The following is a 121,896-nucleotide window of genomic DNA, read 5'->3' as shown; positions in this document are numbered from 1 at the left end:
AAACTGGTTGTTATCGGTTTATAAGGTTTATAGTATGTTCACACCACATCAAATAATACGGTTAACGTTAGAGTTAGGGTTCACGCTAGGGTTAGGGGTTAGGGTTAGGGTTGATGTTTTCTTATTAATGAAGTGTTTTTCTTCCTCACTGACGCTAAAAAAAAACTTCATAAAAATCACTTTTCTGCAGGTTCACCAACTGGAACAAAACTATAAACATCAGCATCGATTATCTGGGATCAGTCAGCTGGTTTTACTTGAGTCTGGTTTAATCATCTGTAAGTCTGATTTATTTAACCTTTAAATACAGTCTACTCTCATTATACCGCCAACTTCTGTTCACGGCCAAATTGGCGGTATAGCGAAAATGGCGTTACAACGGTTGCGTCCATAATGTGCATGTCTTTACTATATGATGTCTATGCTGCCTCCGTTAACCCGTTCTAATTGCGTTTCTAAATAAATCTTGATTCTGTTATGTTGTAAGGGTCATTTAAAGGGGAAACATTTTAAGCATTATTATACCGTGTCGGGAAATGACACCCATCATCTTGAGGCTTTGGCTTAATCCCACGTCCTCTTCCCGACATCCTGACCTACTGAGTGTTCTGCGATAAATGAACGGTGGCCGTTCCGTAGACCTACTCGTAGCTTGTCGCGATCAGCGTCTGGCGCGTTTGTTTCGGTGCATTGTTAAAATTTATGTGTACTCGATGGCAATCACGCTGGCGGTATAACGGTCGGGAAATCAATGGTATAAGTGTTGTTTGTGCATGGAACTGGGGGCGGATGGCGATAGGCGGAAATGGCGGTAGCTAATGGAATAATGCATTGGGATTTTTGTGTAATGGTTTTGGTCGGGTGAGCGAAAATGGCGGTATATTGGCGGGCGGTTTAACGAGAGTAGACTGTAGTTTGGGTTTACAATCTTTTACAGTCACTTTACCAAATCTTAGTCTGTTTTAACATCTTTTAGGTTAGTTTTACCATTTTTATACTGGTTTTACTATCTCTTATACTGGTTTTATCAAGCATTTGTCTGTTAAAACCATCTCTTAGTTTGGCTTTACAGAACAGAAAACAGAGGGGATTAGTGGTTTTACTGTGGCTGTTTTCAGTTTAAAAACAGAGCTAAGCTAACAAAACTACCGTAAGCTAACAAAGCTAAGCTAACAGAGCAAAGCTAACAGAGCTAAGCACCAACTTCAAAAACGCCACCTGCTTAAACCTGCCTCAGCAGGTGTAGCTTATATACAGATACATCTACAGTCACGGAAAAAATCATTAGACCATCAAAAGTCATCAAAAACAGTGGTTCTGTGATCCAGTCCTAACTCCTGTGTGTGTCATGTGACTAAAACAGACAGAAAAGAAAACATGGAATGTCTAAAAGCACTGTTTTGTCAGTACAATGTCATAAATACTGATGGAAGAACTGAAGTGATTTTGGTTTTTATCAAGAAAACATGTTAAATGGATAGATATCAGCTCTGAAATTAAACTACTATGAGATATTCTTATTGTTTTCATTATATTTGTCCAAACAAAAGAACCTTTAGTTGGTGCAGGCGTTAAAATGAACAAGAAACTGAAGAAAACAAAGGGGTGGTCTAATTTTTTCTACAACAGTATAGTGTGTGAGTGCATATGTTTTCCTATGTAAGTTGTGACCTGTTGTTTGTTACATATGTTTAAACATGTTTGTAGTAAAAAAAAAAAAAAAAAAGTATAAAAAAACAGAGCTAAGCTAACAGAGCTAAGCTAACAGATCTATATGTAAGCTATCAGCACTTGAACATTCTAAGACAGTGTTATTTTGAGCGGCTGTTAAACTAAGGGTCTGAGTTTTAGTTGGATGAGTAAATCTGGTGGTTTTGCTGGTGTCCGGTCTAAACTACGGTGTTTCTGGTTGGTTTCGTCCAGTTTCTGTCGTCCGAGCCTCGTGTCTCAGTGTAAAGTCAGCCTTGGTTGAACCAGATTCACAGAGAATAAAGCAGTTTAACAGTCGTCTCTTTTCAAGGCCACGTTCTTCTGTTTGACACGTAGTTTTTGTACAAAGAGTAGAAAATCCCAGAAACAGGCACGATTCCAACACCACGGACACCAGGACGAGCAGGAAACACCGCGGTGGTCGAAAAACGCGCGCGGGCGATGGCGGCGACGTTACACGGCGGTGAAAAAGAGATAGAAAGTGTTTATCAAAAAGAGCATCAACTGTCCACGTCAACACCAAGGGCACGGTCACGACAAATACTTACGCGCACGAAATATACGTTCAATCAAAGAAAGAAAAACAAACAAACCAAAAAAAGACTAAAAACATCTGAACCAGAAAAACTTTACCTCACAACAGCACTGGGTTTGGGTCAGGTTTTTGTTTCCTTTTTTGTGAAATGGTGGAAAGTCATTAAGGCTCGTTTTGTTTCAGTCCAACGCCGTTTCCATGACGACCCGATCCGGGATGATGAAGTCCGTCGGTTCGACCGAAGGACCGGCGTCGTCCGGATCCAGAGGCCACGACTCCACGAAACTGTGAAGACGCAAAAAAAAACCCGGTGAGGTTATGATCTTGTATTTTAAATCAGGTGGGCGGGGCTAAGACGTTTGTTGTGGTTAACGGGGGTTTTTCACACATGACCGCAAACGGTTTAAAATGACTGACGGTGTGTCGCTTCTTCCAGTTTGCTTGTCAACAGTGGCTGAGGCCACATCGAAGTGTCCCTGCTGTGTGTCCCAGTGTACATCCAATAAACAAATACTGAAGTTTTCATGGTTTTCCTTCAGATTTAGATGAGAAGAAGAAATGGGTCGTCACAATTCAGCGAGATGAGGAGCCGCACTTCAGAAGAAGAAGTGACACAAGTCAGTTACTTCAAACTGTTTCCAGGTCATGTCTGAAAAAAACCCATTTACTTCTTCTTAGTTGTAATAGTACTTACATACTTGTATTATTACTTACATGTCATTGTTACAACTATTACCATTATCACTTTAGAATGTTATCTGTTATTATATTGCATATATATATATATATTATATATATGCTTATATATATATTATATATATCATATATATATATATATATATATATATATATATATATATTATATATATACAGGGTGGGGAAGCAAAATTTACAATATTTTGAGGCAGGGATTGAAAGACAGTGTATGACCAATTAGTTTATTGAAAGTCATGAGAATTTATTTGCCACAAGAAAATGGACATAATAGAAAATGTTTTTATTCTATGTGTCCTCCTTCTTTCTCAATAACTGCCTTCACACACTTCCTGAAACTTGTGCAAGTGTTCCTCAAATATTCGGGTGACAATTCTCCCATTCTTCTTTAATAGTATCTTCCAGACTTTCTCGTAATAGTTTTGCTCATAGTCATTCTCTTCTTTCCATTATAAACAGTCTTTATGGACACTCCAACTATTTTGAAATCTCCTTTGGTGTGACGAGTGCATTCAGCAAATCACACTGTTGACGTTTGCTTTCTGATTACTCATATGGACAAAAGTTCTGAAAGGTATGGATAATAGTGTGGTAGGATTATGACATCAATATATGTTTGGTTTCAAAACGTAGTGCCTGCTGAGAAAAAACAACTAAATGTTCATTGTAAATTTTGCTTCCCACCTGTATATATAATGCATATATCCTGGCATCCCTCCATTGGCTCCCTGTGTGTTTTAGAATTGATTTTAAGATTTTACTGATTACTTTTAAAGCCCGAATGGGTCTGGCCCCAAGTTATATAGATGACATGTAGTTACCTACGAGCCAGTACGCAGCCTTAGATCCTGGGGGGGGCAGAGGGCTCCTGGCTGTTCCAAAGTCGAGGCTTAAATCTAAGGGTGAGCGGGCCTTTTCCATCAGGGCCCCTCGACTTTGGAACAGCCTGCCTGAGAGATAAGGCTTGTGGAATCGGTGGCATCTTTTAAATCATTCTTAAAACACACTTTTACAGACTGCTTTTATGTGATGTTTGTCCCTTTTAATTTCAATTTTAAATTTTTTAAATTTGAAGCTTATCCTGTTTGATTGTTGGTTTATATTCTCATACATGCTGTTTTGTTTTATCTCACACTTTATTTTGCATTAATTTAACAGCATATGTTACGTTTACCCCTGCCCTCTTATTCCGATTCATTTAATTATTCTTAGTGTCATGTTTCTGCATTGTTGTACACATGTCTCTTATTGTGTTGCTTCTGTTTTAGTGTTTTTTACTACATCTTGTATCCTGCTGTTGTGCCTTTACTTGTTGTCAAAAGCACTTGTAAACTTTTGTTTTTTAAAAGGCACTATATAAATAAAGCTATTATTATTATATTAGTAGTAGTAGTATTAGTATTAGTATTATCATCTGCATATAATTTATAATATAACATAATTACTTATCTATTACTTATTATTATTACTACTTTATTATTTATTCTTCTAGTTCTTTCTAAGGTGTAATTGCCTGTTTTTAAATAGTGTTTTTATGGTTACTATGACTACTGGAACCTTTATCTCCTATTGGTCCACCCCAAGGGGATCAATAAAATCTATCCAATCTAACTCATCTATCTAAGATAATTAATCTATCTAATCTCCTCTCCCCCTTTTCTGAGGTCATGTAGATCGTCTCTTACTTGTTTCCTCCTGCAGACATGTGAGCCACCACTAAACTCTGAGATGGATATGGAGGCGTGGTCTGGAGGGGCGGGGCCTGCAGGTGTCTGTCCAGGATCTGGGTTTCAGCCGGTCTGTGCAGAGGCGTGGCGGGCGGCGGGCGGCGGGTCTGCGGCGGGGCTGGGGGGTCGGGGGCCGGGGTAGGGCTGCTGGTCGGAGGAGGAGTCGGAGCCGGGGGAGGACGAGGAGGCTGGCTACTGCTGGACGTGTTGGCGTCGAGCAATCTCCAGGAGGAGGTCGTAGACCAGGACCACGTTCTTCCTTCATGGGGACAGGTGGTCCATGCCTTTGTTACTGAGCAGACCAGACACACAAGGACAGCATTAGATTAACACTGGGGGGGGCATATTTATACAGGGTGTGTGTGTGTGTGTGTGTGTGTCAATTATACAGTGTGTGTGTGTGTGTCATATTTATACAGTGTGTGTGTGGTGTGTGTGTGGTGGTGTGTGTCATATTTATACAGTGTATGTGTGTGTGTGTGTGTGTGTATTATTATACAGTGTGTGTGTGTGTCATATTTATACAGTGTATGTGTGTGTGTGTGTCATATTTATACAGCGTGGTGTATGTTTGTGTGTGTCATATTTATACAGCCTGTGTGTGTGTTTGTGTGTGTGTCATATTTAACAGCCTGTGTGTGTTTGTGTGTGTGTGTCATATTTTTACAGCGTGTGTGTGTGTGTGTGTCAATTTATACAGCGTGTGTGTGTTTGTGTCATATTTATACAACGTGTGTGTGTTTGTGTGTGTGTCATATTTATACAGTGTGTGTGTGTGTCATATTTATACAGTGTGTGTGTGTGTGTTTGTGTGTGTGTGTCATATTTATACAGTGTTGTGTGGGTGTGTGTGTCATATTTATACAGTGTGGGTTGTGTGTCATATTTATACAGTGTATGTGTTGTGTGTGTGTCATATTTATACAGCGTGTGTATGTTGTGTGTGTGTCATATTTATACAGCCTGGTGTGTGTTTGTGTGTGTGTGTCATATTTATACAGCCTGTGTGTGTGTGTGTGTGTGTCATATTTTTACAGCGTGTGTTTGTGTGTGTGTGTCATATTTATACAGTGTGTGTGTGTGTTTGTGTGTCATATTTATACAGTGTGTGTGTGTTTGTGTGTGTGTCATATTTATACAGCGTGTGTGTGTTTGTGTGTGTGCATATTTATTCAGTGTGTGTCTGTTTGTGTGTGCATATTTATTCAGTGTGTGGTGTTTGTGTGTGTGTCAAATTTATACAGCGTGTGTGTGTGGTTTGTGGTGTGTGTCATATTTATTCAGTGTGTGTGGTTTGTGTGTGTGTCATATTTATACAGGGTGTGTGTGTATGTGTGTGTGTGTCATATTTATACAGCTTGTGTGTGGTTGTGTGTGTGTCATATTTATACAGCGTGTGTGGTGTTTGTGTGTGTGTCATATTTATTCAGTGTGTGTGTGTGTGTCATATTTATACAGGGTGTGTGTCATATTTATGCAGCGTGGTGTGGTGTTTGTGTGTGTGTCATATTTATACAGGGTGTGTGTGTGTGTGTATGTGTGTGTGTCATATGTTATGCAGCGTGTGTGTGTTTGTGTGTGTGTCATATTTGATACAGCGTGTGTGTGTGTGTCATATTTATACAGCGTGGGTTGTGTGTGGGTGTGTCATATTTATACAGCCGTGTGTGTGTGTGTCATATTTATACAGCGTGGGGGTGTGTGTGTGTGTGTCATATTTATACAGCGTGGATGTGTGTGTGTTGTGTGTGTGTGTGTCATACTTTACAGTGTGTGTGTGTGTCATATATACAGTGTGTGTGATATTTATACAGGTGTGTTTGTTATTTATACAGCGTGTTTGTGTGTGTGTGTCATATGTATACAGGGTGTGGTTTGTTATATTTATACAGTGTGTGTGTATGTGGTGTCATATTTATACAGGGTGTGTGTGTTTATTTATATAGTGTGTTTTTTATATTTATACAATGTGTTTGTGAGTGTGGTATGTGTGTGTTATATGTATACAGTGTGTTTGTTATATAATATATATGGGCGTGGCCTACCTGACGTGGCGGATGTGCGACAGCAGCATGGTCAGGTGACCCAGGCGGAGGGTCTGCTGTTGGCTGGACAGGCCCAGTTTGGAGATGGCCCAGACCAGGGCGTCGATGACGGCGTCCAGCAGACGCAGCAGCTTGTTCCTGCTCTCCAGCTCCTCTGCGGTCTGAGGAAACTGGTGCACAGATCTGGAACAGACGGACAGCACAAAGACGCCGTTCTGGTTTTTATTTGGTTTATTTGTATTCATGTTGTTGGTTGTTTGGTTCATTTTGATTTATTGTGTATTTTCCACATTTTGATTCTTTATTTGTTCAGTTCAGTTTATGTTGTTGCTTATTTGTTGTGTTTTTTTCATGGGCTCAGCTGGCTGACAGGCAGCTGTCTGTACCGATAAGGCAGCAGCCGACACCAGCTGGGCTCCCAGTCACTGCCCACTTTTCTGACACCTTTGTATCCTCTTTTATTTGGACATTTTACCCAGGAGTATCTCACGCTACTTTCTTTTTTTTTTTTTTTCTACTTGTCCTGTCCAGCGTCCTAACATCAGAGTGGTAGTCTGGCTCCTTTTGGCGCTGAACAAATCTGCTTTGCCAAGGGCAACTTCACAAAGTATATGAAGCACCCTTTCATATTCTACTGTGTTTATTAGGAGTTTGCAGAACCACGTTTTGATGCCGGATCTGATATGGGGGGGGGGGGGGGGGGGGGTGCAAGAGAGAAGAAGGTGCTTATTTGGTTCATTTTGTTGATTATTTTGATCATTTTTGTTCTTGCGATTATTGTACGGTTAATTTTTCTTAGTCACTTCAGTTATTTTTGACCATTTTTGCTTTGCTTGGGTTCATTTCTTCAATTATTTGATCATTTTTATAAATTTCACTGATCATTTTTGTTTATTTCTTCAATTATTTGTAAACATTTTGTGCAGTTTGTTGCATGTTGGTTCCTTTGCTGCTCATTTCTTAGGTTTTGTTTATTTTCTTGTGTATTTTGCTAATTTTGTTTCATTCTGGAGTATTTTGTTGTTTATTCTGTTCATTTTGTTCTTTATTTGGTTCATTTAAGTGACTATTTACTTTGGGTTCATTTTTTAAATTATTTTTGATAATTTTTCGTTAATTTCATTGATTATTGGTTCTTTTTGTTTATTTTTGTTTCTTATTCTGTTTATTTTGTCGATTAGTCTTTTTCCTCATTCTTTTATTTTTCCCAGTCCTGAGGTTGTGCTTTTGTGTTTATTCTTTTAGTTCTTATGTGTAAATGTCACTCAGGTCTAGTTTTAGACCTGGTTTCTTCTTCTTCTGTCTGTGTTTCCAGGTCTAATCCCAGACCTGGTTCTGGTTCTGAACACTAGAGGGCAGTAAAGAGCAGGTCCATCCATCAGTCTGTCCTCCCCCTGTGGGACAGAGGACACATACAGGAGTACAAATCTCCTAAATCCTCCCTGTTCTCGTGGTTTCAGACTCCATTTCACTTGTTGCGTAACGTGTTCTGTTTCTGAGTCAACACAGACACACAGTTGGGTAAGAACCGCTCAGCTCACACAGAGGTCAATGACCTCAGACAGACCTGACCTAAGGAAGCCGCCGGACGCCGTGACCGCCGGCGAACGCACGAGGGGTCAGAAAACACCTGCGGCACGGTGACAAAGTCCGACTGTTACAGGTCGATATGTCGGGAAACGGGTTCAAAGGTCAAAGAGATGAACCTGGAACTGATTCTATAAAGTTCAGCTGCAGCGAAAGATGCACGAGACACACGACACATCTGGAAAATAACAACATGACGCCCGGTCTTACAGTAAAACAGACAGAATAAAGTCAAATAATATAATAATATCAGCAGAATCTGACTCCTGTGGTGGAACATTCATTCATTCATTCATTCATTCATCTTCTGAAGCCACTTCATCCTCACTAGAGGTGTGGGGGCGGAGCCTATCCCAGTTACCTCTGGGTGAAGGCGGGGCTCACCCTAAAGGAGTCACCAGTTCATCACAGGGCCGACAACTAATCACTTTCACATTCACACCTATGGGCATTTTTTATAGATTAACCAGTGAACCAATCAGTGAATGTCTCTGGATGGTGGAGGAAGTTGGAGAACCCAGAGAGAACCCACACAAACACATGGAGAACATGCAAACTCCACACACAAAGGTCCCTGGGTTGGTGCTGGAACATTATTAATATTAATAAAATAATAATCATATTATGAACATTCATGTAAACTGCTGAATTTAATTCTAATGTGCGATGTAACAGATTTAAGTCAAACTAAAATTTAGCAAATTCTTTTTTTACTTATTATCTTCAGTTTTGTTAATTTTGTTGCTTATTTCATTCATTTTGGCTCAATTTTTTTTTTTTTTTTTTTTGCTTATTTTGTTCAATTGTGTTCTTTTTGTTACTTATTTTGTTCATTATTTTCTTCATTTTGTTGCTTATTTTGTACAATTTTGTTGCTTATTTTATTAATTTTGTTTCTTATTTTCTTCAATTTTGTTGCTTGTTTGTTCATTTCTGTTCATTTTGTTACTTATTTTCTTCAATTTTATTCATTTTGTTGCCTATTCAGTTTTGTTCACTTTGCTGCTTATTTTGCTCATTGTTGCTTGTTTTGTTCATTTTGTTGCATATAAGTTTATTTTTGGATATTTTTAGGACGTCATTATGTGCTTCAGGAAACACTTTTCCTGATTTTTCTGATGTTTTATAAACCAAACTATTAAACTGATTGATGTAAAAAGCAGTTATAATACAAAGACATTATTGGATTTCCCATGATGCCAAATTGTATCAGATTTACAGGTGATTCAACAGTCGTTAACCTCGGTCAGTATCATGTGTTACAGATGTGTCCACCGTCACTGACCCACTTAACTCCCATTATTTGTCAGATTCCACTACAAGGCCGAGTGGACAGACTTATACAACACCCAAAAACAAACGGATGCCGTTTAATGGAACCCGAGACTCACTGGAGTTGAGGAGGATCATGGCCTTCAGACAGACGTACTCCTCCCTCTGAAGCTTCAGCTCCCGGAACCGAGACGTGGCAGCGAGGAGCATGTCGAAGATCTCCATGATGCCCTCCACACACTGGCCCTCCTCCCTGGAGGAGAAACAAGAAGAGGTGAGGAGGAGGAGAAGAGGAGAACAAAGGAGAGGAGGAGGAGGATGAAGTAGGAAGAGGAGGACAAAGAGAAGGAGGAATAGGAAGGGGAGGAGGAAGAAGGAGAGGAGGAGGGCTTCCTCTTAAAAAACTGTACAAATGTGAATAAATAACCTGATATTTCTTCAGAAATATAAGTGTAATTTTTACCATATTCTGTCTCAGTTTATCATTTACACATTTACAAACATTTAAAAACAGGCAGAATATTGGTACAGTTACACTGATATTTAAGACATTCAGGTTGTTCATGTTGTTCCCTTTAGGGAATAACATAATTTATAAAGGATAGTTTATAAATGTAAACATTTACATGTTTCATGTTTTTTACATTAAAACAAAGAGATACCTTTGCATTTTTCATTCTTTAAAGGTTATTCTGTTTTTATTTGACTGGTTCTGACCCACTTTGGATCATATTGGTCTGAATGTGGAACCTGAACTAAAATAATTTTAACACCATTGATTGTTTACATCTTCAGTGTAGTTTTTTTCATTTCACACATTCATCCATTGGACCAGACTGTTCCCTTCAGTGGACTGGGTTTGGTCCCCGGGTCGTATGTTTGACACCCCTCATGTAGATTCTGACTAATATTTCAAACCTCCTGCTTGTGTCTAAAGGTGTGTGTGTGTGTGTGTGTGTCCACCAGTGGGCTGGTGCAGTGTTTGACCTTTCTTTGCCCACTACCACGGAAACCGTCCCCACAGCCTTCGTTAACCTTGGTGTGTTCTCATAACACAGTGTTATTTTCTCTGTGGACTCGTCCACGTCGGCCTGAAGTCGCCTTCTCTCCTTGGACGACGGAGGAAAACATCCGCCGTGTAAATCCACCCGTGAACACAACAGCGTCCTCCACTCCACGGCTGCAGTTCACAGCTTTGGTTTAAAATTCATGAAATATTTATGAAAAACGTTTTGTGTCTGAACGACTCAGTTCATGATGTTGGAGGTGAAAAGTTCTGAACGATGACAGGGACAGAGTCTAGAGTTTTGTCTCCAATCAACACTTTTCAGAAGCATTCTATGAACAGATGTGAGGAATCTGACAAATATTGGTTAATGCTGTTTATTCTTCAGTTCACTGAATAAATTATCATGACATCGATGACGCCTGCGCTTGGATCCACATTCAACACATTCACCATCCCATCAGTCCACACCGACACTCACTGGTTTAATCAGTTCTGTCTTTGTTATTCACTATTAAACTAAAACTGGAACAGAAATACAGTGTTTCTATAAAGGAGGATTAACAGGCACCAACAAACTAAACACAACATTAAAGAAGGCACAGGTCAGATACAGGCCATCAGATTAAATGAGTTACTTCTCTCAGGAGTCTTTTTTTGTTTTTCTTTGGTTTTTTTTGGCAATAAAAGTGTCAGAAAATGACTTTTTTTGCCAATTCTTTTGCATCTTTTTCAGGAAAAACTGAACTTTCAACATCTGGTTATTAATTATCATTATTATATGTGATAAATGCCTTAAAACAGTCTGTTCTAGCAAAAAAATTAAATAAAAAGATTTGGATATATATTCTATATATTAGTGCTGTCAAATGATTAAAATTTTAATCAGATTAATCACAGGGTTGCTGTGGATTAATTTCGATTAATCACGATTAAATATCATTCATTTTTAATCTATATTAATCGTTTTTCATTTTGCATGAGCAAACAGACTGAAGAAAGAAGAGAACATATCTGAACTTAACATGTTTGTCACAAACTGGGCAATGCATTAGCTGAAGCGCTAGCAGAATCCAGACTAACGTATGCTCGGCATTAATGTGGTATTTGAAGCTGGGAGTGCTTTGGTCAACTGTTCCGTCTTGGGTTTTTTTGTCCTCATGTTTCCATCCAGAGGGCCAGTGTGCAGTCTTCATCTTTATGGGTTGGTTCTGCTGCCTGTCACTATCGGATCAACTGAACATTTGTTGATGTGTGTTAACGCTAACTGTTCTTGGACAAACTGACCCAAATATGTTGGCAGAGACTTTCAGTCATTCTGCGCTGCAGATGGGTTCATGGAGTTAAACTTTTTACTCAGATTAATCAGTTTAGGAAGATGATAAGCGGAAAAAAAAAAAGAAAATACAACAGGTGGTGGAAACTCAAACTAACCTGGGAGTGTTGGTGGAAAAGGGGCTTTTAACTCGTTAACTCTGATATTAACTACCTCATTTACTGTTGTTAACTTCCGTTAACTCCACTATTAACGCCCTCATTAACTCTGTCATTAACTCTGTTGTTAACTTCGTCATTAAGTCCTTCGTTAACTCCCTCATTAACTGTCATTAACTCCCTTTTAACTCTGTCGTTAACTCCATTATTAACTCCCTCTTTAACTCCATCATTAACTCTGCCATTAACTCTGTCATTAACTCCCTCTTTAACTCTGTCGTTAACTCCATTAACTCCCTCTTTAACTCCATCATTAACTCTGCCATTAACTCCCACTTTAACTCTGTCGTTAACTCCATTAACTCCTCTTTAACTCCATCATTAACGCTGGCATTAACTCCCACTTTAACTCTGTTGTCAGCTCCGTTATTAACTCCCTCGTTAACTCCATCATTAACTCTGCTATTAACTCCCTCATTAACTCCGTCATTAACTGCCTCATTAACTCCATCCTTAACTCTGCTATTGACTCCCTCATTAACTCTGTCATTAACTCCATCATTAGCTCCCTCTTTAACGCCATCGTTACCTCTGCTGTCCTACACTTCCTGCGGTTCCTGAATGCACCATTACTTCATGTTTACTGTGAAAACAAAAGGTGACGTTTGGAAATAGTCGAGCGCTGTCTGGACAAAGTTGAAGGTCGGAGATAAAAGAGGAATCAGAGGAGTATCTGGAACCCACCCAGTCCATATCTTTACCGTTTCAAGGCCTGAATGAAGCCGTTTATCGTGCGATGGCGACTTGTCATCACTTTGTGGGAAGATTATAGCATAAAAAGTGTCAATGTTATGGTTAGAGATACGACGGCTGCACATGAGACTGAAAGTTCACCGGCGTTCACTGTAAACGCTGCCTTTATTTACCTCATGTCAGGACAGAACCAGGCTTTTATTACTCAACACTATTATTGCACACCAGTGTGCCAACAGATTACTTAAGTTTGGTTTTAAACTTTGGCTTTTGGAAGCTGAAGCACAATGTTTTATGAGTCAAGTATGCAAACAATGTGTCCTGGCAACGGAGAAGAAAAGGAGTGAAAATAACAAAGAATAAATAAACTGAACAAATACATAATTGATGCTCTGTTTAAAGAAGGATTGATTTAAGGACAAAATGAGACATGTTTCATGGATAAAACATGTGTGTAACAGGTTTCAACCAGTTTTACACCTCCTATCAGAGATTTAACACCAACTGTGTGATTGATCACTGATAAACATTAGTGATTATTGGAAACATATTGGTTTGGTTTTGTGGTTTTATTGAACTGTGAAACACAAACTGTTCATTAATACACATTTAAAAGACTGAAGTTAATTCATCTACAAAAAAACTTTTATCATCATTATTATATTTGATATTGTTATAACTTTTACTATTTTTACTTTTATTATTATTTCTATTCTTATTTATTTCTTACAGGTTCTTATTAATCATTTTATTTTTGTGTTTTCAATTGTATGGCTTTTAATCTATTCTTGTATTTTAGTGTTTTATTTGGGTTTAATTTATTCTTCTGTATAGCACTTTTTTTCTTTTTTGTACAGTCTTTAAATCTATTTCTGTATTTTATTCTTCTATTTTTGGTTTTTAATTATTCTTCTGTACAGCACTTTGGTCCACTGCAGTTGTTTTAAAGTGCTTTACAAATAAAGTTGGATTGGATTCTATTTTTTTTTTTTATATATAGTTTAAAAACAAAACAAATACTTTTGTCCATATAGTTTACATTCAAATGAAAGGATCTGGTGGAATTTAAAACAACACAAATATTATATAAAGCAATACATAAGAGACTTCCAAGTAACATATAGGCTTTTTCCTACTTCATTTATGACCAAGTGTTGTTAAATCTGCACTGCGACTCACAATTTTAACTGTTTTGATTGATTCAACATTAAATTCTTCATTTTAATCAGGACAGTTTTTAGCTTTTGTTTTGACTGTTCATGATGATTTGAGATAAAAACATTAATATTAATAACTAATATATTTATCCCAATATAAAACTACATATATTATGAACTATATTAGTCAGTGACGTGCAGTCAGAGGAGGCAGGGGAGGCAGAGCCTCCCTTGTCAATCTTGAAAAGAAAAAAAAACTTGACTATGACATATAATAAATGTTGATAGTTGTCAGCTGGTATGTCCTATAAACTCATTTTCCATTCAAATCCAGTATTGTTATTTTTTTTTTTTTTTGTCAATTAGAATAGCAGAATTTCCGCATGCCCCGCTCAAATACAGGGAGGAGATGTGCCGTGAGGCAGCGCTGTGCTGTGCCTCCAGGAGAACTGTCTCCTCCCCTCATGAACTCTGCTGGTACCCGATGAAAATATTGCGTCGCTGTCCGTCTGTATATCGCAGTTAAAATGCTTTCAAACACTCTGATTATATGCTCTATCCTTCCATAATCTGCATAACGTATGGAATGTATTTCTGTATGTGTTTAGGCTCGCAGATTAATCATAAAACCGCAGTGAAAAAGTCACTAGGGGAGGCAAACAGTACCCCTGCCCCATTATAGATGGTGCCTGTGAGTCCACAGATTCATGCGCTTATAATCTTCTTCGTTCTTTTTTACACACTTTAATTCACCAGGATCGGCGCATGGATTTCATGTACAAATAAAGGTAAGACCATAAACTTTTTTTATTTTTAGTTTGAAATGGCTCTTTTGAAGATTTCCTGTTGAGTTCCTGCCAGTCTACCTATGCTGACTTGATGCAGAGCCCATATACCCAGGCCGTTCCTTTTGCTCACTCTCTCTATTCCAGTTTCTCAGGCCACCACATATTTGTAGATCTGGCTCTGAAACAGTCAGTGCCTCCCCAGCCATGAACCCCACTACACGTCACTGATATTAGTTATTATTGTTTTGTATCCCAGACCCCTGTTAGAAAAGAAACACCTGGATTCAACATGTCCACATACTTTTGTCCATTTGTGTATGAATTAGACAGTTATGAGACTAACGCATGAGATCATGTCAAATAAAACACTATTAACATGTATGAAAACGTGTCCAAAATGCTGATTTCACCATAATAAATACAGTAAATCCACTGTTGCATTAGTTATTTAAAACTCTTTAAAATCATATTTTAGTCATGTTTTTAGCTGTTGTTTTGACTGTTTCTTATTCTTGTTTTAACTTATTTATTTTTTTATCTTTTCTGCACTTTCCTTGTGTTTAATGTTTTATTCTGATATTTTCCTAGTATTAGTCTGTGATTTTTAGGTAATTTTATGTGTTCTATGCCTTTGTAAAGCACTTTGAACTGCCTTGTGTATGAACGGTGCTACACTAATAAATTTGCCTAAAGAGACACAATGACAGTCGTTCACTGTGTGACCTTTTTTTTCTTTTTTGTTTGACTTATTGTCTTCAATATTTTGGAGTGTTCTGTTTAAATTTGTAATTTTTTTTGCCTTTTGTTTACCTTTATATTTCATTCCTGCTTATGTTTGAAATAACTTATCATTTTCATCATCATTGAGGTTTTATTTGTGATTTTTGGGATGTTTCTGATCCTCACCTGTTGAGTTGAAGTCTGGAGAGAAGATGAGTTTTCCGGGATGATCCACCGACCTCCACATCAGCCCCAGCATCAGGATCTCCAACCAGCAGCACTTCAGCAGGTGGATCTGATCGGCCAAGCACAGCTCCACGAAACCTGAACAGAGGCAGCGCTGGGGTTAGACCAGGTACGAGGCTTTTGCACGACGCAAAAAATACAAAATACAACATCATTACAGGAGGTGGTAGGGTTTGGAAATATAGAGTCAGGTCCAGGAAGTCTAAGGATCAGAATCACTGACCTACATTTAAATATTTCAAATTATTATTTTCATTATTTTACAACAATATTTCCGAAAAGGGCCCGAGTGACGTTTCAGTTTGTTATGTCAACAAGTGGACTGTGTTTATGATGGATTCATCTTCGAAGTTGTTCACTGTAAGGGAAGGGATTCAGGTGTGTAAGGACCAAGGTTATTATCGTTAACGAAAACTAACGAAATGACGAAAACTAGAATTGGCAAAACATTTTTGTTAACTGAAATAAATAAAACTATAATTAAAAGAAAAAAACGATAACTTAAACTGTATTGTGTGCTTACAAAATTAACTAAAACGGATAAAAATTATGGATAAAATTCCCTTCATTTTTGTCTTTGTCAATGTCGGATTGATATGAAAGTGATTTATTTTGCTCTAGCAATTTTAGCTAGCAGCACCATACAATACTTCACGGTCCGTCACTTGTCGTCACTTGTGGTTTCCAGTCGTCTTCTGGTCCCCACTCTACCTGGAAACATGGAGACTAAAGTTGGAAGAAAGCAGCAGAGTCCTGTCTGGAATTTATTTGAATACGACGGAGAAGAAGAGAAAAGATACGACAAAACTAAATTAATACTAAACCAAGCATTTAGAAAAAAATGAAAACTAATAAAAACTAGCAAACCTGCTCTAAAACAAATTAAACTAAGTGAATTAGAGAAAAAAAGTCAAAACTACATAAAACTAAACTATCATGAAAAATCCAAAACTATTACAACCTGGGTAAGGATGGAAAGACTAAAGGATCACTGATAATTAGGATATGACTGGGGTTGGACACATATGAAAAAAGAGACAGATCTGTCTTGGCGGAGGTCTGTGCTCTCCGAGTGCTTCTAGTACACCATGTGATTGGACTATTAAAGATCACAGTTAACAAACCACATCTGTTAATATCTGTTTTCAAGCCACAAAGGCTGACAGAGATGAAATGGATTTGGTTTTAAATTAAAAATAAGCAGTAGTCTTGTTAAGTAGAATGCATTTGATGAACATTTGTATGTTGTTTGTCAGTTTATTCAGTAAATATTGCTGCTTGTGTTGAGATGCTGTATGTGGCTGTAGTTGAAGGAGAGCTGCAGAGTGGTGTTTGTTGGTTTCATGCTTTAGTTTCATTCATTCTCTACGTCTGATCTAAGTGATTTAGTTCATCTGTAAATTATTCATCGAAGTTGAAGTTTTGAAAATGAGTTTTTAAACTGAATAAAAACAATGAAACAAAAACACACAAAAAAACCAGCATCATGTTCATAAAAAACACTACAGTAAAACCTTCAAACTCATCCCATCTAAACTGTCAGATAGTTCTTACTGACCTGTCCCGTGTTTTTTTTTTTTTTTTTTAAGGTCTTTCTCAAAGCAGACAATGCAAACTTTTTTCATTTATGTATGACCAAAAAAAAAAAAAAAAAAAAAAAAAAAAAAAAAAAGAAAAAAAAAAACACTCGTGGAAAAAGGTCTTTTTACTCGTGCGTCTTTGTGATCCTGTCACATTAACGCCTCTCCTGAAGTTTCCTGCTGAGCTCAACACTGACAGAAAAGGACAAGAAAAGGGAACAGAGGGAAGTGTGTAAAAGAGGGAAAAGACAGAGACTGAAGAGCAACAGGGACTGTCACATTTCAGCCACAAATCCACAAATTCTACTGGTTGGAGCAGGAGGACATTTGTCGTATCTTATAGTAATGGAACAAGATAGAAACGTCATTTTAATACTTGATAATAAGAGCAAATTAACAAAAAATAAACTCAATGCTGTATTTGCTTCTACATTCAAACATTTTACATCTCAGGATAAAGAAATAAGGTAATAACAATGAGAGGAATTACAGCTTTCAGCTCTAAAATGTCACTTTAATCATTATTTTAATCACCAGTAGGGGTCAGTCTGGCATCCTGAACACACTGAGAGCGACTAAAACCACCAACAAATCAACACTGTGTATCCTCAGACTGTATCACTCACTGAATAAAGTTCAAACCAGTATCAAACACGGTAACAATAAACTAAAAGGTGGAAGAAATTTAGATAAACATAATGTGCCTGCACTTGAAAACCCTTGGCCTTCAGTCCACACTAAAGTTTTTGCATGTATGGACAGACAGACGGACAACAAACTAATGACAATACCCTGCAGCGAGGGCTGAGAGGAATGAAACCAAACTAGAAGATGGCTACACCCAACTAAAGGACGGTTAAACTAAAGCAGGGATGTCCTATCCTGGTCCTCGAGGGCCAGTATCCTACTGTTTTAGATGTTTCCCTCTTCCAACACACCTGACGGTCATTATCAGGCTTCTGCAGAGCTTGATGAAAGGCTTATCAATTAAATCAGGTGTGTTGGAAGAGGGATACATCTAAAATATGCAGGATACCAGCCCTCGAGGACCAGGATTGGACACCCCTGAACTAAAGTATAGTAAAAACCAAACTAAGAGATGGTTTAATACTGGTTTAGTAGTAGTATAGTAGTAGTACTAGTAGTAGTTTATTTCAAGCACATAGAATCATCAGATAACAAAGAATCATACAACATGGTCCAAAACACATAAATAAATAAAAAAATTTTGCGCTCCAAAAGGAGTGGGAAAGAAGTATAACTTACTGACTCCCATCCCCTTTTTACAAACTAAAAATCAAACTAGATCTGCTTCCTTTGCTTTAACACACATTTTCCTCTGTATATTTTTATAATAACACAAAACACCCATACAAACCATTCATATACACTTTTTTTAGTCACCTCACACACAATCAGATTTGCATAATCAACCGTTTTTAATATAAACTATAATATTATATGCACTTTAAATATTTACTCCAAATACAATGATCAATAAATATGATAGTATCTTCTTATCATGATAACCAATTAACTACAGGGTGGGGAAGCAAAATTACAATAACATTTAGTTGTGTTTTTCCTCAGCAGGCACTACGTCAATTGTTTTGAAACCAAACACATATTGATGTCATAATCATACCTAACACTATTATCCATACCTTTTCAGAAACTTTTGCCCATATGAGTAATCAGGAAAGCAAACGTCAAAGAGTGTGTGATTTGCTGAATGCACTCATCACACCAAAGGAGATTTCAAAAATAGTTGGGTGTCCATAAAGACTGTTTATAATGGAAAGAAGAGAATGACTATGAGCAAAACTATTACAAGAAAGTCTGGAAGATACTATTAAAGAAGAATGGGAGCAGTTGTCAACCCGAATATTTGAGGAACACTTGCACAAGTTTCAGGAAGCGTGTGAAGGCAGTTATTGAGAAAGAAGGAGGACACATAGAATAAAAACATTTTCTATTATGTCCATTTTCTTGTGGCAAATAAATTCTCATGACTTTCAATAAAGTAATTGGTCATACACTGTCTTTCAATCCCTGCCTCAAAATATTGTAAATTTGCTTCCCCACCCTGTATAATATCTTATTTTATAATGTTCCATATTTGTTATTATAGTGGATTTATACATCCTTTTAAATGCACAGATTGAAGAAGACATTTTGAAGTTTTGCTCCAGATTATTCCACAGATGTACCCCTCTAACAGATACACTGGCTTTTTATGTTTGTTCTACACTTAATTTTCTTGTAGATTTTCAGTTCCCCTTAAATTATAATTACTTTGCCTGGGCTCAAACATCTCCTGTAGACTGTGTGTGTGTTTAATCAGTAAAAAAGATGGTCAAACTCGACTAAAATGATTCTAATAGGGTGTAAAACCAAACTATTTAATGGTTAAAAACAAACTTAAAGATGATTCACTTGATTTAAGTATAGTAAAAAACAAACAAAGGGATGGTTTACAGACAAAAGCTTGGCTAAACCAGTATCAAAGACAGTAAAACTAAACTAAAAGACGGATAAAATAAAAATTGTTTCCACATATCTGTATCATGGTTTCATCAAGTTTTCTTCTTCAAACTAAAACTCAGACACATATTTTAACAGTTGCTCAAAGTGTTTTATAATCTTCATGTGGTGTGTCAGCTGATAGTTTACATTATAGCTTCGTTAGCTTAGCTCTGTTTAGCTTAGCGCTGTTAGCTTAGCTCAGAGTAAAACCACTAATCACCTGTTTTTCTGTTTGGTTTGTGTTGTCAGTAGCTGAACTAAAGATCTGTTTGAATCCAACAAATAAGGTCAGGACTGTTACAGTTTAGTCTGAACCGTGGATCAATAAACTGCAACTTAGCGACGATAAGAACATCCCATAATACTTTATACCTTCATAAGCCTCACAAATACATTAAACCATCAAACTCCATTCTTTATATTTACAGCTGAGTCCATTGGAAACAACTGCTATTTTATCACTTCTTTTTTTTTTTTTACCCTGATAGTTGTTTCTTTCCAGTCTCATCGTCAACTTGGCCTTGAATGACTCACTACTTCCTCTAGTGGTCACATAAATCCCCCATCCCGTCAATGGAAATAAATTCACCTCATATCTGTCCAATCAATACAGTGGCATCTTTGACAAGAATTTCACAGATCTTTATTGTAAACATTAATGATAATTTTAAGTCATTAGAACATTTTAAAGTATAACTCTACATGTAGCCTCTTCAAAATAATCCAGACTTGATTTCTGTGAATCTGTCCAAGACCAAGTTTAAACAAAGTCTTTCAAAACTATTAATAACTTCACATAATTTCATATTCTGGCAGTACAAGACTAATATAAATAATGTATAATATATATAATATAAACACTGTTGTATCAAAATGTAAAAAGATTCAAGAGCAAATATTTTGTCAATAATAGATGTGTTTCCAAAAATGGATTTTATGTGCATTCAGAATGTTTAATGAGAAAGTGTTATAGAAACAGCAAAATAAGAAAAAAAAACACCTGTATTTTTGCACTAATTTCAGGTGTTTTGTTTTCTTTTTATCAAATATCTGATGCACTTAATGAGAAACGGTTAAAACACAATACACTTCGTAATAAAATGTGGATTATTCTAGTTGATAGATTTGTCCGTAGCTCCTTCTCAGATTTACTTTTCCTCTGATTTTCACATCTCCTCGGTCCTCGTTGAAGGGTTTTTTTCAACTGTTTATTCTGACATTCACAAACTCTGCTCACATTTTCATGTCTCTATTAAAGGCGTCACAGAGGCTGATCTGAAAGAGGTAATTATTACAAATGACTTCACAAAAGGTGTACAGATTCACGAGTGTGGCTCATAGATGTTGGAATAATCTCCAGACTTCTCCTATCTGTGTTCAAAGTCCTCATCACTACATGAAAAACATCCTCCGAACTACAAAAAATTTACATGGAAATGAAAATGGCAAGTTTTGACAAAGACATGCATTTTAATTTTCTTTTTGCCATTTTCTTTTACAAAGACAGAGTCATTTTAATTCTATGACTTACCTGTACATGTACAAATATTACAGTGTTTTACAAAGACACGGTTACTGTATACCAGAGGTGTCAAACATACCAAACCGGAACAACAAAGGGTCTGAACCGCCACGGGATTAATTTATGAACATATTAACAATCGAATGTCATTTAGTTCAGGTTCCACATACAGACCAGTGGGATCTAAGGGGATCAGACCAGTAAAATAATAGTAAAATAACAGAGAAAATACAGAAAGAAAAGAAAAAAGAAAGAAAGACAGAAGGAAAGAAACAAAGACAGAAGAAAGAAAGAAAGAAGAAAGAAAGAAAGAAAGAAAGGAAGAAAGAAAGAAAGAAGAAGACAGAGGGAAAGAAAGACAGAAAAAGCAAGAAAAACAATGACAAAGAAAGACAGAAGGAAAGACAGAAAGAAAGAAAGACAAAGAAAGACAGAAAAAAGCAAGAAAGAGAAAAAAGCAAGAAAGACAGAAGACAGACAGACAAAGACATAAGGAAAGACGGAAAGAAAGCAAGCAAGAAATAAACACAGAAAGCAAGATAGAAAGAAAGACAAAGAAGACGGAAAAAAGCAAGAAATAAATACAGAAAGACAGAAGAGGGAAAATAGGGCCAATGGCCCTGTAGCTTACCGGCCAAATGAAAAGCTTTGGGAAATGTATCCAGATGCCATTTATTATCACCCAGTTGTGTGTATTTATTCTGTTACACAAATAGCCCATGTTTTGGTCATATGCCAATTACATCTGTCAAAATTCAAATTCCAACTTGATATCATTGAAACTTACTGATTTATTGGATCAATCCACTTCCTATCTGTTATAATGGGAACTTTTCAAAGTCGTACCAAATCCAGAATCAGATCTGGATTGAAATAATTTCAATACCTTGTGTTGACATCATCATACAGAAGCTGTATACCAAGTTTGAAGTCAACCACAACTGTAGTTTCAGAGAAAAAGACAATTGAAATTTTTGTACGGACGACAGACGACAACGCCAGACGCTGCACGATGACAACAGCTTACAGCCTGTCAGCCAGTAAGCTAAAAAAGAAAGACAGAAGGAAAGAAAAAGGAGGGAAAGAAAAAGAGGGAAAGAAAAAGACAGACAGACAGACAGACAGAAAGAAAGAAAGAAAGAATGCTGGAAATCTATTCTAATCAGCCTTGTCCCTAAGAATTCTGGGGAATCTGAGAAGTCCCATCCCCTACTAGGAACTTTTCAGGGAAAGTTTGGGGTCGAGGAAACTCTTTTTTTTCCAGTTAATTTTGGTGAAAATGCACCGAGGTTTTTCAAAATCCAGGTAAAGTTAGGATAAATATGCTCAATGGTTTTTAATTATTGCAAAAAATGTTCCAGATTGAATTTCTATAAATAACAGTAAATCGCAAACAAGTAAAACAATGCAAAAAAAGAAATTTAAGTTGTTTCAAGTGTTATTTTGAGCCTTAAATAATCAGAAGTTCCGTCTTTGAAACACTTCCACTGTGTTTCTGTAAATATTTCAGTATAAAATACACTATATGGACAAAGGTCTGGTGGTCTTCCTGCTAAGCCAACCATTACAGCAGGACATCTCCATCAGTACTGACTCCTTATCTCTGGCTCCTACCAGTGTAGTACGTAACTTGGGAGTCATGATTGATAATCAGTTGACCTTCACAGATCACGTTGCCTCTGTCACCTGATCATGCCGTTTCACTCTGTTCAACATAAGAAAGATCAGGCCATACCTAACCCAACAGGCCACCCAGCTCCTGGTGCAGACTATGGTTATCTTCCGCCCTGACTACTGCAATGCTTTTCTAACGGGCCTCCCAGCTTGTGTTGTCAGACCACTACAGATGGTCCAGAATGCAGCAGCGCGTCTGGTCTTCAATCAGCCTAAAAGGGCACATGTCACCCCCTTACTCATTGAGTTACACTGGCTACCCATAGCTGCCGCATCAAATTCAAATCTTTAATCCTAGCCTACAAAGTTCTCAGTGGGTCTGCTCCTCTACTTAGGTGCACTGATAAAAGCTTATGTCGCCCACGACCACTCCGCTCGTCTGGGGAACGTAGTCTGGTGGTCCCCAGACCTTGTACAAGACAATCCAGGCTCTTTTCATGGGTCGTTCCACGTTGGTGGAACGCTCTACCAAGTGCTACAAGAACAGAGTCATCCCTGCCTATCTTCAAGAAGCTCCTGAAGACCCAGCTCTTCTGAGAGCACCTCCTGTCCTAGCACTTTCAAACATTCCATTTTAAATATTCTAATAAGGTTTTTCCCATGGTACCCCCGGATTCTACCAGGATAATCTCTGGACCTGCTGCGGTGGTCCTGCCTCTTCCCTGCCATCATCACCACTCACTTATCCTCAACCGCCTCCATGTGTCTCCCCCTACTCCCCCTTCTCCCCCAGTCTATCTCTATCGCTCTCTCTTTTTCCCCTTCTCTACCTCTCTCTTTAACCCCAACTGGTCCTGTCAGTCGTCCATCCTCCAGGAGTCTGGGTCTGCTCCAGGTTTCTGCTGTTAAAGGGAAGTTTTTCCTCGCCACTGTCACCAGTCACAAGTGTTTGCTCCAGGAGGATTCTGTTGGGTTTCTGTAAACTGCCTTAGAGTCTGGTTTTGACCAACTCTATAATAAAATGTCAAGAGATAATTTTTTTGTGATCTGGCGCTATATAAATAAAATTTTGATTGATTGAGTGATTTAATTGGTTTTCCCCTGTAAGTCGCTTTGGAAAAAAGTGTCTGCCAAATGTGTAAACATAAACATAAACATAAAGTATGTGGATACGCTGAATTCAGGTGTGTCTTTTCTAACAGGGGTGCGTTCATGTGCAATTTTGAGTTCGTATCGTATTTCCCATAATTCCCACAGCAAGTGAAGGCAGCATTAGAGGTAAGTTCTGACCTGGGATTTTCTTGGCCCAGCTGATCATCAGGACCAGCTCCTTGTCGGCCAGGTTGGTGAGGGACATCATCATGCTGGTCTCGGTGAAGGGCTTCTTCAGGTCCTCCCTCAGGTAGATCGGGGGGCTCGGCCTCCATGATGCGGGAGATGAACTCCTCTGGGCTCATGGTGGGGAGGGGCCCGTGGTTGGCCTGGGGCAGCGGAGTGAGGGGGGTGAGCGGCGCCTCCAGGTGGAGATGCCTCTGGCCTCGAGAACCCAGCCCACCCCCACCCGGACCAGGCCCCGCCCTCCCGTGGGGTCTCGGGGGTGGAGTCCTCCACGGCGGTGGCGGGGGCCTCTGTAGCTGCAGCGCTCACGCCTCACACCTGCAATAAAGAGAAAAAAAAAAAACAGATTGTAAAGCAGGGGTCTCAAACTCAAACTCATTTTCCTTCAGGGGCCACATTCGATTTGATCTCCAGTGGGCCGGACCAGTAAAATAATAACAGAATAACCTATAAATAATGACAACTCCAAATGTTTGTCTTTGTTTTAGTGAAAAAAAACCCCATTAAATTATGAAAATACTTACTTTTATAAACTATCCAAACAAAAGAGATGTGAATAACCTGAAAAACTGAAATTTCTTAAGAAAAATAAGTGCAATTTTAACAATATTATGCCTCAACTTATCATTTCTACATGTGCATTATGGATCAGATCTACAAAGACAGTGTTGTTGGTCCATCAGTCTGGATGACGACCTTGACTTCAGTTCTGTGGGTCCTGGAGTGGCTTGTCAGCCCTATTTTTGCCCTGAAGTATCTGCCTCAAAGACACTGAACACTTACTAACAGGCAGCAAATTGTAAAAATTCTGCTTCATTTTTTTTAGGCATTTCAGGTTGTTCATATTTGTTTAGATTATTCACATTTAGTGTTGCAGCATAGTTTGTAAATGTCAGTATTTTTATAATTTAATGTTATTTTTTGCACTAAAACAAAGACAAGAAGAAAAGCACTCAGAGAGTGCAGACCTCTGCCAAGGCAGATCAGTGGGCCCCTGTGGCCCCCCACCCCCAATCACCACCAAAATTTAATCATTTCTTCCTTGTGCCAGTATCAACATTTCCTGAAAATTTCATGAAAATTCATCCATAACTTTTTGAGTTATCCTGCTAACAAAACAAACAAACAAACAAACCCACATGCACACAAAGCAAAGTGATCACAATACCTCCTGGCGGAGGTAAAAACTTGAAGTTATCATTATTTATAGGCATAGTGTTTTGTTTTGTTTTTTCACATCAAATCGAGAAGAAAATCTGGAGTCATTCTTATTTGTAGGTTATTCTGCTGTCATTATCTGACTGTAGATCATATTGGTCTGTACGTGGAACCTGAACTAAAATGAGTTCCACAGCCTTGACTGTGGAATTTTTGCACTTTGCAAATTCCTCCCAGGGGCCGCATTGGAACCTGTGGTGGGCTGCATTTGGCCTCCGGGACGCACATTTGAGACCCCTGCTGTAAAGGTCTGACAATGACAATGCATATTTATTCAATATTTATTCAAATATAAATGCACTATTTTTTTTTTACAGACTTTATAGATTTCTACTGTGTGGAGCAGAGATACCCACCTCTCTTGAATCTCTGTCCACAGTCCTACCCACATGTTGGTTCCAGTCATTCAGTGAACCAGCCCATTTTAATGAGCACAACTCCTCATCCAGGTACATGAAGGGATAATTAGTGGAATCACCTGCTTTAAAAGGCTCATATTTCTCTAAACCCACTTTTTTTAGACTGTGGTTCATTTCTTTGTGTATTTGGACCCTAATAGTTCATACAGTTTGAATTTGAACCCTCCAGCTGCTGCAAAACTATCTTCATATTTTTTGGGAAAAAATCCAGTGGATTTCTACAACCTGTTTGAATTTCTACTTTATTTGTTACGTTTTAAAACTAATTACATCACGGCATTTGCACATATCAGGTCCAGACTTCAGATGAATATTTCTCCATAACTGTTTGTCAGCAGCAGCGGTTGTAGTCCAGACTGAAAATATGTCCAAACCTGGAGCCCATTACCTCAAATGTTCAGTTGTTGGTTGAATGGGACAGAAAGCATGGTCAACAACCTGGAGGGGGCGGGGCCTGAAGTGGCTCATGTGCATTTAAAGGGCCAGCGCTCCAAACCACCTTTCTGGTGTCATTACTCAGAAATAGGGTTGAAGATGGACCTGTGGAGTTGAATGAATGAAGAATTCAGACCCAAGCAGAGCATTTACAGTTTATGGAGACCACAGGGAAGTGTGGGAAAATGAAGAATTCCATTTAAAAAAGCAAAATATCACTCCTTTACAGAGTGGGGAAGCAAAATTTACAATATTTTGAGGCAGGGATTGAAAGACAGTGTCTGACCAATTAGTTTATTGAAAGTCATGAGAATTATTTGCCACAAGAAAATGTACATAATAGAAAATGTTTTTATTCTATGTGTCCTCCTTCTTTCTCAATAACTGCCTTCACACGCTTCCTGAAACTTGCGCAAGTGTTCCTCAAAATTCGGGTGACAACTTCTCCCATTCTTCTTTAACAGTATCTTCCAGACTTTCTCGTAATAGTTTTGCTCATAGTCATCTTCTTTCCATTATAAACAGTCTTTATGGACACTCCAACTATTTTGAAATCTCCTTTGGTGTGACGAGTGCATTCAGCAAATCAGACACTCTTTGATGTTTGCTTTCCTGATTACTCATATGGGCAAAAGTTTCTGAAAAGGTATGGATAATAGTGTTAGGTGATGATGACATCAATATGTTTGGTTTCAAAACAACTGACGTAGTGCCTGCTGAGAAAAAACAACTAAATGTTCATTGTAAATTTTGCTTCCCCACCCTGTAAGTGAACAGGTAGAACCAATACATGGCAGGACTTTTACTCTATGAAGCTGAATTACCCACCGCTGCACTCTGGACCACATTGAAACACAAACATTATATCTGATTATTGTAAAAGAGGAAACAGAAGAAGTGATTTCTGAGCGACTGTTGAAACATGAGTCTAAGCAGAAATAATTCACTCTAAAGTAATGAAATCAGAATAATCCATATTTTCAGGTGATTAAACACTAATGAAAGCCTTAGTGTGAATATTCAACTGCATTTACTGTAGGTTATGAAGTAAATCTCACACAAGCATGACATTGTGGCCAGACATTCAAATATTAAAGAAGTGGCATTTTGGGTTTTTTTTAAATGGAATTCTTCATTTCCAACATTTCCCTGTGGTCTCCATAAACTGTAAATGCTGCTTGGGTCTGAAGTCTTCATTCATTCAGCTCCACTATTTCTGTCTAATGACACCAGACAGGTGGTTTGGAGCGCTGGCCCTTTAAATGCACATGAGCCACTTCAGGCCCCGCCCCCTCTTGTTTGTTGGCTGAAATCCTCCTTCTTTTCAAGCGTGGGTCAATGATATGTTGTCATTAAGACCGATGGAAAAGCTCAGGTCTTTGGGGACATGTTCAGTGAACAAAGTGCTTGGACTGTTTCTCACATACTTGGAGGAAGTTAAACTGGACTAAGGATTAAATCTGTATACCAGTGACTGTCCTCTACCTCTGCCCCTCTGGCTTTCTTTGAAGGAGGACTGGCTAGTTAGTTAATTAATTAGTTGTTACACCATCTGAGCCTTTATTTTTATGTTTTACATAACTGAAAACAGAAAAAAACAGAATGTGTATTGAGAAACAGTTCTAATTCTACTCACAGCTCCTTATGTTGATGCTAATGCTAATGCTAATGCTAGGTACTGTGTGTATTATGGGTAAAATACAGAGACTGAATTTCTTTAACCTTCATCTAAAACCACAGAGTAAATCACGGAGCTCGTACCACACTTCATCATGCCGACTTCGTAGCATTTGCGGAGGCGACAGGCCTGGCAGCTCTTCCGGCGGTTCTTATCGATGGTGCACTGGTTGGTGGCAGGACAGATGTAGTCATTGTGTCCTGACGAAGAATGAAAACAACCGTTAACACAGATTTATTATGAAGGGAAAGAGTGACGTATTAGCATCAACATGTACTGAGCTGCTGGTCTGGTCTGTGACTGGGATATGAACATATGAGACATCATTATTATTATATTTTATTATTATTATTATTATTGTTATTATTATTATTATTATTATTATTATTATTATTATTATTATTAACTGAACTAAAAAGGAAAAAACCAAATCTGACTAAACTGACCTAAATCTGACCAACTCAAATAAATACTGACCAAATTCAACTAAATACTGACCAAACTGAACTAAACACTGACCAAACTGACCTAAATACTGACCAAAGTCAACTAAATACTGACCAAACTGACGAAACCCAACTAAATAATGACCAAACTCAACTAAATACTGGCCAAACTGACCTAAATCCGACCAAACTCAACTAAATGACCAAACTGACCTAACTACCGACCAAACTCAAAAACTAAATACTGACCAACTAAAAAACAAATCGCAACTAAAAACTCACTATAATGACTAAACCCAACTAAATACTGACCAACACAAACTGACCTAAATCAAATACCAAGTCAATAAATACTGACCAAATTCACTAAATACTGACCAAACTGAACTAAAACCACCACAAGACCGAAACAATAAACACTGACCTAAATACTGACCAAGTCAACTAAATACTGACCAAACTGACCAAACCCAACTAAATAATGACCAAACTCAACTAAATACTGGCCAAACTGACCTAAATACTGACCAAACTAACTAAATACTGACCAAACTCAACTAAATACTGAAACTAAACCCTAAATACTGACCAAACTGACGAAACCCAACTAAATAATGACCAAACTCAACTAAATACTGGCCAAACTGACCTAAATACCGACCAAACTCAACTAAATACTGACCAAACTGACCTAAATACCAACCAAACTCAACTAAATACTGACCAAACTCAACTAAATAATGACTAAACCCAACTAAATACTGACCAAACTGACCTAAATACTGACCAAGTCAAATAAATACTGACCAAATTCAACTAAATACTGACCAAACTGAACTAAACACCGACCAAACTGACCTAAATACTGACCAAAGTCAACTAAATACTGACCAAACTGACCAAACCCAACTAAATAATGACCAAACTCAACTAAATACTGGCCAAACTGACCTAAAACTGACCAAACTAACTAAATACTGACCAAACTCAACTAAATAATGACTAAACCCAACTAAATACTGACCAAACTGACCTAAATACTGACCAAACTGACCTAAATACTAACCAAAATAACTAAATAATGACCAGACCCAACTAAATACTGACCAAACTGACCTTAATACTGACGAAGTCAAATAAATACTGACCAAACTCAACTAAATACTGACCAGATTGAGGTAAATCTGAACCAAACTCACCTAAATACTGATCAAACTCAACTAAATACTGACCAAACTGACCAAACCCAACTAAATAATGACCAAACTCAACTAAATACTGGCCAAGCTGACCTAAATACCGACCAAACTCAACTAAATATTGACCAAACTGACCAAATCCAACTAAATGATGACCAAACTCAACTAAATATTGACCAAACGGACCTAAATACTGACCAAACTCAACTAAATACTGACCAAACTGACCTAAATACTGACCAAACTGACCTAAATATGACCAAACTGACCTAAATACTGACCAAACTAACTAAATACTGACCAAACTCAACTAAATAATGACTAAACCCAACTAAATACTGACCAAACTGACCTAAATACTGATCAAACTGACTTAAATACTAACCAAACTTACCTAAATACTGACCAAACTCAACTAAATACTGACCAAACTGACCTAAATACTGACCAAACTGACCTAAATAATGACCAAACTGACCTAAATACTGACCAAACTAACTAAATACTGACCAAACTGACCTAAATACTAACCAAACTGACCTAAATACTAACCAAACTCAATACTGACCAAACTGACCTAAATACTGACCAAACTGACCTAAATAATGACCAAACTGACCTAAATACTGACCAAACTAACTAAATACTGACCAAACTGACCTAAATACTGACCAAACTGACCTAAATACTGACCAAACTGACTTAAATACTAACCAAACTAACTAAATACTGACCAAACTCAACTAATAATGACCAAACTGACCTAAATACTGACCAAACTAACTAAATAATGACCAAACCCAACTAAATAATGACCAAACTGACCTAAATACTGACCAAACTAACTAAATAATGACCAAACCCAACTAAATACTGACCAAACTGACCTAAATACTGACCAAACTGACCTAAACACTGACCGAACTTACCTAAATACTGACCAAACTCAACTAAATACAAACCAAACTGACCTAAACGCTGACCAAACTGACCTAAACACTGACCAAACTGACCTAAACACTCACCAAACTGACCTAAATACTGACCAAACTGACCTTAATACTGACCTAAACACTCACCAAACTGACCTAAATACTGACCAAACTGACCTTAATACTGACCTAAATACTGACCAAACTGACCTAAACACTGACCGAACTTACCTAAATACTGACCAAACTCAACTAAATACAAACCAAACTGACCTAAACACTGACCAAACTGACCTAAACCTGACCAAACTGACCTAAACACTCACCAAACTGACCAAACACCTACACCAAACTGACCTAAATACTGACCAAACTGACCTTAATACTGACCTAAAACTCACCAAACTGACCTAAATACTGACCAAACTGACCTAAACACTGACCAAACTGACCTAAACACTGACCAAACTGACCTAAACACTGACCAAACTGACCTAAATACTGACCAAACTCAGGTAAACCGTACCTTGGATGCTCCTCTTGAAGAACGCCTTGCAGCCTTCGCAGGACCAGACGCCGTAGTGATACCCGGAGGCGTAGTCGTGGCAGACGGCGCAGAAGTGCATGTCGGCTTTCTCCATCGCCGCCGCGTTCACTCCTTCCGCCTGCTCATCGATCTCTTCGCCAGCAGCTTGTTACAGCTGATGATGGAGCTGCGAGAAGAAGCAACAGCGCCTCAGCCACAGGGGCAACTTGACATTTACAAACGCAGCCCGTCATTATGAGTCCTCCAACCGGTTCCACGCCGACGACGAGAACATGACGCCGTTTATCATTCAAACATAATGACAGCAGAAGTCTGTGTCATTACATCCATCAACAGAAAGCAAATCAGCACTGAATACACACTTTAATCACACATATGGACAAAAGTATGTGGACACATTCAATTCAGGTGTTTGTTTTCTAACAGGGGTCTGATACAAAACAATAATGACTAATGTTATAATATAGTTTTATATTATGGGATAAATTTCATTGCATTGGTTAGTTTGGTTTAAACTCTTATCTTTATCTCCAAAATGCCTCAGAGATGGTTTTGACTTAATTTGTCTTAACATTGACTTTTTTAAATCCATGACTATGATTTTAAATGTTCTACCTCTAAATTTCTGAACTATTTTCCTGCTCTGACTGTAAATAATAATTTTCTACCACAACTAATCATCTACTTTCTTCAAATCTCACTGAGGAAGAAAAATCTACCATTAAACTTAACGGAAATGTTGATTTTTTTTTCTCATATCATTATGAACAGGACATCTTAAAGCTGTAGACATTATGTGTCCCAATATTTTGTCTATATAGTTTATAAACATAAAAATACTTTTGTCCATATAGTTTACATTCAAATGAAGGGATCTGGTGGAATTTAAAACACAAATATTATACAAAGCAAGAAATAAATGACTTCCAAGTAATATAGAGAAATTATTCACAGATAGAGGATAATAATAATATATAATAATAATAATATAATAATAATAATGATAGTATTTTTTTTAATCCATGACTATAATTTCAAATGTTTTTCCTCTAAATTTCTAAAATATTTTTCCTGCTCTGACTGTAAATATTAATTTTCTACCACAACTAACCATCTACTTTCTTCACATCTCACCCTGAAATTTCACTCAGTGTTTTTTATTTTATTTTTTCCTCCTATTTATGTCATTAAATCTTCATAAATGCTCCCAAATCTGAACATGGGTTAAGTATAATTGTTCTAATTGATATTACACTTAAAACTTGATTAATTGTGCATTCCTACTTCAATAAATCTCCTGTGACAGTGTTTTGAACTGGTTGATTTACACTATTGTGTTTTCTTAACATTATGGATTTTCAACTCTTCTGTAAGTATTACATCAACACATTCTTGCCAATATTGAGTCTAGTCACAATGTAATAAAATTGGTCCATAAATGAATGAACTCTGACAGTATTCGGGAACGCTGCAGAGTCCAATAAAAGTCCAGAAAATCCAGTTTTTCCAACATGGAAGAAAAACTGTTTTTCCTTCTCATAATAACAGCCTCTGTCATGAAGAAAAGAGTTTGTTCCTGTCACAAAAGTGGCTCAGATTGGTCATCTTTGGTTTGGAGAAGAAAGGTCAAAGGTTATTCCCTTCACAAACCAAAATACACTATATGGACAAAAGTATGTGGACACGTTGAATTCAGGTGTTTCTTTTCTAACAGGGGTCTGGGATACAAAATAATAATGACTAATGGCAGAATATAGTTGTATATTATGGGATAAATATCATTGCATTGGTTAGTTTGGTTTCAAATTATTATCTTTGTTTCCAAAATGCCTCCAAGATGGTTTTGACTTCGTTTTTCTCAACACTGTATTTTTGTTGTTTTTTATCCATGACTATGATTTTAAATGTTCTACCTCTAAAATTCTAAAATATTTTTCATGCTCTGGCTGTAAATAATAATTTTTCTTCCACAACTAACCGTCTACTTTCTTCACATCTCACTGAGGACAAAAAATTTACCATTAAAGTTTAAGGAAATATTGATGTTTATATGTCAGATCCTCATGAACCGGACATCTTACAGTTTTAGACATGATGTGTCCCAATATTTTTGTCCATAGAGTTTATAAACATCAATATTTCCTTAAACTTTAATGGGAGATTCACCTCAGCCAGATAAAGTCAATGTTACTAATTTTCTCTTATAATTTGAATCTGGAGTTGTATTAAAATGAGTTTTCCTGTTCTGACATCGTCTAAATGTAACTTCAGGACAGATTTTAAAACCCCGTTTCATGCTCTTATGCTCTCCCCAATACCTGCTTTTTTTCCTGGAGAAACAAATTACAGATTATTCTCACATCAGTTCCACAGTGACACTAAACTCAGCTCTTCTCTGTTCACTAGGGTTTTTGAGAAACAGAAAAGGCTGGTTTCTGCAGAATATTCAACTTAAAAATTATATTGTTGTAAGAGAAAGACAAAAACTGGGTGATTTTATAGAGAAACTTTTAAGACCAGACAAAACAGGACACGACGACATTGCATTGTGTTTTTTCATTGTGTTTTTGCGTTGTGAATTGTGTGGTGTTTGTTTTATGTTGCCTTATCTTTGTTGCGTTTTACATTGTTTTTCATTGTGTCTTTATGTTGTTTATTTCATTGTGTTTTTTCCTGTTTTTCATTGTTTTTTTTTGTTATTGCATTTTTGTGTTGTCTTTTTGCATTGTGGTTTTGCATTGTGTGTTTTTGTTGTTGCGTTGTGTTTTTTCATTGCCTTTTTGTTGTGGTTTTTTATTGTTGTTGCGCTGTGCTTTTGCATTATTTTTAAGTTGTGTCTTTTCGGCTTGTTTTGTATTGTGTTTTGTGTTTTGTCTTTGCGTTCTGTTTATCCGTTGCATTCTTGCATCATATTTTTACCTCCGCCAGGAGGTATTGTGAATGCTTTGCTTTGTGTGTTTGCGTCTTTGTTTGCGTGTTTTTTAGCAGGATAACTGAAAAAGTTATGGATGGATTTTCATGAAATTTTCATGAAATGTTGATACTGGCACAAGGAAGAAAGGATTAAATTTTAGTGGTGATCGGGGGGGCACAAATCTGTCTTGGCGGAGGTCTGCGCTCTCTGAGTGCTTTTCTTGTTTCGTCATGTTTTTGCATCGTGTTTTTGTGTTGTGTTTTTGCATTGTTTTTATGTGGTGGTTTTGCGTCGTGTTTTTGTGTTGTGTTATTTCATCGTGTTGTTTCGTTGTGTTTTGTGTCGTGTTTTTCCGTCATATTTTTCTATTGTGTTTTTTTGTCGTGTTTTTTCGTTGCATTTTTGCGTCTGGTTTTTTCGTTGTGTTTTGTGTCATGTTTTTTGTCGTATTTTCTGTTGTGTTTTCCATTGTGTTTTTTCATCATATTTTCCCGTATTTTTGTTGCGTTTTTACCTTCGCCAGGAGGTGTCATGATCACTTTGCTTTGTGTGCGTGTTTGTTTGTTTGTTTGTTAGCGAGATAACTCAAAAAGTTATGGACGGATTTTCAGGAAATTTTCAGGAAATGTTGATACTGGCAGAAGGAAGAAATGATTAAATTTTGGTGGTGATCGGGGGAGGGGGGGCAGATCTGTCTTGGCGGAGGTCTGCGCTCTCCAAGTGCTTTTCTTGTTCGGTTGTGTTTTTGCTTTGTTTGCGGTTCTGCCGTTCACCATCGTGAACTCACCTGCCCGGGTTGATGCCATGGGCTTTGGGCTCCATCCAGGGTCCGTGGGGGCTGGGTTCGTTGTAGATCAGTGGCGGGGGGCAGTGCAGCGTCAGGGCGGGGACGTTGGTGTGGCCGTGGGAGGACCAGAAGGGCGAGGGGCTGAGGGGCGGGCACAGTGACGAGGGGCTGTCACCGATGGGGGTCCGGCCGTAGCTCAGCATGGACGGGTTGTAGAAGGTCAGGGGGGCGTGTCCGTGGCTGTAGTCGTGGTTGCTGTCCGTGTAGGGGGCGGGGATGCAGATGGCCTGGCTGTCCAGGCCCAGGGGGGGCTGTACACAGGGGACAGGAGGTTCGGAGAGCAGGGCCGCTCCGAGGCTTTACCGGAGTCCGACTCCTGCAGAGGAAGGAGGGGCATGGGGTCGACGTTCAGCCCAGGAGAGGAGGCCATGGCGAGGAGATCCACCGGAAATGATGACGATGATGATGAAGGCGATGAAGGAGCCCGTCCTGTTTACTGCATGTTCTACTGGAGACAAAACCTGCAACAGAGGAAAGAAAGAAATTTAAAATTCAGTATTTACTGGAGAAGAATGGACCGAACAGTAAGTAAAGAATGGACTGGACAGTAAATAAATACATGCAAACTAATTAATACAGAGCATCGACTTTTACATTATTGTTTAAACTAGGGAGCTGGTAGCTTGTAGACTGGTGGGATAAAAATGACATTGACATATTTAGCTTTAAATGTTTTATTAAACTTTTTTCACTTTAACACCTGGAGGTCAGCCGTATGGCCCCCAGTGTCTATGTAAGGTCAGGGGTCAGGGGTCAGGCACTGGGGAACATAGGTGTAGTGTCTCGGAACAAAACAAACTTATAAAACCATGAACTGTCATAACATCTACATTTTTAACATTATCAAATACAAGCACTAGACAGTCCACAGTAGAGAACTTTGTTCTAACATCTGCTAAATGTCTTCTTCTAGAATTAGTATTTTTAAATATTTATCTCAGTAACTGGGTTTAAACAAAATTAACACAATTGTTTCTATTTAACAATGATGTACATACCTTACATTTCATATCTACTAAAACCATAACTACTAATAAGAACAAAACACCAACCATTTCCTTTTCCCCCCAAAAAGTCACATCAGATAGCATTAGCTACCATGGAACAAACGGCTAATGTCAGCTAGTGAGCTAAAAACAGCTAACATTAGCTTCAACTACAAACAGCTAACATTAGCTTCAAACTGACAATCGGCAATGTTAGATCAAGCTAAAAATAGCCAGCATTAGCTTCTAGCTTAAAACAGGTTAGCTGTCATTAGCCTAACCTTAAAGAATTAAAGCTGTTGAGAAAATTCATGGACGAAGCTTGAGTTTATTTAATTATTTTACGGAATCTTATGCTTCATTAGGATCATTTACGGGAGAAGAATAGGAAAAAAACAAAAAAACACCACTATTCACACACACACACACACACACACACACCCACAACACACACACCTAAAATCATTTGACACTTCTCCTTCACAAGTGAAATAAAATATGATGAAATATAATGAATTAATACATTGATTAGAAAATCTGAATTTAAATAGGTAACATTTTACGCAGAAATAAGATTTTTGCATATGAATAACAGATTGAATGTCCGGTACAGTTAACCTGACGCTATCAGCAGACGACTCACTAACCAAACATCTTAATATTGTTAAAATTCCACTTGTTTTCTTAAGACACTTCAGGTTGTTCATATTTGTTCAGGTTATTCACATTTTTTGTGAAAGGATAGTTTGTAAAAGATTTTACATATAACTGACTTCTTTTTTTTTTTTTTTACACTAAAAGAAAAAATTTTGGAGTTGCCATTATTTGTAGGTTATTGTTCTATTATTTTACTGAAATGAGTTGAACATCCTGGATTATTAATATCTTCACTGTAATTTTTGCATGTCACATATTCATCCCATGGACCAGATTGGACCGTCTGGGGGGCCGGTTTTGGTCCGGGGGCCGTATGTTTGCCACCTCTTACTGTAAACGGTCTCTTCAGTGGAGGAGCTCATGTAATAAAAGCAGCCTTTCTTTTGTTTCGTCTTTCCACATCAGGCCTTCTTACTAATATTTGGCTGTTGTGACTTGGTTCACTTTTGTCATCCACCAGTGGAGCTGCTCATTATTCAAGGACACTCAAAACCACATAAAAACACAAGATAACGAGGTGTTTTTCACCGTCAGAGGGTAAAATGAGACCCTGCTGCTGCTGCTGCACGTGTGGACATGAGCCAGAAAAAGGAGGACGAGGATGTATTTACACAACGGGGACTTTTCCAGGAAACGCTTCCAGGAGATTCACCGGTGTTTTAATGAAAGGTGTTTTCTGAATCCACATGTTCTGACCATGGCAGAGACACACAAAACACAACAGACACACAAACTACACACCAGAGACACACAAACACACAACAGACACATAAACAACACAACAGACATACAAACTACACAACAGAGAACTCAACACTTCCATGCACTGTCAGGGTTCTGCAGAGACACAGGAACTGGACACCAGTATCCACTATAGAATATAGAGAATAGAATAGAATAGAATAGAATAGAATGATAGAATAGAATGTCATTGTGTGTTCAGTACTACTCCAGTCAGTGTAACAATATGAATAAAAAAAAACAATACGTCAGAAAATAAGAAATAGCAATTATAAAACTACAAAAACTAAAAAGTAAAAAAAAAAAACGAACCTACAATTTTACAAAAAGTAAGAATAAGACTAAAAGTAGAATAAAATAAAAATAGACAAAATATGAATAGACACAATAACAATATTAATAGTATGAATCTATGAATATTAACAATATTAACAGAATGTGTATATATGAATATTAACAGTATGTATATGAATACTGCATTTATATTTGATATATACTGAATAAATATTGAATGAATATTGCATTGTTATTGCAAGAACAGAGGATTATTGCATGATTTATTGTCCATAATCCACATTTAGAGGGTTACTGGGACATTATTAGGGGTGATTACATAAGGACACATTCCCACTGTGGACTGGTCACATACTGGTGTTTGGGTCACATTTGATCTGTGGACAGTTCAACAGATGGTTCTGGGATTGGGTCCTTATACAGTCACTACAATAATGTGCAACAACCCTGAATAACTTGAATGATGTGTAATAAGTGTTATGCAATAATCCTCTGATATTACAAAACAACGCGATATTTTATTCAATATTTATTTAAATACCAATGTACTATTTTTATAGACTTTCATAGATATAAATACTGTTAATATTCACACATATACAAACTGTTAATATTGTTAATATCCACACATATACATACTGTTAATACTGTAATATTGTGGCAATTCATATTTTGTCTATTTTTATTTTACTCTGTTAAATTTTATGTTCTGTTTTCTTATTTAGTTTTAGTAAATAAAGGCTATTCTATTCTCTTCTATTCTAGTGTCCAAATATGTGATTCAATGTCTCAGTGAAGTTAGTCTTTGGATTTATGTCATTAGTTTTTCATTTTGTCCTTTTATTTCATCATTTCATCCTCGATTCCAAGTACAAGTTTGCAGCGCTTTCATTTTGGCACAAAATACCAATAAAACATGAACATAAATAATGTTTCATCCTCCCAAAGCTCAGTGTTATCAGTGCAATTTGTCTTTAATAATTGGCAAGTTTCAGAAATGTAATCTGTGCTCAGATTTACAGAACCACGCCTGCATTAAAGATTGGAGCCAAAATAATTACAGATGAGGAAATACATGTATCTTTAGTTCCGTCTAGTTCTTCCTGTTCCTGGACAAAGGTCCTTCCACTGGAAAAAGGTGTAGAATTCCTAAATTTACTCCCTTCTAGACGTTTCCTTCCTGTTATTCTTATGTGAAAATAAACCAGATTATTTGTAACTGGACAGATTTAAGTTAAAAGTGGGTAAAATGTTCCCTCAGACTTTAACCCTTTAACCACTGACACGGTCTGAACGTATGATTTATTTTAAATATTCATAAAAATTCAACCGTTTACTAAATAGAAACAATGTTAAAATGGGCTGATAGAATAGGCATTGTTGCTCAGTACAGCCCCCCGCCCATTGAGTAGTGGGTTTGGCTTTTTTTTTTTTTTTTTTAAACACACCATTTTCCTTGTGGTTCTTTGTTTTTACTGTTTGCAGTTTTGTTGTGATTTTCCTTTTTTTTTTTTTTTTTTTTTTTTACTGTGTTTTTACTGAGTGTTGACCGTGGAACTGCTTTTTGGAGTTCAACCAGCTGTCAAAAAGCAGTTGGACTGATTACAAAAAAATAGAGCCCCCAAAGCATAGACTACTGGGCCCAATTTCATAGCCTTGTTGTTCAGTGTGTTCCAGTTCAGTTCAACATCCTAATGTCTTATTGTGTACATTTTGCTGGGTTCCCTTATATACATTCTGCAGTCGCGCTGCATCGCTACTGGATCTCAGCGTCACTGCAAGACAAAAATAAAGAAAATACTGACTTTGAAGTAACGTGATGTGCTAAATTTTATTACAAGTTGTTCACCTCTAGTTAACCAACTGGCTATTGCTTTAGGCGTCATAACAACCCCCCGTCTACCATACTGAAGCAAATGATCTGGATTCCATATAGAATGAACAGAACCACTGCAGAAACCAGGTGCATACTGTCGTGGCGTTCTCAGACCCACAGAGAACTGTACCGGTGCCAGTTCCTGCACCTCATCTCCAACCGGGCCAACGTGTCCACACGGAAAGTCAGAGAGTTCAGGAACCGAGTCGTAAGTTCTGTGTTCCATTAAAAAAAAAACATATTTGAGCGTTCTGTCATCTTTATACTGCTCGTACATTCACGTGCAGACATGCGGTTTTTCCCTACAACCTATCCCATCATGCATCAGTCTACGACACTATCAGCAGTGTTTTTCAACCTTTCAACCATGTGGGGTCGCCTGGAATTTATATGGGGTCACTAAAATTTCTAGTAATTGATTAAAAAAATGTAATAAATTGCTAATAAAATATATTTTTTAATGATTCAATATATTTTATTATATTCAAACACCACACATTTTTCTGAATAAAAATAAAGTTCAATAAAATGCAGGATATAACATCTGAGAAGGCATATCTTGATTGACCGATCATGTGACCACATGCGCTACTACACTTTCAACCTTCCCGCACACAGTCCAACCGGATCAAAATGAGAATGGACAGATTTCTCACCCGTCTGGCCCCACTAAGGACATCTGCAAGAGAAAAATGTCTCTGTTTAGAATGTCTGGGGTCGCCAGAAATTTGTGATGTTAACATGGGTCACGAGCCCAAAAAGGTTGGAAACCACTGATCTACGGTAAGTGTCAAGGGACAAAACAGTAGATATTACGATGTCTCCCTTCCTTTTTTTTTGGTGTTTACCAATGGCACACAATTTTTTTCTCAGGTCTTTTTATCATTAAGGCTGAAATCAATACAAATGGCCCTTAAATGAGGGAACTACTTCAAGATAACTTGAATCTGGTGATCGTAAGTTGCAATTGTCAAATTCTTTCCACAAACAGAAGTCACAATTTAAAGGGTTATTTTGCAAAATTTTCCTCCAGGGAGTATGCCCCCATAACCCCCTAGTGTTGCTAGGTTACCCACACAACACCAAAGCTACAAAAATGTCTTCTAAACACTGATTCTGAGTGCCTTATTTAGTCCAAACCTGTCAAACTCCAATTCCTTTCTTTGTCTTTTTCTGTTATTCACTTGTTTTCACCCTAAAACACACAGAAAACCAAACCACTGAAGAAAAGGAACACAAGCACATACACAGCAGCTTTAATGAACCTGACACAGACGCAGATTCACAGCAGAACCTTTACCTGGAATCAGGGCTCAGAGGTTAAGGGTTAATAAGTTCAGAGTGTTTTATTCAGGTCTACCTTTGGACTTTCTTACAACAACTAAGGTCTGAATAATTGGTCCCAGCGTCTTTGTATTCATCAACAGTGTTTTTAATCTTTGATTTTTCCAGATGCAGGATCATAAGTACAAACTGACCAGCCTGTGTGACCTCATACGACCTGTAAACAGCGTAACCAAATTGGTGCCAAAGCGGCGGCTGCTGGTTAATCAGTGCCAGAATCACAAGCACAGCAGCAGTGAAGGCTGCATTGACAGAAACCAACCGTTTCTGCAGATTTCTGATTAACAAAGATCACGAATTAATGACCAAGGGTTTTACACAGAGGGACACAACTGTAAGTGAACACACAGTTAATAAGTGTTTCTGTGACGATGAGAGGAATTTCACACCGAGGGTTAAAGAAGGGTTTGTAGAAATACAAAACCAGTGTTTTGATTGACTCTCAGCTTTGCTTATGGTGTTTTTAATGGAAAAGTGGACACAGTCGACTGATGGTTAACAAAGTGACACATGTAGGCCATGGGTTGTCAAACAGAAGGCCCGTGGGCCAAAAGCGGCCCACTTAAGGGTCCAATCTGGTCCACAGGATGAATTTGTGAAATGAACAAAATACACTGAGGATATTAACAGTCAAGGATGTCAAAATCATTTCAGTTCAGGTTCCACATACAGTTCAGTATGATCTCCAGTGGATCAGACCAGTGAAATAATCTGTCATAATACCTGGAAGGTCTCAGAGCGTGGGCTGTGCGGTGTGTGGGTGTGTGTGTGTGTCTGCAAAGTTCAGAGAAATGTAAACATTTTTACCTGTCCACTGTGGTACCTACATTTGAGGAATAGTCCCATCTCCACATTAAATATCTCAGTAAGTTGATAGGACCAATATCTTGGGAGATATCAGTCATTCTGGAATACACTAGCCTTACAATCACGTTGCTCGGTTGACCAGAAGTGCAGTACCACGCTGCATGATGGAATGAAGTGCAACCAGGAACAACGCATTACATCTACAGCCTGTCCGTGGATCTGTCCTTCACTGTGGTTCTCCCTGAGGTTTCTCTTTTCCCACTGGATTTTTGGAGTTTTTCTTTACCGAGAAGGAACGTTCTAAGGACGAGGGAGGCCCAGGACATTAATCCATTTCCTTCATCTACTGTTTGTTGAACTGTGTTTGTTTCTTATCCAACTAATTCTGTAAAACCTTGTGGGACAACCTTGTTGTGATTTAGGGCTCTACAAATAAAACTGAATTGAATTGAATATGACCCATGGTTCCTCACGGGTCAACACGCTAATATATCATAATAACTTATGAATAATGACAATTCCAAATGTCTCACTTGGTTTTAGTGTAAAAAATTACACGAGAATGTTATACTTACAAGATAAGATTCTGTTTCTGAAACATGAGCTCTCGTGAAAATAGGAGTTAAAGGTTAATTGTCAATAAATGAATAATTATAATTAATGATATTCAGAAGATGAAGAAGAAAGAGGAGGAGGAGAAGAATAAATATTTAGCAACTCTATTAATAGTCTCTAAATCCTTTTATTAACCTTCCAGTATCCAGGTGAGCATATTATGCACACTTTGCACTTCATGTTATAAAAGGTCATATTATTTTTCACAATTTGTTTAGATCAGAATTCAAAGTTGTTAATTTTTGCATGATTTGACTAAAATTGGTATACTCCTAGTGTGTCCTAATTATTATATTTCTTGTCTCTCTTTTCCATCTTTGCCAATATGCCAAGAATAAAACTTTGGATGCATTCCCAACAACAGTCTGATCTAGAATCTATGGTTTAAAGGTACAGTGTTTAACCTCCACTACCCTCGGTGGCAGCAAATACCTAAATCAATGCAAAGACGGTGTGATTTCTCTGTTCCGCTAACCTAACGACTGACACTCCGGAACAAAAAGCCTTGGCTGCATCTTTTGCGATTTTCGAGTACTCTGTTTACCCCTTGCCTCCCCTTGTACACTGCACCTTTAAGAAACCAAAAGTGATGCAGGAACTGCCAAAACCACACAGGCCACAGGAGTTCTTCACTCTGTCAGTGATCTGTGCACGGATATGAACTATTACAGACAGAAGCTGCAGGTGCTTCCATGCTTCCTACTTGGTTTCCTTCTCTCTACACCGTCATTACTTGTAGGTTTTTACTGTCACTGCTGCTGGAACAAATTTCACGTTCCCAGATTAAAGTCCAGATTATTTCAGCAGGCTGATATGCAGAGAAGTGTCATCTCTACATGATGACCGAGCTCCGGTGTGTCTCTGATCTGCTCTGTGAAGTTCATCCAAAGTGGACACAAGTGGACTTTTTGACAAATCATCATAGGTCGAAGGCTTCAGTCGATACATGTTTTCCACAGGTCAGAGCACAGTGACCTTCAGCGTGATATGAACTTTTAGTTTTTCATTCACCTTTACAAATGTGTGATCACACCCAACAGTCTCTGTTTTCTATATTTCACTAAGTACATGATGTCGAACTGACAGAAAAAGACAAGAGGTCAGTCAGATTTTGAATCCTTCAAAGAAAACCTGAAGGAAAACACCGACTGTTTCACTGCTGCTATTGATCAGCGTCACAAAGGATGGAACCCAATGTGGAGAAAAAATAGTTCTAGTGTCCCTGCATGTCAGCATCATGTTCTATCAATAATCAATGCCAGTTGAATGGTGAGGTTGTCAGGTTCTGTTCTATGTTCCAGTCCTGTGGTCTGGATGCAGATCAGTCCCCAATAGAAGTGGGCGGGGCTTTCACTGGAGGAGAACTCAACTCATTCAAAGTTCATATACGACTTCTATCAGTGATCAAGAGGAACTTTATTGATTATGGATGTCCTGATCTGATGTAAAGATCGGTATTGGTTGCTGATCTGGCATTTTTTAGAAGATCAACTCAGATTTGGTCACAAGATTGGGCCGATCCGGGCCCAGTTCTTGCGGGGGGGGGGGACACAAACATCCTGTTGTCCCTCAAATTAAAGTTTCCGAGGTAGAGAAAAGGGAAAATTAACTGCACATCAGCAGGAGGCTTAGAGGTATTATGCCTCGTTTCCACTAAGTGGTACGGGCTCAACTCCACTTGACTTGACCTTATTGCGTTTCCATTACGAAAAAGGACCTGGTACCTGGTACAAGTTTTTTGGTATCATCTCTCCCAAGGTTCCAGGACTGGGGACCAGATACTAAAACGTGACATATAAACACTGCAGACCACTGATTGGTCAGAGAGTTTTTTCTGTGACCCACCGTTTTACAAAAAACAGATGCAGAAGTTTACAGTAAATATAGCAGTAGGTTAATGCACATGATGGCAGTCTGTGAAACTACACCACAGTCGGTCAAGATTCAGTCCTTGGTGGCTGATGTAAAAATTTAGCATGAGCTTGACGAGACAACATGCAACGAGCGAGTTTATCAGCGGACTCTCTGAGCAGACGACCGGAAGTAACATTGCTATGACGTCCAGGTACTGTAAGTGGTTAGCATCCTGTAATGGAAACGGTCTCAGGAATAGGACCTGGTACCTGAGGTCGAGTTGAGCTGAGCCAGTTCCACAAGTGGAAATGGCGGCATTAGTAAATCGTCTGTAAGTTTCACTCTCACTATGTGCGTACTAGAGGTGGGTGATATAGATCGCCTATGATAATATCGTAAATGTTAATTGACGATGTGCAATTTTACATTGGAATATTCATACTGTTTCGAAATGAAAACAAACGGACGGTGCATAGACGGGAAAGGAGAGGCACATGAAGACCTCGTTGGCTGAATGCGTGCCTAAGAAGCCAATCAGCGGACAGGATTCAGTCTGGTAGTGACTCGGCGGCACCAAAACACAACATAGTCTCACATGGAAGAAATAAGCAGGAGTCTCCGTCTCAGCGAATACTTTCATAGCTGACGTATGTCCACATTGCTAGCCTGGAAATGGTTCGGTTTTGACAAGACTGTTGTCGGTCAAAATAACGTTATATGCAAGCTGGGGCTCCGTAAAGGGGGGGGTAACATACTCATTCTGAGGTACGGTAGTGGTGCGCGAGTTAGGTTTGTTTTCAACCTGCGGAGCTTTTGTGGAATTATTTGACCCGCCCCTACCCGACCTGCAAGTAACTGATCGCGCATCACTAACGTACGGCGGTAACAGGTGTTGAAGTGTATAAAATAAGACTGACATATTTATAGACTATACAGAGTGTACGTTAGACAGGTTAACTGGGATCATAGAGGGACAGAGAAGGTGACGGTTCCCTGGACACACTCATGGAAGTTCTTAGAAACATTATTCATTTTCTTCCCTCAGTGAATAAAATAACTCCACATGACCTCTGTTCTACTAAATATCTCTGTACAAACTAGAACACAAACAACTGCAAACCCTCAGACAAACTCTTATTTATTATTAAACTGCAGACGCTAAACAATAATATTGTGTACAGTTGAACAGCAACAACCAGTTACATAATAAACTCAACTGTAAATGAACTGAAGCCTTGGTTTGGTTCGGTGTCCATTTCCTCATGTGTCCTGTGTATATTCTACACACATTTACACACCTGCAGGACCTGTGTTTGCCATTTCAGACGCAGAAGAATTACACAAAATAACAACAACATGCATGAACAGACTGAGGGGTGAATTATTTCATGATCTCATTAGATCAGGGGTGTCAAACATGTGGCCCGTGGACCAAACCCGGACCACTGAAGGTTCACTTTCAATTTCACAGTTTGGTATAAATAAAGTACATCTATCTATCTATCTATCTATCTATCTATCTATCTATCTATCTATCTATCTATCTATCTATCTATCTATCTATCTATATTTTATTATTTTGTACTGGATTTTTTTTTTTTTACACTTTTGCACATTTTTTAAATTTTGTACTAAAATTTCTCATTCATATTTTTTTTCATTATTCATTCATTCATTCATTCATTTTCTGAACCCGCTTTATCTTCACTAGGGTCACGGGGTTGCCGGATCTTACCCCAGCTACTTTTTTTTTTTTCTCCATTATTATTTTTTTAATCCAATTTGCATATTGTGACATCACAGGGTGGCGGCCATATTGGATTACATAACTTTTAGCAAAATTGAACTTTGAACATATTTGCATGTAAGTGTTCTTTGTGTTTTTAGCTTTTTGTCATCTTATCCTTAAAATTAATGAACTTAAACAATAGTAGAAAGTAAAATGCAGTAGTATCTTATCTTATCTTTAGTATCTTTTTATCCAAGCAGCAGAGTAGACAAATCTGTCCTTATCTAACCAAACTAAAACTAAATCAACTTTACTTACTTACTAAACCAGCTCAGGACCACGCCTTTAAACTGGATTTTCTTCTTTACTTTGAACAGAAACATGCCCTGTAATGTTGTTAGGATTAAAGGGGCACATGTCCGCCACCTATTGGTAGGAGGTGGTAACAAGATCTGGTAACTCTATTAACTGTTTCATTCAGTTATGATGCTTGTCACCATATTGCTACTTTGCTGCTTAAAAGGTTAAAATCTTCAGTGTAATTTTTGCACTTTCAAATTCATCCCATGAGCCGAACTGGACCCTTTATCGCATGTTTGACACTCCTGCATTCAAATAAGACGACCTTTTTTAGACAAATACTTCAAACTACAGAACCACAGTTGAACACCATGTCCTGACACAAGTGGAATTTAACCCTGATCTGTGAAGTGTTTTTACATGAAACAACTCTTAAGACTTGGACAGAACAGTAATAAACTAATATTTCTGCTGAGACGCTGTAAACCTCTTGCCAAACTCACAACACACTTCAAGAAAACCAATAAATCAAAGTCCTCCAGTGCTGTCATACAGTATGTACAGTACCTCACCGATACAAACACAATCGAGCAAAAACACACATCCAATAAAAATCAATCTAATCTACAGACACAGATCACATACTCACTGACAGATCTCGTGTGCGACTGAACAGTTGAGCTTAAAACCATGGACTCTGTAAATCAACTGTCCATCGGTGTCATCTGCGCCTCAGTTTGAGCTTTGGACACACTGGTGTTCATGGCACACTTCCATGGTAAACCACCAAGCAGGCACAACAGGGTCAAAGGGCGCTGCTTTAATGTAACTCTGTGTTTTATTCCACTGATTTACATGTGAGGATCAACAGGCAGGAAGGACGACGCAGATGAAACATTTATCACGCTCCAATATTTCAGTCCATACCGAAAACCTTTAACCCTTAAACCTCCACAACAGTGTCCTCCAACCTCTGACTCAGGGATTTATTGTTTTTCTATAATTTCACATCAGGCGTGAACCTGAAGTCTCATCCTGGTCTTTTAACCCTTTCATGCACGAATTATGAGAACTTTAGTCAATATTTTTGTCTTGTGTATTTTTATTCCTCTTTAGGCATGTAAAAAACAATGCAATTGATTTTTTTTAATGAACCTATTTTTCGTGGAGTTACAAAAATGTCCACTCAGCTGGACACCATGCGTTTAATTTTTGAAGCAAAGAAACATTTATTTGAAAAATCATCATCAGAAAGTGATATACTGTGTGAAAACTATGAAATAAAAACATTTTTAATGCTGCTAATTGCTAAATTGCTAGTGTTTTCTCACATTTCATCATACTCTAATGTTAGTTATTACTCATTTCATGGAGATAATATCCTCCTGAGACCCAGGAAATTGACAGTTTTAGCTTTTTTACACTAAAAAATTGTCTTGATTGGAAACTGCATAATGCAACAGTTTTTTTCAGATACATTTTGAAATTATTTTTATTTATTATTGACTTTCATTGGAATGTCCTTTGCAAAGCACAGCATTTTTAAAGTAAAACTGTCCAACTTTTGTCCCCTACAGAGGACAAAATGCATTGCTGGGTTTCAGGAGAATATGCCAAAAAAAAAACCAAAAAAAAAAAAAACCAAAAAACACTATTTCTTCCAGAAATCTGTTAAACAGTCTAATAACAATTAGCAATTTATTTACACTAAAACATGCTACTGCAGATCAGGTTTATCAAGAACAGCAAAGTTACAGTAATGGTATGAATTGCAGTGTTTGGGATGATGTGTAAGTGTCCACTGTGTTGGCTGATATGGAACTAAAACAACAAAACCCCTGAATATACAAGAGAACAGCTGGAAAAGAACTGTCCACTGGAGTGACCACTGTGCATGAAAGGGTTAAAGTTGATATTTGACATTTTCCTGAATGAGAATGGATCATTTTAATGAGATTTCTAAAAAATATATATAGATAAAAAAAAATAAAATATTTTTACAGTGAAAATGTCAGAAAGTTAGCAGTTTTTATTTAGAAAGTCAATGTTTTCAGCTTCCAAATTATAATCTTTTTTTCCACATAAGAATTTTGAGGGGAAACATTAGGTAAACATGACACTTTATTCAGGTAATTTCACATCAGACATGAACCCCAAGTCTCATCCTGATGGTTTAAATTTGACATTTTCTTTGGGTTGGTGTTAATACATACACGAAATGTATGTAAAAATAAGGTATTTTTACAGCGGAAATCTCAGGAAGTTTGTGGTTTTTCTTTAGAAAGTCAGTGTTTTCAGCTTTGAAATGATTTTTTTGGCCCACATAAGCATTTTGAGTCGAAATATTAGGTAAAAATAACACTTTGTTCAGGTATTTAGATATTTGTGTCTATGACAAATATATTCAGTTCACTAAAATTAGTTTAGTGTATATATCAGACATTTCAGTTTGTTCATATTTGTTTGTTATTCTCATTTTTTGTGAGCAGACAATTTGTAAATATTTTCATGTAATTTCACTTTTTTTTTTTTTTTTTACACAAAAACAAAGAGAATAATTTGGAGTTGTCATTATTTATTATTATCACTGTTTAATTTTAAAACTCTTCTTAAAACCCACCTCTTCTCTTTGGTTTTTCACACCACGTAGGATGGTGATTTTAGGTGTGCAGTTATTTTATCTGGGGTGGACAGTCTATTTATTTATTTATTTATTTATTTATTATGTTCCATTGTGTTTTTGTCTTAGTATTTTATCTTTTTTTTTAAATAATGTTTTAATTGAATTTATTTTACTGTACAGCACTTTAGAAACCTTTGTGTTTGTTTAAATTTGTCCTTTATAAATAAAAATAGATTGGATTATTTATAGGTTATTATGTTATTGTTTTCCTGGTCTGACCCCCTTGAGATCAAACTGGGCCGAATGTGGACCCTGAACTAAAAGGATGGTTAGTATCTTAAGTGTAAATTTGCATTTCATAAATTCATCCACGGGCCGGACTGGACCCTTTGGGGGGCCTATTTTGGCCCGCAGGCCTCATGTTTGACACCCGTGCTCTAAAAGTTTTCTTCAGCTGTTATCATATCTTTGGAATAAACAAAACAGCAGCGAAACACAGCATGACAGGTCAAAGGTCCAAGCTTCCACTGATGGAGGACACGCTGCAAAAAATATCAGGCTATTTTAGTTTGTTTTTAACATTTTTATTTTTAACTTTTAATTCCTTTCACTTTTCAATTTTGCAGGAAGTCAACGACCTAATGAAGCAGCTTTAATATCATTAATATCAGTATTTGCACATTAAAGCCTCTAAAATGTGATCATTTGGCGCTTTGTTTGTTTTGTGTGATGAGTGAATACCTTTGGGTTTGGATTTGCTCACATTAAAATATGTAGAAGAATGTGAAGATTCTAACAAGTGTGTCTCTACTGATCTACTCTACTGGCTGGTTGAAGGTTTTTAAACATGTTCTATGTAGTATTGATATACTAAACTGTCACCAGCAGGAGGATTATGGTCAAAAATGAGGAGAAATGTTATAGTTTTACTTCATTATGTAAATATTTAATGTGGGAGGACCTGCAAACCAACATCTGCATGAATTTAACAAACTAATTGACAATTATGGCTGTAAAAATAGTCTGTATGTATATATATAAACAAAAAATTCTGCAATTTCAAGTGGTTCTATGTAGTATTAATGTTCTAAACTCTGACCATCAGGGTTCAGTCTGGTACCAGAACACACTTAGAACCAAAACCACCAACGAATCAACTATGTATCCACAGACTGAATCAGTCACTGAATAAAGGATGAAGCTCATTGTTTCCACATCTGTATTACGGAATCATCAAGTTTTCTTCAAAAACTAAAACTCATAGACGCTGTCTTATACCACTAGTCGCTTTTCCATTGACCCTCAAATTGCACAAATATAACTCACGCATAAAAATGTACCCAACGAAAAAACGACAATTGCGCCCAGATTCTCATTTTTCAATTAAAAGTTTTTGTGCTGATAAGAGGTGGTTTTTCAGTTGTAGTGCAAATGGTATATCACAGAAAACTGCAATGACAAGACCTTTTTCTGCAACTAGCCACGTGAATTAAAAAAAAAAAAAAAAAAACGGATGCTGACGGGCATTACAACAAGCAAGAGAGAAGAGGTTTTTTTTAAAAAATTGGTGCGGTATGTGTGGACACACAAGGGAACAGAATCATTTTTTAATTTAAAAAAAAATTTGAATATATCTGTAAATCAACACCATATTTACATTCATCACCATGTTTATGGAATGACTTCTCATGCCATCTCGCGATACTAAATAAACAAATCATCGCTTTGTGATTTAATGGAAAAATCAACATTGCGCATTTTATTTTTTCTGACATTTAGTAAATATCAGTAAAGTTTTGCACAGATGTTTAATGGAAAAGCGACTACTGTGTTATGATCTTCATGTACTGCATCAGCTGATAGTTTACATTATAGCTCTGTTAGCTTAGCTCTGTTAGCTTAGCTGTTAGCTAAGCTCTGTTAGCTTAGCTCTGTGTTTAGACTGAAAACAGCCACAGTAAAACCACTAATCACCTGTTTTCTGTTGGTTTGTGTTGTCAGTAACTGAACTAAAGATCTGTTTGAATCCAACAAACAAGGTCAGAACTGTCACCGTTAGCAAAGATAAAAACATCCCATAATAACTTTATATCTTCATAAGCCTCAGAATCAAACTCACTCATGTAGAAGAAACGCTGACATTTAACCATTAAACTCCATTCTTCACATTTACAGCTGAGTCCAGTGGAAACAACACAATGACTCTAGTGTTATCACTTCTTTTCTCTGACTGACAGTTGTTTCTTTCTGGTTCTCATACTCACCTTGACTTTGGCTGACAGACTGACTCACTACTCCCTCTAGTGGTCACATAAATCCCTGTCACTGGAAATAAACTAACTTCATATCTGTACAATCCAACACATCAGTATCTTTGGCAGAACTATACATACATACATTTATTCTAAACACTGATGACGAGAATTTTAGAGTAACTTCTTCGCATTTGAAAGTAGACATGCAACATATAGACTCTTTAAATTAGTGTCTATAGGAATGTTATTTAATGATTATTTTGGGTCACCCTGAGATTTCATTTTTAGCATTTATTTATTTTTCTCCTATTTGACCCATAAAGACCCAAATATACACCAGCGACCAAAAGCATCTACTGATCTAAAATATTCAATACCTGTTGATCCACAAATCCTATCAATACATGTAAATAATTGGTGTAAAATACAGTTCTTCATCTTTTCATGGTCATCAGATATGACCCATATGGATGTTCAGAGGCTCCGTAGTTACCGTGGAAACACCGTCATCTTCTACAACCTTGATTCACCAGTAAAACCTATGGAATTGGATCAATGACAGTGGATGGACACACTGGGTTTATGATCAGTTAATGAGAGATTTTACTGAAAAAGTCACTTTTTCTCAAGTTTTCTTTCTTTTTTTGGTACAATAACCCTCAAATGTAATCTCAACATGATGATTAAAGTACATAATCAGTCAAATAAACATTGGAAAATACCTGATTTTCACTGAAAAAATGCAAAATGGACAGGATAATATTATGATAAATGTTGATAAATCACTTAAGAAAGGTTAAATAGAGAAAAATTAATTTGGGAACCTCCACAAAAGTAGCTCTGGGTGTTTATGGGATAAATCTCCATAAATGCTCCCAAATCTGGACATGTACTCAGTATAATAATACAAACTGATATTACACTTAAAACTTGATTAATTGTGCATTCCTACTTCAATAAAATCTCCTGTGACAGTGTTTTGAACTGGTTGATTTACACTATTGTGTTTTTCTTAACATTATGGATTTCAACTCTTATCTATCATATCAACACATTCTTTCTAATACTGGGTCTAGTCACAATGAAATGAAATTGGTCCATAAATGAATCAGCTCTGACAGTATTTGGGAACGCTGCAGAGTCCAATAAAAGTCCAGAAAATCCAGTTTTTCCAACATGGAAGAAAAACTGTTTTTCCTTCTCATAATAACAGCCTCTGTCATGAAGAAAAGAGTCTGTTTCTGTCACAAAAGTGGCTCAGATTAGTTTGGAGAAGAGAAGGTCAAAGGTTATACCCTTCACGAACCGAAATACACTAAATCAGGGGTGTCAAACTCAGATCCTCGAGGGCCGGTATCCTGCATGTTTTAGATGTTTCCCTCTTCCATCACACCTGGAAGCCATTACATCGTTACCAGTCTTCTGCAGAGCTGGATGATGAGCTGATCATTAATTGAACCAGGTGTGGCTGGAAGAGGGAAACATCTAAAACATGCAGGATAGCAGCCCTCGAGGACCGGAGTTTGACACCTGTGCACTAAATGGACAAAAGTATGTGGACACGTTGAATTCAGGGGTTTCTTTTCTAACAGGGGTCTGGGACACAAAACAATAATGACTAATGTCAGAATATAGTTTTATATTATGGGATAAATATCATTGCATTGCTTAGTTTGGGGGCGAGAAGGTCCTGGGCTCGATTCCAACACCCGTTGATGGGGCTGGGACCTTTCTGTGTGGAGTTTGCATGTTCTCCCCATGCAGTGGTGGAGAATCCCAGCTCCATAAAGTAAAACTCCTGCCAGGTATTGATTCTACCAATTCACTTAACACAGGTGATTCCACTAATTATCCCATCTACTAGGGCTGCTCGATTATAGAAAAAAAAAAATCACGATTATTTTAGCAATAATTGAAATGAATGAATGAATGAATGTTTATTTCAGTTAAATACAAAATACAAAACATATACATATTAAAAAAAACAACAACAAAACAAAACACATACATATTAAAAAACAAACATAAAATTAACACATTTTGTAACTGAAATCACGATTATTAAAAACGATTATTTGTTAACCTTAATGTTGTTTATTTTTTTCTTGCAAAACAATGTAAGATATACTCTTTAAATATAAATAAAGCTTTAAACCACTGAAACAAAGTATGTTCACTTTTGTACGAAACAAAAAAATCTTTGACTGCAAATAAGTGTACTGTACATTCAAGTATGTTTCCTTTTGTAAATAAATAGTGCACTGGAATTAAACTGCTATAGACTTGCCATAGAACTGGAGCAATAAAAAAAAACAACTCACGTACAGTGCAAATTATAAATTCAAGTATGTTCAGTGTAGTATGAAACATAGTAAATTAAGTGGCGTGCCGTGAGGTTTCAGTTAAGGCCTTCTGTATACATCAGCCATCTAGAATACGTACATTAGGGTTATACGGGGTAGGGTTAGGTTAATACGGGGGTTGCAGCGTAAAGAGATTCGGAGACTGAAGATTGCATTGCAGACGAAGTTGTAGACGGAGTTTTTTTTTTTATGTGTTTTAGTTTTTCATAAGATTATGATAAAGGTGGCGGTGGTTAAACTTTAGATGGTTAAAAAGGTTTGTTGTGTTACCGGTCGGTGCGGACACAACTACGAAACACTTTTTGCACGTGATGTGTTTTTGCTCTTCATCAAACCCAAAGTGATTCCATACAATTGAATTTGACTTGCCTTTTTTGTTTACCAAGCACTTCTGCTGCGATTCTCCTGCTATTTTTCCAGACCGCTAGGTACAACTTTCCTCTTGGGGTGGACCTGCCGGCTAGCAGGCAGCAGCAGCTTAGAGGGGGCGGGGCAGAGCAGCTCATGGTAGCTTGCGTGCGCGTGAATTAAAACAACTCAAAATTAATAATCGTTTTTTTCTCGATTACATAATTTTCGTAATCGTTGCGTGTAATAATCGAAATCGCAATTGAATTTCGATTAATTGCACAGCCCTACCATCTACCCAGATAAGGGGTTGTGCTCATCAAAATGGGCTGGTTCAGTGAATGGTTTGAACAAATACATGGCAGGACTTTTATTTTATGGAGCTGGGATTCTCCACCACTGGTTATTTATGATTTAATGGGGGTTGTTTTATTCCTGATTATGATTAGCCAAAAAAGTGCATATTTAAATACTACCAGAAATAAGTTTATCTTAAATTCACATAAAACAACGGAGAAGGTGCTGTCTTGCATTTAACAGCCACTGAAACCCAGCGGCTGAGAATCCCAGCTCCATAAAGGAAAAGTCCTGCCATGTATTTGTTCAGACCATTCACTGCACCAGCCCATTTTGATGAGCACAACTCCTCATCCAGGTAGATGGGATAATTAGTGGAATCACCTGTGTTAAGTGAACGGGTAGAACCAGTACATGGCAGGACTTTTACTTTATGGAGCTGGGATTCTCCACCACTGTCCCCATGTTTGCGTGGGTTCTCTCCAGGTTCTCTCCTGGCTCCTCCCACCATCCAAACACACGCACTCATAGGTTGACTGGTTAATCTAAATTGTCCATAGGTGTGAATGTGAGAGTGATTGTTTGTCTCTATATGTTCAGCCTTGCAATGAACTGGTGAAATGTCCGGCCTTCACCCTTATGTAGCTGGAATAGACACCAAGCGACCCTAGCGGGTTCAGATAATGAATGAATGAATGAATGAATGGTTTGTTAGGTTTAAATTATCTTTGTTTCCAAAATGCCTCAGAGATGGTTTTGACGTAATTTCTCTTAATATGTTTTTTTTTTTTTTTTTAATCCATGACTATGATTTTAAATGTTCTTCCTCTAAATTTCTAAAATATTTTTCCTGCTCTGACTGTAAATAATAATTTTCTACCACAACTAACCATCTACTTTCTTCACATCTCACAGAGGAAGAAAAATCTACCATTAAACTTTAAGGAAATATTGACGTTTTTATCTCACATCATCATGAACAGGTCACCTAACAGCTGTAGACATGATGTGTCCCAATACTTTTGTCAATATAGTTTACATTCTAATGAAAGGATTTGGTGGAATTTAAAACACAAATATTATACAAAGCAAGAAATAAATGACTTCCAAGTAACATATATAAATTATTCACAGATAGAGGATAATAATAATAATAATAATAATAATAATAATAATAATAATAATAATGATTTTTTTAGTTGTTTTCTCTATGATTTTAAATGTTCTTCCTCTAAATTTCTAAAATATTTTTCCTGCTCTGACTAAATAATAATTTTATACCACAACTAACCAACTACTTCAGGGGTCTCAAACATGTGGCCCGGGGCCAAATGCGGCCCACCAAAGGTTCCAATCTGGCCCGTGGGATGAATTTGCAAAGTGCTAAAATTCCACAGTCAAGGCTGCGGAACTCATTTTAGTTCAGGTTCCACATACAGACCAATAAGTAAAATAATAGCATAATAACCTACAAAAAATAATGACTCCATATTTTCTTCTCAGTTTGATGTGAAAAAATAATATTACATTATGCCTATAAATAATGACAACTTCAAATTTTGTGTTTTAATGCAAAAAATAACATTAAATTATGAAAATATTTACATTTACAAACTATCCTGTAACAATAAAATGTGAATAACCTGAACAAATATGAACAACCTGAAATGTCTAAAGAAAATTAAGCACAATTTTAACAATTTGTTGCCTGTTACTAAGTGTTTAGTGTCTTTGTAGATCTGATCCATAATGCACATGTAGAAATGATAAGTTGAGGCATAATATTGGTAAAATTGCACTTATTTTTCTTAAGAAATTTCACTTTTTTCAGGTTATTCACATCTTTTTTTTGTTTGGATAGTTTCTAAAAGTAAGTATTTTCATAATTTAACAGGGTTTGTTTGTTTGTTTTTTTACACACTAAAACAAAGACAAACATTTGGAGTTGTCATTATTTATAGGTTATTATGTTATTATTTTACTGGTCCGGCCCACTGGAGATCAAATTGGGCTGAATGTGGCCCCTGAAAGAAAATGAGTTTGAGACCCCTTATCTACTTTCTTCACATCTCACCCTGTAATTTCACTTTTGGTGTTTTTTTTTTTTTTAATGCTACTGATGTCATTAAATCTCCATAAATGCTCCCAAATCTGTCCCAATACTTTTGTTCATATTGTTTAGTAACATCAATATTTCCCCATACAAAACCAAACTAACCAATACAATAATATTTATCCCATAATATAAAACTATATTCTGACATTAGTCATTATTGTTTTGAATCCCAGACCCCTGTTAGAAAAGAAACACTGGAGTGTCCACATACTTTTGTCCACACATTTTCTATAAAATGGAGCTACACATTAAAAAATACCAACACACTGAAACTAAACACAAAGAAGGATAAAAAATGCATTAATTTTCTACAGAGTGCGCAGTTCGCAGACCAGTCTATAAAAAGTGTATTTATTTCTGGACTATAAAGGAGTGTGAAGCCCCCCCCCCCCCCCCCCCCCCCCCCCCCCCCCCCCCCAGGACGAGGCCTCCAGCCAGCAGCACATACCAAAACACAAAGACCCCCAGCAAAAACTATCAGCCCCCTCTGTTCCCCATTTCAGGCCCTCACAAAGACGACAAGGGTTTCTGGAGGAGAAGCTGGCGTTGAATCCAAGGGTCGGCGGACGACGTGGGAGTGGGCGGGGCCAAACACAAACCAGGCTTCGGCGGCGTCGACAGGCTCTTTTACGCCGTCAGAGTTTGAGTAATTTTACCGTCACTCGTCACCGTCGACCGTACCTGACAGAACCATCCATCGTCTGCTGTTAAAACTTCAACTCCCATCGTCTACGCAGACTTTTTACTGAAGCTTTGACATTTTTCACAGAAATTGTCTCCGATTTTAAAGTCACAAGAACAATAATTCGTTGTTTCTAGTGTAGAATTTGTTTTAGAGTTTTACTATGAATGATCTGCAGCTGGTGGAGGTGGAAGGGGAGAGGGCGGTCTGGGCTGCTCTGCTGAAGCTGATGCCCCCGCGACCCAGACCCAGATAAGTGGAAGAACACGTCATGTCACATGAACCATCACCAAACCCAGTAAAAACCTTCATAAGCACAGATTTCACCTAAAAACTATAGATATTTTCATTAGAATGATCAGTGTTGATGAATAAAATGTCCTAATATCTGTCTTTTTCCTGTGGGTCAGTAAAGGACAGGCTATTGCATAAAAACTGAACCAGTACTTATTGTATATTTAACTCTTAAAGACCTACTTTTGTGGTGAAATCCAAATAAAATTTTCTCTCCGTTTAACATTTACAAAATAGGTTCCAGTATGTAACAATTGGAAATACAAATTCACAACTTAGAAAAGTAACATGTGGGGTCCCACAAGGTTCAGTTCTGGGACCTAAGTTATTTATACTCTATTTAAATGATATTTTTATGGCATCTGGTGAGTTAAAATTTACAATATTTGCAGATGATACTAATTTGCTTTATTCGGGAGCAAATATGAAACAAATATTAGAAACTGTGGAAAAGGAATTGATCAAGTTAAAAAAAATGGTTTGATGTAAATAAGTTATCACTTAATGAAGATAAAAACAAAATGTATGGTTTTTGGTGGTGCTAGGGGAAATTATGACATAAAACTGAAAATTAATGGAATTGAAATTGAAAGAGTGTATGAAACAAAATTTTGGGGAGTGATTATTGACCATAAACTCTGTTGGAAACCACAAATAGAATATATCAAACGTAAAATGTCCAAATCTGTTGCGATTCTTTATAAAACTCGAGATTTGTTAAACAAAAAATGTTTGCATATATTGTATTGTTCACTTGTAATGCCATATATGTCATACTGTGTGGAAATATGGGGCAATGTGTATTAAACTAATATAGACCCGATAATTAAACTCCAAAAAAAAGCTATTAGAGTCATAAACAAAGCTGGTTATCTTCAATCAAGTAATCCACTTTTTGTAGAATCTGGTTTACTAAAATTTTTTGATACTTTATATTTAAAAACAATGGAATTTATGTTTCGTGCTAAAAGTAAAAATCTTCCTGTTTGTATTCAGAAAATTTTTAAGTTAAGAGAAGGGAATTATAATTTAAGAGGGATGTTTGTGTTTGAAACATGTACAGTCAGAACAAATGTTAAATATCAGTGTTTCTGTTATTGGTGTCAAATTATGGAACAAATTGAAGGATGAAGTGAAATTGTGTAGCTCGCTGTTGAGTTTCAAAAAAGCTTTAACTTTTCAAATTCTCAAAGGTTATAAAAGTAATATGATTTCAAAGTGACTTAAGAAACCGAATGTAGACTAATTTGTGTTAATGTTTAATCTGCTGTAACTTCAGGTGTGGAGTTGGAGAAAGGATGGGAACAGGAGAAGCAGAAATAAGCCTCTGGCTTCAGCTTCTTCCTTTTTCAGTTAATAATTGTGTTAATTTTATGTTTGTTTGTTTTTTAATAAGTATGTGTTTTGTACATAACTGAAATAAAACATTCATTCATTCATTCATTCATTCATTCATTCATTTCCTAAGTGAATTATCAGAATTAATGGTAACATTATTCTCTGCATTTTTTTTCCCATTTTTCTGTCTAAGTCACTTATTTTATTTTATTGTAAAAATCCACCATGGTGGGATAAATAAAGTCTTATTATTCTGTATTTAATTCACTGATCATGTAGATGCTCATAAAAGCTCACAGTAAAATTTTATATCAAAACAGAAAAAAGTGAAGAAAAATCTATCATTAACTGAACATAAAACCAAGCATCTACAACCACTGTCATTCATCAAATATATATAAAATAAATTCTTCTCTTCATTTAACTTTTCGTAATTGGTTTATCAGTATTTATCATAATAAAATCCTCTGTATTTTGCTTTTGTTATTATTATTATTATTATTATTATTATTTTCCTATATTTAACTTACTGATCAGGTAAAACATCAGAGTAAATTTAAAGGTTATTATATCAAAACAGAGAAAACTGAAGAAAAAGTGTCATTTTCAGCAAAATCTATCATTAACTGAACATAAAACCAAACATGTACAACCACTGTCATTTATCAAATATATGTGAAAGAAGTTCTTCTCTTCATTTAACTTTTCCTAAATGGTTTATCAGTATTCATCATAATAAAATCCTTTACATTTTGCTTTTTTTTTTTGTTAGGTATTTCCCTATATTTAACTTACTGATCAGGTAAAATATCCGAGTAAATTTAAGGGTTATTACGTTAAAACAGAGAAAACTGAAGAAAAAGTGTCATTTTCAGCTAAATCTATCATTAATTGAACTTAAAACCAAGCATGTACAACCACTGTCATTCATCAAATATATGTAAAATAAATTCTTCTCTTCATTTAACTTTTCGTAATTGGTTTATCAGTATTTATCATAATAAAATCCTCTGTATTTGCTTTATTATTATTATTATTATTATTATTATTATTATTATTATTATTATTATTATTATTTTCCTATATTTAACTTACTGATCGGGTAAAACAGAGTAAATTTAAAGGTTATTATATCAAAACAGAGAAAACTGAAGAAAAAGTGTCATTTTCAGCAAAATCTATCATTAACTGAACATAAAACCAAGCATGTACAACCACTGTCATTTATCAAATATATGTGAAATAAATTCTTCTCTTCATTTAACTTTTCGTAATTGGTTTATCAGTATTTATCATAATAAAATCCTCTGTATTTTGCTTTTGTTATTATTATTATTATTATTATTATTATTATTATTATTATTATTATTATTATTATTATTATTATTATTATTTTCCTATATTTAACTTACTGATCAGGTAAAACATCAGAGTAAATTTAAAGGTTATTATATCAAAACAGAGAAAACTGAAGAAAAAGTGTCATTTTCAGCAAAATCTATCATTAACTGAACATAAAACCAAGCATGTACAACCACTGTCATTTATCAAATATATGTGAAATAAATTCTTCTCTTCATTTAACTTTTCGTAATTGGTTTATCAGTATTTATCATAATAAAATCCTCTGTATTTTGCTTTTGTTATTATTATTATTATTATTATTATTATTATTATTATTATTATTATTATTATTATTATTTTCCTATATTTAACTTACTGATCAGGTAAAACATCAGAGTAAATTTAAAGGTTATTATATCAAAACAGAGAAAACTGAAGAAAAGTGTCATTTTCAGCAAAATCTATCATTAACTGAACATAAAACCAAACATGTACAACCACTGTCATTTATCAAATATATGTGAAAGAAGTTCTTCTCTTCATTTAACTTTTCCTAAATGGTTTATCAGTATTTATCATAATAAAATCCTTTACATTTTGCTTTTTTTTTTTTTGTTAGGTATTTCCCTATATTTAACTTACTGATCAGGTAAAATATCCGAGTAAATTTAAGGGTTATTACGTTAAAACAGAGAAAACTGAAGAAAAAGTGTCATTTTCAGCTAAATCTATCATTAATTGAACTTAAAACCAAGCATGTACAACCACTGTCATTCATCAAATATATGTAAAATAAATTCTTCTCTTCATTTAACTTTTCGTAATTGGTTTATCAGTATTTATCATAATAAAATCCTCTGTATTTTGCTTTTTCATTATTATTATTATTATTATTATTATTATTATTATTATTATTATTATTATTATTATCATTATTATTATTATTATTATTATTATTATTATTATTTTCCTATATTTAACTTACTGATCGGGTAAAACATCAGAGTAAATTTAAAGGTTATTATATCAAAACAGAGAAAACTGAAGAAAAAGTGTCATTTTCAGCAAAATCTATCATTAACTGAACATAAAACCAAGCATGTACAACCACTGTCATTTATCAAATATATGTGAAATAAATTCTTCTCTTCATTTAACTTTTCGTAATTGGTTTATCAGTATTTATCATAATCAAATCCTCTGTATTTTGCTTTATTATTATTATTATTATTATTATTATTATTATTATTATTATTTTCCTATATTTAACTTACTGATCAGGTAAAACATCAGAGTAAATTTAAAGGTTATTATATCAAAACAGAGAAAACTGAAGAAAAAGTGTCATTTTCAGCAAAATCTATCATTAACTGAACATAAAACCAAACATGTACAACCACTGTCATTTATCAAATATATGTGAAAGAAGTTCTTCTCTTCATTTAACTTTTCCTAAATGGTTTATCAGTATTTATCATAATAAAATCCTTTACATTTTGCTTTTTTTTTTTTGTTAGGTATTTCCCTATATTTAACTTACTGATCAGGTAAAATATCCGAGTAAATTTAAGGGTTATTACGTTAAAACAGAGAAAACTGAAGAAAAAGTGTCATTTTCAGCTAAATCTATCATTAATTGAACTTAAAACCAAGCATGTACAACCACTGTCATTCATCAAATATATGTAAAATAAATTCTTCTCTTCATTTAACTTTTCGTAATTGGTTTATCAGTATTTATCATAATAAAATCCTCTGTATTTTGCTTTTTTATTATTATTATTATTATTATTATTATTATTATTATTATTTTCCTATATTTAACTTACTGATCGGGTAAAACATCAGAGTAAATTTAAAGGTTATTATATCAAAACAGAGAAAACTGAAGAAAAAGTGTCATTTTCAGCAAAATCTATCATTAACTGAACATAAAACCAAGCATGTACAACCACTGTCATTTATCAAATATATGTGAAATAAATTCTTCTCTTCATTTAACTTTTCGTAATTGGTTTATCAGTATTTATCATAATAAAATCCTCTGTATTTTGCTTTTTTATTATTATTATTATTATTATTATTATTATTATTATTATTATTATTATTATTATTATTATTATTATTTTCCTATATTTAACTTACTGATCGGGTAAAACATCAGAGTAAATTTAAAGGTTATTATATCAAAACAGAGAAAACTGAAGAAAAAGTGTCATTTTCAGCAAAATCTATCATTAACTGAACATAAAACCAAACATGTACAACCACTGTCATTTATCAAATATATGTGAAATAAATTCTTCTCTTCATTTAACTTTTCGTAATTGGTTTATCAGTATTTATCATAATCAAATCCTCTGTATTTTGCTTTTTTATTATTATTATTATTATTATTATTATTATTTTCCTATATTTAACTTACTGATCGGGTAAAACATCAGAGTAAATTTAAAGGTCATTATATCAAAACAGAGAAAACTGAAGAAAAAGTGTCATTTTCAGCAAAATCTATCATTAACTGAACATAAAACCAAACATGTACAACCACTGTCATTTATCAAATATATGTGAAAGAAGTTCTTCTCTTCATTTAACTTTTCCTAATTGGTTTATCAGTATTTATCATAATAAAATCCTTTATATTTTGATTTTTTTTTTCAGGTATTTCCCTATATTTAACTTACTGATCAGGTAAAATATCCGAGTAAATTTAAGGGTTATTACATTAAAACAGAGAAACCTGAAGGAAAAAGTGACTTTTTCAGTCAAATACATCATTTTCTGAACATAAACCCAGTGTGTCCATCCACTGTCATTGATCCAACTCCATGGGTTTTACTGGTGAATCAATGTTGTAGAAGATGACGGTGTTTCCACGGTAACTACAGAGCCTCTGAACGTCCAAATGGGTCATATCTGATGACCATGAAAAGATGAAGAACTGTATTTTACACCAATTATTGACATGGATTAATAGGATTAGTGCATCAACAGGTATTAAACAGTTTAGATCAGTAGATGGTTTTAAGTCTTTATAGGTTAAAGAATGACTTAAAATCAACGCATTTGTACATTTTGAGGTCTTTGAGGTCTGATCTGGCCAAATTTATAGAAATTCCCAGAAGAACAGAGTGGACAGATGGAAAAAAAAAACCCTGGAAACATGGAGTAGAAAATGTAAGATGAACAGAAACAGAATGAGTTTATGTAGGAATGAGAACAGATACTGAAACATGATCACTGACTGAAGCCTTTTCTAAGTGACTTATCAGAATTTATTATCATATTATCCTCTGCATTTTGCATTTTTCAGTCTAAACCATGTGTTTTCCTGTATTTAATTCACTGATCGTGTAGATGTTCATAAAAGCTCAGAGTGAATTCCAAGGGTTCAGCAAATCTATCATTAACTGAACATAAAACAAGTTTCTACATCCACTGTCATTTATCAAACTACATGGGTTTCACTGGTGAATGAATGTTGTAGCGGATGACAGTGACAGCAAAATTTATTACTAACTGAACATTAAAAACCCTTCATCACGAAGCTGAAAACAGGCTTGAAGTTCAACTACCAACAGCGCAGGGTTTCCCAACATTATGAGACTTAAATTCAGCGCAGAATTTACTGTCCTATATTTAACTGAGTAAATTCAAAGGTTGTAATAGTTTGGGATTTTTCTTTATAGTTTAATTTTATTTAGTTTTGACTTTTTTTCTCTAATTCAGTTAGTTTTCATTCCTTTTTAGAGCAGGTTTGCTAGTTTTTATTAGTTTTCATTTTTTTCTAAATGCTTAGTTTTAGTTTAGTTTTAGTATTAATTTTAGTTTAGTTTTTTTTTTAACTTAATTTTTATTAAATTTTCTCTTTTTTTTTAGTACAGTACAATTATACATTCAATTATACAGTTCAATTAATTTCTTTTCCCCCAACACAGCTGCAAATATATTCTCATACACCTCCACAGACACATATAATGAAATTTAAGAAAGCAGTAACAATTATAGCAAACAATGTTCACTTCAAAAAATAAAAAGATAAAAAAAAAAAGGCTGTAGATATAAATCTTCGTCAGAGGTAGATTGACAGCACTTTGATAACATGGAGTATTCTTGCATCACCAGTAAATATTATTGCAGTAGTAAAGGTAACATAGGTTCCCATCTTTTAGTAAATATGGTTTTCTGAAGCCGGAGCAAGTGTGTGATCTGCTCCATCTGGTAAATATCCCAGACTTTTTGAATCCATGTATTATATGAGGGAGGTTCTGGTTTCATCCAGCTGATGGTTATAGACTTTAAGGCAGCGGTGAATAATATATTCAAAAGGTATTTATCTGCTTTTCTTTAATTTTAGTTTTGTCGTATCTTTTACCTTCTTCGCTGTCGTATTCAAATAAATCCCAGACAGGACTCTGCTGCTTTCTTCCAACTTTAGTCTCCATGTTTCCAGGTAGAGTGGGGACCAGAAGACGACTGGAAACCACAAGTGACGACAAGTGACGGACTGTGACGTACTGTATGGCGCCGCTAGCTAAAATTGCGAAATAAATCGGTTTCGTATCAATCCGACATTGACAAAGACGAAAACAAAGGGAATTTTATCCATAATTTTTTTATCAGTTTTAGTTAGTTTTGTAAGCACACAATACAGTTTCAGTTAGTTATCGTTTTTTTCTTTTAATGATAGTTTTTATTTATTTCAGTTAACGAAAAAAAATTTTCAATTCTAGTTTTCGTCATTTCATTAGTTTTCGTTAATGATAATAACCTCAGTAAATTCAAAGGTTACTATGTCAAAACTGAAAGAAAAGTGACTTATGAGTTCATATCTACAACTCCATTGGTTTTACTGGGGAAACAATGTTGTACAAGATGAAGGTGTTTCCATGGTAACTATGCCATCAGCAGGATACTGATGTAGAGCACTTTATAATGAACAAAACCTGAATAGTGATAATATCAGTTCAGTCAGTTTACATAAATCCAACTGGTTTTAAATCTTACACAGAACCAGTAAAACCAGTAACTGACCCAACTCTACATCACAGTAACTTGGTTATCATTCCGCTACTACAACCACAGCTGCACAAACAGAACACGCCGACACATAATTCTTACACTTAACACGTTGTTCTTTTGGGATAAAGTCAAAGCTCAACCTCAGACACTGAATGTTCTAAACACCAACCGTCCTTAAACCGTGATAGATCAACTGGCATCGACCCATCAGTGATCTATGTGGAACATTTCTACATCCAAAAAATACTTCCAGTGTCCCTGTACATCTGCGTCATGTTCTATCAATAATCAATCACCAGTTGAATGTGTGAGGTTGTCAGGTTCTGTTCTATGTTCCAGTTCTGTGGTCTGGATGCAGATCAGTCTAACAGAAGTGGGCGGGGCTTTCACTGGAGGAGAACTCAACTAATTCAATCAAAGTCCATATCAAGGTTATTATCATTAACGAAAACTAACAAAATGACGAAAACTAGAATTGAAAAAACATTTTCGTTAACTGAAATAAATAAAAACTATAATTAAAAGAAAAAAACAATAACTGACTGAAACTGTATTGTGTGCTTACAAAACTAACTAAAACGGATAAAAATTATGGACAAAATTCCCTTTGTTTTCGTCTTTGTCAATGTCGGATTGATATGAAACCATTTATTTCGCTCGAGCAATTTTAGCTAGCGGCACCAAACAGTACTTCACAGTCCGTCACTTGTGGTTTCCAGTCGTCTTCTGGTCCCCACTCTACCTGGAAACATGGAGACTAAATTTGGGAGAAAGCAGCAGAGTCCTGTCTGGGATTTATCTGAATACGACGGCGAAGAAGGCAAAAGATACGACAAAACTAAAATTAATACTATAACTAAGCATTTCCAAAAAAATGAAAACTAATAAAAATTAAAGCTGCAAGCAGCATTGGGCGGGACCTCGCACCGGGCGTTCCGCCTCCCCCGCGATCTGCGTCCCGGGAATGTCCACACCTCAGCTCCACTCACACCTCTCCGTCCCCATACCAGTTCCCACCCTTTAGTGTCTGTCCTCCTTACATCTGTACAGAACACCAGCGACCCTCTGCTGAAACCACCATCACCTTTAAAATGACACTTTTATTTTGGAAACCCTACTGTGTGTATGTGCATTTGTTTTGTATGTGAGAGAAAGAATCAGTTTGAAAAATGAATTGAAATTGTATAAATAATTGAGCATTAAAGTGATGATTTCTCACATTTAAGGCTTTTATTTTGAAAAAACCCTATTGTGTGAGCATGTGTGTCTGTGAGAAAGAGTACTTTTGAATGAAGAAACATTGCACAAACAGTTGAGTGTTTGGTCATAAAAATGAAAAGAAGTTATGTAATAGACATTTTGTATTATTGGTAATTAGGGTTTTATTTAGAAAAAATGTACTCAGTGTACTTTTGAATGTGTGCAAAATTTCCAATATCCAAAATACAATCCAGTAAAACCTGTTTTAAAATGGAGAAAGAAGAAAAAAAAAAAAAAAAAAAAATTGGATTGTCTGGGATTTGAACCTGGGTCCTCTTGTTTCATAGGCAGCTACATGAACCACTGCACTAAGGACAGACACATACAACTGTGCACCAGGAAGAGTTTTATAGGGACTTTGTCATTGTTAAAAGTGAAAGTAAACATAGTCTTCAAAAAATCGCCATTATTCCATAACCGTAGGTCGGATCTGAAAAATTCTTTCACTTTTGGATTCTGCAGACTTGTGGGAATTTAATGAGGTATAACTTTTTGTTCAAAGGTCTGAAATGACTAAGCAGTAATTGCAGAAACGTATAGTAACTTTCAAAGGCAGATTGCCAACTTCCTGTTGGAGTTAGCTCATGAGTGTCAGTGTAGGATTTGTCGGGCTCAATCAGACCAACATTTTGGCATTTGTTTCATGTTTCTACAACATTCCTACTGGCCGCTAGGGCAGATTTTGAGAGTTTTTTAGTACATAGGTGGCGCTACAGAGTTCATTTTGGCACCCAAGGGGTTAATTTTGATATTGAATGAAAGGGTTCACCAGCCATGACATACATGGCAAATTTGGTGAGTTTTGGAGCATGTTAAGGGGGTCAAATGGCAGTCTAAATCCGAAAAAGTATGAAAATAAACAAATTGTTATAAATCAATAACCATACATCCTATCTCAAAATGTTTTGCATGTGAGCGTTGTGGTGAGTCCTGTGAACGTGTAGATATGTCACATGTGGGGAAAAACTGCAAAATGAAAAATGAGTTTCAAACATCGCAACTTTGCTGGCTTGTAAAAAAGAAACTAAGACAGTTATGGAAAAGGTGTGAAATCGTTGTATTAAGGAGGGTTCACTCTATCTTTTGGCGTTATTTAGAAGTCAATACCACAAACGGTGTCATCGGAGTTAGTTTTAGAAATTTTATTTTGAAAGGCATATTGCGAAGTTCCTGTTGCAGATAGGTCATGAGTGTCAGTGGATGATTTGTAGAGCATGATCCAACAAAAATTTTGGCACTGGTTTCATGTCTGTATGACATTCCTACTGGCCACTAGGGCAGTTGCCGTTTTTTTCACATAGGTGGCGCTAGAGAGCCCATTTTGGCACCTATGGGGTTAATTTTTTCATTTTATCAAATTTTTCGCCAGGCCTGACATGTGTGCCAAATTTGGTGAGTTTTCGTGCATGTTCAGGGGGTCAAAATCCAGGTCAAAGTGGTGTGTGAATAATAATAATAATAATATAAAAACGAACGAAAAACAATAGGGCCTTGCTTGCAGGCAAGGCCTCTCACTGCGTGAGAGGGCCTTACCTTTCGGCTCGGTCCCTAACTAGCAAACCTGCTCTAAAAACAAATTAAAGCTAACTGAATTAGAGAAAAAAAGTCAAAACTAAATAAAACTAAACTATAAAGAAAAATCCAAAACTATTACAACCTTAGTCCATATGTGACTTCTATCAATAGTCACTTTTCCATTGACCCTAAAATTGCATGAATATAACTTGCGCATAAACATTTACTTAATGGAAAAATGACAATTTCACCAAAACTCATTTTTTGATTAAAAGTTGTGTTGGCAAGAGGTGTTTTTTTGGGTGTAGCGCAATTGGTATATCATGCAAAACCACAATGGAAAGACCTTTTTCCACAGCTAGAGTTACATAAATTTAAAAAAACAGATGTTGACGGACGTTACAACAAGTGAAGAACAAGAGTTTTAAAAGAAACATGGTGCGATATGTGTGGACACACCAGGAAACTGAATCATTTTTAATTTAGGATGGGATAGTGGAGTAATATATAATAATAATGAATATATCTGTAAATCAACATGATATTTACGTTTGTCAGCATGTTTATGGAATGACTTCTCGTGTCATCTCGCGATAAATAAACCATTGCATTTGTGATTAAATGGAAACACTGACATTAAGCACTTCTGTTTTTTCGACATTTAGCAAATATCGGTAAAGTTTGGAGTATATGTCCAATGGAAAAGCAACTAATGATCAACAGGAACTATATTAATATCTGTAACCACTTCCATGTTATAAACCAGACTGATCTTAATAAATGGCGCTGTATGTCACACATATATGCTATATCTACGCATTTTCAACCTTTCTAGTGTTATTCAACGTCATTTGATTGCGTGTCATGCAAGCACTTCCTGCTTGCAAGAAATTCCCTTCAAAGCCCGTTTTTCCCGTCTCTACCTGCACCGAACGCACACCAAACGGGATGACACTATCGCCCAAAAATTCTGTTTTCCTTGTGTCTGATAACTTTGGTTTTCCGTGTGCTTTAACACCACTGACTTCACAGGATTAGTTTGACATCTGCACTTTACACACACATTCAAACAGTTTCAGTGAGGCTCTGTCTGCTGCCACGTCATCAGGATGCACCAACAGGTCTACAGACCCTCTGGACTTAATGGATGATTCACTTCATTTTTGTGAAAAAATGGATGGATTTAGCCAAAATTCGGCCATGACAAAGAGAACAATATAGTGATAATTAACACGGCTCTGAGTAGGGATGGGAATTGTTAAGAATTTAACGATTCCATTATTGATTTTGCTTATCAATCCGATTCCTTATCGATTCTCTTATCAATTGTCATTGGGTGAGGGAATAAAAGAGTACAAACAGGTGTGTTTGCATTAACTGTCTTTTATATTTCCGTCTCTGCACAGAAAATATAACATATACAGTATGTACAAACAATAATAACAGATGACACTGGGCCCGGTTCGGGGGGGGGGGGGGGGGGGGGGGGTGTACAGTGAAAGTGAAACTAAAGACTCTTTACTAATTCCTCTATTGCCGCATTTCTACAACGTGGAACCGGTTCAACTCGGCTCGGCTTGTCTCCCGTTGTTGTGCACCTCATTTCCTTTCCCTTCTTACCTTCGGAAACTTGTATTTGAGGAGTTACGATGTTTGTTGCTCACACCGGAACCGACCTGGCGTTCACTCTGCCGCTACATTCACACGCGCTGCTAAGTAGAGAATCAAATACGTGACATTCCTGTAAATGAATCACATGCTGTGGACAAATGTTTGAGGATATTGGAGGGATTCCACCCTTTTGAAGAAATGGAAGCTTTGACAGTGTTCCAGTGGACCTGGTGTCGTCTTTTTAGACCGTTTCTGCCTCAACGCCATGTTGGTTACGTACTGACCAAAACAATGCAGCGTACGTGTGACGTCATCACGCATGCACAACGAAGGCGGAATCGATAAATAGAATCATTAAGCAGGCAGGCAAACGATTCCAAGGAATCGAGCTACTGGGAACCGGTTCTCAAAAAAGAACCAGTTCTCGATTCCCATCCCTAGCTCTGAGCAAGACATGCACCATTTATTTTTTGGCCATGCTTTTCGAAAGTTAACCGTGCAAATCACAGGTGCACAGCTCGCTGCCTCATACAATGGTGTCAGTTGTAGCTCAACAGTCCAAAAAAAGTGGTGGCAGCTGTATGAAGTACATTTATTTGCCAAAAGAAGTCTTTGAAACTTACACAGTTAGTTTCTTTCTTCATCAGTTCTTCTTCAGTGTACTTCAGAAACATGTGGGAAAAAAATGAAGTAGCAAACAAAACTTGCGTCACCGCCTAAATTTTTGCCCGTGGCTGTAGATAAAGACAAAGAAATAAAACTGATTCACTGAAGACTGAAGGTCAACTGATAGATAAAAGAAACGCTGCCATTTTAGCATCAAACCCTGGTCTGTTCATTTACAGCTGAGTCCAGTGGACAAAACAACAACAGTAGTTCTAGATTTGACCACAAACCCACTTTAAACCACTGTAAAAGTTGTTTCTAAAGGTTCATTGATGCTCTACATACGAACGAAAACAGATGTGTGCATTAAATGTCACTACATTTAGTCTTCCATGTGTCCATTGCACTGGAATGAGTATTTGGCATCAATCCACCAGAGGGCGCCACTCTACTCACTCACTCTACTGGATAAAAACCAGGAAGAAGAGTTGAGTTTTTCAAGAGAAAATGAAGAAAAAAGTCAGTGAGTCCATTTACACCACCATAATAATCCAATAACTGGGAGTAATTAAATAATTGTAAAAATCAGATCTGATGCATTTACACTTCAGAAATGCGATAATTGAAAAACTCCAGTCCATTATCGGATTTCATACGTAAAATGGAAGTTACGTTATCACTTCCGGTCCGAATCCCTGACTCTCAGTTTGTGACGTGGGACAAATTAGTATCTAGATTTATTTGGGCTGGGACAAAACCAAGGGTAAAACTTAAAACACTTCAGTTGGGAAAATTAGAAGGAGGTCTAGCTTTACCTAATCTGAAACAGTATTACTACGCAGCCCAAATGAGGTGTATTGTAAATTGGTGTTCCCCTGAGTATCAAGCCAAATGGAAACATATTGATTTAAATTTAGACATTTCACAACCTCAGACTTGTTTAGGGGGTAAAGAACACACAGAATATAAGGGAGATAATGACATCATAAAAGAACAATTGAGAATATGGAATGTGATTGTTAAGAAATATAATTTGGAAAATGATAGTAAGCTCCTGGTATGGCCTTCCCAGTCAGATAAATTCACCCCTGCTAAATCTGATAATAGATTTTTGAGGTGGAGAGAAAAGGGAATAACAGCCATTTGTACACTCATTGAGGGGAAAACTTTTAAATCATTTGATAAAATAAAAAAACAATATAATTTGGAGGATAAGGATCAGTATGGATATTTACAGGTAAAACATTTTTTTGACAGAGAGATTAAAAGTAACTTATCAGAGGGCAGTGAACTGATCAAGGTCTTTACAGGAGCTTACAAACACACACCCACTAAGACTGTGTCTAAATTATATCAGGGTCTACAAAAATGTAATGGTGTGAATTCATATTATGTTAAATCGAAATGGGAATCTGAACTGAATATTACCCTGTCTGAAAGTGAGTGGCATTCTATGTGCAAAACACAGCTAACATCCACCAGCTCTAAAGGTTGGCGAGAATTTGGCTGGAAAAACCTCATTCGCTTCTTTATTACACCAAATATTAAAAGCAAACAACTGGGAAAACAGCAGCAATGTTGGAGAGGATGTGGACACATGAATGCCAATCACTCGCATATCTTCTGGACATGTGTAAAAATGCAAATGTTTTGGAACCATGTTTTTCAGACAATGGAGAATATTTTAAATTATAAAATTCCAATGGACCCTCAGACTATCTACCTTGGTCTAATACCTGATGACATAATTAAAAGAGAAGACATTTACTTATTTAAAATTTTAACTCTTGCCTGTAAAAAGGTAATCACAAGGAACTGGTTAAAAAGTGACCCTCTACGACTACAACAATGGCTGGACATTATAGAGGAAATATACTCCATGGAAAAATTAACATTTCAACTGAGGATTAAGATGGGAACTTTCAAGCGAAGATGGGAGAAATGGATCATATTCAAGGACAGAAATTCTTGATATCAGATTGAGTATGGAAAAACTGTCGAATGTATAAGGAACAACATCCCCCTTGTTTTATTGTGTGGGTTGTCCCCCCCCCCTTTTTTTATTTTTTATTTTTTTTTGTTATTAAGTGTTGTTATGCACTATAAAAGTGTTTCAAAATATTAAAATAAAGAGTATAAAAAAAAAAAATGGAAGTTACGTAGTCAAATATGAGCAGAAAACAATGAGTATGTTTACATGACTAAAAATCTGATAATTGGGACTAATTACATAATTGTAATAATCAGATCTGATGCGTTTGAATGCACTTAAGACATATGATAATCAATAAACCCCGGTTTGGATGTTTCAGTCCATAGTTAGTTTTCTTTCAGAGTTCATACATACATAATGATGGCAGAATCAAACTTCCTATTATTCTCAACAGTAATGATAATTTTAGGTCATTTTATTAATATTTGAAAGTGTAAATATTACATATAAACCCTTTAAAACAGGGATGTCATACTCATTTTAGTTCAGGTTCCATATTCACCCCAATCTGATCACCAGTAAAACAAGAGCATAATAGCCTGTAAATAATGACAACGCCACATTTTTCTCATTGTTTTAGTGCAAGTAACAATATATTATGAAAATATTTACATTTACAAACTATCCAAACAAAAAAAGATGTGAATAATCTGATAAAATTGAAATTTCTTGAGAAAAATAGGTGCATTACGGATTGGATCTAAAAAGGCACAAAACATTTAGTAACAGGCATAATATTATTAAAATTGCACTTAATTTTTTTTTAGACATTTCAGATTGTTCATATTTGTTCAGGTTATTCACATTGTATTGTTAAAGGATAATTTGTAAATGTAAATATTTTCATAAATTAATGGTTTTTTTTTTCCAACACTAAAACAACGAGAAACATTTGGAGTTGCCATCATTTATAGGCATAATGTAACATTTATTTCCACATTAAACGTCATTATAAATAGGTTATTGTGCTATTAGTTTTGTTAAGATCATATTGGTTTGTATGTGGAACCTGAACTACGATGAATTCGACATTCTTGACTGTTAATATCTTCAGTGTAGTTTTGGCACTTTGCCAGATCGGAGCCTTTGGTGGGCCAGTTTTGGCCCCCGGGCCGCATGTTTGACACCCCTGCTTTAAAACAACCAACTCCATGGTTTGTCAGACTACAAATTGATTTTAGACAAATTTTATAACATTAAAACAAAACATCAGAGTATGAAGGTTTAAGAGGATTTTAAAACAGGAAGTGGTACATTTACTGTTTTCTGAAAATGGACAGATATTTGTTTTAGGGATGTAACCATATGAAAATTTCATATCACGGTTATTGTGACCAAAATTATCACGGTTATCATTATTATCACGGTATTATTGAAATTGTGCTCAAAATGTTCAAAAAGTACTGATACACACACTGAAATAATTTAATCAAGTTGTATTTTGAAAAAAAAAACAACAACAACAAAAGAAAACAAACAAAAAAAATAATTGGCACAACGTACCTTCTGTTGCAGAAACATTCAAATATTAACCCTTAGCGGTCTGAGCCTATTTTGTCCATTTTTCAGTCCTTTTGATTTTGCTTTTATATGCTATATAAACAAATGTTTACTATACTCATGTTTGGTATCTTTTTTTTCAGCACAACTTCATCTATTTCATCTGTCTATTATTTTTTTTTTCACTTTAACCTACTATAAAAACACAAAAGGCCGGAAATGCAAAAAAAATAGAAAATCCGATTTGAAAAATGCATATAATTTATTGCATAAAAAAACACAAAGATGCTTAATGAACCTTTTCAAAGACTTTACAAGTGAATATTGGTTCCAAATATTAGATATATACAATTAAAATTGTAATAAATTAAAACTATACTCAAATATTTGACATAAAAATATATATTTACATAGGCGTTTTCTCCTGAAAAGTGCGGTAATCAATCACGGTTATCGTGATAATTAGAATTTAAATGGTAATGCAAACCGACTGCAATTTTACCGCAGTTTATCATTATACCAGTAATCGTTACATCCCTAATTTCTTTATTATTTTAACGCATTTAATGGAACCAAGTCACATACTTAAGTTTAAAGTTCATAAAACATGGTTAAGTTTGTAGAATATCTTGAAATACACTGAAATAGAAAAAAAAAAACTTGCAAAACACAAACTGAAACAAACAGAACGTCAGATATAGTTTAATTTTCACTATTGTTAAAGGTAAATGAGAATAAAACAGCTTTATACAATATGGGACTTTTAATTCACTGGAATTATATTTGACGCTGTGTATTTTGTCATTTTACCTTTTGATTAAAGCTACACGGAAATTAATGACTTCTACTAAATAAAACAATGTAATAATTTATAAAACTAAAACTAAATCCAAACCCTGATCTTGTAGAAGTTGAACCCATTAATCCACAGTCTGTTGGAGCTTTGATAAATATTCTTGATTAGACAGAACTGATGAAATCAAAGCTCTGATAAAAGACTCAATCCAGCGGCCTCCACCTCTGCACCTTCTTCCAGTGGAAACAGAAACTATTTGACCAAAGTCAAACATATTTGACCGTTCATCTGCGTTAACGCTTTCATCATTTCAGACCCAGCGTTTCGGTTCTGAGCCTGCAGAACGACGACGACGAGCAATTTAACACAGAACGACTGAGGTCAGACGAGGAAAATGACCCGATTGGACTGAAACCAGATGAAAATTCAATCCACAGTCATGTTTGGACTCTGAAATCCACAGAGCATCAGTGAAAAAGTCCACGACCACATACAGACTGACCACCATCATCCACACACCTGGACCATAAAGCAGACTAACTAACCTGGTTTAGAACTGGACCATAAAGCAGACTAACTAACCTGGTTTAGAACTGGACCATAAAGCAGACTAACTAACCTGGTTTAGAACTGGACCATAAAGCAGACTAACTAACCTGGTTTAGAACTGGACCATAAAGCAGACTAACTAACCTGGTTTAGAACTGGACCATAAAGCAGACTAACTAACCTGGTTTAGAACTGGACCATAAAGCAGACTAACTAACCTGGTTTAGAACTGGACCATAAAGCAGACTAATTAACCTGGTTTAGAACTGGACCATAAAGCAGACTAACTAACCTGTTGAACTGACCATAAGCAGACTATTACCTTGGACCATAAAGCAGACTAACTAACCTGGTTTAGAACTGGACCATAAAGCAGACTAATTAACCTGGTTTAGAACTGGACCATAAAGCAGACTAACTAACCTGGTTTAGAACTGGACCATAAAGCAGACTAATTAACCTAGTTTAGAACTGGACCATAAAGCAGACTAACTAACCTGGTTTAGAACTGGACCATAAAGCAGACTAATTAACCTGGTTTAGAACTGGACCATAAAGCAGACTAATTAACCTGGTTTAGAACTGGACCATAAAGCAGACTAACTAACCTGGTTTAGAACTGGACCATAAAGCAGACTAACTAACCTGGTTTAGAACTGGACCATAAAGCAGACTAACTAACCTGGTTTAGAACTGGACCATAAAGCAGACTAACTAACCTGGTTTAGAACTGGACCATAAAGCAGACTAACTAACCTGGTTTAGAACTGGACCATAAAGCAGACTAATTAACCTAGTTTAGAACTGGACCATAAAGCAGACTAACTAACCTGGTTTAGAACTGGACCATAAAGCAGACTAACTAACCTGGTTTAGAACTGGACCATAAAGCAGACTAACTAACCTGGTTTAGAACTGGACCATAAAGCAGACTAACTAACCTGGTTTAGAACTGGACCATAAAGCAGACTAACTAACCTGGTTTAGAACTGGACCATAAAGCAGACTAATTAACCTGGTTTAGAACTGGACCATAAAGCAGACTAATTAACCTGGTTTAGAACTGGACCATAAAGCAGACTAACTAACCTGGTTTAGAACTGGACCATAAAGCAGACTAACTAACCTGGTTTAGAACTGGACCATAAAGCAGACTAACTAACCTGGTTTAGAACTGGACCATAAAGCAGACTAACTAACCTGGTTTAGAACTGGACCATAAAGCAGACTAACTAACCTGGTTTAGAACGGGACCATAAAGCAGACTAACTAACCTGGTTTAGAACTGGACCATAAAGCAGACTAACTAACCTGGTTTAGAACTGGACCATAAAGCAGACTAATTAACCTGGTTTAGAACTGGACCATAAAGCAGACTAACTAACCTGGTTTAGAACTGGACCATAAAGCAGACTAATTAACCTGGTTTAGAACTGGACCATAAAGCAGACTAACTAACCTGGTTTAGAACTGGACCATAAAGCAGACTAATTAACCTGGTTTAGAACTGGACCATAAAGCAGACTAACTAACCTGGTTTAGAACTGGACCATAAAGCAGACTAATTAACCTGGTTTAGAACTGGACCATAAAGCAGACTAACTAACCTGGTTTAGAACTGGACCATAAAGCAGACTAACTAACCTGGTTTAGAACTGGACCATAAAGCAGACTAATTAACCTGGTTTAGAACTGGACCATAAAGCAGACTAACTAACCTGGTTTAGAACTGGACCATAAAGCAGACTAACTAACCTGGTTTAGAACTGGACCATAAAGCAGACTAACTAACCTGGTTTAGAACTGGACCATAAAGCAGACTAACTAACCTGGTTTAGAACTGGACCATAAAGCAGACTAACTAACCTGGTTTAGAACTGGACCATAAAGCAGACTAACTAACCTGGTTTAGAACTGGACCATAAAGCAGACTAATTAACCTGGTTTAGAACTGGACCATAAAGCAGACTAACTAACCTGGTTTAGAACTGGACCATAAAGCAGACTAATTAACCTAGTTTAGAACTGGACCATAAAGCAGACTAACTAACCTGGTTTAGAACTGGACCATAAAGCAGACTAACTAACCTGGTTTAGAACTGGACCATAAAGCAGACTAACTAACCTGGTTTAGAACTGGACCATAAAGCAGACTAACTAACCTGGTTTAGAACTGGACCATAAAGCAGACTAACTAACCTGGTTTAGAACTGGACCTGGTATTTATCCTTTACATGTTGGATATATTTCTTCTATCTGTGGTTCACAGTTGGACTTTTGTTTGTGTTCACTATTTATCTGTAGTTGTTCTGGATATTTTCAGTATGTTTCAGTATAGTTTTTATGTGATACTTTGTATTTACAGTCTTTCTTTTTACACTTCAATGTCCCTGTAACAGTGACAATAAAGATCTCTTCTCTTCTCTTCTCTTCTCTTCTCTTCTCTTCTCTTCTCTTCTCTTCTCTTCTCTTCTCTTCTCTTCTCTTCTCTTCTATGCCTTTCTATTCTGTTTGGTTCTTTTTTGTTCTATTCTATCCTATCCTATTCTATTTTATCATATTTTAACCTATTCTGTTCTATTCTATTTTGCTCTATGCTTTTCTATTCCATTATTCATTCATTCATTTTCTGAACCTGCTTTATCCTCACTAGGGTCACGGGGGTCGCTGGAGCCTATCTATTCCATTATGTTCTATTCTATTCTGATTTACTCTGTTCTATTCTATAATATTGTGTTCTATTCTACTTCAAAGGTTTCAGGTTGAATGTTTCAGTATCTGTTGTTATCATTCCTACACAGACTCATCCTGTTTCTGTTAATCTTCTGTTTTCTTCTCCATGTTTTCAGGGCTTTTTCCATCTGCCCACTCTGTTCTTCTGGGAATTTTTATTAATTTAGCCCGATAAGACCTCAAAAGATACAAATATTTGTTGGTTTTAAGTCATTCTTAAACCTGTAAAGACTCAAAATTATCCACTGATCTAAATGGTTTAATACCTGTTGATTCATTCTGTTGATTCATCTATAAAAAGTCCAGATTTTAATGGATCAATTTCAGTCACAAGAACTCTGCATCAACAGGAATTAGATTCTCAGAGAAATAATTATGTAAATTTGTAGAATAACACCTTTAAACAGGTGCATTATTACAAATATTAACCATTAAAGTCCCATCAGTAAAAACCATCTACTGATCTAAACTGTTTAATACCTGTTGATCCACTAATCCTATCAATACATGTAAATAATTGGTGTAAAATACAGTTCTTCATCTTTTCATGGTCGTCAGATATGACCCATTTGGACGTTCAGAGGCTCCGTAGTTACCATGGAAACACTGTCATCTTCTACAACATTGATTCACCAGTAAAACCCATGGAGTTGGATCAATGACAGTGGATGGACACACTGGGGTTATGTTCAGTTAATGACAGACTGGACTGAAAAAGTCACTTTTCTCAGTTTTTAATATTAACAACCCTCAACTTTAATATGAGCTTTTATGAACATCTACATGATCAGTGAATTAAATAGAGGAAAAACTGGCATGTTGACCTGTGGGGATCCACAGGTTCTAGATGTGGTAGTTTTTATGATGTTGTGTATTTGTGCATGCTGTACTGCATTTGTCCAGCAGTCACCGCCAAAGCGTTCTGGCCACGTGATTGTAAGGCTTTTGTATTCCAAAATTAGTACTATCTCCTAAAACATTGGTCCTATCAAGTTGCCGTTTTCTCTAGTCTGTTCCTTGACCAAAAATACATAAGTATGACAAACTGCAGCAGTCAGCTCTGTATGGATTTAGTATGAATCCCCAAACACACACACAGAAGCCACTTGGCTTTTATAATAAAGATACCTGATTTACACTGAAAAATGTATAATACGGAGGATAATATTAGAATAAACCGTGATAAATCACTTTATGGGTTAATATTTAATCTATTAAGACCCAGCACTACTTTTATGTCAGTTCCAAAATGAAATTTTCTCTATATCTAACCTGTCTTCAGTGATTTATCACCATGTATTCATAATAGTATCCAATGTATTTTTGCATTTTATCAGTATAAAACAGGTATTTTCCTGTATTTAATTCACTGATCATGTAGATGTTCATTTAAATTTAGATTAAAGTTGAAGGTTATTACATCAAAAACAGAGAAAAATGCAGGAAAAGTCACTTTTCCAGTAGAATCTCTCATTAACTGAACATAAACCCAGTGTGTCCATCCACTGCCATTGATCCAACTCCATTGATTTTACTGGTGAATCAATGTTGTAGAAGATGACAGTGTTTCCATGGTAACTACAGAGCCTCTGAACGTCCAAATGGGTCATATCTGATGACCATGAAAAGATGAATAACTGTATTTTACACCAATTATTTACATGTATTGATAGGATTAGTGAATCAACAGGTATTGAACAGTTTAGATCAGTAGATGCTTTTGGTCGGTGGTGGATGTTTGGGTCTTTGTGGAATAAAGTAGAAATACTACAAATAAATCCTTTATCTTGATAATATAAGTTGTGACTGAAATAGAAAGTTCAGTGTTGGCGACATTAGAAAACAGACCCAAACGTGGAAACTGAAACCAAAAATGCCACCAAAGTTGGATCCAAACGAGACCAAACCATGTCAAAGCGGATGCAGGAGGTGGCGCTGTGTTTTAGTTACAGCCTGTGCCTGGGTACCCGTGGTGATGGATGACCTGGGGGCTTGGGGTGGGGGTGGGGGGGGCTTCACAAACCGCCAAACAGCCTGACCTTGAAGCATTTTTGGTGGAATGTGAAACTCAGAGGACGGAAGGGGATGTGTCTGGAGCCGCGGCCCGTCCGACTTCTTATTTCTGGTAACGGCAGGCCCCCCCCCACCCACCCAGCATCGACTCCCCCTCAGCTCGTAAGTGGAGGAGGAATCTGGTATTTACAGTAACAGGCAGATTATTATTACAGTGAGAGCAGACTCAAGGCCGCGGACGTCCTCACTGATTCCACTGCAGATCCTCAACTACAGCCAGATACGGACGCTTTTGTTGATGCGATAAAATAATCACCAGTGCCGTCGACAGATTAACGTCTAAACCAAATAAGCTTTACACGCATTAAAGCTTCTCCTACAACAGGAGTGTCAAACTCATGTTAGTTCAGGTTCCACGTCTAGGCCAACGTGATCTGAAGTGGGTCAGACCAGTAAAAGAAGAACAGAAGAACCTATAAATGATGACAAACACTAGGGATGCACCGATACCACTTTTTTCCAGACTGAGTACGAGTACTTACATTTGAGTACTTGCCGATACCAAGTACCGATACGAGTACTTAATAATCCCATTCCAGTTCTTAGTTCCTTTTGTAAATGTGCTTTATTGTCATTGTCATTAGTCTGACTGGAACAAAGTGCTGCTACTGACATTTAATGTGTTGGAATGAGCGTTTGTCAATTAATCCACCAGGGGGCGCCGCTCTGAATTAACCATACTAGACAAATACCACGAAGAAGAAGAAAGTTTTATGAAGAAGAAGAAGTCAGTAATAACAAACATGGAGACGACAGAGGTAACACTAATGTGATACTAATATTGCAGCGTTTTCACTGGTAAGGTTTAAAAGCTTAGCTTCAGCAGGAAGAGAAAAGAGAAATGAGCCATAAGTTTAGTTTTCACTTCTGCTGGTGGTGGTCCACACCGCTCCGTACTCCCGGTGGTATTCTCTGTCTCCACCAGCACCTGGAAAATGGATGGAATGTACGCAGAGGACGGACAGAACGCTGCGTCTGAATCTGTCTGTGTCTGTAACGTTACTTGCAGTCAGCGTAACTTTTATCACCGTCGCTTATTTTGAAAAATCTCCACACTCTTCACACATTATTCCACCACCGCGTACCTGCTGCACTGAACTGTGAATGTCACACGGCCGTAAGTGGTATCGATGCATTTGTATCAGATTACTTTTACGAGTACAAGTACGAGTACACACCCTGAGTATCGGAGCCGATGCCCAATACTGGTATCGGTATCAGAGCATCCCTAACAAATACAAACTTTTATCTTTGTTTTAGTAAAAAAAAAAAAAAAAAAAAAAAAAAAAAGGAAAATTACAAAATGAAAATATTTACATTTACAAACTATCCTTTAAAAAGTGCACATAACAAAAACAACCAGGAACTTCCTCAGAAAAATAAGCGTAATTTTAACAATATTCTGTCTCAGTTTATCATCTCCAAATGTTCATTGTAACATATAGATCACAGTGGTTCTACAAATACACAAAACATTTAATAACAGACCGAATATTGGTAAAATGACACTTATTTCTCTTAAGACATATCAGGTTATTCACATTTTTTCATGTAATTTTACTTTTTTACATCAAAACCAAGAGAACATTTTTGAGTTGTCATAATCTATAGGTTATTATGATATTATGATCATATTGGTCTGTATGTGGAACCTGAACTACAATGATTTTGACACCACTGATTTTTTAATATATTTTCATTTTTTGTACTTGTGCATTTAAGAAATTCATCCCATGGGCCGGATTGGACCCTTTGGTGGGCCGGTTTTGGGCCACTGGCCGGATGTTTGACACCCCTCCTCTAAACAAATAAGCTTTGCACACATTAAAGCTTCTTCTGGAGCAGAGGTGTCAAACTAATTTTAGTTCAGGGGTCAGACCAGTAAAATAATAACATTATGACCTATAAATCCTAATATAATGGACGTTCTGTGTCCTACGCGTGTCCGGATGTTTGTCCCGATGTTGCAGCACGGGAGGGCGTACGGGTGAAATGCCACTGTTGCACCACGGGAGGGCGTTATCGTACAATGGCACCACGGGTACAAGGCCATTAGTGATGTAAACTCAACTATTTCTCTTTGTTCGAGTATTAAAAAAAAATTTAAAGTCAAATGAAATTATGAAAAGGTTTACATTTACAAACTGTTCTCTCACAAAAATGTGAATAAAAACTGAAATTTCTTCAGAAAAATAAGTGTAATTTTAACAATATTCTGCCTCAGTTTATCATTTACACATGTTCGTTATAACAGACAGATCACAGTGGATCTGCACATACACAATAATACATTTAAAAACAAACAGAATATTGGTACAATTACACTTATTTCATTTAAGACATTTCATGTTGTTCATATTTGTTCAGGTTATTCACATTTTTTGTGAAAGGACAATTTGTAAATGTAAAACATTTTCATGTAATTTTACTTTTTTTTCACTAAAACAAAAAGAAAAATGTGTATTTGTCATTATTTCTAGGTTATTATGACAGTATTTTACTGGTCTGATCCACTTTAGATCATATTGGTCTGAATGTGGAACCTGAACTAAAATGATTGTTAATATAGTTAGTGTAATTTTTACATTTCACAAATTCATGCCACAGGCCTGATTGGACCCTTTTGCGGGCCGGTTTTGTCCCACGGGCCGTATGTTTGACTCCTGTGTCCTGAGTAATTAATCAGTATTTATTATAATATTATCTTCTATGATCAGAAAACCCACCTTCAACCTTCATCCACCCTCACTTACTTTTTAAAAGTTCACTATTTTCTGCCTGAATCTTACTTTTGATGGATGAAAATAGACCAAGTGCATGATGGGAATATTACCTTAAACTCACCTCTACTGGAGAACAGAGTAAATGTGTTGTATTGGTTAAAGGTCACTGGTGTTTCTACTGAACACTGTGACTCGACCTGTTCATCAACTCTGAAGCCGGTCACAGTCCTCCAAACCCTGCAGATTCTACAACAGGGGTGTTAAACATACGGCCCGCGGCCCAAAACCAGCCCAAAACCAGCCCACCAGAGGGTCCGATCCGGCCTATGGGATGAAATTCTTAAATGCAAAAATATAAAAAATGAAAAGATATAACAATCAATGGTGTCAAAATCATTTTAGTCTCACTGAATTCACTGTAGTTTTTCATAAATCCATCCCATAGGCTGGATCGGACCCTCTGGTGGGCTGGTTTCGGGCTGGTTTTGGGCCGCGGGCCATATGTTTAACACCCCTGTTGTAGAATCTGCAGGGTTTGGAGGACTGTGACCGGCTTCAGAGTTGATGAACAGGTCGAGTCACAGTGTTCAGTAGAAACACCAGTGACCTTTAACCAATACAACACATTTACTCTGTTCTCCAGTAGAGGTGAGTTTAAGGTAATATTCCCATCATGCACTTGGTCTATTTTCATCCATCAAAAGTAAGATTCAGGCAGAAAATAGTGAACTTTTAAAAGTAAGTGAGGGTGGATGAAGGTCGAAGGTGGGTTTTCTGATCATAGAAGATAATATTATAATAAATACTGATTAATTACTCAGGACATGGGTGTCAAACATACGGCCCGTGGGACAAAACCGGCCCGCAAAAGGGTCCAATCAAGGGCCATGGCATTATGCAAATACAAAAATTACACTAAAAATATTAGCAGTCATTTTAGTTCAGGCTCCACAGTCAGACCAATATGATCTGAAGTGGATCAGACCAGTAAAATAATAACATAATAACGCAGAAATGACAACTACACATTTTTCTCAATGTTTATATATACACACATATACATATACATATACACATATATATATATATATATATATATATATATATATATATATATATATATATATATATATATATATATATATATATGTGTGTGTGTGTGTGTGTATATATATATATATATATATATATATATATATAAAGAAAAGTTAAATTACAGGAAAATGTTCACATTTACAAACAATTTTCACGAAAAATGTGAATAACCTGAAGAAATACGAACAACCTGAAATGTCTTGAGAAACGTGTCATTTTATGAATATTCTGTCTGTTTTTAAATGTTTTTGTGTATTTGTAGATCCACTGTGATCTGTATGTTATAATGTACATGTGGAAATAATAAACTGAGGCAGAATATTGTTAAAATTACACTTATTTTTCAGAAAACATTTCAGGTTGTTCATGTTATTCACACTTTTATAGGATAGTTTGCAGATATAAACATTTTGTAATGTAATGTTGTAATTTTTTCGGTCTAAAACGTAGACAAAGGTTTGTATTTGTTATTATTTAAAGGTTATTATGTTATTATTTTACTGGTCTGATCCACTTTAGATCGTATTGCGCTGAATGTGGAACCTGAACTAACATGAGTTTGACTTTGGAAATGTTTCATTTGGAAGTCGCCACAAAAAGAGTTGTAGGTCTTTAAGGTTTAAATACACGATAAGTACTGATTCTGTTTTTTATGCAACAACTTCAGCATGAAAAAGACAGATATTAGGTATTTGGATATTTTAGGATTAGGATATTCTAATGAAAATATCTCTATTTTTCAGGTGAAACTGGTGCTTATGAGGATTTTTACTGGGTTTGATGGTGGTTCATGTGTTATTAAAACTAGGGCTGGGCTTTGGGGAAATCCTGCAAAATTAAATCAAATTATTATAAACCAAACTGAGATTATTCCTCTGCACATTTCTGAATGTAACCTGTTTACTTCTCTTAATATTTTAAGAGCAAACGTGCTTCTCCACTTGCATATGGCTAAAAGAAAGTATATTTCATTCATGTCGTGTCTTTAATTCTTATAGGGAAAAAGGAAAAATAAAAAAATAAAGTTGTAAACTGTGCAGAAAGGCAGAAAATAGTGAACTTTAAAAAGTAAGCGAGGGTGGATGAAGGTCGAAGGTGGGTTTTCTGATCATAGAAGATAATTCCACACGTTTGGGTTTACGTTTTTGTTTCATATTTGGACGATAAAACGGGTTAAAAGAGTTGGGTGAGGTACAAGAGGAGCAGTAATGCCTCAGGGTCAAAGGTCATGCGGTGTTTTATGCTGTATTTCTCATGTGTTCCAGTTTCTACAGGAGCGTTGGAGCTGCATTCCGACCCAACTGTGAGTGATTTAGAGTCTGAACTGAGTCTGGATAACGATCGCGGCAGTAAACGCCTCTGTCAGCGCTTCGCTCTCCTTTTACGGGTTCGTAATTAGAGAAATGCATCTGCAGCCAAATAAAAGACGACACAGGCCAGTGGGTAACGTCCAATGTTTCTATTGTCTGTGATGGACGACGAATGGATGAAGGAGGGGATTCTTTCATACGTTTTTAAAATGCAGTTTGAAAACTATAAAGGTGATCAATATGAGGATCAATAGGGTACAGGAAGATCAGTAATGTAACTGGGTCCAAAGTTGTTAAACCCTTAGATCAGGTGTCAAACTCATTTCTTCCAGGGGCCACATTCAGCCCAAGTGGATCTCAAGTGGGCGGGACCAGTAAACAGTGTTTGTGCTGGTGAGGTCCATGCCGCCACACCAAACATTTAATCCAAAAAAATCATCACCGTCACATTAGACTAATTATACGTATGTATAATATATAATATAATCGGCCAGAAAAAACGTCCTGCCCCCTCAAATGAAAGTTCATGAAAGTTCAGGAGGTAAAGGAAAGGTAAATGAGCCTCAAATTTAAGTTTCACTTCCGTGGGAACGCACAGACACCCCCCCTCCCCCCATGGTATTATAAGTAGGACGGAAACCACACCCCCAGGTTACACACCCTCACAACAAGAGATCAGTTCTACAGGAAACACTGAGTAAGAGCATCATAACCTATAAAGAATGACTGCTTTTTCTCTTTTAGTGCAATAAAAACCATAAAATTATGGAAATATTTACATTTACAAACTATCATTTCACAAAAAAACACGTGAATAACCTGAAAAAAACTGAAATTTTGTAAAAATAAATAAATAAATAAATAAATAAATAAATAAATAAATGACGTTTTAACAATATTATGCCTGAACTTACCATTTATACATGTGCATTACAAACGCTACACAAACATTTGGAAACAGGTTGAACAGTGATAAAATGTGACGTTTGGAATTAAAATAAGAACAATTTCTCATTCAATTTGTCATTTGCTCAGGTCATTGTTGTTCTTGGTTCAACTGGACTAGTTTTGCCTCCAAAGAGTAAAACTAGTCCAGTTGAACCAGAACTACCAAGAACAGTGGAGTTGTCCTTAATAGATTCTGTATTTATTTGACTGTAGATCATATTGGTCTGAATGCAGCTCCTGAACTTAAATCAGCTCCACATCCTTAATTGTTAATATCTTCAGTGTAATTTCTGCACTTTACAAATCCATCTTGTGGGTCAGATTGGACCTTTTGGCGGACCAGTTTTGGTCCCCGGGCTGCATGTTTGACATCCCTGCCTTAGATGCATAACTGGGTCAAAATGACCTGGTGAGGTTGTTTTATTATAATATCTTTGTAATGAAAATGTTATTATTTCATATTCCAGGTATTCCTAAAAAAAACATGTTATTTGGAATCTAGGTCAGTTTACCAGTAATGCAATATCATGTACCTTATCATCCTGAACCCTATTTTATTTTATTTATGCATGTTTTATTTTTTAAATCCTTTTTTGTATTTATTAATTTCTTTTCTCCTTTTTATTCCTGTAAGTTACTTGGCTGTTTTGAAAAACAATAAAAAATATTAAAAAAAAAAAGACAAAACAAAAAGCATGTTGACATTAAACTATTAAATTTTTTAACTTATCTCTTACAGATTTTATTTAATTGTAGTTTTTGTATTACTACCCCAAGTTTCCATAGGCGGGTCAAAATGACCCACATTCATTTACAGTGGAATTACATCTGAACCTTCGATTTATTCTACATTGAGTTGACATTGTTTTATTGCTGTTATATACTGTACATCATATACTATATATACTTTGCTTTTCAAATGTTCAAAATATTTTCAAAAACATCAAGATTGTTAAAAATGTTAAAAAATAATAATAATAATAATTTTCAAACCTGAAATCATTCTTTTCTGGGCCAAAATATAATATAAATTATTATTTCTGACATTTAACATTCTACCTCGGGTCATTTTGACCCATTTATGGACGAGGGGAGGGTCCAGACACTCAAGCATCGAAGGGTTAAGGTTTTAATTCATCTATAAAAAAAGTCCAGGTTTTGATGGATCCATTCCAGTCACAAAACAAACTCTGCATCAATAGGAATTACATTCTCAGAGAAATAATGATGTAAATTTGTAGAAAAACACCTTTAACCAGGTGCATTATTCCAAATATTAACCATTAAAGTCCCTTCAGTGAAAACCATCTACTGATCTAAAGTGTTTAATACCTGTTGATCCACTAATTCTATCAATACATGTAAATAATTGGTGTAAAACATAGTTCTTCATCTTTTCATGGTCATCAGATATGACCCATTTGGACGTTCAGAAGCTCTGTAGTTACCGTGGAAACACTGTTATCTTCTACAACATTGATTCACCAGTAAAACCCATAGAGTTGGTTTAATGACAGTGGATGGACACACTGGGTTTATGTTCAGTTAATGAGAGATTTTGCTAAAAATGGTACTTTTTTCTTCAGGTTTCTCTGTTTTAATGAAATAACCTTTAAATTTACTCTGATATTTTACCTGATCAGTAAGTTCAACATAGGGAAATACCTAACAAATGCAAAATACAGAGGATTTTATTATGATACATACTGATAAATCAATTAGGGAAAGTTAAATGAAGAGAAGAACTCAATTTACATGTATTTGATGAATGACTGGTTGTAGATGCTTGTTTTTATGTTCATTTAATAATAAATTTTGTTGACGACATTTCTTCTCCAGTTTTCTCTGTTTTGATATAATAACCTTCAAATTCACTCTGAGCTTTAATGAACATCTACAGTGACAGTACATCAGTGAATTAAATACAGGAAAATATATGATTTAGACTGAAAAATGCAAAATGCATTAAAGTAAATTCTGATAAATCACTTCAAAAATGTTTCATTTGGAAGTCACCACAAAAACAGTTGTAGGTCTTCAAGGGTTAAATGTAAAATAAGTACTGATTCAGTTTTTTATGCAACAATATCTACATTTTTTAAGGTAAAATTGGTGCTTATGAGGGTTTTTACTGGGTTTGATAATGGTTCTTTTGTTATTTAACTAAAACTAGGGCTGGGCTTTGGGAAAATCATATTGAATTAAACTAAATTATTATAAACCAATAATATGTCTTGTAATATTTTAACTGCAAATCTGCTTCTCTTCTAGTACATGGCTAAAGAACGTATATTTCAGTCATGTGTTGGCTTCAATTCTTATAAGAAAGGAAAATTAAAAAAAAAAAAATTAAATTAGAAACTCTGCAAAATATAAAAAAAATACATGTCTTTAACCACATCATTCAGTTTTAAGTAAAACTACACTGTTTTATGAATATTTGTGGTTCTATATTAACACGATATTTGGACAGAAGCTCAAAGGCAGTCTGATGGATTCAACAGACTTCAGTTTCAGGTGTTTTTTTTTCCTCCATCTCAGTAAATAAATGTGATGAGAGTTAGTTTTATTCATCTTGTGTTGAGTTTCTTAGCTTTAACCCTGGCACTGATGTCCTGTTTATGCTATTGTTAGTTTTTCTGTGGTTTAGATGCGTTCAGTTTTTTAGTTTTTTGCATTTTACTATTTAATTTACTGTAGTTCTCCTGCAGATCTACTTCTCCATGTGTAACTCATCTTTTTATATCATATCCTGTTTCAACTCTGCTGCAAAAACAGTAAAATATGATCCATTTAAACATGTCCGTCTGTTTATGATGCCAACACTTGGATCCTCAGCTACATTTGACCTTTTACTTTCATATTCTCTCTCCTCTTTCATCCTGTTTTCTGATTCTTAATCCAAACCCAGTCGTTATTGATCAGAGGTTTAAGTTCTGATCGATAGAGTCCGTGAACGCATCATCACCTGTGGCTCCTACTCTGGAAACTTGCAAATGTCATTTCATGTCACAGACCTGATTCTGAAGCAGCTGCGGGACTTTTCTGCGCCTCCAACGCGTCTACTTTTTCAGTCGATGAAACCGGAAAAAAAAAAAAAAAAAAAAAAAAAAAAAAAAACTCCGTTGAACCGCAGAATAAACCACACGCGCCGGTGCGTCTCCTTAAATCCACGCGTGTCCTCGTCGGTGCTCCCTCGGTGTTTCCTTCATCCTTCTCCGTTCGGATCCTTCTCAGTTCCAGGTTTAAGGTTCGGTCCCCGGAGACGTCACCGGTCACGCCCTGTTGGAGAGATGCCCGTCCGCGCCGTTACGCACGGAACGGTGCGTAAACGGCGCACAGGAACAGAGGACGCGCGTGGAAATACACCGAGTTTTCATGATCCTTTTACAGCATTAAAGTTTTACTGTTGTCATCAGTTTATCGTTACAAAAAATGGAAGAATGAAAAAATAGAAACAGATGAAATAAAGAAAATGGAGCAAAGAGTCCACCTTATGAATAATGTGACAGATTTATATATGAAATAAAAAATAGAATATTACTGATGGTGAATACATTTTGCCTCCTCATAATTAGGGTTTTCCTGTTTAGGCTCAAACTAGTACAAAAAAAAAAAAAAGAAAAAAGTGTATAAAAAGCTGGCAAACATTTAAGAAATTAATCAACAAACTTAATAAAAAAAATAGATATAAACAAAAAAAAAAAGAAAGGAATCTGCAGAATGAACTAATCCACAACATAAGGAAATAAACATAAATATAAACATAATAATTTTTAAAAATTACCAAAAATACACAGACAACTGACAAAATGAACAAAATACTTGATACATTTTAAATTTAAGAACTTCATCACCAAAATGAACATAGAAGACAAAAATAACTACCATGTAGAACAAAACAAAATGAAGAAAATAATGAAAGTATGAGTAAAAAAACAAAAAAACAAAACCTGAATAATCAACAAAAATCAAAGGAATCAACAAAATGAGCAGATTACACTGCAAAGATCCAAATCTTACCAAGTGTATTTTTCTCATTTCTAGTCCAAATGTCTCATCACACTTAAAATAAGACATAATCACCTAAAGAGGAAATTTACAGTGAGATATAAGAACTGATTTTTAGACAATAGAGCTGGAAAATCTGATTTTAAGAAATCTTACCGAGATCATTTTCCCTTGTTCCGTTGGCAGATTTTTTTTGCTTAATTCAAGATTATTTTTTGTTTGTTTGTTTGTTTGTTTAATTCAACCAAAAAAAAAAAAAAAATGTGCTAATGGAAAAAGTGAAAATTAGCTTGGTAAGATTTCTTGAAATAATTTTTTTTTTTTTTTTTCATTTATTTTGTTCATGATTGGGCATTTCATCAGCAGACATTCAATAATCATCAGGTGAACAAACATGTACACACCCATGCTCGAAAAGGAGCAGGATGAAGAAAATCAGATTTTCCAGATCTATTGTCTAAGAATAAGTTCTTATATCTCACTGAAAAGTTACTCTTTAGGTGATTCTGTCTTATTTTAAGTGTGATGAGATATTTGGACTAGAAATGAGAAAAATACACTTGGTAAGATTCAGATTTTTTCCCAGCGTAATCAACAAAAACAAAGAAAATACACAATTTAATTCAGAAAATGTACAAAAGTGATCAAAATAATCAAAAAATGAACAAAAAAATAGAAAGTAACAACATACTTAAACCAATGCAATGATATTTATATTATAAAAGCCAAGTAGCCTCTTTGTGTGTGTGTGTGTGTGTTTGTGTATGTGTGTGTGTATGTGTGTGTGTGTCTGTGGGATTCACACTAAATCTGTACACAGCTGACTGCTGCACTTTGTCATACTTATGTATTTGTGATCAAGGAAGACAGTAGTGAAAATGGCAAGTTGATAGGACCAATAATTTGGGAGATATTCGTAATTTTGGAATACAATAAAAAACCTTACAATCACGTTGCTATGGCCAGAAAGCTTTGGCGACAGATACTGAAACATTATCACTGAAACCTCTGAATTAGAATAGAATAGAATAGAATAGGGGCAGCCATGGCTCAGATGGTGGAGCGGGTCGTCCGATAACCGAAGGGTTGGTGGTTTGAATCCCGCTCTGTCCATGTGCTGTTGTGTCCTTGGGCAAGACACTTCACCCCCCTTGCCTCCAGTGCTGCTACTCACACTGGTGTATGAATGCGTATGAATGTTTGGCGGTGGTGGGAGGGGCCATAGGCGCAGACTGGCAGCCACACTTCTGCCCCAGGACAGCTGTGGGTACAGATGTAGTTTACCACCACCAGAGGGAGAATGTGAGAGCGAATGAATAATGGATCCACTGTGTGCGCTTTGAGTATGCGTTCATGGAAAAGCGCTGTATAAATCTAATCCATTATTATCATTATGAATAGAATAGAATAGAATAGATCTTTATTGTCACTGTTACAGGAACAATGAAATGCTAAAAGAAAGACTGTAAATAAAAGGTATCACATAAAAACTATACTGAAAAATACTGACAATATCCAAAAAAACTACAGATAAATAGTGAACATATAACAACTCCATGGGTTTTACTGGTGAATCAATGTTGTAGAAGATGACCGTGTTTCCACGGTAACTACAGAGCCTCTGAACGTCCAAATGGGTCATATCTGATGACCATGAAAAGATGAAGAACCGCATTTTACACCAATTATTTACATGTATTGATAGGATTAATGGATCAACAGGTATTAAACAGTTTAGATCAGCAGATGGTTTTGAGTCTTTACAGGTTTAAGAATGACTTAAAATCAACAAATATTTGCATGTTTTGAGATCTTATCAGGCCAAATTTATAGAAATTCCCAGAACAGAGTGGGCTGATGGAAAACCCCTGAAAACATGGAGAAGAAAACAGAAGATAAACAGAAACAGGATGAGTCTGTGTAGGAATGAGAACGACAGATACTGAAACATTCAAACTGAAACCTTTGAAGTAGAATAGATCTTTATTGTCACTGTTACAGGAACAGTGAAGTGCAAAAAGAAAGACTGTAAATACAAAGTATCACATAAAAACTATACTGAAACATACTGACAATATCCAAAACAACTACAGATAAATAGTGAACACAAACAAAAGTCCAACTGTGAACCACAGATAGAAGAAATATATCCAACATATAAAGGATAAATACCAGGTCCAGTTCTAAACCAGGTTAGTTAGTCTGCTTTATGGTCCAGTTCTAAACCAGGTTAGTTAGTCTGCTTTATGGTCCAGTTCTAAACCAGGTTAATTAGTCTGCTTTATGGTCCAGTTCTAAACCAGGTTAATTAGTCTGCTTTATGGTCCAGTTCTAAACCAGGTTAGTTAGTCTGCTTTATGGTCCAGTTCTAAACCAGGTTAGTAGTCTGCTTTATGGTCCAGTTCTAAACCAGGTTAGTTAGTCTGCTTTATGGTCCAGTTCTAAACCAGGTTAATTAGTCTGCTTTATGGTCCAGTTCTAAACCAGGTTAGTTAGTCTGCTTTATGGTCCAGTTCTAAACCAGGTTAGTTAGTCTGCTTTATGGTCCAGTTCTAAACCAGGTTAGTTAGTCTGCTTTATGGTCCAGTTCTAAACCAGGTTAGTTAGTCTGCTTTATGGTCCAGTTCTAAACCAGGTTAGTTAGTCTGCTTTATGGTCCAGGTGTGTGGATGATGGTGGTCAGTCTGTATGTGGTCGTGGACTTTTTCACTGATGCTCTGTGGATTTCAGAGTCCAAACATGACTGTGGATTGAATTTTCATCTGGTTTCAGTCCAATCGGGTCATTTTCCTCGTCTGACCTCAGTCGTTCTGTGTTAAATTGCTCGTCGTCGTCGTTCTGCAGGTTCAGAACCAAAACGCTGGGTCTGAAATGATGAAAGCGTTAACGCAGATGAACGGTCAAATATGTTTGACTTTGGTCAAATAGTTTCTGTTTCCACTGGAAGAAGGTGCAGAGGTGGAGGCCGCTGGATTGAGTCTTTTATCAGAGCTTTGATTTCATCAGTTCTGTCTAATCAAGAATATTTATCAAAGCTCCAACAGACTGTGGATTAATGGGTTCAACTTCTACAAGATCAGGGTTTGGATTTAGTTTAAGTCTTATTCAGTTTTAGTTTTATAAATTATTACATTGTTCTATTTAGTAGAAGTCATTCATTTCTGTGTAGCTTTTATTGACTGAAATTGAAATTGAAACTGCTGAGTTGCAGCAGGGACCCCAGGTCGTGGTTAGCCCCCCTCAGACAGTCCCGTGCAGCCTGGAGACACCAGGGACGCATTGGTGACAGTACTGAGTAAAAGCAGTGTTAAATGTCAAAACTTAGTACACCAACAGCTTCCTGACTTCAACAGGTCTGATCCCCTCAGTGCCACACCCACTGAACCGGAAACACTCAGGACTGGAAGCTCCATTGGTTACGATTTCATGGTTTCATTCTATTTATTTATTTATTTATTAACCTTTATTTAAGCAGGGAAAAAGGACTCAAAATCTCTTATTCTGCAATGTTCTCTGAGGTTTTGTTAAAGGATGATGTTAAAGAGGACGAGGTAAAACATTGGAAATATTTGTTCTGTTTGCATCTCCATCTACTTTAGATAAAACATAATCCATATAAGACAATATTTTACTTAAATCCCTTGAATTAAAGTTGAAAGTTTAACATCAAAGTTTCTATTTCAGTCACAATCTAATCTAATCTAATCTAATTTTATTTTATCTTATCTAACACATACAGTTGTAGAAAAAATTCTTAGACCACCCTTGTTTTCTTCTGTTTCTTGCTCATTTTAATGCCTGGTCCAACTAAACGGGTGCAGCTACCAATTATGGGCCCCATGAAAAGTAAACGTTGTGGACCCTTTCATGAAATTTGGGAGGAGGGGGCGGGTCCATACATTACGTCACTTATGCTAGTGTGAAAACAAAAACGAAACTTAACATACTTTCAACGTCCGACTCCTGACTTCTGTGCCTCTGTTATACAGCGGATCTTCCACGAAATTTTCACGTCTAACCTGTATCCACTGGAACCCCTCCACTGCTCTATGGGCCCCCCACAAATGCAGGGCCCCATGAATGTGTCATGTTTACCGCCCCCCCCCCCGCCCCACACACACTATCACCACCCCAGCAACTAAAGCTCCATTTGTTTGGACAAATATGATGATGACAACAAAACTAGCTCATAGTAGTTTAATTTCAGAGCTGATATCTATCCATTTAACATGTTTTCTTGATAATAACCAAAATCACTTCAGTTCTTCCATCAGTATCTATGACATTGTACTGACAAAACAGTGCTTTTAGACATTCCATGTTTTCTTTTCTGTCTGTTTTAGTCACATGACACACACAGGAGTTAGGACTGGATTGCATAACCATTGTTTTTGATTACTTTTGATGGTCTAATAATTTTTTTCCGTAACTGTACATTTCCCTATCTGCATCTAGGGGTGTGTATTGGCAAGAATCTGGTGATATGATACAAATCACAATACTAGGATCATGATATGATATATCACAATATATCATGATACTGTAAAAAAGGCCATTTTTTTTGTTTCTTTCTTTTTAAAAGATTTTTTTCCTGGAAGAATTGAATTACACCAGAAATCTGCACAAATCCTGAACACATTTTTATTTGATCACAACAGGATCTAGTGTTACATCACAACATTTTCCTCTGTTAAAACTTCAATTATGTTTTACAGACATTACAGTTTCAGATTCTCTTCAAATGTTCATATTCTATTCGTTCATAACCAAGACCATGACATGATTTTTGTGCAATCTCAACAAAGGAACTAACATCTGCCTCTCAGACCGTAAAAAGTGCTTTTAGGATGTGTCAAATAACCATTATTTAATAAAATGGTGTTAAACTATAATAAATAAAATATAAACAAAAAGAAAAACAACAAAAAAAAAATTAACCTCAATATCTGCATTTGAATAAATACCTAAAAATATCGATACAGTACTTTTTAATATCGATATAGTATTGTGAAATGAAATATCGCGATATATTGCAGAACCGATATTTTCTAACACCCCTATCTGCATCCACTGCAAATATCTGCTTTAAAACCCATTATTTGAGCTTAAATTTATTTGTTTTTATGTGATAAACACAGACAAACATAGAAAAACCTGAATGTTTCAGGGATAGATAAGGTTTGAGGAGTGTTTGCACATGATCCACATGTATCAGAAACATGACAGAGCAGAGAAAAAAGCCAAACAAATGGAGTTTAGATAGAATCCTGCTTCATTAAAGTCCTGTATTTTTAGTGGGATTCTTTCATTTCTTTCATTCAGTCGGGTTATTTAGTCCCTTTGTAATAAAATATTTCTCCAGATCCACCGATTGGTCCTCGGTCTCCTCCAATTATCCTCTAATAATTTTATCTGCCTTATTAGTTGCTGAAACACTCTACACATGATGCCATACGATACAAAGAGGAACGAGTGGACTATTTTCTGTCCAAACCCTGAGAGCAGGAGGAACTCGGTGTTCCCTCTTGTGTCCTCTCGTCTCTGTTCGACCACAGACCAACCACAGGAGGACCGTAAATGTTTCCTCCTCTGGCGCTGAAACGTGCACGGCGGCGAAGGCGGGAAGGTTGTGTGTTTTTTTTTTTCCAAGTCCAGATTCTTTGTAAATGCGATCTGATTCGTCCTTTTCCTTAATCAGGTGTGAATCCCTTCTGTCGGCCCTCGCTGCTCCGGCTGCTTCAGTGATAATGGAACAAGTACGAACGGGGGCCCATACATCTGTTACTGCAGTAATGGAGCCAATATTCATCTGCATGAGCTCCAGAGTGGAGAACAGGTGAGGTCAGGAGGACACCGATGGATTATTAGCATCAAGACACATCTATCATCACAGCGAACAGGACAGAAAAACACACAAACACATAAACACAAACGCACACAACAAGGAAATATGAACCATTTTCTACCATTTTCTTGAGAATAATAATATACCTGTTGAGGGTTGGGTGGATGAGACAAACTGATTTATTTTTGTATTTATTTGATTTTGGTTTTTTTTAATATTATTTATATTAGATATATACAACTAATAATTTTAATATTATTAGTTGCGTCTTTTTTGAGTGTGTACTTTGTATTTTTATATACATATACCTGTAAACTCTCTATGTGCCCTATTGTTAGTTTGTAACTTGTTCTCTTGGTTAATAAAAGAAAATGTCAATAACTCGTACCTGTAGCCCGCTGACAGAGTTTTTCAGCTCGGTGGTTGTTTCTTTGATAGTCGCCACATCCATAGCAACTTCTGCCAGTTCAGTATTTAGTTTGGTTATTTCAGCAAAGACTTTTTCAATACATATTATATTTTCAGCAACTTTGTCAGTAGACTTGTCCTCATTAGCAGCTAGGGTGTTCCGAGTACCCATGCGGCTTGTATCCTTGAAGTATTTCGATGTTGTCGCCATGTCTTACGGTCAAAAGTGTAATCAAAGTACTACCAAAGTTTTCTGGGATAGAGTCAATCAATATTTAGTTCAGGGTAGGTGGATAAATACAAATTAAGCGATTAAATTAGCAGCGGGTGATCAGAGCTCGCCTACATTGCAGCCATCTTGCTCGGCGTACCCACGTGACTCAATAAATACATGTTTTAAACTAGAAGCACTTGGAGAGCACAGACCTCCGCCAAGGCAGATCAGTGCCCTGGATTTGGATGAAAAATTCAGGAAATGTTGATATTGGCACAAGGAACAAATGATTCAATTTTGGTGGTGATCGGGGGTGGGGGGGCCAGGGGGGCCCACTGATCTACCTTGGCGGAGGTCTGTGCTCTACAAGTGCTTTTCTAGAAAAGATAGCACAGACCTCTGCCAAAACAGATCAGTGGGCTCCCCTGGCCCCCCCACCCCCGATCACCACCAAAATTGAATCATTTGTTCCTTGTGCCAGTATCAACATTTTCCTGAAATTTTCATCCAAATCCATCCATAACTTTTTGAGTTATCTTGCACACAAACAGACAAACCAGCGCCGACAAAAACATAACCTCCTTGGTGGGGATAAAAAATGCTCACGACAAACTCCCCCTCCCCTCTGTTTCTGGACTAAACTGTTCTTGTTGTTTGTAATTCATTGAACTGTTAAAGTTTTCATTATTCTGTTTGATAGTAAATTAATTAGCTGTCGTCTGTGAAAACCTGTCTTAAAACTGACAAAAACTGTGTTAAACTGCTGGTTAAACTGGGCGACATTAACCCTCAAACACCTCAACAGCTGCCTTCGACCAAAATACCCGTTGATCCACTAAGCCAGTGGTTTCCAACCTTTTTTGGCTCGTGACCCAATTTTAACATCCCAAATTTCTGGCGACCCCAGATATTCAAAACAGAGACTTTTTTTTGCAAAAATTAATTTGTTTTTGATCATGTAATAGTTTGCTATATTATGTTTCAAATAAACATTAATTTTAGACGACATTTATATAATGCATATTATTATGAACGGAGGCAGAAAAGCCAGGTGTAGATTACTGCACAAAGTGAGAATTGGAGTTTCCTTGATCAGGATATGTACAGTCAGTCCAGCTTGGATTTACAAGGCTGACAATTAATACTGAACAAACAAGAACTCAAACTATGAATTATGAAAGAGCTGCAGCATCTGAAACTGACCACAATGAACATTTGACAGATAAACAGAACCACAGTGCTTCAGTTTCAGACTCAGAGTTTGTCATGTATTTTATGGGTTGGGATTGTCTCTGTCAACTCAACATATATTTTTTATTAGTATGTTGTTGTTTCTTTTGTTTGTTAATTTTGGCAATCACTAGAAATTTCAGGTGACTATTTAAATTTCAGGTGACCCCACCCCAAGGTTGAAAAACACTGGATTAATCCTATCAATACCATTATTACCAACACTATCACTACTACCACTAGTAGTGCTAGTGGTAGTAGTGATGGTAAAGACAGTACTAATCCTATCAACACAACTACTACTACTACTACTACTACAACTACTACTACAGTTAAATGTGGTCAATAATTCATTAAGTCTATCACACACATGTTTAGCCTTGTATATGAGAAAAAAATACTTCCTATAAGATGCACAATAATGATGCTCAGACCAAGCAAATGTACAAAACAAACTGACATAAAAAAAAAAAGTATCTACTGATCTAAACTATTTAATACTTGTTGATCCACTAATTCTATCAATACATGTAAATAATTGGTGTAAATTACAGTTATTCATCTTTTCATGGTCATCAGATATGACCCATTTGGACGTTCAGAGGCTCCATAGTTGCCGTGGAAACACTGTCATCTTCTACAACATTGATCCTACAGTAAAACCCATGGAGTTGGCTCAATGACAGTGGATGGACACACTGGATTTATGTTCAGTTAATGAGAGATTTGACTGAAAACAACACATTTTCTTCAGTTTTGATATAATAACCTGTGAATTTACTCTGAGCTTTTATGAACATCTACATGATAAACGAATCAGATATAGAAAAATACCTGATTTTCACTGGACAAAATGTCTGCGTGTCTTTAAGGGATTAGGGACCATGTTTGTTCCAATATTATAGCCCTTTATTAGTTCTGCACAGGGTTATTACTGCACCACCACATCATCAGTCGGTAAAACTAACCTGTGTTACCACGGTCTAAACCAAACTCATGTTCCCTATTAGTGGGTGAACCATCTCCATCCTAAACCATGATGACTAAACCTCAGAGTTTATCAATGTCAGCTGCTCAGTTTGGTCTAAAAGGAACAGGACCAAATGAAATACAATAACAGTTCAATAAGTCATTCATTTAGGAGAAACAGCCATCGCAGTAAGTGCTTTGTACCATTGTGACTTTCTCAAATAATCCGTTTACTTGGTTTTGTAAAAACAATGTCAAGAAGTAAAAATGAAACATCAGAACACTATGAATTGTGGGCAATTCCCTGCAGAAGGTACAGGCAATAATACTAATGGGTTGGAGTTATACAGTGCTTTCCTTTTAACTCAGAGCACTTACACTGAATCCATTTTTCATTCAAAATGTTCATGATAAAGCTGTAAATTCAGTTAAAGTTGTAGATTTCAGGCTCATGTATGCTCAGTTAGAAACACACATGAACAGATGGAGCGCTGCAGTTCCACCAGGAACCACGGGGGGCAGTGTTGATATTTGAAGTGAATCATTTCCACAAATGGCTGAACTTTTCAAACAGCGACTGCTGGAGTGGGTGAAAAACTACTGACTTATTGATGACGACTAACTCAAAATCAACATTCGTATAAGCTCCTCTGACGTCGCCATGTTTGTTATTATTGACTTAATTCTTCTTCTCGTCTCAAAAAATTCCATACTTTGCCCTGTATGTTAATTCAGAGCAGCGCCCTCTGGTGGATTGATGCCAAACGCTCATTCCAACACAATGGACACATCTACACTCAGTGCCAATGAAAACGCAACACTTGAAGATTCTTATTTTTTTTTTTAAATCGATGAGGATTTTTATTCCATAAGCTCTTTGGAATTAATCATTGTCTATTTCTATACAGTAAAAATAAAACATCACATCCAAATTTGTTGACAAAAAATAAGGATAAAGAAAGAAACTCAAGGACCCCCAAAACCAAAAGTCACAAAGCGGTCCCGGAGGTGCTGCAGCTCAATGTAGCGATCCTGCTGTGGCGTGGTCACACGTGCTCGTCCAGGGCGAGGTCTGTCTGCAGTTGAGCCAGTTTCTTCATGCCTCTGTTCCATCCTGACTATGGTGGACACATTGCATCCAAAACGGCGTGCCACCTGCCGAGCAGAGATTCCGGCCTCCAGGAGCCCCATAGCATGGCATCTGTGGTCACGTGTCAGTTTAGGCATCGCTGAGTTATTGCAAATGATTTTGGTGCTTTTCAGCTTGGCTTTATATACAGAACATGACCACTCCTGAACTGACCACAGTTCCTTAAGTTGAGCAGTTCATCGCTGAGCAATGAGAAAAACAAGTCTTATGAATGCAGACAAGTTCATTCAAGCGTGACAATAGCTCAACCCGTCTCAGGTTGTTACGAAATTGTCTGGGATTATCTTATACAGGTGAAACTTAAAAATATTGATGCAGCTCAGGAACAATAAAACACATTCAAGTGTTGCGTTTTCATTGGCACTGAGTATATATTATAAAAGCCAAGTGGCCTCTCTGTGTGTGCATGTATGTGTGTCTGAAGATTCACATGAAATCTGTACAGAGCTGACTGCTGCAGTTTGTCATACTTGTGTATTTTTGGTCAAGAAACAGACTAGCGAAAACAGTAAGTTGAAAGGACCAATATTTTGGGAGATATCAGTAATTTTGGAATACAACAGTCTTACAATCCTGTTGCTTTACCCAGAACACTTAACATAAACTAGTGGCTCCAAAAGTTCAGAAACCACTGAGAAACAGCATGTTTATTCAGTCTGTTACTCTGACCTCCAAAGGGGAGGCAAGGGGTGTTGTTTTGGATTTGGTTTGTTTGTTTGTTTACACTTTAGCAGCAAAACTATTGGTTGAATTCATGCCAGATTTCCTTTATAGATTGCCAGTGACCCAGAATAGATCTGATTACATTTTGGGAAAAGTAGGTCAAATTCAAATTTTTTAATGAATTTTTGATTTTTCCCATTTACTTATAATGGACAAAATATGTCTATGTTGACATCAGCACACGCATAGACTTGATGACATCCGCTGGATTGATGCCAAAATAAGACACAATACGTGCGAGAGGCGGGGTTTGGTGTGCCTGGAACCACTTGTTTGTTAGCATTTTGATCAATAAGGGACAGAAACCATGAACAGAATAATTCTAATTCATTACAGAAATTAAAAAAAATGCTAGAAAATTAAAAGTCACCATTGGTCACAACTTAAAAAAGAACTATCAACTATGTTTGTCCAAAGGTGAGAAGATTTCCAAGAAGATGCTGTCGAGGCTGGATGGGAAAAGAATGTAAAAAAAATTTCTTCCAATGTCCCTGTATGTCAGCGTCATGTTCCATCTGAGTTAATCCCCAGTTGAATTTGTGAGGTTGTCAGGTTCTGTTCTATGTTCTGTGTTCCAGTCCTGTGGTCTGGATGCAGGAGATCAACCTCCCAATAGAAGTGGGCGGGACTTTCACTGGAGGAGAACTCAAGTAATCCAATTAAAGTCCATAAATGACTTCTATCAGTGATCAATAGGAACTACAGGGGTTGGACAAAATAATGGAAACACCTTAAAAAATCAACAAAATATAATTTAATATGGTGTAGGTCCGCCTTTTGCGGCAATTACAGCCTCAATTCTCCGAGGTATTGATTCATACAACTTGTGAATTATTTCCAAAGGAATTTTAAGCCATTCTTCAGTTAGAATACCCTCCAACTCTTTTAGAGACGATGGCGGTGGAAATCGACGTCTTACTTGAATCTCTAAAACTGACCATAAATGCTCAATAATGTTGAGGTCTGGGGACTGTGCCGGCCATACGAGATGCTTAACTTCATTAGAATGTTCCTCATGCCATTCTTTAACAATTCTAGCTGTATGGACTGGGGCATTATCATCTTGAGGTGAAGGTGTTTCCATTATTTTGTCCAACCCCTGTATATTGATATTAGTAACCATTTACATGTTATAAACCATTAAAATATGGACCATTATCAGTGAAGACAAATGTTTAATACTTCAAAACTTTATAAAAAAAATCACAAATCTAAATTTCTCAAAACTGAGACCAAACTGTGTAGACATTGTCCTGAGGAAGATACACATACAACATTTAAAAAATCAACTCGTATAGTTTTTTTTTAAATTTTCATCACAGATTTTATTTTGTGCATTAGTTATTCAGGGATATTTATATATTTTTTTCCTGACTATTTCATTCTGTTTACAAGTGTTTCACCTGTGTTTTTTAGGCCAATGGATCATCATTTCATTTATTGCATTACATATATGATGGAAATGTTTAAATGACAATAAAGAATCTGAATCTAAAACTTGAAATGAATCCAACTTGCAGTTTCGTCAGAGAAGATGTTTGAAGAAATTGCTAATGAAGCCGACACAGTGCCTTCACAGTAGCTCATGGTCTAGTGGCCGGTGAGCTAAAAAGAAAAATATACAAGTTTTTAGGATTAATCAGCCTATTTAATGAACTTCCTGATTCACAAACCGACACATACAGTTTATAAAATGCACTGGATGGTTTCACCAACAGATTTATTTCTAAAACCTAAAGTTTCCCTAAAACTTTTAGACTCGTCTCTGTCTTTGTTCTCATTGTTGCTGACATTTATTTTAGAAATGAGATACAGTGTAAAATAATCCCGGATGACATCAGCTTTACTCTCAACTGTATCTGCGGCTGTTAATTGTGATGTGAATCCAAACAGAGCAGAGTGGGAGTCGGGAGGACTGAGGGAGAGGTTACCTTGAACTCTGGTACCTTCAGTCTGATGGAAATCCTCTGCTTCTCTGGGATATTTAGAGCTTTGTCCAAATTCTCTGGCAGGACACTGGCTGCTTTCGGTCCTTGACCAAACGACATAAGCGTCTGGTGGTAATTCTTCATGAGAAACTCGAGTTCAACTTTGACACAGAGGAATTCAAGAGCTGTTTTTACTCAGAAGTGTTCGATTTTAGTTTTTTTTTTTTTTTTTTATCTGGTTCATATCCAGGGAAAACCATGCTTCTATAAATGTGTTGATTTGCATATATTTGAAGGGGGTTTATATATTTTTGTACATGAGTATATTATGACCAGCTGTATATAAACTTAATGACGGTCCAGTACTTGCCGTGGGTGGAGTGTGTGTGTGTGTGTGGGGGGGGGGGCAGTTGGATAGGAACTGGATACAACAGTCTCATGTTCAAGTTCTATGTGTCTTGTTATACATTTGAAAATTGAAAATAAAAAAGACCTTGATTAAAAAATGTATTGACTTGCAGAGAAACAATGGGCCTGTTTACATGACCATAAAAATCCAATAACTGATAATTGTAATAATCTAATCTGACACGTTTATATGCACTTGAATTACGCAAAAAAAAATCTCGAATTGAACAAAAAAATCTGGCAATGGAACAAGTGAAAATTATCTTGGTAAGATTTCTTGAAATCAGATTTTCCAGATCTATAGTCAAAAATCAGTTCTTATATCTCACTGAAAACTTACTCTTTAGGTGATTACGGTATGTCTTATTTTAAGTGTGATGAGATATTTGGACTAGAAATGAGAAAAATATACTTGGTAAGATTTAGATTTTTGCAGTGTACATATACAGTGGAGGACAAAATTATTAGCCCCCCTACAAAAATGTCATTGTTTTAAAGGTATTTCACAGTGCTTTCAGTGCTTTTACACAGAGCAACACATTTTTAACACAGCTTTTTTTAGATATCCTAGTTTTATTTTGGATGCTTACATGATTTTAGTTTGCACACAGAAATGAAAATATTCCACAAAAAACAAAAAGTACCAGGGTCAAAATTATTAGCCCCCCTGATCCTAATAGTCAATTGTGTTTCCTTTTTGCTGGATAACAGCCTGCAGTCATAGTATTTTTTTATTACAAGTCTCTGACACTTTTTTTCAGGAATCCCAGCCCATTCTTCTTTGGCAAATCTTTCCAGCTCCTCCAGATTTGGTGGCCTTCTGGCATGGATGTTCTTTTTTAGGTCACCCTGAATATTTTCAATGGGATTTAAGTCAGGGCTCTGTGCAGGCCACTCAGTTACATTCACTTTGGTCTTCTGAAGATAGCTCTTCACCAAGAGAGATGTATGTTTTGGATTGTTGTCATATTGGAAGATGAAGCAATGACCCAGACCCAGTGTTACTGCTGACTGCTTAAGGTTTTCTTTCAAAATCTCCACATCTTTCTTTGTTCATGATTCCTTCCACCTTGACCAGATTTCTAGTTCCAGATGCACTCTAGCATCCCCACAACACAATACTCCCACCACCATGTTTCACTGTAGGGACGGTGTTCTTTGGGTTCTATGCCTCTCCCTTTTTTCTCCAAACATAAACGCTGCCTCTATGGCCAAAGAGCTCTAGTTTTGTCTCATCAGACCATAGGACACACTTCCAGTATGCATAATGTTTCTCCAGGTTGTCCTGAGCATATTTAAGTCTGGCTCAAAGGTGTCTCTTCTTCAAAAGTGGAGTTTTTCTTGGTCTGCATCCTCTCAGTCCATTCCAGTTCAGAGCTATAGTGACTGTCTTCTTAGAGACTATGATTCCTGATGTGGCCAAGTCATTCACCAGTGTCTTGGCAGTTGTTCTGGGGTCTTTAGACCCATCTCTCACTAGTTTTCTTTCCAGGGTCTTTGAAATCTTTCACTTCCTATCTCTGCAAGGCTTGTTCTGTACTGTGTGGCTGTTTTTGAATTTCTGGATTATACTTCTCACTCCAGTTCTTGACACTTGGAAATGCTTGGATTGCTTTGTGCATCCATCTCCTGCTTTGTCTACATCAATAATCATTTTTCTCGAGTCCAAACGGATTTCTCTAGTTTTGGGCATGGTGCTTTCTCAACTGACAGCTCAATGAGCCATACTGAGGCTTTTATACCATATTTTAACTTAAATGTTAAGTGAAATCACTTGTTTCACCTGATCACTTTTAAACACATCACCTGTGAAGTTACAGCACATCATTGCACAAAAGTGGTTTGTGCCATGACTTAATAAATGGTCATTTCTTAAAGGGGGCTACTAATAATGTCCCTGGTTATTTTAGTTTTTTTCTAAATAATGCTGTTTTGGTGTGCAAATATAAAAAATTTGTGCCTTCTAAAGAAAACTAGTATGTTCAGAAATGCTATGTTGAAAATTCCTTGCGCTGTTAAAAAAGTACTTAGGAAAATCTTGAAGAAACTTAAAATTTCATAGGGGGGCTAATAATTTTGTCCTCAACTGTAGATTAATTCTCCTGTCAGTACCCCTGTCCGAAGACCTACTGATGAAGAACTGGAGTTGGTCCTGAGCACCTTCAATGGCAGCTCACTGTGACAGATGAGCTAGATGCTAATGCTAACTGCAAACGCTAGGTTCCGTGTGTGTATCATAGGTAAAATGCATAGACCGAATTTCCTTACAAGGATAATAAAGCGAGTTACCCTTTAACCTTTATTTTTGAGTTGAAGTACTTGGTCCTTAGTACATAGTGTTGTTACCATGGAAACGATACACTGTCTCACACGTCTACCAAGTATTATATGAGCATATTCTGTTAAATTCTGTTCAATTAACTACATTTCCTTGGGTAAAAAAATCAGGTTTTCACATGAGAAAATGTTTTAAATCCATGTTTCCTATATGACCACAGCCCAATCAGCTCAATTTGAATCACCATCTGCTTTAAAACCAGTTTTACCAGTATTACCAGTTTACTGCTGAAGGACAAACATGCAGATCACCACATGGCTGTAATCTGATGAGGTCCTGATGTTCATGTTCTCTTAAAACGCCTCGATTTGGACTCATGTAAACCTTCATCCAGAGCTCAGTGCTGGTTTTGCATCAGGACCGACTGCAGCACTCGGTTACCGTGGAAACGTACATGTTGTTTACTCAACCAGAGGGATGGATGAAAATGTGGAGAACCTGTTTTTCCTCTATGCATGTCAGGCATTTTGTAACCATGTGTTTTTAAAAGTGTTACATAAGTAAAATTTTATTTTATTTTCTTTAATTGATCTTCATTTGTTTCAACCTTTTTTTTACTCAGTAAATAAATAAATAAAGAACAGTTGTAGCTTATGTTTTAAGAATTTAGTTAAAGGTCTGATCCAATGACAGGGTTTTAAACTTTAGTGACAGTGATCAGAATATCATTAGTTTTTATAAATGTTAAATTTTACTACTTGAACAAATGCTGCTAACAGAGGGACACATAATATTACTGAGTAGCAATATATAGTATTTATATAGTATATCATGTATATATTACATATAAAAAATGTGTATAATATTTTAAAAATGACTTAAACTTCTAATCAGTGTTTACAATAAAGAGCTGTGAAGTTCTGCCAAAGACACCAATGTAGTGATTGTACAGATATGAAGTGAATTTATTCCCAGCGACGGGCCGGAGGATTTATGTGACCACTAGAGGGAGTAGTGAGTCACTCTGCCGGCCTTTTAGAGTCAAAGAAAAGAAATGATAAAGATAGAAGCACCGCTGGACACAGCTCTAAATTAATATGTGGTTTTACTTTGTTTTCTGTCTACAAACAGAGCTAAGCTAACAGAGCTATAATGTAAACCAGGGGTGTCAAACTCATTTTAGTTCAGGAGCCACATTCAGCTAAATTTGATATGAAGTGGGCTGAACCAGTAAAATAATAACATAATAATAAATAAAAAAATAATGTCAACTCCAAACTTTTCTCTATGTTTTACTGTAAAAAAAAAAAAAAAAAAAAAAGTAAAAATTACATTATGAAAATATTTACATCTACCAGCTACCCCTTCAAACAATGTGAATAACATGAACAAATTGAAAAAAAAAAGGTAATTTTAACACTATTATGCTTTGGTTTATCATTTCCACATGTACATTATAATTTACAGATCACAGTGGATCTACAAATACACAAAATATTTAGTAACAGTTTGAATATTATTAAAATTGCACTTCTCTTAAGACATTTCAGGTTGTTCATATTTGTTCAGGTTATTCAGATTTTTTGCGAAATTATGCTTTGTTTTAGTGTAAATACATGATAACATTTACATTTACAAAGAGAAAAATTTGGAGTTGTTTTATAGGTCTTATAGGATTATTTATAGGTTATTATGAGATTGAATTAGTCTGAATGTGGAACCTCAACTAAAATAACTGTTAATATCTTCAGTGTAATTTTTCCATTTTACAAATTCATCCCAGGGGCCAGACTGGACCCTTTGGCGGGCCGGATTTGGCCCCCAGGCCACATGTTTGACACCTGTGATGTAAACTATCAGCTGACGTTATTTTGAGCGACTGTCAAAAACAGTGTCTATGAGTTTTAGTTGGAAGAAGAAAACTTGATGATCCCATAATACAGACTGTAAACAATGACCTCTATCCTTTATTCAGTGACTGATACAGTTTGTGGGTATTTAGTGTTGATTCGTTGGTGGTTTTGTTCTAAGTGTGTTCTGGTACCAGACTGACCCCTGCTGGTCAGAGTTTGAACATTAATGCGACGTAGACCCACTTTAACAGATGAAATACTTGTAGATGCAGGTTGTGGTGGAGCTCTCTGAGGTTTAATCAAATAATTGTTTTTTTTAGGGTTGCTATCACTGCATTTTACACTGGTTTTATCTTCTGTTTGACTTCATTGTTTATGTTTTTCAGACACTATAAAGTTCGCTGATGTCTGAGGTTTTATCCAATGTACTGTAACGGAGCAGGGCTGGATCACTGTTTAATCCAACTAATAACAGACCCTCAGAACAAGGACAAATACATTCAGAAACAGTTTCTTCCCAACAGCTGTCATCACTCTTAACTGTAAAAGTACTAACTCTGTGGTACAACTACTTCCCTCATTGTATCCTCATGCAATCACTTCTGATAATGTGCAATAACCTTGTATAATATAAATTATGTGCAATAATCCTCTGATCTTGCAATAGCAATACAATATTTATTCAATATTTATTCAATATTTATCACATACCAATATATGTCAAATAACGTAAACGCACTATTTTTATGGACTTGTTCATTAATATTATGTCTATTCATATTTTTTGTTTATTTTTATTATATTTCAGTTCTATTCTTATTTTCCTTTGAAATTTTATATGCTATTTTCTTATTTTACATTTTAGGATTTTGGAATTTTATATTCACTCTATTATTTTCTGTAGTGTTGGTGTTTTATTCATATTGTTGCACTGACTGGAGTAACACTGAACACACAATGACAATAACGGCTATTCTATTCTATTCTATTCTATTCTATTCGATTCGATTCGATTCGATTCGATTCGATTCTGTTGTACTCTATTGTGTTCTATTCTGCTGTGTTCTGTTCTATTTTATTCTGCTCTATTCAATTTTGATTATATTCTTTTCTATTCTACTGCATTCCGTTCTATTCAATTATTTTCTGTTCTACTGTGTTCTGTTCTATTCCACTGAATTCTGTTGTATTCTGTTGTATTCTATTCTACTCTATTCTGTTCTATTGTATTGTTTTCTTCTGTTCTGTTCTGTTCTATTCTACTGTGTTCTATTCTATTCTATTCTCTTCTACTCTATTCTATTCTGTTCTATTCTATACGGTTCTATTCTATTCTATTCTATCTACTATATTCTATTCTACTTTATTCTATTCTATCTGTTCTATTCTATTCTACTCTATTCTCTTCTATTCTACTCTATTCTCTTCTATTCTATTCTATTCTACTGTGTTCTGTTCTATTTTATTGTATTGTATTCTATTCTATTCTATTCTATTCTATTCTATTCTATTCTATCCTATTCTATTCTATTCTACTGTGTTCTATTCTATTCTACTCCATTCTCTTCTATTCTCTTCTATTCTACTGTGTTCTATTCTATTGTATTCTATTCTACTCTATTCTGTTCTATTCTATTCTACTCTACTCCATTCTCTTCTATTCTACTGTGTTTTTGTTCTATTCTATTCTGTCCTGTTCTATCCTGTTCTACTGTTTTTTTCTATTCTATTCTATTCTATTCTATTCTATTCTAATCTATTCTACAGTGTTTTGTTCTATTCTATTCTATTCTGTCCTGTTCTATCCTGTTCTACTGTTTTTTTCTATTCTATTCTATTCTATTCTATTCTATTCTATTCTATTCTACAGTGTTTTGTTCTATTTTATTCTATTCTATTCTATTCTATTCTACAGTGTTCTATTCTATTCTATTCTATTCTATTCTATTCTATTCTATTCTATTCTATTCTATTCTATTCTATTCTATTCTATTCTATTCTATCAGTGTGGGTGTCCCTCAGAGGTCCGTCTTCATGTGAAGAACCAGCTGAGGTTTTCTTTTTCTGTTTTTTGTCCAGGCCTTGAGTGCTAATTTATGGTGAAGTGTTCTGAGTATCCAGGGACATGGAGTCACACAGAAGGTCCACTACATGAAATACAGACCATAAAACCCTGAACAGCCTCAGGCCATGACAACGACCACCACCGCCACACAAGGACTCATATCTGAAGGACGGACGACACAGACCAGGTTTACAGAAATATGAAAGAGGTCAGAGCACGAGGAACCCAAATCTGAACACCTCTGAGGATGGATTTATGTTAATCAGATTTAATATAATCAGATTACAGTTATCTTATAAAACAGATCAGATTACACTGTTTAAAGGATCAATAATAATCTGATAACTCCACAAATCAGAAAATGAGTGTAAACAGGTTCAATAACAGGTTTGATTCTATCGTCATTACACAAGTACGTACTCTGACGTAAAAACAAACGTCCAAACCTGGAATTATCGATTATCAGATTTATGAAGTGCATGGAAACGCATCCAGTTATTACAATTATCTGATTACTAACACTGATCGGATTGTTACGGTCATGTAAACGGACTCATTGAAAAGTTAAATAATCACTAAAATCACCACAAAATGTATTTTGTTGTTTTGTTCATTTTATTTGTTTTTTTTTTTGTTCAGTTTGTTGATTTTGTATGATTTGTTGCTTATATTGTTCATACCTGTTCATTCAGTTGATTATTTTGTTTAAATTGGTGGCTTATTTTGTTCATATTTGTTCATTTCGTTGCTTATTTTGTTAATTTTTTAGGCTTTTTAGTTGATTATCTTATTCCATTTTGCTCATTTTGTTGCTTATTTTGTTCATTTTGTAAATTTGTTTTGATTTAGTTCAATTTATTGATTATTTTGTATGATTTGCTGCTTATTTTGTTCAAATTTGTTGTTTATTTTGTTCATTTTGTTGCTTAATTTACTCATATTTGTTCATTTGTTGCTTATTTTGTTCAATTTTGTTCATTTTGTTGCTTCTTTTGTTCAATTTTGCTCATTTTGTACTTATTTCATTTTTGTTCAATTGTTGATTATTTTGTATGATTTGTTGCTTATGTTGTTCATACTTGTTCATTCAGTTGATTATTTTGTTCGTTTCTGTTCATTCTGTTGGTTAAGTGTTCATTTTGCTGTTATTTTGCTCATTTCTGCTCATTGTTATTTTACTAATATTTGATTGTTTTGTTACTTATTTTGTTAATTTTTTTTTATTTTTTGTTCATTTTTGTTCATTTTGTTGCTTATTTTGTTAAATTTTTAGTTTTTTTTGTTGACTGTCTTTAATCCATTATGTTCATATGGTTGCATATTTTGTTCAAGTTTGCTCATTTTGTATATATTGTTTTATTTTTGTTAAATTTGTTGATTTTGTTTAAATATGTTGTTTTATTTTATTCATATTTGTTTATTTTGCTGTTTATTTTGTTAATTTTTTACTTTTTTTTATTGTTTTCATCCATTCTGTTCATTTTATTGCGTATTTTGTTCAAGTTTGCTCATTTTGAAGATATTTTTTCATTTTTGTTTAATTTGTTGATCATTTTGTTCATTTTGTTGCTTAATTTACTCATATTTGTTCATTTTGTTGCTTATTTTGTTCAATTTGTTAATTTTGATATTTTATTCATTTCATTGCTTATTTTGTTCAATTTTGCTCATTTTGTAGATTTTTTTTCATTTTTGTTCAATTTGTTGATTATTTTGTATGATTTGTTGCTTATGTCGTTCATACTTGTTCATTCTGTTGATTATTCTGTTCAAATTTGTTGTTAATTTTGTTATTTTATTAATTTTTATACTTGTTCATTTTGTTGCTTATTTTGTTAGTTTCTGTTCATTCTGTTGGTTAATTGTTCATTTTTTTTATTTTGCTCAGTTCTGCTCATTCTGTTATTTTATTAATATTTGATTGTTTTGTTACTTATTTTGTTACATTTTTTGATTTTGTTTTTTGTTCATTTTGTTGCTTATTTTGTTAACATTTGTTTGTTTTGTTGTTTATTTTGTTCATTTTTGTTCATTTTGTTGTTTATTTTGTTCCTGTCCAATCATTCTGTTGCTAATTTTGTTAACATTTGCTTGTTTTGTTGTTTATTTTGTTCATTTTTGCTCATTTCCTCTCATTCTGTTGCTTACTTTAACAATTGCTTGTTTTTTATGTTTATTTTGTTCATTTATGCTCAATTTATTGTTTATTTTGTCCATTTCTGCTCATTCTGTTGCTCATTTTGTTGCTGATTTTGTTGCCCATTGTGTTGCTCATTGTGTTGCTTATTCTGTTAACATTAGCTTGTTTTATTGTTTATTTTGTTCATTTTTGTTCTTTTTTTTTTTTTTTTTGTTCATTTTTGTTTATTTTGTTGTTTATTTTGTTCATTTCCGCTCATTCTGTTGCTCATTCTGTTGCCCATTCTGTTGCCCATTCTGTTGCTTATTTTGTTAATATTTGCTTGTTTTTTGTTTATTTTGTTCATTTTTGTTCATGTCATTGTTTATTTTGCTCATTTCCCTTCATTCTGCTGCTTATTTTGTTAACATCTACTTGTTTTGTTGTTTATTTTTGTTCATTTCCACTCATTCTGTTGCTCATTTTGTTAACATTTGCTTGTTTTGGTGTTTATTTTGTTCATTTCCACTCATTCTGTTGCTCATTTTGTTAACATTTGCTTGTTTTGTTCTTTATTTTGTTCATTTCCACTCATTCTTTTGCTCGTTCTGTTGCTCATTTTGTTAACATTTGCTTGTTTTGTTGTTTATTTTGTTTATTGACCCTCATTCTGCTGCTTATTTTGTTAACATTTGCTTGTTTTGTTGTTTATTTTGTTCATTTCCCCTCATTCTGCTGCTTAATTTGTTACCATTTGCTTGTTTTGTTCTTTATTTTGTTCATTTCCACTCATTCTGCTGCTTATTTTGTTAACATTTGCTTGTTTTGTTGTTTATTTTGTTCAGTTCCCCTCATTCTGCTGCTTACTTTGTTAACATTTGCTTGTTTTGTTCTTTATTTTGTTCATTTCCCCTCATTCTGCTGCTTATTTTGTTAACATTTGCTCATTTTGTTGTTTATTTTGTTCATTTCCCTTCATTCTGCTGCTTATTTTGTTAGCATTTGCTGATTTTATTGTTTATTTTTTTTCATTTCCCTTCATTCTGCTGCTTATTTTGTTAACATTTCCTTGTTTTGTTGTTTATTTTTTTCATTTCCACTCATTCTTTTGCTCGTTCCGTTGCTCATTTTGTTAAAATTTGCTTGTTTTGTTGTTTATTTTGTTCATTTCCCCTCATTCTGCTGCTTATTTTGTTAACATTTGCTCATTTTGTTGTTTATTTTGTTCATTTCCCTTCATTCTGCTGCTTATTTTGTAAGCATTTGCTCATTTTGTTTTTTATTTTTTTCATTTCACTTCATTCTGCTTCTTATTTTGTTAACATTTGCTTGTTTTGTTGTTTGTTTTGTTCATTTCCACTCATTCTTTTGCTCGTTCTGTTGCTCATTTTGTTAACATTTGCTTGTTTTGTTGTTTATTTTGTTTATTTCCCCTCATTCTGCTGCTTATTTTGTTAACATTAGCTTGTTTTGTTGTTTATTTTGTTCATTTCCACTCATTCTTCTGCTTATTTTGTTAACATTTGCTTGTTTTGTTGTTTATTTTGTTCAGTTCCCCTCATTCTGCTGCTTACTTTGTTAACATTTGCTTGTTTTGTTCTTTATTTTGTTCATTTCCACTCATTCTTTTGCTCGTTCTGTTGCTCATTTTGTTAACATTTGCTTGTTTTGTTGTTTATTTTGTTCATTTCCCTTCATTCTGCTGCTTATTTTGTTAGCATTTGCTTGTTTTGTTGCTTATTTTCCAAAATGTGTTGCTTATTTTGAATGATTTCTTGCTTAGTTGTTCTTTTTTGTTCACTAAACTCATCATCAAGTACCAGTTCGACCCCAAACTTTATCATGTGAGTGACTCGTGAAACTTCAGTGAAAATCTTTGACGCGTTGAACTCATCAAACCATTTAGTCCCATTAATTCTGAGGCTGATACAGTAAACACAGTTTTATTACAGCACAGAGTCGAAACCGGAGCCGAGTGTTTGCTCACTTTTAATAAACGCTCTTAAAATCCTGAGGGTTTTATAAGAGAAACGGCTGAATATTCATAGAATGGGAGATCTAAGACCTTCATTTGACTGCGGCTTTACCGGTGAAGAGGCTTTTTTAATCCATCACTCGTTTTATTAGACCTTTCCTTCATCTTTTTTCCTTTTCCAAATAAGCGTCTTCGCTCTGATCTGACACTTTAATGCACCGAGTCGGGCTTCGTCTGCAATGACACTATTCAGCTCGGAGGCTTTTTCTGCAGCGTCTCCAACAAAGGAACAGGAGGAGGTTAATAGAAGTTTGGTGGAAGGAAAAGTAGATTCCAACTCTCCTCTTTCCCTCTGATCATTGTTCTGCTGTCGCACAAAAGGGCTTTTCAGTGTCCAGACGGGAAACGGAAATATGGAGGAAAATCAGACACAAAGGACAAGGCCACGACTTTTTTGGGGGGTTTTACGATGGAATGACACATATTTGTTGATTATTTTGTTCGATTTGTGATTGATTTATTTTTCTTCATTTTGTTTGTTTTTTGGTTATTTTGTTCCTTTTGTTGATTATTATATTCATTTTTTGATCCTTTTATTTAGTTTTATTCATTTTGTTAATTATTTTTGATCATTTTTGTTCAATTTGTTGATTATTTTGTTCAGTTTCATTCAATCTGTTGATTATTTTATTCATTTTTACTCATATTGTTGATTTATTTCATTTTCTTACTTTTGTTTTTCTTTTTTGTTGAATTTTATTCTTTTTTTGCTTATTCTATTAAATTTTGTTCACTCTGTTACTTATTTTGTTCATATTCGTTGCTTATTTTGTACATTTTTTTTGTTTTGTTGCTTAATTTTGTTCATTTTTATTCATTTTGTCAATAGGTTAATTTTACATTTGCTTTTTCTAAGACCTGTTCAAACATAAATATTAAAACTCTGGGGAAAGTGATTATTAATATTAATGATCCACTCAAGTTCTGGTCAGATTCTGGAAAAGAGAATCAGTCTTCTTTAAAGAAAAGGATGTTTTTTACAGTAGTAATAATAATAATAATAATGATATTACATGTCATTTTTACAAAGACCGAACTGTGATCATCATTTACTGTCTATGAAACAGAGGAATCTTGTCTTTATGTCAGTTTTCTTCGACCGTTTGCCTCAATTTAGGTCAATTTAACGCCGTCTGACAGTTTTAAGAGCAGTTTTCCCTTTAAAAAAATACATTTTACTCTCATGGAAAAGGAAGAAAAAACATCTAAGGCTGTTTACATGATTCCATCAGGAAAAAGCTGAGTATGACCTGCACCGACAAACTGGAAGAAGAGAAGGTTGTTGTGTTATGTTGTGTTAAAATCCACAGAAACAAAGGAAAATCCATTCTTTCCTGGTTGCATTTTCTCACTATGATGGATTAAAAAAAAAAACAAAACTGTAATGACAACTATTTATTTGCAATAATTTAGTTCGACTTAATTATCTGCTAGTCTCAAGCACAGTTGTACCTTTAAAAATATTAGTTTCATTATGTTCTCAGGGGGAAAAGGAGAAAAACTATATCTGCGACAAAATGAGATGAGATGAAGTCCTGGTTTCCAGTTTATCTCACTGATGGATAAGAAACAGGAATAAACCCACAGTTGTCCATGTTTATTTGTCATAATTTAGTTTGATTTAATGCTTCATCTGTTAGTATCGAACATGACTGGCCCTTTAAAAATATTCGTGTCATTGTATTGTCATGGGGAAAGGAAGGAAAACAAAAAAATAAGACAAGATATGACAAGAAAAAACAAGACGAGATCTGACGATTACAAAAGAAGACCTGATGCGATAAGATAAAACAAGATAAGACATGATAACATAAGACTAGATAAAACATGATAAGACAAGATAAGACGAGATTAGACGGTTACAAAAGAAGGCCTGATGAGATAAGATGAGTTGAGACGAGATGAGATAAGTTGAGATGAGATAAGATGTGATAGGATGAGATAAGTCAAGATAAGACGAAATGACTTGATGAGGCGAGATAAGACATGACAAGACGAGATAAGACAAGACATGATAAGATAAGACAAGATACGATATAAGACAACATAAGACATAAGATAAGATGAGATAACAAAAAAGACAACATAAAACATAAGATAAGATGAGATAACAAAAAAGACAAGACTTAAGATAAGATTAAAAAAGGCAACATAAGACGTAAGATAAGATGAGATAAAAAAAAAGAACATAAGACATAAGATGAGATAACATAAAAAAAGACAACGTAAAACATAAGACAAGATGAGATAACATAAAAAAGACAAGATGAGATAAGATTAAAAAAGGCAACATAAGACGTAAGATGAGATAAGATTAAAAAAAAGACAACATAATACATAAGATAAATTGAGATAAGATTTAAAAAAGACAGCATAAGACATAAGATAAGATGAGATAAGATTTAAAAAAAGACAACATAATACATAAGATAAAATCAGATAAGATTTAAAAAAGACAGCATAAGACATAAGATAAGATGAGATAAGATTTAAAAAAAGACAACATAATACATAAGATAAAATCAGATAAGATTTGAAAAAGACAGCATAAGACATAAGATGAGATAAGATTAAAAAGACAACATAAGACATAAGATGAGATAAGATTAAAAAAGACAACATGAGACAAAAAATGAGATAAGATAAAAAAGACAAGATAAGACATAAGATGACATAAGATAAAAAAAGACAACATAAGACATAAGATGAGATAAGATTAAAAAAAGACAACATAATACATAAGATAAAATGAGATAAGATTAAAAAAAGACAGCATAAGACATAAGATAAAATGAGAAGATTAAAAAGACAAGATAAAACATAAGATAAGATGAGATAAGATTAAAAAAAGACAACATAAGACAAAAGATGAGATAAGATAAAAAAAAAAAGACAAGATAAGACGTAAGATAAGATGACATAAGATAAAAAAAGACCACATAAGACATAAGATAAGATGAGATCAGATAAGACAAGACATAAGATAAGATAAGACATGAGATATGACATAAGATAAGATAAGATAAGATAAGATAAGATAAGATAAGATAAGATAAGATAAGATAAGATAAGATAAGGGAGGATCCGGACTTTAATAAAGAAAGACAGAAAGAAAAGCTATAGTTAAAGTAAAACCTGCTTTTCTGGCTGATTTCAGTTACGCAATTTATAAAATTACAATAAAAAACACTTTCACAGAAACTTGACCAGAGAAACTGACATTTCATAGCATTTTTAAAGGAGTCAGACACGACTGAACTGACCAAAAAAACAGGAAGACAGAGAATTTTAATCTAATGCAATGTAAAATACCTCCTTTTCTCGTTGCTGTTTTTTGTTTTATCAAAATGATGCATTAAAAAAGTAAAAGAAAACCCTCCCAAAGACACTGAGCAGACGGTTAAAGGTCTATATGTTGTATTTCTACTTAAAAATATTGAAAAATGTCCTGAAATTATGATGATCGTGTTTAGAATAAAGAGCTGTGAACTTCTGTTGGATTTATTAGAGATATTAAGTGCATTTCTTCCACCTGAAAACCATCAAAACTGAATAAATCACAAACCAAAGTCTAAATTTCAAATGTCACAAGTGTTTTTTTTTTTTTTTTTCTTTTCTTTCCAATACACAGTTTAGGAGTCGTTCTATTAAACCACGGATCATTTTGGCTTTTTATAAACGTTTTAATAATGTTGGTGGAAAATTAAAGCTAAATTTATCCTGAGGGAAGTGAAACTCATTAGACTTTGATCAAACTCCTGGTTCCAACACCATGAGCTCCGACTGGAGTCAGAAACAGAAGTAAACAGTAGCTGATCTACCACAGTTTTACTACTGCTCCTCAGCTGCTTTATCGGACTGTAATGAGTGTTTATTATATATGTGTAACATCAGACTGAGGTCATCATTTAAAGGAGTTATCTACATGATCAGGACGTTCATTTATTCTTTTATTTTATCTGTACTTTATTCTCTCTTGGGGTCTAACTACAGTCTGTGGATTTCAGTCATTTCTCATTATCTGACAAACTTCAGAACTTCTGTCTCATAAACGTCCATGAAAGACGACCATAAACAACACATTCATCTGCTGCTACTACTGGTCTTTCTTCTCCTCCTCCTCCTCCTACTTTTTCTCCACCTTTTTCTTCCCCTTCTCCTCCTCGTTCCTCTACTTCTTATCCTCCTTATTCGTCTCCACCTTCTTCTTCTTCTCCTCCTTCTCTTTTCCTTCTTCTCCTCCTTACTCATCTCCTCCTCCTCTTATCCTTCTTTTCCTTCTCCTCCCCTTTATTCATCTCCTCCTCCTTTTCCTCCTCTTTACTCATCTTCTCCTCCTTCTCTTTTCCTTCTTCTCCTCCTTACTCATCTCCTCCTCCTCTTATCCTTTTCCTTCTCCTCCCCTTTATTCATCTCCTCCTCCTCTTTTTCCTTCTTCTCCTCCTCCTCCTCTTTATTCATCTCCTCCTCCTCCTTTTCCTCCTCTTTATTCATCTCCTCCTCCTCCTTCTCCTCTTTCTTCTCCTCCTCCTCTTTGTCCTTCTTCTTCTCCTCCTCCTTTTCCTTCTTTTCCTCCTCCTCCTCTTTATTCATCTCCTCCTTCTATTCTTTCTCTTTTTCCTTCTTCTCCTCCTCTTCCTTTTCCTTCTTCTTTACCTTCTCCTCCTTTTATTCACCTCCTCCTCCTCCTCCTTTTCCTCCTCCTCTTTATTCATCTCCTCCTCCTTCTCCTCTTTCTTCTCCTCCTCCTTTTCCTTCTTCTTTTCCTCCTCCTCTTTATTCATCTCCTCCTTCTTTTTCTCCTCCTCCTCCTTCTTTTCCTTCTTCTCTTTATTCATCTCTTCCTCCTCCTCTTTCTTCTCCTCCTCCTCTTTTTCCTTCTTCTTCTCCTTTTCCTTCTTCTCTTCCTCCTTCTTTATTCATCTTCTCCTCCTTATTTTTCTTCTCCTCCTCCTCCTCCTTTTCCTTCTTTTCCTTCTCCTCCTCTTTATTCATCTCTTCCTCCTCTTTCTTCTCCTCTTTTTCCTTCTTCTTCTTCTCCTCCTTTTCCTTCTTCTCTTCCTCCTTCATCTCCTCCTCCTCTTTTCCTTTCTTCTTCTTCTTTTCCTCTTCCTCTTTATTCATCTCCTCCTCCTCTTTTTCCTTCTTCTCCTCCTCCTTCTCCTCGTTCTTCTACTTCTTATTCTCCTCTTTGTTCTTCTCCTCCTCCTCATTCATCTCCTCCTCCTCTTCCTTCTCCTCCTCTCTCTCATTCTTTCCATTCCTCTCCTCCTCTTCCTTCTCCTCCTCCTCTTTCTCATTCTCTTCATTCTTCTCCTCCTCTTCTTTCTCCTCCTCCTCCTTTCTCATTCTCTTCATTCTTCTCCTCCTCTTCCTTCTCCTCCTCCTCCTCTTTCTCATTCTCTTCATTCTTCTCCTCCTCTTCCTTCTCCTCCTCCTCCTCTTTCTCATTCTCTTCATTCTTCTTCTCCTCTTCTTTCTCCTCCTCCTTCTATTTATAATATAATAAGGGGTGCCAGGCACAACAAACTCTGTCGCTCCCACATATTTCACCCATTTTTTTTTTTTAAATTAAAAAAAAAAAAAAACAGGAACTTTGACCTACTTTCCCAAAATGTAATGACATTTCTTCGGGGTAACTGGTAATCTATAAACCCAGTTTATTACAAATTTAACCTATAGTTTTGCTGCTAAAGTGTTAACAAACAAACAAACAAACAAACCAAAAACACCAGCCCTCATTCCTGTTCAGTCTGATTAGGATGTGAACACGTTTCCAGACCAAACCTGTGAACGACTGGTTTAATTGTTCATTAAGGTTCGTTCTATGGTCACGTGACTCAGAAAGTTCAGTAAATTAGACCCAGATTTAAACAGACATTAGACCTTCAAAACTTGTTCTTTTAGTCTATTCTCCAACATCCTGTTTCCTCAGTGTTAACTTAAGAATTAAAATTTACTCAAAAAAGTCAAAATATGAATAAAACAACTGAGACAATAAACCAAAAATGAACCAAACAGTCGGGATGAAATCTTAAAATCAGCCGATCTTCTGTTATTTTAATATTCTCAGACAAATCAAGTCCAATTGTGACTTTAATTCTGCTCATTTACTGTAAGAATAAACCGAAGCTCTTCATAAATGACAGTTAATTTGCTTAAATGTGTAGTTTTTATCTGTCATTATTCTTCATCTTTGACACTTACTTCTATGTCTTTGTCCAAACTTCACCTCCATGTTGAGTTCAGGACGCCCCCTGCTGGACAAACCTGGAAAACAGCAGCAGCAGAGTTTCAACACAGGAAATAAAGTTTATGTGTCTATAAATAAACAATAAGAAATAACCAAAACTCTGTGTGGTTATTACACTTTTATTCACTGCATGAAAAAGGAAAATACAAACATAACTTGAACATTTCTATACATCTTCATCATTTGTATTACCAGGAGTATATTTTTGAGCTCCAGTGTAATTTATAATAAAGTATCCAACAGTTCCGCTGCAGCTCTTCAAGTTTCTGTCAGAACACAGATATTAGAACTTTTACAAACTGGGTTTAGTGAAAGCACTTTATTAGAAACATCTGACGTGTTGAATCAAACCTGATTATTTTGTTCATGTTTGTTCAATTTGTTGACTATTTTGCTAATTTTTATACATTTGGCTTCTAATTTTATCCATTTATATTCCATTTGTTCATTGTTTTGTTTATTTTATTCATTATTTTGGTAATTTTTACTCAATTTGCTGATTATTTTATTCAATTTGTTGATTATTTTTGCTGACTATTTTGCTCATTTAAAAATATTTGGCTTGTTATTATTTTATTTATTTCTATTCCATCTGATGATCATCTTGTTAATTTTGCTGATTATTTTGTTCCTTTTGTTGATTATTTTGCTAATTTTTGTTCAATTTATTGAATATATTGCAAATTTTTATACATTTGGCTTATTTTATTCATTTCTATTCAATTGGTTGATTATTTTTGGTAAATTTCTACTCATTTTCTTGATTATTTCATTGATTTTGTGATTATTTTGTTCCATTTTTAGCCCATAAAGACCCAAGAAACCACCGGTGACCAAAAGCATCTACTGATCTAAACTGTTTAATACCTGTTGATCCATTAATCCTATCAATACATGTAAATAATTGGTGTAAAATACAGTTATTCATCTTTTCATGATCATCAGATATGACCAATTTGGACGTTCAGAGGCCCCATAGTTACCATGGAAACACTGTTATCTTTTATAACATTGATTCACCAGTAAAACCCATGGAGTTGGATCAATGACAGTGGATGGACACACTGGGTTTATGTTCAGTTACTGAGAGATTTGACTGAAAAAATGACGTTTTCTTTTGTTTTCTCTGTTTCTGATATAAAAACCTTTGAATATAGTCGGAGCTTTAATGAACATCTACATGATCTGTGAATTAAATATAAGAAAATACATGATTTACAATGAAAAAACTCAAAATAAAGGGGATAATATTACAATAAATGGAGATAAATCACTTGAGAAAAGTTGATTATAGACAAAAATGTATTTTGGAAATGACACAAAAGTAGCACTGGGTCTTTATGGGTCTTTGAGTACTTAGAAAAGCGCTATATAAAATCAATGGATTGTTGTTATTATTATTATTATTATTATTATTATTATTATTATTACTATTATTATTATTATTATTTGTATTATTATTATTATTATTATTATTATTATTATTACTATTATTATTATTATTATTATTATTATTATTATTATTATTATTATTATTATTACTGTTATTATTATTATTATTATTATTATTATTATTACTACTACTGTTGTTATTATTATTATTATTATTATTATTATTAAATGGCAACTCAATTTTTTTTCTCTTTTAGTGTATAAAAGAAAAATTACATGAAAAAGTTTGCATTTACAAACTATCCTTTCATAAAAAAATGTGAATAACCTGAACAAATATGAACAACATGAAATGTCTTAAGAAAATTAAGTGCAATTTTATCAATATTCTGTAAATGTTTTGCATATTTGTAGATCCACTGTGATCTGTAGTTGTAATGAACATGTGTAAATAATAAACTGAGACAGAAAACTTTTAAAATTGCACTTAATTTTCTTCAGAAATCTCAGGTTGTTCATGTTATTCACATTTTTTCAAAGATAGTTTGTAGATGTAAACATTTTCATAGTGTAATTGTATTTTTTTTTAGTCTAAAACATTTGGAAAAGTTCGGAGTTGTCATTATTTACAAGTTATTATGTTCTTATTTAACTGGTGTGACCTGTTTGAGAACCTGGACCCTGAGGATAGAACTGATGGAACCCCTGATCATACACCTCAGTAAACGGTAGGGGGACCTCCAGGACCACAGAGCCTTTAATCCACCGTGGGTTCACATAAATCCACGAGACACTCCTCCGACACCTGCAGAAGTGAACATCTATGAGAACAGTTCATCTCCTTCAGACTGTGCTGGGGTCATGGACGTGTTCAGACCTGCTTTAATAACTCTTCTGCTCTGGACAACAGGTGAGATCCACACCTCCAGCTCACATTTCATCCCATACGTCTTCATCTGGTAATAACTGTGCTATTTCTTCCTGTTCCACCACTTCCCTCTATGGATCCTCATACAATCGTACTGTCAATAATGTGCAATAACCTGCAAAAGTGCAATTAAGTCGTGCAATAATCTGCTGTTCTGCAATAACGATGCAGTATTTATTCAATATTTGGTCCAATTATTGATTTATTTCTAAATATAAGACACTGATCGATGACACAACTCAGATCAGGTTTAGTCATTTGGTTTATTTTTCTTCATTTCGTTGATTAATTTGTTCATTTTTGTTAAATTCTGGTCATTTATTTGATGATATTGTTCAATTTGTTGCTTATTTTATTCATGTTTTGTTTATTCTACTGATTAACTTGCTCATTTTATTAACTTTTTTGTCGCTTTTGTTCATTTTGTTGCTTATTCTGTTCATTCTTTGTTCATTATATTAACTTTCTTCATCGCTTTTGTTTAGTTCTGTTCATTTTCTTGCTTATTTTGGTAGTTTAATGATTCTTTTTATTAATTTTTTTGTTCATTTTGTTGTTTATTTTGTTTATTTTTTTAA

At 35.7% G+C, this 121,896-nt stretch overlaps 1 protein-coding gene and 1 gene segment (V, D, J or C); one reads left to right on the top strand and one right to left on the bottom strand.

The window, feature by feature from the left end:
• Positions 1-1,501: 1,501 nt before the first annotated feature.
• LOC115414223 (estrogen receptor beta) lies at positions 1,502-88,716 on the bottom strand. The gene is given in 19 exon segments (XM_075353458.1): positions 1,502-2,530; positions 4,645-4,776; positions 4,778-4,874; positions 4,877-4,907; positions 4,909-4,978; positions 6,732-6,900; positions 6,903-6,914; positions 9,710-9,843; positions 15,635-15,647; positions 15,650-15,772; positions 24,227-24,345; positions 24,347-24,458; positions 24,461-24,592; positions 28,108-28,224; positions 31,128-31,289; positions 31,292-31,314; positions 34,850-35,159; positions 35,162-35,370; positions 88,527-88,716. Coding segments are annotated over 18 exon segments (1,980 nt in total). The 5' UTR covers positions 35,280-35,370; positions 88,527-88,716; the 3' UTR covers positions 1,502-2,424.
• Positions 88,717-121,251: 32,535 nt separating this feature from the next.
• LOC115414200 (T cell receptor beta variable 29-1-like) overlaps positions 121,252-121,896 on the top strand; it is a 2,781-nt gene continuing 2,136 nt past the window's right edge. The window contains 1 exon segment of the V gene segment in view: positions 121,252-121,299. Coding sequence covers positions 121,252-121,299 — 48 coding nt within the window.

The sequence above is a fragment of the Sphaeramia orbicularis genome, chromosome 22 (assembly GCF_902148855.1).
Source record: "Sphaeramia orbicularis chromosome 22, fSphaOr1.1, whole genome shotgun sequence".
In the NCBI taxonomy this organism is placed as follows: Eukaryota; Metazoa; Chordata; class Actinopteri; order Kurtiformes; family Apogonidae; genus Sphaeramia; species Sphaeramia orbicularis.
Note: the sequence above shows the minus strand (reverse complement) of the source record. Positions and strands in the feature narration are given on the sequence as shown.